At 38.9% G+C, this 144,179-nt stretch overlaps 2 protein-coding genes across 4 annotated transcripts; both read left to right on the plus strand.

Moving 5' to 3' along the window:
- The first annotated feature begins 371 nt into the window (after positions 1-371).
- Positions 372-76,842, plus strand: TOPAZ1 (testis and ovary specific TOPAZ 1). The gene is made up of 20 exons (XM_049862601.1): positions 372-743; positions 1,196-3,668; positions 8,752-8,813; positions 9,451-9,578; positions 22,893-22,957; positions 25,055-25,194; positions 26,332-26,417; positions 27,673-27,798; positions 29,366-29,429; positions 31,154-31,305; positions 31,512-31,604; positions 34,934-35,049; positions 48,364-48,430; positions 49,744-49,918; positions 50,627-50,727; positions 53,190-53,355; positions 62,714-62,878; positions 65,045-65,248; positions 70,019-70,202; positions 76,623-76,842. Exons 1-20 carry the CDS (start codon positions 383-385, stop codon positions 76,840-76,842), a joined length of 5,148 nt encoding a protein of 1,715 aa, XP_049718558.1. The 5' UTR covers positions 372-382.
- Positions 76,843-81,225: 4,383 nt separating this feature from the next.
- Positions 81,226-125,392, plus strand: TCAIM (T cell activation inhibitor, mitochondrial). 3 transcript variants are annotated; one of them, XM_049862745.1, is made up of 11 exons: positions 81,226-81,356; positions 85,779-85,851; positions 89,049-89,184; positions 94,272-94,425; positions 99,649-99,901; positions 105,499-105,621; positions 117,220-117,317; positions 117,745-117,836; positions 120,331-120,563; positions 121,392-121,523; positions 123,901-125,392. In XM_049862745.1, exons 2-11 carry the CDS (start codon positions 85,823-85,825, stop codon positions 124,139-124,141), a joined length of 1,491 nt encoding a protein of 496 aa, XP_049718702.1. In that variant the 5' UTR covers positions 81,226-81,356; positions 85,779-85,822; the 3' UTR covers positions 124,142-125,392. The 3 variants fall into 3 exon arrangements, 2 of the variants coding, with proteins under 2 accessions (XP_049718702.1, XP_049718701.1); XM_049862744.1 differs by lacking the exon at positions 81,226-81,356 and adding an exon at positions 81,397-81,577 and having other exon boundaries at positions 123,901-125,391; XR_007514447.1 differs by lacking the exon at positions 81,226-81,356 and adding an exon at positions 81,398-81,577 and having other exon boundaries at positions 121,392-122,051; positions 123,901-123,982.
- Positions 125,393-144,179: the final 18,787 nt, after the last annotated feature.

Below are 144,179 nucleotides of genomic sequence, written 5' to 3' on the forward strand. Positions count from 1 at the left end.
CCAAGAGAAGTCTTGGAGTTTAGAGGCCATCGGCAGACAGCGGCTTTGGAGCTGAACGTCTCTGGGAAGGTCTGGCCTAGCGCTAGGCACACCAGAGACTTGGGGAGAGGCCCGCGCAGGAACACCCCCCTAGCCGAGTCGCTGTCGCCTTCAGAGCGGCTCGAGGCGCTTTCTCTACGCCTCAGACAATCCGGGGTCGTGAACCTTCCGCCCGTTAGGCCCAGCCGCCTCAGGCGGGACTCGGCCGCGCAGGCCCCACTTCCGCTTCCGGTCCGGGCAGCGTAGGTGGGCGGCGTGGGGCGGGGCCAAAGACTGTAGGCTCCTGTCTGAGGGAGGCTTCTTGTGAGCCGGCGCGGCAGGGCAGGCGGGCGGCCCAGGGCGGATGCGACGCCCGAACAGTTCGGGCCCCGCGGCGGCCCAGGGGCATGAAGTTGAAGCGCGGGGCCTGAGGAAGCGAGGCCGGAGGGCGGCGCTGGGGCCAGGCGAGACGGGAGGCAGCGGCCCTGAGCCCGGGGGGCGTGAGGAGAACAGGCAAAAGCAGAGAATGGTGGCCCCGGTGTCTGAGAGAGAACGAGTGGAAAGCGAGGCGTCGGGTGAGGTGTCCGGGGCTGGGAAGACCACGAGGCGGCGAGTGGAGGGGCCCGGAGGCCTGTCGGGGGACCACGCGGGGCCGTCGAGTGCGGACCGACCGGGCGTAGAAGCAGCGAAGGACGCCAGGCTCCCCTTGGAATGGGAAAGACACAGTAAGAAAGCTCTCGGTGGGTGCTCCCTTTCTACTTTTTGCACCTCAGCCTGTCAGCTCCCTTCTCGTTTCCCTAGCAGTTTTTAACTTTAATCTTCGTGATCTTTACTGATGCACATGATAAGGAGAGGGTAAACGGGGTTATTTTGAAAGGTGTTTGCCCCGTTAGGAGCCCTTGGTATGAATTCCTGTAGGACAAATTCTTATTAATGACCCCATTTTGGCTAGTGTGAAAGGATGATGATGGGGGTTATTCAGCTGCCTTAGAATTTATACAAGGTTTTATGTAGTTCCTTAACTGAAAATAGGTCTTTTATTTAAAAACAAAGTATATTTCCACACAGCTATTCAGGGAAGTAACGATGGGTGGCTTCATAAGTTTTTATTTTAAGTGGCATTCCTTTTTCCTCCTTCATATGAATTCTGGTCTGTTTTTTTTCTTTTTTTGATCAGCCAAGGAAAAAAGAAAAGCTACTGAAGCTTCAAGCGATGATCCACAGCCAGGAATTGACCTGGTAAGGAAGGAGTCGTTAACCACTTCGGAATCTTTCCAAACAGTGGAGTGCAGTGAATTTCCAAGTATGGCTTTCTTGCAGTCTTTGGGTAAGGAAGGTTTGGTAGAAGGTATTAAAAGAAAAATTCAGATTAAAAAACTTAAAAGTTTAGAGAGCCTGTCTCTCAACATAACCAAAAAAAAGGCTGCACAAAATATTAAGGTCGAATTCCGAGATGAACTGTACAAGAATACTCCAAAATATTCTTGTAACAGCTTGTCACCTGGAATAGAAAATAATTCCATTTTAAAGTTACATGATAGTAATTGTTTCCCCCATTTTAAGGGTTGTAATGATGAAAACAACCTTGAACATAAACCTGATGGTGGATGTATGCATGTAGCAGAAAATTCCTCAAAGAAAGAAAATCTTAAGAGTCTTGCAGAGAAGAGTGATGCAAATAGTATTCCTCAACTTTTACAAACTGAAGAAAACTTAACGGGAGTAAATAAATTCTTGCTTGAAGAAAGTGATTTATACCAAAGTACAAGTAATGGCTTACTTTCCTGCCTTCGAAGTGAAAAAAAAAAAAATTCAATGGAGGAGAGCAGTATTGGGAAAAAACCCAAGAAAAAGATGAAGTTGTCAGAAAAAGGAGATGAAACAGTTCCTGAGATGAGCTTCTCTAATGTGTATAACAAGTCTGCATTGCTGTTACAAGAAAACCAAGTGTGTGCTGAAAGTAAAGAAGCAAGGACTTTAGAGACTAAAAAAGACCCTTACAAAGTTTTGAGGAACGTGAACCATAATACACACTCTCCAATGGATTATTCATTAAGCCTTCCAGAAACAGTAGAGAAAAAAACAAGTCCTGAACATCAGGTAAATGCTAAGTTTTGGAAAGCCTTTGACCCACTTTTGAAAGAAGAAACAAAGACTGCTTCAGAGCCCTCAGTATGTAAAAATACGGAGCCAGAAGAACACTTAAAGTTAGTGAAAAGCTCAATAGTGAAGTCACCTAGTGATACATCCAGTCTTTCTGATTACCATCATATTGAAAGTCCTTCACAGGAAGAGTTGGGAAATGAAGCTGAAGAATCAAAGTTAAGCTGTCATAGAACAATACCAATGACTGGTAAAAGAACTTGGCCTTGTTATTCATGTGCTAGAATATCTGTTCAGTGTTGGAAAAAGGCTTCCTTTCCAGAATCAAATTATTCTTTTTCTGGGTGTGGGGAAAGTTTCAGTCAAGATGATTTCCTTAAACACCCAATGAATCAGACTCACTTAACTGATTCCAAAGTATTGTTACAGAGTTCCATAACAGAAACAAACACCGAATCTTCAAGTAAAGAAAAATCGGATTCCAATGTGAATTGTCTGTCTTCAGTTTCAATAGAACCTCCTTTAATGGTTGTAGAGGAACCTATAATCAGCGATGATAAAAAACGGAGGTCAGAGGATCTGAGCAGAACCGGGCCAGAGGCAGCTTCGAATACTACTGAAGATACTCAGTTAACTAGTGTGACTCAAAGCTTGACAGGAAGTAAAAAAAAAGATAAAGGGAGTTTAGCAAAACCTAATTTGCCAGTGGCTTCCCAGGATGGCCAGGAAGCAAATAACTCTACAGGCAAATCTATTCATCGAAAAGCATGTATTGCTAAGCAAACACTTGTGGTTCCAGATTTGGTTAAAATATTGAACACAGGACGGCTGACTAATTTTAAAATTCCCTTGCTTAAGAATAAAACAGGAAAAAGAAAAGAAGTAAATACCAAGTCATCAGAGAGAGAAGCTTATAGTCCCCTAGAACTTCTTGATAATTTATCTGTAGCAGAGGTAAGACACAATAGGAATAAAGAAAATGTCTCCATAGTAACTTCAGGAACTCAATCTTTGAGCATACAAAATAGTACAACTCCAATGCAGGCGAGTTCTGACTCATTCTACAGTAAAAATTCCTGTAGTATTTCTTCAAGCTTTTCAAAGCAAAGTAATAATAAACCATCCAGTCACATCTCCAAACTAGGCAATATTGTCTCTAACAAGGAAGCCGTTTCTCTCAAAGTTGAAAATAATACTTTTTCTTGTGATCCTGGGTGTATAGGGAAAAGTACTGCCTTCTGTTCTAATGAACAAGACATATTTGAACCAGTTTCCTCTGAAAATAAGGGTAAAAAAATGACTGAGAGCTTTTCAGAAATTAAAGTGGAGTTTCCAGATATTCTTAAAGCATATGAAGATGATGTCCTCTTAATTGATGTAATTCAAGATGACCCAGACCTCTTTGGAGTTTCCAGTGAAGGGGAGCCTTCTTTCACATCAGAGGTACCCGTGATAAGCCTGGAGCCCAGCGTTGCTGAAGAGCACCAAACAACAGACTGCAAACAAATGGAACTTCCAGAAAAAAAAGAACCAAGTGATGACTTGAGGTATGCATGTTCAAGTATGCCCTTTGGTGCACATTTTGTTGCGGGTTTCAAAAGTACTTTAGACTCTGAAATGTCACTGACTTATCAGTGATCATTGAAGCTCCATTAGTTTTTCTTTTAACCCAGGCATTTTTTAAATGTAACGTATTAATCCTGAGACCCAGAAATGCTAAAACTTAGAGTAGAAATAAAGGATTGTAATGTATCTTGGAAAACACAGTGGAGCAGATTAGCTATTTAAAATTTAAAAATGGTGATATATAAAGTGGCTTTTTAAGTTACTGAGGTTGCTTCTTTCAAAAGTCAATTAAAATTTTTTTCATGTGATTTTCAGTTATGAACATGCAGATACACTTTTATTTCAGCCAGGTTGCTTATTAAGATGAGTGCTGTAAATATTAATCCATTTTCTGTGGCTTGTTAGATAAAAAATTCATTTTTAAGGGAACCAAAAATCTTCAAAAGTTTTATTTAAAGTAAATAATACTTGAGAGTAGAATCAAAAGTTAGCTTAAACTTAAATTTTTTTCCCCCATGATTTTACTTTTAAGATGATGGTGATGGCTTTAAAATGATGATGATTCTCCCCACATAGGGCTAGTTTGCTCAGGCAACTTGAGATGGAGCCATGTAGTAACGCTTCACGCTCAAGAGCTTAATCTGTTTTGGTTGGCCCAAATTGTTTTTGGTGTTATGTCGTATTTTACTAAACTTTTACCATTCTTCAAGCTCTACATTAGTATGTCACAATACTTTAATATTAGAATTTTTGTGAACAGATTTAGAAGGAAACATAAAAACACTTTCCACTAAAGTTCAAAGGTACATGATTTAAATGTCTCTGGTATTTATAAATTTTACTCACCTTTATGATATCATACTCATCTTGATTCTCTTAATGTTGCAAGAAATTATAACTTATCATCAAATAGAGTGCTTTCTAGGTGCCAAATAACAGAACCAAGAACTTTATTATTTATTTTTAACTACTGAATGAGGTAGGATGGTAATCTTCCCATTTCGAAAATGAAAAAATGAAGATGACAGTTTGTCACTTGGCCAACGTCACACCGCTAGTAACAGAGCCTGGATTTGAACCCAGATTTCTCTTACTCTAAAACTAATGGTTAAGAGCTTGACTTTTATAGTCTGATCTAGGTTATTTAATCTTTTCGTTGACACTTACTAGCTATGTGACCTTTGGGACAAATTATTTCACCTTATTTGTAAAAAGAGAAAGTACTTTTGCCTTAGGATTGTGAGGATTAAATTAAAAAAATGGATGGATAAGGTTTTAGCATGGCATTGGACTAGTATAAGGGTTCAATAAACGGAGTTTTTTTTTAAAGTTATTTAGGTTTTTTTTTTAACTCTCGTTACACCATGCTTCCTTCAAGGAATACAAGGGAAGAATAGAACTCTTGCATTCAAAAATGAACATCTCTGTTAGCCAACAAAATGTTGACAATGAGCTACAGCCAAAAGTAAAGAAAGCTAAATGTTACAAATTAAAGGTCAGGACAATTGGTGGTTTTTTATTTATTGAAGAAAAAAGGCTGATTTTCTAAAAATGGTACATGTTTTACTGCATTAAAGTGTAAAAGGAGGGGAAGTTCCCACTACACAAGATAATAAATTAATTGCTAACAATTTGTATGAACAGTTCCAGACATCTATCTAGGCATATTGTTCTTGTTGTTGTTATTAGGTGCCGTGGAATCGGTTCTGACTCACAGCAACTTTATGCACAGCAGAATGAAATAGTCCTATCCTGCACCTTCCTTAAAATCATTGCTATATTTGAGCTTATTGTTGCAGCCACTGTGTCAATCCATCTCATCGAGGGTCTTCTTTTTTGCTGACCCTCTACTTTACCAAGCACGATGTCCTTCTCCAGGGATTGGTTCCTCTTGACAACATATCCAAATTACGTAAGACGAAGTCTTGGAATCCTTGCTTCTAATGAGCATTGTGGGTGTACTTGTTCCAGGATAGATTTGTTCGTTCTGGCAATCCATGGTATATTCCGTATTCTTTGTCAACACTGTAATTCAAAGGCATCAGTTCTTCTTCATTCTTCCTTATTAATTGTCCAGCTTTCACATGCATATGAGATGATTGAAAATACCATGGCTTGGGTCAGGCTCACCTTAGTCTTCAAGGTGACATCTTTGCTTTTCAACACTTTAAAGAGGTCCTTTGCAGCAGATTTACCCAGTGCAATGGGTCATTTGATTTCTCGACTGCTGCTTCCATGGCTGTCGATTGCGGCTATTTCATCAGGATTGGAGGAGGTCAGCTAGTTAACATCTCAAAAAAGGCAATAACATTTTTGAAGTTTTTCTTGAATGATGGTTTTCAGACTTTTTCTGCTAGTAATCATTCTACAATAGTCATCTTCAAATCTGTTTGGCAGTTAACAGTAAAAGATACAGTTTACATTATGATCCGGTACATACAGATAACAAAACAATAGGTATACAAAACTATTTTCCATACTACAAGTGATGCAGTCTCACATTTTGTGTTTTATTCTGTTTGATTTTTAAAAATAATCCCGGTTGGGATCCACTAGATAGATTTTATCAGCTGCTTGAAAAATTGTATTCTGGTGGAGGATAAACTTGATGTAATATGGGTAGTACTTCAGAATTGATTTCAGCCTCTCAGTCTCCTTTCCTTTTTGCTCAGATCTTCTGTTTTCTGTGTACTTCTCTAGCCTTGACCAAGCCTGTCTGTTTTTTTTCCTCTATCTATCTTGTCCCTCTATCCATCTTTTCCCTTCTTCTTCCTTTCCCACTGCATCAATGCCAAATTGTAAATTTCTGTTCCATCATGTGAAACTGTAAAATATTTTGGTGGACTATAATTTTGTTCATTACGTATTTTTAATTTTGGTTATTTCGACTTCTTAGTATCTTTCAAATTCAAAACAAAAGTAGACTACTTCTAAGAGTGCCATGTCAGTTTTACCTTCCTTGTTATTCATCATAGAAAAAAGCTTCTCATGCCTATATACACTATACTAGCAATATTGTAAATACTAGCTTAATTCTTTGAAATTAAGCAGTACATTTGCTGTACCTATATGTGAATGGAACTTTTCAGGATAATTACAAACTGCAGAAGCTTCCCCATCCCTCACTTCTTCAGTGTTATTCATTGGGCCACTTAATCCTGTTCCTGCTGTTACCATATCTCTCATGACTACTCTTCCTCTCAGTTCTTACTGCTGTTATCTTAGTCACCTTTCTCTTAGATTATTGTAATGGGCCCCTGGTTATTTTTCCTGAATTCTCTTAGTATGTCCTCTGCCATAGTGGTATTCAGAAATAGAAATTGATCTGCCAGTGACTGCATACAGTTCTTCAGTGGCTCTCGGTCACCCAAGGATAGAGTCTGAATTGCTTGGCATGGGTTTTTAAGACTCTTTGATGGATCTGCATCCGTTCCTTCTTTGACAACTATGGTGCTGGGGGGAGGAAACTGGGGTGAAAGGTCAACTAACTGGAACTTACAGTGAGTTTTAACTTTACCCTTAGAGCACATAGGAATCCCCTGGACTTTGAAGTAGAGAATTTGATCTGACCTACATTCTTAAAATCATCATACCTTTAGTGTGGAGAATAAATCAGCACAGGGCTATTGTAATAATTAGACCCAAAGGACATGGTGACTTCAAACACAGAAGTGGGAGTGGGAGTGGAGAACCTAGCTGAATCTGAGAGAGATTCAGGAAGTGAAATTGATTAATCAGATGGAGGTGAGGGAGAGGGAGGAGCTTTTTTTATCTCTTAGAGGGACATTAACATTTGTTTCAGAGGCAGAGGGGTAAGATTCAGGAAGAGGTACCTATTCAAGAGGTCAGATTTAGTTAACGTTGCCTTGAAGACACCTTTGAGATACTGAGATGAAAATGTTCTGACAGCTAAATCTGGAGAGAAGTCTGGGTTGGAGAAAGAGATTTGCGTGTGTGTGTGTGTGTGTTTTCTGTTTGTGTTATTTTCCCACCTTTTAAACTGTATACTTTTGATTGTTGCTAGGGTATATGTTGGGGGAAAATACTTAATATTTTTCAAAGACTTCAAAGAATAGTGTACACAAAATGTTTAGTTTTCCTATTTCTTAGCTTGAAAGTAACCCTGAACCGATGAAGAGCAGTCGTGAGCTATGAAATATGTTTAATAAAACCCGCTTATTAAATGAATAAATGGTGGGATTATAGATGTTTATTATATTCTGTGTACTTTTATGTATCTAAATTTTTAAAAATAGTGTTTGGCCCTTTGTATTTGGAAAAAAACCCGTAAACCCATTACCATCAAGTCGATGGCAACCTCCTGGCAGCCCTGTAGGACAGAGTAGAACTGCCTTGTAGGGTTTCCAAGCATTCCAACTGCCAGCCTTTTGGTTAGCAGCCACAGTTCTTAACCACTGTACCACCAAAGCTTAGCTCCTATATATGTATATGTATGTTTTGTTTGGTGAGGCTGTGTTATTGGCTTTAAGGACACTATCTCGTTTAATCCTCACAGTAACCTCATAGGTAGTTGGTATTCTCATTTTACAGATCACATTAGACTCAAAGAAATTACATAGCTTTGCCACAGATCATACAGAAAGTGGCAGAACAGTATATGATACCAGGTTGATCTGATATCTATAGCTTTGACCTTTAGATGATGTTGCTTTAGAGACTACAAAAAACCCACAGCCTCTTACTCTCAAGATGTCTCTCGTTTATCCTGAAGACATGTATATATACTTGAAAGTAGGAGCTGAACACTGTCTTTCATTGCTATAATACTTTATATATTTTGAAGTTCTTGGAACATCTCATTGGGTTCTCTCTGAGTAACAAAGTTGAATGGCAGCACTGCCTAACTTTGAGGCAATATGTGATTACAGAACCAAATGAGGGGTCTGCCTGGGGGTTCTGAGTCCTGAATCCCAGTATAGTACACTGTCCTGGAGGACTTGCGCTTATGATCACCAGCTGTTAATGCTGGTATTGTATAGTGTTTAGAGAGGTGGATAGTTCTGCTTGGAATATAATGTTTAAGCTCTGTTGGGTTTATAATAGAGACCTTCCTGTACTGGACCCTGAACTGATGAAGTCGGACATCTCTGCTTCCTTGTTAGCAGGTAAGATTGGATATTTTTGGAATATGCAATATTGAAATCTTTTTTTAACCCTATATTTTACAGTTTGTCAGTTTTTCTCCATTTTAATATGACTGGTAGGCAGGCCAAATTTTGAGATCTTTTCCATTTGATTGTTTTAAAAAAAGCTATGCTAGGCTTTATCTGCAAAAGATAATTGGCCTCAGCAATTTTTGTAGTCTTATATATTTAGCTTTACCACATTTTAAACCTTAGTCCTTTTTAAATTTTTTGATTGTTAACAACTAATCATAATGTTAATTACCTGGATCTTTACTTCACAGGAACTAACAATATGAAAGTTAATTTTACTTTGATTTTCAGGTTTTAGAAACATATTGAAAATAACTGGACATGATCAAGAAAGATTCTTAAATGTATTTATCTTGAAATGTTTTTCCATTTTATATTACTTCCAGTTCTTCTTATACTATATAATGGAGTTATTTTTGTAAAGGGGGAGGATTTGCTCTATAATTTGCTGAAAACTCTACTTCATATTTGTCACATTAGACCTTAAAGGAGCCTCTGAATTCTAGCCCATTTTTAGAGCAATCTTTGAATGACTTGCTTATTTTGTCATGGGAAGTTTTTACAGTTCGATATTACTTCTTTGCAGCAAATGAGATAAAGCATGAATCCAGAGGTCTGAGTATTTCCTTAGGAGAGGTTACCAATGAGACCACTGAAAATGAAAAACTGGGAGAATTCAGTGAACACATAAAAGGTTCGGACTTGGATGAGAAGGTACTCAGGAATCTTTTGCATTTTCTTATTTCTTGGTTTAAATAGTGGTAATGGAGAACTTCATCTTAACAGTCGTGTCAAGTGACAAGTATGACTCCTTTTTATTGGGTAGAACAATCACTTCACTTGTTCCTGGGATATATGGTTTGGTGCTTTACATAAGCACAGTATAAGCAGAATTTCCCTCATCAGGGAAAATGAGGTATACTATTTAATTATATATTTAGCTTTTTTGGTATCTGATGTTTATCTCAAATCTTACGAAAGTCTTTCTAAACAAAATGTTGCCTGTTTTTTGCCTTGTTAAACGCAGAGTACTGACTATCATTTGACTTTCCTTGAAATTTTAGAATATCTTAAAGACCTGAGGGCCATTATTACAAGTTTCAGTCCTTTGACCACAGATGCAGAAGATTTAGGAAATAGAACTAAACGTAACCTGATGCGGAAACATACCACTGGGGTATGATATTTTAGGGAAAACTTTGACATTAGGTTTTTGTTCTTATTTTCTGCCAGGTAATGTGTATGATTGCCTGAAACTTTTGCACAACTTAATTGACTCGTAGGCAGCTATTTCATACTTTCTTCTTGCCCCTTAAACTTCTTATTCGTCCTCATCCATCCTCAAAGGTAACAGCTTGTTTCCTACTTCAAGGAAATTAAAGTAATCGGGAAAGACTTCCATAAGTTTCCAACAGTGCATTAGCTCACATGCTTGTATGTGCTCCCAACACTCCAGCTTCTTTTCTATTACAATGGATGGACTAGCCAAGGTTATTCCCTTCACGTGTGTGCTAGATGCCACCATTTCTGTCTCTTAAAATACTGCTCCAGTAATTTTGCCTTTACTACAGGATCATTTTAATAAGCATGTAAACATGTTGTAATTCCTCCCATCCTAAAATAAAACATAAAAACCCTGTCATGGTCCCATTTCCCTCTTTAGCTGTTAGCCTGTTTCTCAAAATGCATATCTCTTTCTGTCCTCTAATTTTCTTGAACCCATTCCAAAGGTTTTCATTTTCACTCCTCCACCGAAACTACTCTTCAAATTCTTCAGCAGCCTCCATGTTGCTGAATCTAATGGACATTTCTCAGTCCTAATTTTACTTTTTTTTTTTTTTAATTTTACTTAACCTGTCACCAGTATTTGACACAGTTGATCATTCTTTCCTTGAAACACTTAACTCCATTTGGCTTCCAGGGTAAACATACTTGCCTGGTTTGCTGTCTGCCTTTCAGGCTGTGACTTCCCAGTTGGTTTTGTTAGTTTCTCCAGATCTCCCTGGCCTCTGCATGTTGGAGTGGCCCAGAGCCCAGACCTTGAATCTGTTGTTTTTTCTACCTCAACTTGTTCTGTAGATGGTCTTACCTAATCTCATTGGTTTAAATGCCATCTGTGTGCTAAGACTCTCAGATTTATATCTCCAGCTGAAACTTCTCTAAATTGTAGATCCTTATGTCTCGTTGTCTACTTGATTTTTCCACTTGGATGTGTCATTAGGCATGTCAACTTAACAAGTCCAAAACTGAACTCCTTATATCCATCCCCTTGCCTACCATAAACCAGCCCTCCCTGTAATCTTCCCCTTCTCTGTTAATGGCATCTCCGTCCTAATAGTTGCTCGGGCCCCAGGCCCTGGTTTTCTTCACTTTCTTTTTCTCTCACTCAGTATTCAGACTGTAAGGAAACTGCTGGCTCTACCTTCAGATGATGTCTAGGAACTGTCCACTTTTCATCAGCCCCACCGCTACCACTCAGGTCTAGGCCAATGTCATTTCTTGCCTCAAATATTACAGTACCCTCCTGCTTTTAATCTTGTCCTCTTGTAGTCTCTTCTCAACACAGCATTAAGTCAGATCATGTTATTTTTCTGCTTCAAAGTCTCCAGGGCGTTCTAATATCATCAGGAGTCAAAGTCAGAGTCCTTACTGTGACCCACAAGGCCCTACATTTGTTTCCAGTACTTCATCCCCACCGTATTACCTCTACAATTCTTTTACTGCCCTTATCCATTTCACTAACTACACTAGTCTCCTTACTGTTCTTGGAAACATGCCAGGATTTGTCCCACTTCAGGGCCTTTACCCTTGCCATTCTCGCTACCTGGAATGTTCTTCCCTTAGAAAATGGTATGACTGGCACTCTTATTTCCTTCAGATCCTTACTCATACTTTGTATTCTCAGAAAGGCCTTCGCTGGCCATGTAACCTAATACTTCAGTTCTCTCCCTTCTCTCAAATTTCATACCTGCCTTTCTGGTGCCTGTCATGATCTGACATACCATATATTTTATTTATGTTTATTTTTGTCTTGCCCTAATAGAATATAAATTCCATTAAGGCAGGGATTTTTGTCCGCTTTCTTTACTGCTGAATCTCTGGCACCTAGAGCAGTGGTTGATATAGAGTAATAACACAAATAATTGTTGAGTGAATGTTTGAGTATGAACCTCATTTAAAATTAGTCTTTTAAGTGCTCGAAGTGCCCTATGATGGGAATTTTTAAAAATCTTAAAGTATCTGCATAGTGGTTTGATGATAACGATGGCTGACATGTGTAGAGCATTTACTGTTTACCAGCTACTGCTAAATACCTAGCATGGATTATAACATTTTATTCCTGTAACAGTTTAACAGGTGCTATTCAGGGACCCCAGGACCACCCTCAACTTCAGTGGTTTGCTAGAAGGACACACAAACCTCAGCAAAGCTGTAATATTCATGGTTACAGTTTATTACAGCAAAGGGATACAGATTACAGTCAGCAAAAGGAAGAGGCACATAGGGCAGGGTCCTGGAGACTCCAGGTGCAAGCTCTTAGTTGTCCTTTCCCTGTGGAGTTCTGTGGACAGTGCTTCTCCCAGTGGCAGCAGACCAGGAAGTTAGCTAGAGCCTTGATGTTCAGGATTCTGACCACCAGCACAGCTGACCTTGGTCACCTAGTCTCTAGCCTCTCCAGAATTCAGGCTGATACTGTGTGGCCTGAGATCTCCACATAAATTACACTCTTAACATGGACTCCCTGGTATGGCCCAAGGCCTTCAGGTAAACAAAGACATACTTATCAGGCAAGGTATTCCAAGGGCTTAGAGGATACCTCCCAGGAGCAGGTCAAGGGCCAAACCTTTAGTGAGCAGGGTGTGGACAACCCAGTCTTACTGAGTTAATCCTTTACTGCATATGAGGTATGTGCAGTTATTTCCTTTTAACAGATGAGGAAATTCAGACTTCGGCTCAGTGCCTTGTCTCAGGTCACACAGCAGACTCCCTTGACTCTACAGCAGGGATCAACAAACTTTTTCTGTAAAGAGCCAGATATGAAGTGTTTTAGGATTTCGGGGCCATGCAGTTGTTGTTGCAGCTACTCACCTCTGCCTTTGTAGTGTGGAAGAAACCATAGACAATATGTAATTGAACAGGGATAGCTGTGTCAAATAAAACTTTATTTATAAAATCAGGTAGCCCGTGGGCCATAGTTTTTGACAACCCTTGCTCTAACCATTAGAAAATAGAAGACAGGCTGAGCCCAGAACTACTAGATGGTACCTGGGTACCACCAACAGTCACTCTGACAGGGATCACAATAGATGGTCCTAGACAGAAAAATGTAGAACAAATCCAGATCCACAAAAAAGGATCAGACTTACTGGTCTGACAGAGACTGCAGGAACCTCTGGGACTGTGGCCACCAGACACCCTGCTAACTCAGAACTGAAGCCACTCTTGAAGTCCACCTTTCAGCTAAAGATTAGACAGGCCTATAAAACAAGCAGTAACACGTGTGAGAAACATTTTTTTGTTCAATTAAGTATGCAAGACCAAATTGGCAACGCCTGCCCAAAAGCAAAGATGAAAAGGCAGGAAGGGACAGGAAAGCTGAAAAAATGGACACAAAGAAACTGGGTGGAAAAGAAAAGGGGGAGAGTGCTGACACATTGCAAGGATTGTAACCAATGTCCCAAAACAATTTGTGTATAAATTTTTGACTGAGAAACTAATTTGCCCTGTAAACTTTCACCTAAAGCACAATGAAATTAAAAAAAAAGAAAATAGAAAACAGTTTATACTCTGTTCTACTTAAAGCTTAGGAGAAGACTTGACTCATTCATTCCTGCCAGGATAGAATTAAGTAAATGTTTGCCAAAATTCACCAAGTTCCTAACACTGTAAATATTTTAAGAATATAGACTTTTTCAGTATTAGCTCTTTTAAAAACAATCCACAAAATTGTTTGACTGCTTTTTTTATGGTCGGAGTTCATTTTGTTCGAGGAAAGGGAATGATGTGACATGACTCAAAATGAGACGAAACATCTTCAAACATCCATTAATAATTGGAACATGGAATTTATGAAGTACAAATCTAGGGAAATTGGAAATTGTCAAAAATGAAATGGAACGCATAAACATCAATATCCTAGGCATTAGTGGGCTAAAATAGACTGGTATTGGCCATCTTGAATTGGACAGTCATGGTCTACTATGCCGGGAATGACAACTTGAAGAGGAATGGCATTTGCATTCGTCAAAAAAGTTTTAAGATCTATCCTGAAGTACAACACTGTCAGTGATAGGATAATATCCATACACCTAAAAGGAAGACCAGTTAATGCAACTATTATTCAAATTTACGTACCAACTACTATGGCCAAGGATGAAGAAATTGAAGATTTTTACCAACTTCTACAGTGTGAAATTGATCAACCGTGCAATCAGGATGCACGATAATTACTGGTGATTTGAATGCAAAAGTTGGAAAGAAAAGAAGAAGGATCAGTAGTTGAAAATACGGCCTTGATGATAGAAATGATGCCAGAGATTGCATGATTGAATTTTGCAAGACCAACGACTTCTTCATTGCAAATACATTTTTTCAACTACATAAACAGCAGCTATACATGTGGACCTCCCCAGATGGCATGCACAGGAGTCAGATCAGCTACATCTGTGGAAAGAGACATTGGAAAAGCTCAATATCATCAGTCAGAACAGGGCCAGGGGCTGACCGCAGAACAAATTATCATTTGCTCATATGGAAGTTCAAGTTGAAACTGAAGAAAATTAGAACAACTCCACAAGGCCCAAAGTACAACCTTGAATATATCCTAGCTAAATTTAGAGACCATCTCAAGAATAGATTTGATGCACTGAACACTAATGACCGAAGACCACATGAGTTGTGGAATGACGTTAGGGTATCATCCATGAAGAAAGCAAGAGGTCACTTAAAAAGACAGGAAAGAAAAAAAGACTAAAATGGATGTCAGAAGAGATGCTGAAACTTGATCTTGAACGTCGAGTAGCTAAAGCTAAAGGAAGAAATGATGAAGTAAAAGAGCTGAACTTAAGATTTCAAAGGGCAGCTTGAGAAGACAAAGTATTTTAATGATATGTGCACAGACCTGGAGATAGAAAATCCAAGGAGAAGAACACACTCAGCATTTCTCAGGCTAAACGAATTGAAGAAAAAATTCAAGCCTCAAGTTGCAATAGTGAAGGATTCTACAGGGAAAATAGTAAATGGTGCAGGAAGTATCAACAGAAGATGGAAGGAATACACAGTCACTCTACCAAAAAGAATTGGTCGACATTCCGCCCTCTCAGGAGGTAGCATACGATCAGGAGCTGATGGTACTGAAGGAAGACGTCTAAGCTGCAGTGAAGGCATTGGCCAAAAACAAGGCCACAGCAATTGACGGAATACCAGTTGAGATGTTTCAGCAAACAGATGCAGCACCAGAAGTGCTGACTTGTCTATGCCAAGAAATTTGGAATACAGCTACCTGGCCAAACAACTGGAAGAGATCCATATTTATGCCTGTTCCCAAGAAAGGTGATCCAACCAAATGTGGAAAATACCAAACAATATCATTAATATCACACAAGGAAAATTTTGCTGAAGACCATTCAAAAGTGGCTGCAGCAGTGTATCAACAGGGATCTGCCAGAAATTCAAGCTGGATTCAGAAGAGGATGTGGAACCAGGGCTATCATTGCTGATGTCAGATGGATCCTGGCTAAAAGCAGAAAATATCAGAAAGATGTTTACCTGTGTTCTATTGACTATGCAAAACATTTGACTGTGTGGATCATAACAAATTATGGATAACATTGCTAAGAATGGGAATTCCAGAAAACTTAATTGTGCTCAGAGGAACCTGTACATAAATCAAGAGGCAGTTGTTGGAACAGAAGAAGGGGATACTGTGTGGTTTAAAATCAGGAAAGATGTACATCAGGGTTGTATCCTTCCACCATACCTATTCGGTCTGTGTGCTGAGGAAATAATCCGAGAAGCCAGACTATATGAAGAAGAACGGGGCATCAGGATTGGAGGAAGACTCATTAACAATCTGCATTATGCAGATGACACAACCTTGCTTGCTGAAACTGAAGAGGACTTGAAGCACTTACTAATGAAGATCAAAGACCAAACCCTTCAGTATGGGTTACACCTCAACATAAAGAAAACAAAAATGCCCACAACTGGACCAGTAAGCAGCATCGTGATAAACAGAGAAAAGATTGAAGTTGTCAAGGATTTCATTTTACTTGGATCCACAGTCAACACCCACGGAAGCAAAAGTCAAAAAATCAAAAGACGCGTTGCATTGGGCAGATCTCCTGCAAAAGATCTCTTTAAAGTGTTGAAAAGCCAAGATGTCACCTTGAAGGCTGGTGTTATCATTCGCCTCGTATACATGCGAAAGTTAGACAATGAATAAGAAAGACTGAAGAAGAATTGATGCCTTTGAATTTTGGTGTTGGCAAAGAATATTGAATAAACCATGGACTGCCAAAAGAATGAATAAATCTGCCGTAGAAGTACAACCAGAATGTTCCTTAGAAACAAGGATGGCAAGACTGCGTCTCACATACGTCTCACATACTTTGGACATGTTGTCAGGAGGGATCAGTCTCTGGAGAAGGACATCATCATCATGCTTGGTAGTAGAGGGTCAGCGGAAAAGAGGAAGACCCTTAGTGAGATGGATTAACACAGTGGCTCCAACAGTGGGCTCAAGCATAAAGTGGCAATTGTGAGGATGATACAGGACCAGGCGGTGTTTTTGTTCTTTTGTACACAGGGTCCCTGTGAGTCGGAGCCAACTTGATGGCACCTAACAATAACAACATGGTAGTAATTGAATTGTGTTAGACCTGTCGATCAATTTGGGGAGAATTGGCATCTTTACTATGTTGAAGCTTCTAATCTATGAACATGTAATGTCTCTCCATTTATTTAGCTCTTCTTTGATTTCTTCATTGTTTCAGCGTTGTATAGTTTTCAGGATAAAAGTTCTGTACTTTGTTAAATTTTTATACCTAAATATATTTATTGAGTGATTATAAATATACTTTAAATTATAGTATCCATTGCTAGTATATATAAATACAATTTAATTTTGTATGTTTATCTTATATCCTGTAACATTGTTACCTCTATTAGCTAAGAAATCACATATTTAGCTCTAGAAGGTTTTTTTCTAGGTTCCTTAGGCTTTTTCTTTATAGACAGTCATGTCATCTACAAATAGGGACAGCATGCCACAAGTTTTGGTATGATGTGTTTTAATCTTCATTCAGTTCAAAATATGTCTTAATTTCTTTTGAGTTTTTCTTTGACCCATTGGCTATTTGAAAGTTTGTTATGTCTTAATATCTGAGCATTTTCCATGTATTTTGTTGTTATTGACTTCTAATTTAATCATATTGTGGTCAAAGAACGTATTTTAGAGATTTTAATAATTTGAGAGACTTGTTTTGCATTTTGTAAAATGGTCTATCTTGTTAATGTTTTATGTACACTTGAAAATATGTGTAGTCTGTTCTTGTTGGGTGGAGTGTTCTATATGTGTCAATCAGGTCAAATTGGTTGATAGTATCGTTGTTGTTGTTAGGTGCCCTCTAGTCAGTTGTGACTCATGGCATCCCTGTGTACAACAGAACGAGACATTGCCCGGTCCTGTGCCATCCCACAGTTGCTGCTATGTTTGAGCTCATTGTTGCAGCCATTGTGTCAGCCCATCTCATAGAGAGTTTTCCTCTTTCTTGATAACCCTCTACTTTACCAAGCATGATGTCATTCTCCAGGGACTGGTCCCACCTGATAACATGTCCAAAGTACATGAGGTGGTCTCAGCATCCATACTCCTAAGGAGCATTCTGACTATACTTCTTCCAAGACAAATGTGTTCGTTCTTCCTTGTATATTCAGTATTCTTTGCTAACACCACAATTAAAGGGCATCAGTTCTGCTTAGGTCTTCCTTATTCATTGTCCAGCTTTTGCATACATATGAAAAAACCCACTGCTGTCATATCTGTGAGGCAATTGAAAATACAGTGGGTTGGGTCAGGTGCACCTTAGTCCTCAAAGTCATATCTTTACTTTTTAACACTTTAAAGAGGCCTTTTGCAGCAGATCCGCTCAATACAACGCATCTTTTGATTTCTTGACTGCTGCTTCCATGGGTGTTGATTGTGGATCCAAGTAAAATGAAATCCTTGACAACTTCAGTGTTTTCTCTGTTTATCGTGATGTTCCTTATTGGTTCAGTTGTGAGGATTTCTGTTTTCTTTATGTTGAGGTGTAATCCATACTGAAGACTGTAGTCTGTGATCTTCATCAGTAAGTGCTTCAAGTGCTCTTCACTTTCAGCACGCAAGGTTGCGTTATCTGCATAACTCAGGTTGTTGGTGAGTCTTTCTTTAATCCTGATGCTGCGTTCTTCTTCATGTAGTCTGGCTTCTCGGAATATTTGCTCAGCATACAGGTTGAATAAGTATGGTGAAAGGATACAGCCCCAACAGATAACTTCCCTGGTTTTACCATGCATTATCCCCGTGTTCTGTTCCAACAACTGCCTCTTGGTCTGTACAGGTTCCAAGCACAATTAAGTGTTCAAATATCGAGCAAGGGGTGTTCAAATCTTAACATAATTTTAGGCTTGTCTACTTTTCCTACCAGTTCTTCCAGATTTTGCTTTATGTATTTTGAAGCTCTGTTATTAAGTACATAAACATGTAGGGTTCTTTTGTTCCCTTGATGAATTGACTCCTTTGTTATTGTCAAATAACCTTTTCTATCCCTTATAAGGACCTTTGCTCCGAAATCTACTTTATATGATATTAATGTAGCCAATCCAGCTTTCTTTTGACTAGGGTTAGCACATAGTATTTTTCTATCCTTTTAACTTGTGTCTGTATACTTAAAGTGTGTTTCCTTCAGGCAGCATAGAGTTGAGTCTTGCTTCTTTTTTTATCCAATCTAACAATTTCTATCTTTTAATTTGAGTGTTTGTACACATTTAATATCATTAATATGGTTAGAATTAAATCTGTCATTTTGCTCTGTTTTCTATTTGTCCCATCTGTTCTTTGTTCCCTTTTCTGTTTTTGTTTTGATTTTTGCTTTCTGTTGCATTAGTGGAGTATATTTTATGATTCAATTTAGTCTCTGTTTTTGACTTACTAGCTATAGCTTTTTTTTTTTTAGTGGTTGTTTTAGAGTTTGTACTATACATTTTTAACTAAACACAGTTTACTTTCAAATGAAATTATAGCACTTATTGATTAACTTTATGATAGTATACCTCCATTTCTTCCTATCCAGTCTTTATGCTATTGTTTGTCAAACCGTTTACTCATTATATATATATGTTAGAACCTCAAAATACAGTAGCTTTTTTTTTCTTTGTCAGTTATTTTTTAAAGATGTTTAAATAATAAGAAAACAAGCATATGTCTTTTCTCATGTGGTTACCATTTTCAGTGCTCCTCACTCCTTTTTTGTAGATGCATATTTCCATCTGGTAACATTTTTCTTCTGCCTAAAGCACATCCATCAACTTTTCTTATAATGTGTGTCTGCTAGTAATAAAAATTCTTTCAGCCTTTGTATATCTGAAAATATCTGTATTTTGCTTTCATTTTTGAACAGGGTGTTCAACTTTTACAGGTTTTGTTTTTTCTTCCGGGATTTTGGTCTTTTTTATTTGTAGAAACTCTTCATATTTTCATATGTTACTACACTTTTTTCCTGGGTTTTTATTTGAGTTTTGACTTGGTTTAGGAGCTTCCTACCTTGAAGAAGCTTTTCATTTTTATTTAATCAAATCTATCAGTTTTCTTTTATGGTTTCCGAGTTATGAGTCGTATTTTAAGAAACCATTATTTCATGATTAGAAGTTTTCTTCCAGATTTTCTTCTAGACTTTTTATGGGTATCATTTATTAAGTTTAATTTTTTTAAAAATCTAAAATTTGCTTTGAGAGAGTGTGGAAACAATCCCTTCTATTCTTTTTAATCTCTGAGCGTATGAAAATATTTGAAATTTGTGTAGTTAAGCCTGTTATCCTACTTCATGGTTTGTACTTCGGTGTCATGCTTAGGCTTTCCCCACCCTCCAAATTGTGCAGATATTTGCCTTTGTTTTCTTTTCCTACTTTCAGAATTTTTTTTTTTTTTAAGATTTAGATCTTTAATGAATCTAACATGTATTTTAGCTTATGGTTAGTTGGGACCAAGCTTATTTTGTATCCAGTTGATAAGCCAGTTTTTCTACTACCATTTTCTTACAAATTTTAAATGCCATCTGCCTTAGTGAGAGTTCTCTAGGGAGACAGAACCAGTAGGATATTTATATATATATATATATATATACACACACACAGAGAAAGTGATAGCATTACTTTAAGGAATTAGCCCACACGTTGTAGGGGGCGGACAAGTCCAAAATCCGTAGGTCAAGCAGCAGGAAGGATAAGGGAGTTCTGGGGATATGTCTGTTTATAGTGTAGAGGCAGAATACTCTCTGGGAAAACTCCCTTTTTGCTCTTAAGGCCTTCAACTGATTGAATGAGGCCCACTCACATTATGTACGGTAATCTGCTTGTAAGAATAACACAGAGGCAGTGCCTGACTTGCTTTAACTTTACAAAGAGGAAGGAGAATCAAGATCAACAGCCCAAGGCTGATTCCTATGAATCAGAGTTCTGACATGCCTCATTTGTCTCCCCTTTTTACCAGTTCTGACACCAGTCATCCCTTCCACAGACCTCTCTACTTCTCTGCTGGGTTCGATAATTCATTGCCACAGCCACATAGGACTCACAGACAATACTCACAATTATGGGGTTTATTAGGAAAGCAGCAGGTTATAATTCAGGTTCAGGAATGCTCAGGATACAGTTCTTCAATCAGAACAGCTACTTCTTAACTGAGCCGGCAGGCACACCTCTCTCTGGCTCCTTGTCGTCTTGGCTCCCGGCCTGGCTTCTGCCCTGTTCTGGCAAGTGTTAACAAAGTTCCTTTAGCTCTGCTGATAAGTGCCTAGAAACACCGCACTCTGCTAGTAAGCTTCATGCCCGAAGGTGCTCAGCTTTCTTGCTCTGTGAGCTAGGGAGCCTCACCACAGCTGTCTTGTGTGGCCATATCTCTCTGTCTTCCATGTTACAGCTCTTCTCTCTCTCCTGGATCTAGAAGTTTGTCAGCGCAGGGATCCCAGGGCCAAAGGACACACTCCGCTCCTGGCTGTTCTTTCTTGGTGGAGTTGAGCTCCTCCCTTCCTACCCCTGGGATGGCTCATTTTAAGCCTAGCAGAATGGGAAAATTGACCAATCCCCTTGTTAGGGTTACATATACCTTGTTTGCATGGTCCCACTCCCACAAGGATGCAGTGCACCTTATTTACATTATCAGCAAACTATCCATTGCCCTGCTGGGCCACAAGCAGCTCATGTGCGTAGTCCCACCCAGTTATTTGGTGGGTGTTAGAAAAACAATGGCTAGAAGGGACATATTAAATAATTTATTGCACCACACTGCTTTACTTAAAGTCAGCTGATTTAATCACATGTAACTGCTTCATAACAGATCTAGGCTACTGTTTGAGCAAACGACTGGGTACCAGACCCTAGCTCAGGTGATACATAAAAGTAACCATCACACCATCTTTAATAAATTCAAAATTTTTATGTATGGAACTATTCCTTAACTTCCTTTTTGGTTTGTTGATTGTTTAATTCCTGTTCTAATACCATTCTATTAATTAACTTAAAAATAAAAATTAGGAAGGCTTGCTTTAAAAGATATTAAAATATTTTCTGGTTTTTTCCCTCACGTATTCTTATGAGGGAGGAGCCCTGGTGGCACAGTGGTTAAGCACTCAGTTGCTAACCAAAAGGTTGGCGGTTCTAAGCCACCAACCATTCCATGGGAGAAAGATGTGGCAGCCTGTTCCGGTAAAGATTATAGCCTTGGACATACTATGGGGCAGCTCTCCTCTGTCCTACAGGGTTGGGTTTGGTTTGGCTTATTCTTCTAAGAATGCATTAAACTCACATTTAAAGTAGTTTTTTAAATGTATAAATTAATTGGGAGGGAATTAACATCTTTGTCATTAAATATTCTCATCCAAGAATATGGTATGTCTTTCCATTTGTTAATGATTCATGTTTCTCAGTTGATTCTTTTAGTTTTCCTCCTAAGAGTTCTAATAGTATATACAGTGAAGTGCCAGCATTATAAAATATGATTATGTGCTTTAAAAAAGACTAGACAGATATAAACAAAGATATCAAGTAGTTATCTTTGACTACTGGAGAGATGGTTCATTTGGAGGTTTATTTTCTAGTTGTCTGTTTTGTCAAAGTTGAATATTTGAGCGTGTATAATTTTTTTACGGTTAGAAAGTCACAATTCCCAGTATGCTCCTTGTGAAATACTTTAATATTGAAAATGTGTTTAAATATTTCTGATGAAAAATAAATTTCATCTGTGTTCATAAATAACTACCTAAAAATAAAAATCACTAAAAGCTTTTTTCCCTTGAATAAAAAGAAACACAACAGCTTTAATTATCAATGATAATTTGAAATGGTGGCTTGTATAATTAAAGGTGATAACAAAGCTGGGAAGCCCTGGTGGCGTAGTGGTTAAGTGCTATAGCTGCTAGCCAAAAGGTCAGCAGTTCGAATCCACCAGGTGTGCCTTGGAAACTCTATGGAGGAGTTCTCTGCTGTCCTATAAGGCTGCTATGAGTCAGAATTGACTCAACGGCAGTGTGTTTATCAAAAGCTGAAAAAAAGAATTGGTTTATATTCATTTTGTGCCTAAGTAACAGTGGAAAATTTTAAATCAATACTCATTATTTTAAATAATATAGAGTAGAACTTTTTTCAGAGTTGGCCATAAACTAGTTGTTTAATTGACATCTAATACCTACTAATAAATATAGTAAGCCTCATAGCTTAATATAGAATACAGAGATATTCACTTGTATTTATTTAACCATAATCTGTTCACAGGGTATATTTCCAGGCAAGGTGGCCATTAAAGAAGAAAAGGAAAATATTTATGAAGTCTGCAAAAGGTCTGTAATACCATTTCTAATTACATCACTTTAAAATAGTCACTAATCTCATTTGTATCTTTGAGTGTATATATGCTTGTGCTACTATGCCATAATGCCATACATGGGTATGATTTAATTAATGTGTCACATATACCCAGATAAATGAGTATTTTAAGTTACCCCAGTGTGACTTTGAATCCTTAAAACTGTCATTAAGTTTTTTGAACCATTAAAATATTTTTTGAGGAAGGAATAAGAACTAGTGAGAAAATAAAAGAAGAAAGGGTTTATATGTGACTTTTATGAGGGTGTTATTGTTGTTAGCTGCCATTGAGTTGGCCTCAGGCAATGCAACAAAACACTGCCCAGTCCTGAGCAATCCCCATGATCAAATTAGACCAACATGATATCCGTAGTGTTTTCTTTGACTGATTTTCGGAAGTAGACTGCCAGACCTTTCCACTTAGTCTGAGAGTAAGAGTAGCCAAAATCAGATGAACATTGCAGTTTGCAGGTAACTTATATGGATATAGTGATGAGTGTTGAGAGTTGCAGTGTACTCACTAGAGCACATGAAAATACCAAATTAGAGTTGGAAGACACCTTGGAGATCATCTGATTCACTCCCCACCTCCCCACTTGGCTGGTGAGGCAAGCTCAGGCCAAGCGAATCTGTTCAGATTCTTTTCAGTTGTTTATAAAGGAGGGGGTCTCTGGAGCAGCAGCATCACCTGGGAACTTGTTAGAAATGCAGATTTTTAGGCCCCACCCCACACCTACTGAATCAGAAACTGGAGATGGGGGCCATCAGCCTGTGTTTGAACGAGACTCCAGCTGATCCTGTTGTATGCTCAAGTGTGAGAACCACCGTGTTAAGGAAAAAACTAGGTAAGAATTAGATCGGCACAGAAGCCCAGTGTGGTCCATGACCATTTAGAGATCTTAAAAAGGAAAAGTGACAAGGTTAACTATTTTTTTCCTATTGAAAAAATTTAGCTTAGAAGCTAGAGTAGTGTCATTGCAAAACCTTCAGAGATTTATCATCAATTTCACTCTACCAGCAGTGACCAGCAGTGTGACATCGGGCAAGTCACTGTATCACCCTGGACTTTAGTCATCCAATCAAAAGTAAAAGAATTGTTCTAGATAATCTCTTCCATCTATAAAAAAAATTTTTTTTTTTTTATAGAACTCCTTAATTCTTATTTCTTTGTTTTATGTTACTGTTTTTTGCTTTGTTTGAGGGGGGTCAGTGTGTTGAATATACATATCAGTTGATAACCCAAGTTGAGGAGAAAGATGAATATCTCTATTTTGTGGGAAATTGCTTAACTCCATCACTGCTTCCAAATTTCATTTGTTGTAAGGTGTGGCCCCTGCTTTTATATTTTTTCTTGTCTCTAGCCCAGAAAACCAGCTAAAAAAGCTTGTTAGAATTGTTCTTAAGATAAAAGATTATAGTATCTGAGATAGGTTGTAAGTCTTTCTCTTAAAAATAAATTCATTTATATCTCTTCCTCAGCTCTAAGGTACTTGTATCCCTCCTCCTTGCTTAAGTTCTTTATTTTTCTATATAAGGGGCCTCCAGATTAAAATTTTCTAAAATGGTTATGTAGGAGCTCATGTATTAGAATACAGACAAAGCTTTTTAAGGCAACAACCCTGGAACATTAACGTTTTTACACTTCTCTCCAAAGGAAGCTCTTAAGTACCTGTATAGATTGATTGCATGTATTTGTCCTGGAGGAAATTTATACCTCATTTATTTCAGCACTATCAATAAATTAACTGGGTGACCTTTCCTGAATTAGAACAGTAGCCTAGTTCCTCCTCAAACATTTTGTCTGGCATGGTCAAAATGTTTTACTCCAGTTTAAACTCCGTATGCCTACCCCACTCCTAGCCGTACCCAAACCATTTAACAATAATTAGTTTTCTAGTTAAGAAGACAGGAACAACGTATTGATAATCAGGTGATAAGAGTCCTTGAGTATTGAAGAGTCATAGTGTGTAATGTGGGTAGCATTAGGTTGTTTTTCTGCTTATTTGATTCTCATTACTTCAGTGTCTTAAAAATAAATGTAAATTCTAATTTTGTTTTTTATGCTCACTCAGCAAAAATTCTAAAAATGCCGACATCGTGGCTGGTGAATGTCAGTTAGCAGCGCTGGGCTCAAAACCTCTATGCTTATTAGTGCCACCTTTAAATCTAAGTACTCATCAAGAAGACACACTCCTGAGACCCTGGATGAATGGTACTGTTTTCTTAATAAAATTGTGTTGGCATTTGGTAATATAAAAAAAAAATATAGGAACTAATTTTTCCATCAAAAACAAAGATTTAAAAAAATTTTTTGAAACAGGTATAGAATTTGTTAAAATTAAGATAGAACAGTTTCTGAAGTAGTGTGTCATGGGTTAGTACAAGTAAACTACAGGTCATAGCTAAAATACTCATATTTTAATTGAGTATATTTGTACATGTATTTTAGGGGAAACCCTGGTGGCAAAGTGGTTAAGCACTGTGGCTGCTAACCAAAAGGTCAGCAGTTCAAATCCACCAGGCACTCCATGGAAACCCTGTGGGGCAGTTCTACTCTGTCCTACAGGGTTGTTATGAGTCGGAATCGACTGTACGGCAGTGGGTGGGTGGTACATGTATTTTAGAATTTGTGTCAGTTTTTTGATAAATCATAATACTTTAAACAAACTACATTGAAGAATAATTTAGAAACCATAAAATCGCTTTGAGTAGCTCATAGCTCATGTCACTCTTCTGTACCTTCTCGTTGCTGACTTCATGCTGCCTGATGTTGGGTACCACAGCAGCAAGCCCACAGTGGTGACGTGTTTTATTTTTAAAAGCCTTACATGTTTGATAATGCAAATTACTGCAAAACTGTGCACCAAAAACATCAACTTGTTCCAGATTATATCTTGATGCTGCCAAGGTAAAAAATGAAATGACCTTAAGTAAAAAGTAGTTGTATTTGTTATTTTATCATTAGAAAAGAAAAGAGCATTTTTAAGTGTCCTAATTCTCATTTTAAAAGACCATGCATTAAAAGAGATAGGATCCCTAGGTTTGTTAGTAGTTTTCTTCCCTTAGAAAAACATTGTAATTGTTGTCTGTTTAACTTAGAGCCATATCATATGTTGCTGTATAAGACTTTTAAGATAGTATTTTCAGTGTATAGTGAGTTTAAAATTCAGGTTTAGAAATATTTAAGGACACCTAAGATGTAACCAAACCATTCTGTATTTCGCAGTAACGTACCATGGAGAACAGTCTGTGAACTTACATTAATGTAGTTAGCAGTGATCATCTGTTTCAGTGTTATGAAAAAATAAGTTTTAACATATCAGTATGTAATATCATTATTTATTTCTAGATTTCAGATTTCCAGGAAAACATTCTCTCCTAAACTTACAGAATCCTGAAACTTGTGAAATATTTAAGAGGGAAAAAAATCTAGGGGTAAGTCCCTCACTTCTTAAAAAAATAATCTGATAAAACATTCACTTTGGGGTCTGTCTTAGTTATTCAGTGCTGCTATAACAAATAACCACAAGTGGATGGCTTTAACAAAGAGAAGTTTATTTCCTCACAGTAAAGTAGGTTAAAAGTCCAAATTCAGGGCATCAGCTCTAGGGGACGGCTTTCTCTCTCTATTGGCTCTAGAAAAAAGGTCCTTCTCATCAGTCTTCCCCTGGACTAAGAGCTTCTCCACACAGGAACCCCGGGCCCAAAGGACACGCTCTGCTCCCAGCACTGCTTTCTTGGTGGTATGAGGTCCCCCTGTCTCTCTGCTCGCTTCTCTGTTTTATCTCCCAAAAGAAACTAGCTCAAGACAATCCAATCTGTAGATTGAGTCCTGCCTCATCAACCCAGCTGCCACCCATTCCCCGCTCATTAACATCATAGAGCCAGGATTTACAACACGTGGGAAAGTCACATCAGATGACAAAATGGCAGACAATCACAGGATACCAGGAATTATGGCCCAGCAATATTGATAGACACATTTTTGAGGGACCCAATTCATTACATGACAGGGTCCTTTTGACTTCCTTGTCTATTGTCATTTTTTAGCTGTTGTGGACATTATGTGAATATTAGAATAGGGATTGGTGGTAAGAGGCAAAAAATAAGTATTGACTCAGGATATTCACAAATAACATAAGAGGTTGAAGGCAGGAGAGAGGGAGCATCCAAAGCAGGAAATACAGGATAGTTCCTTCTGGTGAAGGAGAAAGCTGTCAGTGTAAAGCAGTTTATGGGAAAAGCATGTTGTAAAAACCTCTAATTCTGTCATTTACCTTCTCCTGTTAATCAGAAAAGCCAAGGAGAGTTTTTGGTCCTAATAAATGTGTCTGAAATATGATGAATATTATAATACAATTAACTTTTTGTAAAAGTAGGGGCAGGTACATGAGAGGAGGGAATGTATAAGCTTTTAAAAACATGTAGAGTAAAATAATAACCTTGATATGGAATATTTTTATACTAAGGGAAATTGAGAAAATGTACAGATAAATCACTTTAGGTGGATTTTTTTGTTGTTTTTAAAAATGCAGTTTTATTTTTTCTTATCAAATTAGCAAACCAACTTATCTTGATTTATCTTGATCCTGTTTTAAGTATGTAATGTTTCTGGTTGCCTCAAATGCCTTCTCACTTGATTATAGTGTTTTGCAGTTGACACTGAAAGGGAATTTGTCTAATTTTCTAGGTGTTCCAGAAGCCTCTAGGATTAATGATACCCCATAGATATTGCAAATTTCACTTTAATACATTACGTGGCTGTGAACGATCACAGTGCAAGTTTGCTCATGTCCCTGAGCAAGGGGATGAAAAGGTAAAATATATGAAGTCCTTGAAGTAGAAGTTGTTTAAAAACTATCTCAGTCATGCATTTTAGTTAAGATTTTCATGGACTTCTAATGGCATAGTTGAGCTTTGCCTGCTTTTGTGTTTTATGTAAATAGAATTACACAGTATGTATTCTTTTGTGTTGTCTGTATTCTTTTGCTCAGTATTTTTGAGATTCATCTATATTTTTTAACTTAATTATAAATGTTTCTTTCTCATTGCTGTTTAAAATGTAATATTCCATCATGAGAACATGTCAGAATTTATTTTGTTGATATGTGTTACTGTTACGGGTAGTTGGGTAGTTTTGAATATTACGATAGTGATGCTATCAGTATTCCTCTGCATGTTTTTTGGTGAAAATAAATACATATTCTAATGGTTTATCCCGGAATTGCTGGGTTATAAGGTCTGTGTATGTTCAACTTTAATAGATATTGCCAAACTGTTTTCAAGAGTGGCTGTACCAAATTACAGTTTGATCAGCAGTGTCTGAGACTTGTGGTTGCTTCACATCCTCGTCAGCTTTTCATATCAACAGCCTTCTAATTTTAGCCATTCTGCTGGGTTGGCAGTGATGCCTCGTTGTGTTTTAACTTGCATTTCCCTGATGATTAATGAAATTGAACTTCTATCCAAATATTTATTAGATATTTGCATATTTTTTTGGAAGTATCTGAGTCTTCTGCCCATATTTCATGGGTTTTTTTTTTCTTACTGATGTATCAGAATTCTTTATATATTCCAGGTACAAGTCGTTTTTTGGAGATATATAGCAAATATCTTTTCCTGCTTCACAAGTTGCGTTTCATTCTCTTAGAGGTGTTTTTGATAAACAATTTCCTAACTTTTATATAGTCCAGTTTGTCAACTTATTTTTTGTTTTATGGTGTTAACATTTTGCATCCTGTTAAAGAAATCTTTGCCAAGATCATAAGGATGTTCGCCTATGTTTTCCTTTAAACGTTTTATTGCTTTACTTTCTGAATTTTGCACTGTAATCCATCTAGAACTGATTTTTGTTTATGGTGTAAGAAAAGGATCAAGATACATATCTTTTCCCAGGTGGATGTTATTAAAAAGACTGTCTTTCCCCCTGCATTGCAGTGTCACCCATGTCATAAATTAGCTAACTGTATGTAAAAAAAAAAAAAAACAAAAAACTCATTGTCATCAAGTAGAACTGCCTCATAGAGTTTCAAGGAGCAGCTAGTAGATTTGAACTGCCAACCTTTTGGTTAGCAGCCAAACCTTAACCACCAGGGCTCCTAATTGTGTATGAGTGGGTCAATTTCTAGACTTTCTGATTTAATCTGTTGGTCAAAGTTTTTATCCTTGCACTAGTAAACGGTTATTTTTAAAATGACCTTAATAAGGATTTTGTAATTAATTAGGTATGCATTTCAAATCTGTGAGTTAACCTAACATCAACTTTTTTATTCCAGTGCTTTAAGGTAACTTAATTTTGGTATAAGCAAAAAAACAGTATTGAAATTTGTGTTCTTTTTATGAAATATAGGAAGGTAATTCTACATTTTTTGTTACTTTGGCAGGTTTGCATGGATGTGTTTAAGAAATATATAAGTATCAATGAGTTATGTTTGCTACAACGTGCAGGTATTAAACAATTGAATAGTTAATATAAATTCATTAATATGGGTGTTTCCAGCACTGCTATTGTGTCTCATAGTTTGAAAGTGAATTTAGTACCTTCTAGGTGTGAAAACTCAATGCCTTACCTAACATATGCCTTGGCTTAGAGTACTCAGAGAACATACAAAAGATACAAGTTTTGATCATAGAAATTTAAATTTAAAAGGGATTTGCTTCATGTATTTTAGATTTAATATTGGTAACATACAAAAATATTCCAGCTTACGAGAATAACAAGAGCTGAATCAGCTGTTGACTAAGGCATGAGCAGAGATTGTATTTCCTCCTTTGAGAATCAGAAACAGTTCTGGAAAGAAAAGTCCAGTAGTTACTGATCTGGTTCAATAGAGTTGTGTGCTTCTAGTCAAAAAAAAAAAAAGTAAAAGTACCCAGTTGTGGTAAGATATTGGAGAAATGGCATTATGAATTATCGGAACTTTTTAAAAAAGTGTATCATTTCATATCAAAAGCTATTAAAATGTTCAAACTTTTTTTTACCCAACAGCCTAACCATAGGAGGTCATTTAAAAAGGAGAAATTGTACTGGTATTTTAGTCATTAAAATTTATAAAGAACTTAATGACAAAAAAGAGGAAGGTAGTGTCTCAGTTAGTGGACTATTTGCACCCTGACTGACATAGATTGTTTCTAAATATCCTTTTTTTAAAACATTTTTTAAATATTTTATTAATAAGTTATAGTAGCAGACACTCAGAATTTCCCATGTTATCCGTTGGTCTGCTTCATAGACAGCTGTGTATATACTGAAGAGTGAATAGCAGCAAGAATTTATCTCTGTTTGGCCAGGCAAAACAGTTTTAGTATATAAAGGAGCTTTATAACAAAGTTGAATAATATTATACCATATTATTAAAGTATTTAAAAATTTTAACTTCAACATTAATTATTCTATTGTGCTGTTGAACTTTATCAGTAGTTACTGACTTTCCCAAGCAACACCAGGTAATCCAGCTAGTAATAGATATTTCTAAGTAGAAATAAAACCAAAAATAATTTTTACCAAGGGCAGTTTTACCTAAGGTATACAGATTTTGACTAGGGAAATTTAAGAATGGAAAAAAAAAAAAAATGAACTGATGCCAACTAAAATAATTTTAGTAAAAGCAGTGGGGAAAAAGTGGGCATGGTTTAACTATTATATAGAAAATAAACTAAGGAATTGAACTGATATAAAGAAAATACTTTCTCAAAGGGAAATAATCATTGTTGTCATAATTTTTAGTAGGCCATCCATAATCATAAACTGGATCAAAACGTTAGAATTCAAACAACAAGAAGGGTTGTGTCAAAAGAGTCTGCATCCATCTTCAGACTATATTGTTTTTCACAAGTGGGTAGGCCACTGCTCAAGACTGAAGTAGTTTCACTCCCTGGGAGACCATGATGTGTTTGGCAATCTAGACCTCTTCTTTGTAGATAGCACATGAGTCAGCTCCCAGGCTAGTGGTGAACATGCTTGGCTGATTTCAAATATTATTGCCTTTTTGACTTTTTGCTTAATTTATTTTTATTAAATATTTCTGATATTAGAAATGTGCCTTTCAAGAAAATCAGTTTATACTATTCTAAATATAGTACTTAGAATAGTATGTCCTGTATTTAAATAGAGAAAAATTGAGAAAGATGGATATCTTAAAAGCAGCAAATGACTTTATTTTCGTTTTCAGTAAACATGTTTATGGAGTACTACAGAAAGTTCCCTCCAGGTATACACTTTGAAGTACAAGTACTAAATGACCTTCTAAATTCTCTACTCAGACATTGTTTATTGAAAGAAGTATTTCAGGTAGTGAACTTCACCATAATGCTGAAAATGCTGGTAAGTAACCTACAAATACATATTTTTTAATTTAAAGTGAATTTCTGTGTTATATTTCTTTGGGTGTATAATTTAGCAGTTCCATTTCTGTGTTTGTTGAATACTTCCTAGAGAACACTTAGTTTAGCGTAAATGAGTTTGAGAAACTTAAGGAATACTGAAAGAAGACTTGAAAATGAGTATAATTTTTTGTTTGTTTTATCCAGCCTGCTCTGAAAGTATTACTAAACATATTTGAACATGTGGCCACTATGAACTTCAGGAATGCTGTACCTGCTTTAATTGACATCTTTTGCAAGGTAGGGGTTGATTTTATCTCTTTTATTCTCTGATAATGAAGCACCAGGAAAATAATTATATTCTTAAGCCACTTCTCATTCATGTTATGGATGCCAAAGAATTCTACTTTCAGAAAAATTCTTTTTTACCTGAAACAGGTTTTATAAACAGACTCCAGTGGCTATCAAGCCCTCCCCTTAAATAAATAGTTCCGAGCCCTCTAGGTGACTGTTTTCTGATTTGCAAACTATAATCATCTCTACTGCTTAAGGATGAATAAAGAAAATTCTCTTTCCCCGAAAGACTTGAGGTATTTACAACAAAATAAATACACAAATTAACATATAAATAGAAGATCATGACCAAAACGAAAAAAGTAGAGTCAGAGAAATGTGGTAGCTAGGAATTAGTTTTAAATTTGGCTCTAAACAAAAAAGAGACATAAGAACATTTTATGGCTTTCATAAAAAAAATTAAAATATTGGCTTTTGATAAATATTTTCTAGTGTTTAGTACTCTTCAACCAGCCCACTTCAAAATAGGCCTAATAGCAGAAAAAGCCCCAGCTTTTTTTCTTTAGGAAGTAGTATTGGCACCACTCTAGTATATGAATAAATATTTGAGTGAATACTTCTAATTCCACATTACAAAACTTGACAGAATTACTTGCCTGGAAATTTTCCAAAGCAGAAGTTACTAGTCACCTATAGTACTTGTAGGAACTCAGTGAAAACCAAAAACCAAACCAAACCCACTGCCGTTGAGTTGATTCCGACTCATAACGACCCTGTAGAACAGAGTAGAACTGCCCCATAGAGTTTCCAGGGAGCGCCTGGTGGATTTGAACTGCTGACCTCTTGTTTAGCAGCTGTACCACGTAACTGCTAAGCCACCAGGGTTTCCATGGAACTCAGTAAGGAGCCTATAAATTGTCTGATACTGAGTAACTTGGCTTTCTGCAAAACGTATTCCAATTACTGTACAAATAAATTTGCTAGTAATGGAGAATGTCTGGCAAAGACAGTGATTTCATTTTTGCATGGTTAATATAGAGTCATTATTTCCAGAAGTTGTTTGATACTAGTACCACTTTCCCTGTTGAGACTATTTTAGAGTTCAGTGGTGATGAAAACCATATAATTACCATAGAGGAAGATGCTTTTCCTTTCTTGCTAGAGCAGTGTATCACATCCTCTTCTAATCAGCATATATATCATTAAGAAAGGAGAAGTTAACAGCTTGTCTTATACTGCTTTAGGTTGTTGCCTAGTTTGTCAGCAAACAATTTCTATTTACCCTGGTTTTTGAGCATTGTTAGAAAGCAGAGTTTTTAAAGTATGTCATTAACCAGAAAACTAAACTGTTGTCTTGTACGTTTGGCCTTGTCCATTTAGTCAAAAATCACTGCATGGTCAGTGAAATTTATAGATAAACCAACAGTGGTCCTTTTGAATGTGGTGGAGCCTAACAGTAAATAGTCTTGGTGCTTACTTCTTTACTTCATGAGGTTTGGAAAACTACCTGTCAAGGTAGTGAGTTGGCTGATTTAGGAGATGAGCTGTTTTCCTTTTTTAAGGTGAAATAGAATACTCTTTGAATCCAGAGGATCTAATATAACTAGTTTAAGGATTAGAGCAGGCTTTGTTTAGAACAGACTTTAGGCAGTTATTTTTACAAAGTTTTCACCAAAATTTTTTTAAGTTGTTTAATCATTTGGGCTAGGTTGGGAGTTTCTAGGACCCATTTAAAAGGGATGAGTCGGAATCGACTCAAGGGCAACGAGTTGGTTTATTTGCTTTGGTTAGTGCCACCAGGTTTGAGACCATCTCCCTGAGAATCCAAAGATAGGGAAATTCTCTCAGCAGCATTTTACCTTATCCTTCATTAAAAGAAATTTTGTCTCAGAATATACATGAATTACAAATTCTGACAGCCAAATTATAGAGTTTTACACTGAGGTTTATCTTACTTATATTTTTAAGGGCAATAAAAAGTATTAAATTAGAGTATTCTAATTTTTTTTTTTTTTTTAGTGTATTTCAAGGTAGTTCCCCCCCCACCCCACACACACACTGTTTCCTACCATTGTGTTATCCTACCCTAAATTCTTATTTCCTGGTGCTCCTTTTAAATATAGATTGGGGAGGCAAGGCATACATTATCCCAGACATCCAAAATCATTTTGATATTTAAGTAATTCCTAAAATGGGGAAATTTCCTGAAAGCTAGAATGGAATCATAAAAGAGTCCCAGGAAAGATGTTGCTTACGGAATCTCAAAACAAACCCATTACCATCAAGTCAATTCCGACTCATAGCGACACAATAGGACAGAGTAGAACTGCCCCATAGGGCTTCCAAGCAGTGGCTGGTGGATTTGAACTGCCAACCTTTTGGTTAGCAGCCAAGCTCTCAACCACTGCACCACAGAATCTCAAACACCCCTCAATTGACTCAGTCTTAACTTCCTAATCTTACCGGTGCCAGCCCGTGTCCAGAGTAGTATTGGAGGACCTAGTCATAACACCTTTGGGCAGAGACCAGTAGGATTATTTGAGGCAGCTAGTAAGACCAAAAAAAAAATAAACCAAACCCAGTGCCGTTGAGTTGGTTCCGACTCATAGCGACCCTATAGGACAGAGTAGAACTGCCCCATAGAGTTTCCAAGGAGTGCCTGGTGGATTCGAACTGCCAACCCTTTGGTTAGCAGCTGTAGCGCTTAACTACTATGCCACCAGGGTTTCCTAGCAGCCAGGTCAAAACCTTGTACCTGCCCTGCCCTTCCCAGGAAATATCATGTCTTAGAAGACCTGTCAGAAAAGGCCTGCCCCTCATCCATTTATTTTCACACCAGAAGCATCCAGATACTCTCTTGTTAACTTTCTCGATTGAAGCTGGGGACAATTGATGTTTAAAAGTGAAATCAGTGATTATTTGATTCTTCTCTAGGCCAGGCCCTGGGTGAGCCACAAGAGAAATACCTCTCAGGAAGTTTATAGTCAGGGACGAGGTATAAACACCAGTGCCTATAGTAAAAGACAGACTGAGTACCAAACAAGAGGTACGGTGATAAAGTGGTGGAGATAACTTAGAGAGTAGGAAAAAAATAATTAGAATCAAATTTTGAATTCAAAATTACTGTTTTCATTTTTGTTTTTGAAATCTTGGAATAGGGTATCTTATTGTGGTTCTCAAATATTTGAAGCAAATATGCTCCAAATTTTTTAAGTATTTTAATTTTACTTGTCTCCATGTTTTACTTTGTTCATCAGTCTTTTAGTGCTTTCACACACATCAATTTCCCTACTCTTTGACATTTTTACAAGAATGATTATTTTTCTTCTCTGCAGCTTGTTGAGGCTGGGATGGTACTTGACCCAGAACACTTTAACTATATTGTTAAGCTCTTATACCAAGTACAGGCTTCCAAACAAGAAATAACTGCAGTTCTGGAAATGAAATCCAGGTGAGAAAAAGCATTATAATTAAGGCTGAAATGTATGTATTTTGATGAGAATTTATAAAGAGTGAAGTGGTATACTTATCACTGTTCATATGTCTGAACACCTGGATAGTTGCCCATTGTTATCCATTCTCCCACTTCTTGATTATATCCTATCTTAGTCAAGCTGCCTTTAGCCAGCTTTCCTGGCCAGCCTCACTAAGTCTTTCTCAGTACTTCATTTCATCTCAACATTTTGATGCATCAAGTATAAAAGGAGCCTGTTTTATTCTGTATTTCACAGCTTAGTTAATTCCACTTAAAACACTCACTTTTACATATAGGTTGTTGTTGTTAGCTGCTGTCAACTTGGTCTCTGACTCATGGCAACCCCGTGCACAGTGGAACAAAACCTGCCTGGCTCTTGCACCGTGCCCATGACCAGTTGTAGATTGAACTATTGTGATCCGTCGTGTTTTCACTGGCTGATTTTTAGAAGTGGATCACCGGGCATTTCTTCTTAATATGTGTAAAATACCAGCTGCAGTTGAGTTGATTCTGACTCATGGCGACCCCATGTGTGTCAGAGCAGAACTGTGCTCCACAGGGTTTTCCACAGCTGATTTTTCTGAAGTAGACCTTTAGGCCTTTCTTCTGAGGAACCTCTAAGTGGACTTGAACTTCCAACCTTTGGGTTAGCAGCCAGCCAAGCACATTAACTATTTGTAACACCCATCCTACATGTATATAAATTACCTTAATTCTTTTTTTCTCTTTCACTCGCTTCTTGCCATGTTAACCCATTGCCCTTGAGTTGATTCTGACTCATAACAACCATATAGGACAGAGTAGAACCACCCTCATAGAGTTTCCAAGGATGGTAGATCCTAACTGCCGATGTTTTGGTTAACCGCCATAGCACTTAACCACTGTGCCACCAGGGTTTCCCTCTTGCTACGTTAGCTTAATGAAATACCTTAATGCCTCTCCATCACGTTCTCTATTTAGCTAATGGACCTCCAAGGGACTTTTTTTTAACCTTTGGTAATTATAAGAGTAGTACCGTTAAGTAAAAAGAAAGCCATTAATTTTAAAAGTTGTTACTAAAGTATAGCATACATAGAGAAAAGTGTACAAATCTTTAAGTATTTAAATGAACCATAACTTTTTAAATTTATTCAATTTTTTGTTGTTGAAAATGTACACATCAGAACATACACCAGCTCAACAATTTCTACATGTATAATTCATTGACATTGAGTACATTCTTCAAGTGTTGCAACCATTTTCACCCTCCTTTTCTGAATTGTTCCTCCCACCTTAACATAAACTCACTACTCTCTAAGTTTCCTATCTCACTTTCGAGTTGTTGTCAGTTTAATCCCATATAGGTAGTTCTTCAAAAGAGCACAATGCCAAGGCAGACATTCTTTACTAATTAAGCTAAACTATTGTTTGCTTTAAAGAAGACTTCGATTATATTCATAGTGTTGTTTAACCATCACCACTGTTCCCAAAATTTTTCATTATCCCAAACAGAAACTCATATCCATTAAACAGTAACTCCCCATTCCTCCTTACCCCCAGCCATTAGTAACTACTAATCAACTTTCTATCTCTATGCATTTGCCTTTTCTATATATTTTATGTAAGTGGAATCCTGTAGTATTTGTCCTTTTGTGTCTGATTTCTTTCACTTGGTATAATGTTTTCAAGGTTTATCCATGTTATAGTATGTTATAGTATGTGTTAGAACTTCATTTCTCTTTATGGCGATATAATATTTCATTGTATGTCTATACCCCATTTTGTTTATCCATTTCATTCATCTGTTGATGGACTCTTGGGTTGTTTCCACCTTTTGGATATTGTGAATATTGCTGCAGTGAATATTGGTGTGCAAGTATCTTTTTGAGTTCCTGCATTCAGTTCTTTTGGATACGTAATCAGGAGCGGTGAAATTGCTGGATCGTATGGTAATTCTATGTTTAACTTTTTGAGAAACCACCAGACTGTTTTCCACAGTGGCTGTACCATATCACAGTGCCACCAGCAATAGATAAAAGTTCCAGTTTTTCCCCATCTTTGCTAGCGCTTATTGTTCTCTGTCTTTTGATAATAGCCATCCTAGTGAGTGTGAAGTGGTATCCGATCGTGGTTTTTATTTTTATTTTTTAAATAATATTTTATTGTATTTTTAGTGAAAGTTTACACAGCAAATTGGGTTCCCATTTAACAATTTCTACACAGATTCTTCAGTGATGTTAGTTACATTTTTCACAAAGTATCAGCATTCTCATTATTTCCATTCTGGTTGTTCTGTTTCTAGTAATCAAGTTTCCCTGCCCCATTACCTTCTCATCTTTCCTTTAGAGTAGTTGTTGATTCATTTGGTTCATTGTGATTTTGATTTGCATTTCCCTAATGACTAATGACATTGAGCATCTTTTCACATGCTTGTTGGCCATTTATGTATCTACTTTGGAGAAATATCTGTTCAGGTTCTTCGCCCATTTTTTAAATTGGGTTTGTCATTTTGTTCAGTTGTAGGGGTCCTTTGTATATTCTGGATATTAAAACAGATTATTATCAGATATATAGTTGCTAGATATTTTCTGTCAATCTGTAGGTTTTCTCTTCGTTTTGTTGATAAAGTCCTTTGATGCGTAAAATTTTTAATTTTGATAAAGTCTAATTTATTCTGTCTTGTTCGTGCTTTTGGTGTCAAATTTAAGAATCCATTATCAGAAACAAAGTCTTAAAGCTTTGCCCCTGTGTTTTTGTTCTAAGAGTTTTACGGTTTTAGTTTTTATATTTAGGTCCTTGATACATTATGAGTTAATTTTCGTGTGAGATATAGATCCTCTTTGCCTACTTTTTTAATTGGGTTATTTGTATTTTTGTTGAGTTGTAGAAGTTCTTTGTATGATCTAGAATATTTCATATTTGAATGTTCCTAACACTTTAATTATTCAATGCCAGGCTTTAGAAATGAGTTTTGGTTTTTGTTTCCTTTGAATGGAAGTGAGTTTTAATGGACATTCATACTTTGATTTTGATTTTACTTTTTATTTAGCTAGTTTAAAGTACCACCATGTATCTGTCAGTTTGTCATACTGTGGTGGCTTGCATATTGCTATGATACTAGAAGCTTTGCCACTGTTCAGGGTCACCCTTGGTGGACAGGCTTCAGCTTAGCTTCCAGACTGAGACAGACTAGGAAGAAGGACCTGGCAGTCTTCTTCTGAAAAAATTGGCTAGTGAAAACCTTATTAATAGCAGCAGTACATTGTCTAATATAGTACCAGAAGATGAGTCCCTCAGGTTGGAAGGCATTCAAAGTACAACTGGGGGAAGCGCCGCTTCCTCAAAGTAGAGCGGACCTTGATGATGGGGATGGAGTCAAGCTTTCAGGACCTTCATTTGCTGATGTGGCATGATTGAAAGTGAAAAGAAAGCTGCAAACATCCATTAATATTTGGAATGTGGAATGTTTAAAGTATGAATCTAGGAAAACTAAAAGTCCACATGTATGAAATGGAATGCATAAACATTGATATCCCAGGCATTAGCGAGATGAAATGGATTGGTATTAGCTATTTTGAATCAGACAGTCGTATGGTTTGATATGCCAAGAATGACAAATTGAAGAGAAATGGCACTACATTATCGTCAAAAAGAACATTTCAGGATCTGTCCTGAAGCACAGCGCTGTCAGTGATAGGAAGACCAGTTAATACAAGTATTATTTAAATTTATGCACCAACCACTAAGGCCAAAGTTCAAGAAATTGAAGATTTTTACCAACTTCTGCATTTGGAAATTGATCAGACATGCAATCAAGATGCATTGATAATTACTGGTGATTGGAATGCAGAAGTTGGAAACAAAGAAGGATGATTGGTAGTTGGAAGATATGGCCTTGATGATAGAAACGACGCTGAAGACCGCATGGTAGAATTTTCAAGACCAGCAGTTTCTTCATTGCAAATACGTTTTTTCAACAACATAAACAGTAACTATACACAAGGAGGAAACCCTGGTGGCGTAGTGGTTAAGTGCCACAGCTGCTAACCAAAAGGTCAGCAGTTCGAATCCACCAGGCACCCCTTGGAAACTCTATGGGGCAGTTCTACTCTGTCATGTAGGGTCGCTATGAGTCGGAATCGACTTCAACGGTAGTGGGTTTTGTTTTTTTGGTGGTTTATACACAAGGACCTCACTGGGTGTAATACACAGTAATCAAATCGACTACCTCTCTGGAAAGAGATGATGGAAAAGCTCAATGTCATCAGTGAGAACAAGGCCAGGGCCAACTGTTGAACAGACCTTCAATTGCTCATATGCAGAGTTCAAGCTGAAGTTGAAGAAAATTAGAGCAAGTCAACAAGAACCAATGTACAACCTTGAGCATATTCCACCTGACTTTAGAGACCATCTCAAGAATAGATTTGACGCATCAAACAGCAATGACTGAAGAGCAGACAAATTGTGGAATGACACCAAGGACATCATCCGTGAAGAAAGCAAGAGGTCATTAAAAAGATAAGAAAGAAAGACTGAAAAGACCAAAATGGATGTCCGAAGAGACAAAGTTGATCTTGAATGTCAAGTAGCTAAAGCAAAAGGAAGAAATGATGAAGTAAAATAGCTGAACATAAGATTTCAAAGGGCAGCTCAAGAAGACAAAATGAAGAATTCTAATGACATGTGCAAAGACCTGAAGGTAGAAAACCAAGGAAGAACACGCTTGACATTTCTCAAACTAAAAGAACTGAAGAAAAAATTCAAGCGTCGAGTTGCAACATTGAAGGATTCTATGGGGAAAATAGTAAACGACGCAGGAAGCATCAAAAGAAAATGGAAAAAATACACACAGTCACTGTTCCAAAAAGAACTGGTCAACATTCAGCCATTTTGGAAGGTAGTATATGATCAAGAACCAATGGTACTGAAGGAAGAGGTCCAAGCAGCACTGAAGGCATTGGTGAAAAACGAGGCTCCAGCAATTGACAGAATACCAATTGAGATGTTTCACCAAACGAATGCAGCACTGGAAGCACTCACTCATCTATGCCAAGAAATTTGGAAGACAGTTACCTTGCCAGTCGACTGGAAGAGATCCATATTTGTACCCATTCCAAAGAAAAGAGATCCAACAGAATGTGTAAATTATTAACCAGTATCATTAGTATCACACACAAGTAAAATTTTCTTGAAGATCGTTCAAAATCAGTTACAAGAGTACATTGACAGAGAACTGCCAGAAAGTCAAGCTGGATTCAGAAGAGGCAGTGGAACAAGGGATATCGTTGCTGATGTCAGATGTATCCTGGCTGAAAGCAGAGAATACCAGAAAGATGTTCACCTGTGTTTTATTGACTCTGCAGAGCCATTTGACTGTGTGGATCGTAACAAATTATGGATAACATTGTGAAGAATGGAAATTCTAAAACACTTAATCGTGCTCCTGAGGAACCTGTACTTAGATCAAGAGGCACTCATTCAAACCGAACAAGAGGATATTGTGTGGTTTAAAGTCAGGAAAGGGGCACATCAGGGTTGTGTCCTTTCACCATACTTAATCTGTATGCTGAGCAAATAATCCAAGGTGCTGAACTATATGAAGAAGAATGGATCGTCACGACTGGAAGAAGACTCATTAACAACCTGCATTATGCAGATGACACAGCCTTGCTTGCTGTAAGTGAAAAGGATATGAAGCACTTATTGATGAAGTTCAAAGACCACAACCTTCAGTGTGGGTTATACCTCAACATAAAGACAACAAAAGTTCTCACAGGTGGACCGATAAGCAACATCATGATAAACGGAGAAAAGATTGAAGTTGTCAAGGATTTCATTTTACTTGGGTCCGCAATTAACGCCCATGGAAAAAGCAGTTAGGAAATCAGATGATACATTGCATTGGGCAAATCAGCTGTAATAGATCTCTTTAAAGTGTTAAAAAAAAAAAAAAAGCAAAGATGTCACTATAAGGACTAGGGTGCACCTGACCCAAGCCATGGTGTTTTCTATCTTCTCATATGCGTGTGAAGGCTGGACAGTGAATAAGGAAAACCAAAGAAGAATTGATGCCTTTGAATCATGGTGTTGGTGAAGAATATTGAATATACCTTGGGCTGCCAGAAGAATGAACAAATCTGTCTTCGAATAGGTACAACCAGCATGCTCATTAGAAGCAAGGATGGCAAGACTTCACCTCACATACTTTGGATATGTTATCGGAGGGACCAGTCCCTGGAGAAGGACATCATGCTTGGTAAAATAGAGGGTCAGCAAAAAAGAGGAAGACCCTTAATCAGATGGATTGACACAGTGGCTGCAACAATGGACTCAAACATAGCAATGATTGTGAGGATGGTACAGGACCAGGCTGTGTTTTGTTCTGTTGTACGTTGTGTTGCTATGAGTCAGAATCGACTCAACGGCACCTAACAACATAACAAGTTTAAAGTGAATTTGAAAGTTTCGCACTTTTAGTAGATAAAGATGGTTCAGCAAATTTTAATGTTTTACCTTCAGGAAACCAGTAAGAATTTAAGTATATTTACAATCTAGGACATTTCATAACAGAAATTCAATTTTTTTAATTTTTAGATAATCTCAGATTTATAAAGACATTGCAAAAATTAATGTAAAGGCTTCCTATCCTTCACCCAGTGTCCTCTTTCATATTAACATCCTACATGGTAATAGTACCTATCAAAACCTAGAAATACTGTTAACTAACTGTAGACCTTTTCAGTGCATTATAGCAGGATGTACATGATATGTCAGTAATGTCTTATTACTGGTTATGTTAACGTTGACCACATAGTAAAATGATATCTACCAGCTTTCTCCACTGTAAAGTTACTGTTTTTCCCTTTGTAAATAATATCTTGGGGAAGACACTTGAACACTATGCAGTATCCTGTTTCTTCTCAAACTTTCATACATTTATATATTTTTTCATACATATTTAATACATTTTTTAGCAATTATCAGTGAACCTTGCCTGTAAGTTATTACTGTGGTATTTTCCTAGTGGTGATTTTGTATTTTCCTCATTCTTCTAAATTTATTAATTAGAATTGTTCAATAAGGAAGAGCTGTTTCTTCTCCCCTACTTATTTACTTACTCGATTATTTATAACAATATGATCTCACAAATACGTATTTTATTGTGTGGGTTATAATCTAATACTACCTGTCTTAGTTATCTAGTGCTACTATAACAGACGTACCACAAGTGGACAGCTTTAACAAACAGAAGTTTATTCTTTTTACAGTCTAGTAGGCTAGAAGTCTGAATTCATGGTGTCAGCTCCAGGGGAAGTCTGTCTTTCTCTGTCGGCTCTGGAGCAAGGTCCTTGTCATCAATCTTCGCCTGGTCTGAGAGCTTCTCAGCGCAGGAACCTCAGGTCCAAAGGACACACTGTGTTCCTGGTGCTGCTTTCTTGATAGTATAAGGTCCTCATGTCTCTCTTAAGCAAATTTTAATGTTTTAAATTCAGGAAACCAGTAAGAATTTAAGCGTGTTTATAATCTAGGACGTTTCATAACAGAAATTCAAGTCAGAAGAGATTGACTTAAGACACAACCTAATCTTGTAGATTGAGTCCTTCCTCATTAACATAACTGCCTATAATCCTGCATCATTAACATCATAGAGGTAGGATTTACAAAACATAGAAAAATTACATAAGATGACAAAATGGTAGACAATCACACAATACTGGGAATCACAACCTAGCCAAGTTGACACATGTTTTGGGGGGACATAATTCAGTCCATGACACTACCATTATTTATTTGGTTGCTCAATTTGTTCCAGATTTGCCTTTGGGAATTCTTTAGGTTGGTTCCTGTATTTTTTCTATATGCTCCCATCATTTTTCTAGTACTTCCTTATTTTATGGAGCCACAAGATATACAAGGCTCTCGTACTTGCCGTGCCTCAGCATTGGCAGCAACTTCTCCAAGGAGCTGTGGTTCTTTTTATTGGAGACTGGTATTTGGAAACTAAGATCTGAGTGCTAGGTATGCTCATGCTGCAGGAGTATCATTGCATCTAGGTCTTCTCAGTGGACAGGGCTGAGAAGTAGGTGTATGTATACTAGCTGTACAGACAAACACAGAAGTATGTTTGTTACTATATCTATCTAATTGTATGTATATATAGGCCTTAGATCATACTGATAGTTCAGTTCCAGTCTAACACCACGGGTTCCTTCTGACCTTCCTCTTTTTCTTACTTGTAAATTCGTTCTCTGACAGTGAGAAATCTGGCTCTCATTATCTACAATATATTCACTCACTTATTGAGTTCTAATATTCACATAAAGGTAGTTTCAGAATTTGCTAACCCACCCCTCTGTGAAAAACATTTCCTATCTAGAGTACAGTATTTATATAAAGTTATTTTTGTCTTTAGCCCTACTATATTCAGCCAAAATCCTGTTTTCTAAGTTATTTAGGTTAGTTCTTTTCTTCCCATTCCCATGTAGTGTGATTATGTTATTCATTTGTTGTACACTTAGGTTTATCTGCCACTGTTTACATTTTTTGTTCTTCTCACATCCTAGTTGATTTTAATTATTTATTTGGGGAGATGTGTGAAACATTGCTATTTGTTCTAAGAGAAAAGCTATACTAAAGAGTATGCAGTGAGAACTATTGGTGCTTCTTACCCTGCACCCCATACCCCTTCCTTCTTTCTTTCTACTCGTTTTCCAAACCCACACACTGGAAGTAACTAGGCTTTTTAGTTTCTGGTTTATCCTTTCTGTAATGAGTAGATGCATGTATATTTTCTTTTCTTTTATAATTGTTGTCGTTGAGAATGTATACAGTAGAATATATGCCAATTCAACAATTTGTGCATGTACAATTCAGTGATATTGATTACATGCTTCAAGTTGTACAACCATTCTCACCCTCCATTTGTGAATTGTTTCTCCCCTGTAAACATAAACTCACTGTCCCCTAAGTTTCCTATCTAGTCTTTCAGAGTTGCTGTTGTCAGTTTGATCCCATATAGATAGTTCTTAAAAGAGCACAATGCTCAAGGCATATATATCAACTTCTTTCTTATGTAAAGGGTAGCATACAATAGATAGTTTTTTTCAGCTTTGCCTTTTTCGTTTAACAGTGTATACTGGTGTCATGGATTGAATTGTGTCTCCCAAAAGTATGTGTCAACTTGGTTAGGCCATGATTCCCAGTATTGTTTGGTTGTCCTCTGTTTTGTGATTGTAATTTTATGTTAGAGAATTAGGGCAGGATTATAACACTCTTACCCAGGTCACATTCATGATCCAATGTGAAGGGAGTTTCCATGGAGTGTGGCCTACACCACCTTTTATCTCTCAAGAGAGAAAATGGAAAGGGAAGCAAGCAGAGAAGGGGGGCCTCATACCGCCAAGAAAGCAGTACCGGGAGCAGAGCACATCCTTTGGACCCAGGGTTCCTGCCCAGAGAAGCTCCTAGTCCAGGGGAAGATTGATGACAAGGATCTTCCTCCAGAGCTGACGGAGAGAGAAAGCCTTTCTCTGGACCTGACACCCTGAATTTGGACTTCTAGCCTACTAGACTGTGAGAAAATACATCTCTCTCATTAAAGCCATCCATTTGTGGTATTTCTGTTATAGCAGCACTAGATGACTTAAGACAACTGGAAATCACTGTAAATCAGTTCGTAGAGAACTTCTCCATTCTTCTTTATAGCTGCGAAGTATTCCATCATGTGGATGTGCTATGGATTATTCAACCACTGTCTAGTGTATGGCATTAAGATTGTCCCCAATATTTTGCAATTATAAATAATGCTGCAGTGAATACCTTGAGCATATGTATTTTTGTATTGTTAGAAGTGTATCTTCAGGGTACGTTTCTAGAAGTAGAATTACTCGGTCAAAAAGTAAGAGCACTATAAAAAACTATACAAAGAGATATACTTAAAAACACTATAGATAATCAAAATAAAATTCTGAAAAATGTTCAGGTAAATCCCTCAGGAGAACAAGAAAAGGTAAACAGAGGAATGAGAAACTAGGAACAAACAGAAACCAGGTAATAAAATGGTAGACTTAAGACCTAATATCAGTAATTCCTTTCAGTGTAAATGTTCTAAACATAACTATTGAAAGAGATGTAAGAGTATGACCCAACTATATGCTCTCTGTAAGAAACTCACTCCCAATATAAAGATACAAGTAGGTTGAAAATAAAATGATAGAAAAACAAGACATGAGTGGCTATATTAACATCAGATAAAGCGTACTTCACAGCGAAGGAAATTACCAGGCACAAAAAGGAATTCTACATAATGATCAAATAGTCAGTATACCAAGAGGACATAGCAATTCTAAATGTGTATACACTAAACAACATAGCATCAAAATATATGAAACAAAACTGATAGAATGAAGAAGTAGATCTACAGTTATAGTTGGGGACTTTGACACCCCTCTCTCAGCAATTGATAAAAACACCAGATGGGAAATTAACATGTATATGGAAGAACCGAACACCACAATTAACCAACAGGATCTAATAGACATTTGTCGTACCCAAAACCCACTGCCGTCGAGTCAATTCCGACTCACAGTGACCCTATAGGACAGAGTAGAGCTGCCTGATAGAGTTTCCAAGGAGCACCTGGTGGATTTGAACTGCCAACCTCTTGGTTAGCAGTCGTAGCACTTAACCACAATGCCACCAGAGTTTCCATATCACTCCACCCTAAAATAGCAGAATATATTTTTTTGAAGCTCCTATGGAACATTCACTAAGATAGACCATATCCTGGATTATAAAACAAACTCTAACAAATTTAAAATAATTGAAATTATACAGAGTACATTCTCTGACCATAATGAAATCAAACTTGGAAATCAGTAATGGAAAGATAACAGAAAAATCTCCAAACACTCGGAAATTAAACAACACACTTCGAAATAATCCATGAATCAAGAGGAAGTCTCAAAAGAAATAAAGCTGAATAAAGGATTGTAATTAAGTAAAAATGAAAGTATTACATCACAGTTTGTGTGATGTAGCAAAAGCAATGCTAAGAGGAAAATTGATAGCACTAAATCTAAGTTCCTACCACAGGAAGCAAGAAAAATAAGAGCAAAATAAACTCAGTCAAAGCACAGAAAGGAAATGATAAAGACACCTGGAAGCAGTGAAGCTGAGAACAGAAAAACAATGAAGAAAATGAAACAAAGTTGGTTCTTTTGAAAATACCAGTAGAACTGAGAAACCTCTGCCAAGACTGGTGAAGATAAAAAAAGATAGGAGACAGAAATTACCAATATTAGGAATGGAATGGGTTATCAGTATACATCCTGCAACCCTTAGAAGGGTAATAAGGGATTAATTGAAATGACACTACACACATCACCTCAACAACTTAGATTAAATTAAGCAATTCTTGAAAAGAAAACCAGAGAGAGTATCTCCCCCACCAAAAAAGGAGAAAACTATAAACCAGTATCTGTCATGAATTTAGATACAGAATGCTAGCCTATCCACTCACAACAACATATAAAAAGAATTATACACCATGTCCAAATGTAGTGTATGGTTTAATACCTGAAAATCAATCAGTGTAATCCACCACATCAACGTAAGGAGGAAAATTACGTGATCATATCAATTGGTACAGAAAAGGCATTTAACGAAATTCAGCACCCATACATGATAAAAAGGAGCCCTGGTGGTGCAGTAGTTAAGAGCTCGTCTGCTAACAAAGAGGTTGACAGAATCCACCAGCCACTCCTTGGAAACCGTATGGAGCAGTCATACTTTGTCATATAAGGTCACTGAGTCGAAATCGACTGGAAAGCAGTGGATTTGGTTTTGGTTTATACATGATAAAAAAAAAAACTCTTAGCAAATTGGGAATAGAGGAAGAATTCTCCAACCTGATAAAGAGCACTTATTAAGAAATCTACAGCTAACGTCATACTTAAAGACTGAATACTTTCATTTTAAGATGGAGAAAAGACAGGGATGTCTGCTCACACCACTCTTAGTCAGCCTTGCACTGAAAATCCTCGCCAGCGCAAAGGCTTATAATTAATTCTTCATTTTTGAGATAATCTTGTCCTTTTCTTCCATTTCCTTCCTGAGTTCAATCAGTTCTCTCTGCATTTCACCCACTTTTGCTCATTTCTGTTTTTAGTTTTTGCATGTCTGATCCAAAGTAGATTTTTTATATCCTCAGATGCTTATCTGAGTATTTTTAAATCTGTTTAGAGCATTGACTTAGTTTTTTCCTACTTCGTGCTTGTTTCTCAAAGGAAAGTTTTCTCAATTGATATGTGTAAAATTTTGTTTCCTGATTTTCTACAACTCTGCGTGGACTTTTTGTTCCTTTTTATGATGGTTGAGTGTTTTACAATTCTCCTAGTATAATAACGCCCTCTTCTGTCTGTATAGGAAAATCCAGTGGTTAAGAGCTATGGCTGCTAACCAAAAGGTCAGCAGTTCAGAGCCACCAGGCGCTCGTTGGACACTGTATGGGGCAGTTCTACTCTGTCCAGTAGGGCCGCTACAAGTCAGAATCGACTCAACGGCAGCAGGTTCTTTTTGGGTTTCGCGGGGGTTTTGTGTTTGTCTTGGTGATGGAGCTATGATACTTGTAATTTTATGGTTCTCTTTTGTCTTACAGGGCCCTAAGTTTTCTTCCTTTTCTTCTTTTCCTATTTCCACTTGCCAAAGGGTGCTTCTCTCTCCGTTTTTCTCTTTTCCTTTCCCAGAAGCTATGCATTTTTAAGGTCTTCTGATTTGCCTGGACACTTTTTTTTAGCATTTTCAGTACTTATATTTTTGAATCAGTGTTATGTCCCTTTGGTAACTTTCCTCTTCTGTTCTTCCCGCAGGTTTTTTTGTGTGATAACTTGCTTTGTGTTGTTTTGGCCTGTCTTTGTTTGCCACAAATCCTTGTGCATCACTGAGTGTGGGTTGGGAGAGGCAGAGATGATGTGCTGGTTATTTGGGTTTTTTTTTTTTTTTTTTTTTTCCTGTTTTTATTCATAGTTGTTTTAAAGTTTTCACTTTCTTTGTCTTCACGTTAGACCGGAGGTATGGTTTCATGTGGAACATACTTTTTCCTTCTTGTTGTCTGTTGTTTAGGGAGGAAATAGTATGAAGTAGGTAACTATGCAGTTGCCACTTTCTTCAGCTCTGAAGAATTTTTATAGTCTACTACTGTATTCATTTTTCTCTAGGCTCTTAGACATAAACTACAGTGCAGATGAGTTAGGAGCAGTAACTCCTTGGGGAGTGTACATAAGCATAATTTACCCTTTTCTATTGTTAAAGGTTACAGATGAGGCAATTTAAAAAGAATTGGAAGTGTGATTTACAGTCAGCCTTGAATGAAATAGAGGTATGATTCTATTTGGGGGGGGTTAATAGACTTATTTTTAAGAGCAGTTTTAGGTTTATAGAAAAATTGTACAGAAAGAGACAATTGTTTTTTAAATAAAGTGCTGGAATTTCTGAAGCCAGTAACAAAAAGTTTGAACAATAACTCTATTTTAGCAACAGCTTTAGAAATTTGGCTGTCCTACAGAGAAAATGCTCAAGGAAAAGTAGTTTGATTTTTTTTTTTTTTTTACATGTTGATATTTTGAAATGCAAACATAAATGTTAATTTCTGGAGTTTGTAGACTATTCTAAAAATAACTTTAGTTCCATTTCAGAATTAATTTATGTTAAGGTAAAATAATAATACTAGTATTTCACAGCCCAGCCCTTAATGCTATGGCTGGGCAGACATCCTCAGTGCACAAGTCATGATTCCTGGACCACTGCAATGTGTGAAGTGATTGGGAAAACCAGGATCACACTAAGCTGTCCAAGTGTTTGCAGCATAAGAAATAGAGACTTTCAGCATGATTTTACTTTTTAAATTTAATATCGTTTTTGTACTCAGCTATTACTTATTGGTCTAGCCTTAATTAATATTGTGAGTCCTTGGAACAACTTTTTGTTGATGTGGAAAACTATTTCTTAGTTTATGGTAGAAACTAGTAGGAAGAGATTAAGTTTACTGAAATTTACTTTGTAGTCCCTTTTATAGAAGTATATTTGCTTAAAAAGATACACAAGCCCTAAATCGTAAATAGTCAAGAAATAGTAAAGTGTGGTCTTTTGAAGTAATAAAGTGTTGTATTGCTGTGAAGGCAGCTTTGAAGCAGAAATATGTGAACTATGGGCTAGGCATCATACCAAATACTTGACCTGGGTTATGCCAATTAATCTTCATAGAAACCCTATGAGTTTGGAACTAATACAATTCCTGTTTTATAGATAAGAAAATACTGTCAGAGGTATTAAGCACCTTGCCCAAAATGACAGGCAACTCATTTATTCCCATAAAATTCATCTCCACTGTGTAGTTCAGTTTTGGAGGTGATATCATTAAGTACATTAGGAACTAGATAATTAAAACAAGTGTGCATTGCCATCTTGAATATATAGAGGCATTGTTATAGTCAGAAAATTAAAGTGTACAATAGCATGTTTTAGAAGTTGTAACACGTCAGTAACCTTATAAGATTTACAGAGATCGTTTTACTAATTTCTGTGTATCTTATACTTAAGTATGTCTAGCCCATAATCTTTGCATAAATGACATGGTTTTCTTCATTCCTTCTTTCCTTCCTTCCTTTCTTTCACATTTAATAATTTTAATAGCACTGTAAAGAAAAAGGTGACTGGAGCAAATTGGGAAATTTATACATAAACGTAAAAATAAGCTGTGAAAAATTTGCAGATTTCCAGAGATTTTGTTCTTGTATTGCTGAAACGCTAACAAAAAACTTGAAAGAAGAGAGCCCAGTTGTTCCTTTTTGTGAATTTGCTGAAACAGGTAAAATGTCATTGTTTTAGTCTGGTAGTGAATGGAGTATTAGGGGGCATGGTGTTCTTAACAAGACTGTAAAGCTCTTAATGTTTTCCTTGTTGGGGGTAAATTAAAATTGCAGGTTTCAGATACACCTTTCTCTATAAATTTTTCCATCTATTTATTGTTAAGTTAGATTATAATAGGATAAAGTAAAAAATCGGTGTTTTAGTATCATATGTTTCATGTCCTTGTTTTTCTTTTCATAAAGATTGGTAAAACTGTTAAAACTATTGCTAGCAAATTATAATGAACACCTGAATTTCTGGCATTATATTATGTGTATTATTACAAGTGAACTAGATTCACACACTTTGGAGATTTTTTTAAAATATGAGCCATTCATTACTATAATCTTTATCGGGGTCGGCAGACTTTTTCTGTAAAGGACCGGATAGTAAATATTTTAGGCTTTGTACACACCACATATGGTCTCTGTTGTATAGTTTTCTTTTCTTTCTTTTTTTTGTTAACAACCCTTTAAAAATACACAAACCATTCTCAGTTCATGGGCTGTAAAAAACAGGATGGGGCCAGATATGGCCCACAGGTTATAGTTTGCCGACCTTTAGTTTTTATGGTAATGTGAATAATTCTGTATTAATTTGCCTTTTCCATCATTTTAAGTGATTTTTTTTTTTTCACTTTCTTCCATATGTCTACTTTGTTTTTCAGTTAGCAAAGATCCTCAAAATAGTGAAGTAGATAAAACTTTGCTGGGAAGAATCGGAATCAGTGCCATGTACTTCTATCACAAATTGTTACAGTGGTCCAAGGTAATTCATTAAATTTTTGTTTGGGCTTGGTACGGAGAATGTTTTAAAATTTTTTAGATGTTAGTTTTAGAACAATGTAGTTTAACCTTAGGAATTAGGAATCTGCTATTAATCACTACAGGTGACAAAATGAGACCCAGACTAGTAAGTGAATTATTAGGTGGTGTACTAGACAAATGTGGAAAGGATTGGGCATGAGACTGACCACTGTGAAGAATGTCAGTGTAGGGAATACTTAGAAAGCCGTGCCAAAAGCCATATTTATTTAAAATAACATTCAATTCCAAATTTATTTTGTCAGCTCCCGAGTTCAATAGCATTATAATTTTTGAGGAGCTCAAAAATGAACCCAGAATACTCACAATTAACAGAACTCCTTAAATATCATCTCATAGAATATTCCAGAACAGGATATACACTAGATACCATATATCTGGATTTCTAACTTTGAGACTCAGCTCAGTATAGAAATGATCCAGTGTCTCTAGACAGTATTATACTGCTGTTCTTTAGATTTCCTTGAGGTGGCGTGTGGAGTTACAGAATCAATCACTTGGAAATTTGGGATTTAACATAAAGTTCAGTGAAGTAGAGGACAAGAAAATCCAAAATAGGAAGGAAGTGGTGAAGGATAGAGCTATATAAAGAGTGGAGTTGAGAGTATGGTCTCTGTCTAATCAACTATTAAAATTTATCTTATGTTCTGCTTTTATTTTTTAAAGAGGCTATTTCACAATTGAAAGTGTGCTCAATAACATTTAAGTATATGGTCACTCATATGGAAACCCTGGTGATATAGTGGTTAAGAGTTGGCTGCTAACCAAAAGGTCAGCAGTTCGAATCCACCGGACGTTCCTTGGAAACCGTACGGGACAGTCCTGCTGTGTCGTCCTATAGGGTCACTATAAGTCAGAATCGACTCGACAGCAATGGGTTTTTTTTTTCCTAGACACACACAAAATGAATAAGTTTAAAAACAAAAACAAAAACACACACACACACACAGAGCCAGAATGGTTGTACAGGAAAATTGGCATCTTTCCTGGAGGTTTAGCACTTATTGTGTGGTAGGCCTGAAATGAGCAAGGTGTACCTGGTCCCTGCTCTCACAGCCTTGCTTAACACTGGTGATGGCATGGATTTATGTGATAGTTAATGCTCAAGAATTTGAAGACTAAGTAACAAGATCCTCACTGATTTTAATAACATTTTAAAGTATATTTTAATTTTATTTGGTTGTATTTTCTTAAGACATAAGAGGTTGTTGAATCTTTGCCTGTATTTTTAACTAAAAATTTTTAATTTCTTACTCAGAATGAACAATTTATTTACTATCTTATTTAGTATGAGTATTTTAAAATGAAACCTATTCCTTTTTTTAACACAAAGGTGAAATCATTGAAATTAAACTAAAGGTATCCTGTGAAAAAAATGGAGTCATTTAAACAGTCGAATTGAAAGTTCTTTGACATTATAAGGAAACCCTGGTGGCGCAGTGGTTAAGTGCTACGGCTGCTAACCAAACAGTCGGCAGTTCGAATCTGCCGGGTGCTCCTTGGAAACTCTATGGGGCAGTTCTACTCTGTCCTATAGGGTCGCTATGGGTCGGAATCGACTCGACGGCACTGGGTGGGTTTTTTTGACATTATAAAGATCAGACTCAAAACCGTCTAGACTGTAATACAAAACAAAAGTCTGCATACTAAGGCTTGCAGGCAGAATCTGACCCTCAGTATGTTTTTTTATGGTCTGTAAGCTAAGAATGTGTTTTTCCTTTTTTTTAAGGGCTATAATTTTTTTTTATACAACAAGAAAAAAGAACACTCAGCAGACCAAATATGGTCTGTAAAGCCTAAAATATTTACTATTAGGCCATTTACAGAAGAAGTTTGCCCACCCCTGCTATAAAATTATAATATATTTCCTATTTCTGGTGTCCAGACCAAAGACAGACTTGATGTAGAATATGTGAAATAGCCTATTGAATAAAGAATTTTTTTCTGCCAACAATTTCACTTTTTTTTTTTAGCTATCTAAATTGATACCAAATTATCTTCCTTTCCACTCTGTGCCTTCTGTATCTCAGTGTAGTCAACAGAAGAAGAGGAAAAATATATTATCATACTTTACCATTTTAAGGCATGAAATCCTTTTGCCAAATGAAATCTTAAGGGGAAGCACAGTGTATAAAACAGATGAAAGAACTACTGATAAAGGGGGCCTGGGAATGGACGTAGAGAGGAGGGGTAATATGAGGCAAGGTCCTGCTTGCTCCCCTCCCTTTCCATCTTTGTGGCTGAGCAAGAAGGAGCTTAAGGAAGAGTGTTGGAGCACTTTGAAAAACCTATCAGTCTAGAATGATGATTCAAAACTGGATAATTAGCTTCTGCATAATTCTCAGTGACTTTATGTCTCTGTAGTACTGTTAATGATTGGTACTCAATTCTTTATTTTTACTCTAGGGAAGGAAAGTCTTAGATAAACTATATGAATTAAAAATACATTTCACAAGTTTAAAAGGACTTACAGGGCCCGAGAAGTTAGCACCAAGATGTCAAATTGTGAATATTGCTGCAGAAATTTTTCTCAAAAGTGGAAGTATAGATGGTGCCATTTGGGTCTTAAGGGGTAAGTTCTGTTATACGCAAGCATGAAATAATGTGTTCAACTTGCCGTAACTCTTCTCTTGGTAATTACCTTAAGTTGATACAGAATTGTGGGTGGTAATTTGGTCAAAACCTTAAGTGAACATGTGAGTAGAAAAGGTGGTTATATAAGCTGAAAAGGGAGAATTAACCTACCTTTAAAGCAGAAATTGTGTGAACTATAGGCTAGGCACCATGTAAGTACTTTACCCTTGATTATCCTCGACGACCTTCAGAAACCCTGAGTTGGGAACCATTACGATCTCCCATTTTATAAATAAGAAAATTCTGTCAGAGATATTAAGCAACTTGCTCAAAATGACATAGCACGTAAGGAATGGAGGCCAGATTCAAGTCCAGAAATCCTAGTTGTTACCTGCATAATCTCAGTCTTCTCATGTAAGGCAAATTTGACTTCAAACGAAGACAGGTAAAGCTTACTTTCCGTAGTAAGGCGACCCATTTAGCAGAAATCATAATGAAATTAAACCAGCAGAAACAACTGAGGTTAATTTGGTATGAGATGAATAAAAACTTAGAACAATAGTGGCACAGTGTGGTATCTGACTACATGGACCATCAGGCAGATTTTATTTGATGTAACGGGATAAGAATGAAGAAAAATCAAGAATCTCAAAGTTAACTGGGAAGATGAAATATATACATGAGTAAGGCAAATAGATAACCTTTACACTAACACATGTATGTTAGCACACAAACAGACTAGTACAGGTATATATGAGTATACATGTACACACACACACGTTAAATCCTTGACTTTGTTCAAAGTGCTGAGTGTTTATGGAATATAAAGGTCATGAGTGAACTTCATGGTGAAAGGCTTGTTGGAAAAGGTTGCCTTCAACTTACCAAACATAATGTCTGCCTGGGTAGGGTTTCCTAGTGGGAAAGAGTAACCAAGGTAAAATATAGAAATGAGCAAAATGCAAGTCAGGGCTCACAAATTCTGTAAGAAAGAAGCGATGTGGCAAGAAATGGGAAGGGTAAAATAGCTGATAAAAATGGGCTTGGATCATCTGGTGATAGGAAACTTCTGCCTGAAAGTTTCTGGCAAAGCTAGATTTTCTCAAGCCTGGGGGAAAGTGAGGAGGATGAGGGGAGGGTACGAAGTAGTCTATGGAGATTTTAAAATATTTTGAATTTTGATGATTATCTTAAAAATTCTTTTAGTTATAAACACAGAATTCTTGTTTGCAGTGACAGTTTGAATTGAAAGTCATTTACCTAGGTAGAATTTTATTTCTTCACAAGAAGAGTCCGCAGAAGTATACTAATTTGTTCCCAGAATTCTTTTTGTTCTTAAAGGGTTCTGTTGTCAACGGACAGTTCTCAGGAAAGGGAGTATTAATACAAATGATAGTATTACTTACTTGTGATTTCACTTGCAGTAAGAGAAATATGTATTAAAATTTTAAAATACCATTTTGAGCCTGTCAGACTAACAAAGATCGAATTTGGTGATATACTTTTGGTGAGAGTATAGAGAAACAGGCATTCACATTGTCATTAGGGGTTTTTTGGCAGAATATCTGTCAAAAATTAAAAATGCGTATTTCCTTTACTCTGTTAACACCATTTCTAGGGTTTTCTTCTACAGATACATTTGTACCCATGTACAAGAGTATGCAGTATAAGTTATCTGGAATCTTTTGTTACCGCCACCAATAGTAACAAAAGACTGCAGACAACTGAAATGCCCGTTAAGAAAGTATGGGTTAATTAATCTGTGGGACTGCCGTGTGCTGGAGTGGGATGACACAGATCCACAGATACTCATTCGGAATGGCCTCCAGGACCTCTTGCCAAGTGAAAAAAAGAATGTGTAGAACCGTGTGTGCAACATGCTACCATTCGTGTAAAGAGATAAAATGAATGCGTACATGTTTGCTTATATATCCCTAAAATATTTGTAGAAGGATGTACTAGGTTGCCTCAGGAAAGAGACAGTGAGTGCTTGGAAGACAGGGATGACAGGCAGGTTTACTTTTTACACGTATTTTTTCTACATTTTTGTCCTTTTTAAAAAAGGGAACAGTACATACGTTACTCAAGTTTGAGAAATGGAAAATACTTTACACATTTTTGGTTTGGTGGGTGGCAGACTTTATGGTGAGAAGTCTGTTGTTTTGGATTCTTATTTTGACATTTAAAACTCTTTCCCCAGTGCCAGTACTTTTTATCCCGGCAAATGAGGAATAAATTCCAACCCTGTCTTCTCCCCTTACCAGCAAAAACAAAACCTTCAAACCTTCATAGTTTTATAATCATGGTTTGGGGGCTGAAAAATAAATGTCTTAGCTCTCTAGAATATACATTTTGTAAAAAGTTATACCATTTGTTAAGAAACTTGCACTGAATTTTAGAATAACTTTCATTGACTTTAAAAAAAAAAACCCAATTATGTAATACTTATTCATTGTAGAGAAATCTGAAAAGGTAGATAAGCAAAACTGAGGATAAAAACTCCTTATCATTCATCTACCCAGAAATGATTATTATCCCCTTTAATATACTGTATATACTCTTTTGTGCCCTGCATTTTTTCTGTGACATTTAATGGGCTGCATGGTTTTCCACTTATGAAAAAATACCTCTTCCTAGGTCTATATATCTTACTCCATAAATCTACTTTTTATTGAACTAGCTTGTTTTCAAATTTCCGTTATAAACAATGATCCCTGCTAAACATCCCTGCTGAATCTATATTATTTCCTTAGGATAAATTCTGGTGGAATTGCTGGGCTAAAGGGTATAAAGGCATTTTAAAGCTTTTTGGTAAATGTTGACAAATTTGCCCTTATTGCCATTCAGATTTGCAGGTAGGCTTTATTTTGGGTTTAGTAGAAAACCCTCCTTCTGTGAGAAAATTCCAGAGAAAGATTGCTTAGGTATATCTTTTACACAAACATTGGCCTCATGGGGATCACAGGTGCATATAAATAAATAGTCCCAGGTGTTACTGCCAGACAGGTGTTAGTATCAGACAGAGAGACTGGTGCATTCCAAGTTATACAAATCCTAATCTGGGTATTAGTAATACATTCCATGCAGGCCTTATCACTGTTAATAGAATACAGAAATCTTCCATACTCTAAGAAAGGTTGTACTAATTTGTAGCCTTCTTAGCAGTGTGTGAGGATACAGGTTATAAAACACCCTTAACAACATTGAGTTTGATAGGGTAAAAGTGGCATTCACTGTTCTACTTTATATTTGATTGCTTATAAAGAAATCAAACTGTTTATATTTCATTTGTATTTAATCCTTTGTGGATCACCTGTTCGTGTTCTTGATCTGTTTTCTGATTTTAGCATTTCTTTTCATTATCAATTTAATAAGAATGTATTTGCCATATACCAAACATTGTGCTAAATGTGTTACTTGTATCATCTCATTTAATTAACACCAGTGAGGTACCCATGAGGTGGGTGATACCATCCCAAGATGAGGACACAGAGGTTCAGAGAAGGTCACACAGCAATTGTGAAGTAGGAATTCCAGTCTGCATCTGTCTGACTACAAGGTCTACGTTTTTAACCACCACACCAGCACTATTATTTCCCTGATTTTTTCTTTTAAATGGACTTTATAAAACTGCAACACAATTGAAACACAAACTATACAAACAGACCAAGATCTAAGCCAGCCAGCTACCTGAGCAAAATGGTGAGACTGACCTTGATTCCTTACATCTAAGACTTGGTTCTGATCAGAATTCCCAGGAAGCTTGTTAAAATTCAGAGTTCTGGGCGCACCCCAGGAGTCCCCCAGTGGTGCAAATGGTTAACGCACCAGCTGCCGACATAAAGGCTGGAGGTTGGCCTGCACCCGGGGTAGCCTCAGAAGAAAGGCCTGGTGATTTACTCCCCAAAAATCAGCCATTGAAAACCCCGTGGGGCACAGTTCTACTCTGACATGTATGAGGCGTCACTGTGAGTTGGAATCTACATGACGGCAAATGGTTTTGGACCCACCCCAAGAATTTCAGTCAGTATGGGACGGGGCCTGAGAATTTGCATTTCTAACAAGCTCTCGGCTATTGCTGGTATTACTGGTCTGGAGACCTCATTTTGAGAACCACTGCCCAACAGCTTTCTCAAGTAGTGACTTCTCACATCTCACCTGTGTCCCTGAGCCACACCCTCTCAAGTAGTCATTCCCCAGTTGGTCAAACCACTGTCATAAATGTTACCTTTTTTTTTTTTTTTTAAGTTATTGAGGAATATTTCACCTGTGGTAGTACCTGGCATAGAGTAAGGTGTGCAGTAAATATTACTTGAGGTAGGTGAGTGAGTGAGCCAGCAAGTGAATGGGAGAATGATATGAACCAAATTACCATTCCAACTCCTCATCGAGGCTATTGATTTTCTTCATTTAACTATCTTTGCACCTTCCTAGGGAGAAAATTCTGACTCATAGAGACCCTATAAGACAGAATAGCACTGCCCCATAGGGTTTCCAAGGAGTGGCTGGTGGATTTGAACTGCCAGCCTTTTGGTTAGCAGCCAAGTTCTTAACCACTACACCACCAGGGGCTCCACAGGGTTGCTTTGAGTCAGAATCAACTCAGTGGCAATGAGTTCAGTTTTTTGTTTTGGGGGGAGGAGATGCCTGGAGTTTTTGAAAATGTGTAATTATATTTATAAAAGCGTTAATTTTTTTATGCTAGGAAACTTAGGATAAAGCTTAGTTTAAACACCAAGATCAGCGACTGTGACTACAGTACTAATAAAAACCTACAAGAAATTTTAATATTTAAGAAAAAATACGTTTTCAGTCAGCGGATCTCCTCAGCACAAAGTCATGTTAGGCCAGGCCATATTTAACCTCTTTTAATTCAACAGTTTAACCTATATCTACTTACCTAGACATAGTCACTATTTAATTTCTTTTCTGTTTTGTTCAAATTTTTTATAGGGAACATTTGTTTAAAAAAACATGATTTTAAAAATAAACCAACTTACTTGGCCTCATCCTGAGCAATGATATTTGTAAAATCATAGGTTTAATGTGACTTTTATATTTAGTGTAATCTTTTTATTTTTTTACAATACACAAATCATTATTTAAAATTATAATGTAAAATCTAAAATCAGTTCAGGTACCATCAGCATACCCTTAGGAAGTCTCACACTGTATAATAATGGAGCCATGGTGGCACAGTGGTTAAGAGTCAGCTGATAACCAAAAAGTCAGCAGTTCACCTTCGATGGCCAGCGTAGCAGGGGTGAGGGTTTGGGGACCATGGTTTCAGGGGACATCTAAGTCAATTGGCATAATAAAATCTATTAAAACATTTTGCATCCCATTTTGGAGAGTGGCGTCTGGGGTCTTAAACACTAGCAAGCGGCCATCTAAGATGCAACAGTTCGTCTCAGCCCACATGGAGCAGAGGAGAATGAAGAACACCAAAGACACAAGGTAAGTAGGAGCCCAGGAGTCAGAATGGGCCACATAGATCAGAGACTGCATCAGTGTGAGACCAGAAGAACTAGATGGTGCCCAGTTACAACTGATGACTGCCATGACAGGGAGCAGAACAGAGAATCCTTGAAGGAACAGGAGAGCAGTGGGATGCAAACCCCAAATTCTGGTCTTTTCCAGACTTAGTGGTCTGACTGAGACTCGAGGGACCCCGGAGGTCGTGGTCCCCAGACAGGAACCATTCCCGAAGCCAACTCTTCAGACAGGGATTGGACTGGACTATAAGAGAAAAAATGATACTGGTGAGGGGTGGGCTTCTTGGATCAGTAGACACATGAGACTATGCGTGCAGCTCCTGTCTGGAGAGGAGATGTGAAGGCTGAGGGGGACAGAAGCTGGCTGAATGGACACAGAATCAGGGTGGAGAGATGGAATGTGCTGCCTCATCAGGGGGAGAGCAACTAGGAGTATATAGCAAGGTATATGTAAGGTTTTGTATGAGAGACTGACTTGATTTGTGAACTTTCACTTAAAGCACAATAAAAAAAAAAAAATGTTGGCAGTTCAAATCCACCAGCCACTCCTTGGAAACCCTATGAGGCAGTACTACTCTGTCCTGTAGGGTCGCTATGAGTCAGAATTGACTTGATGGCAACAGGTCTGTGTTTTTGTTTTATATTGTAACGGTTTTTTTTTTTTTATATATATTAAAGACTATATAGTCTTTGATCTGTTGTATATTTGCAAATATTTTTTCATTTCCCTGTAACTTGCTGATTTTTTTTATTCTTTTGCCCAACTGACATTTTTTTGTTTAACATAAACCACTTTTTAAATCTTTAATACTTTTTGTTTTGTATCATGCTTTAAGCAGTCCTTCCTCATCCCAAAATTGTGTATTTGCTCATATGTTTTTCAGGTTTTTTTTTTTCTGACTCATTGTTTTAAATTTTGCGGTGAGGTGGAAACCTAATTTTATTTCCCCAAAATGTCCCAGCATTGCCTGAGTAATTCATCCTTTCCCCCACTTATTCGAAATGCCCCTTTTATTACATATTAGAATCTTATTTGCTTAGGTCTGTTTCTGCACTTGTCTTCTCTCCCAGTGGCCGCACTGTGTCCGTGCTACCACCATACTCTTCATAGTTAATGTAGCTTTAAAATGTGTGAGGATATCTGTCTGTTTAGGCAAGACCAACCCCACTCCTCTTCCAAACTATTCTTTGTTCTTCTCAAGTGCTTATTCTTTTGGATGAATTTCATAATTATTGAATTGGGTTTTAATACCATTCATGGGAAGTTTGAATGGGATTATATTACATGTATTATTAAGGGGAGAATAGATAAGTGTTTTTCCATCAGTATTCACCATGGTAAGGGACAGTTATTTATTTGATGTTCTTGATTATGAGTGGAAATTTCTTCAATGCAGAGACTGTGTTAATAGTCTTTATATTCCATGCATACACTCATAATCTTGCCCAAGTAATGACTGAATATGCCTACATTAGAAGGTAAGTAGGTAAAGAGTGGCTATTATAGAAAATTTGTTTGCCTTCTGACTGATATTTTTAGACAAATGGCAAGTATTGCCCAATTGTGGAACAGAGAAAAGCATGAAGTTTTTTTACTGTAAGAACTTTCATGCTATAAAACTAGTCTTAAATATGATAGTAAAACATTTTCCTCGGGAATTCTCATGAGAGTCTCATAAAAATATGTTGCTAGAGTTGTGAACTAGTTTGGAGTAGGTAAATTAAAAGGTGTTAATATCTAGGTGTCTTCCAAATTATTTTAACTTTGATATATAAAATTACCAATTCATTCACATTTTTTTATATAGTTAAACACTATGGTAAGAATTTTAAATGAATCTGTTAAAATATATACTTTGAAAAAATACTACCATTGCTCTAATGCTAAAGATGAGTACTAAATAAAGAACAATGCAATTTTTATGAGAAAAGACTAAACAGTTTTCTTTTTATGGATGAGATACATCTACCAGATATATGATTAGCAAAAAATAACTGAGCTTATTTTATCAAAATAAAATTTACCTTATAAGCAATGGTGATTTAACTGTTTTAATGGGAATTACATTTAACTGATGAGTAATTCAGTATTTCAACATATGAAGTACACCTACTCCTCACTTACTATCTTATTATCCAGCATTTCGCATTTACAACAATAGTAAAAAGAATTTACCGTCCAACTATTTTGCGCGTTAACAACATACATCTGGCAGTGACGAACGTGAAGGTACAAGGCAAGAGTAACGGTAGCTGTGATGGTGTCAACTTGGCTAGGCCATGATTCTCAGTGGTTTGGCAGTTATGTAATGACGTAATTGGACAGTTTTGTAATGATACAGTCATCCTCGATTTTGTGATCCAATGTGGTCATACTCCATTTTCATATAACACCAATTTTCACATATAACCTGGTCTTTGAAGCCTAACCATATTGGCAGTGAGTGCATGTTTAGATTTCTCTATACAGTAAAATTTAAGGAAATTTGGGAGTAAATTACTGAAGGTATCTGTCTAAATAACAATACTTGTAAAGCACTTAGAACACTGCCTAGCACATAGTGTAAATCTGTTCAATCAAGTGAGCTCTACTAATTTAAAAACAAGCTCGTCTTAAAGATGTGTACTGGGTGCTTAAAGCTTTATTTTGTCTTGTGGACTTGAATGAGCAAACCTTTCTTCAAGACTTTATGTATTCCGTGCTACAGAAAGGCCGCAAAATGAAAGGATTACATGACTCCTACACTTAGTCAGGTTGAAAAGAACACTGAAACGTGCTTTGAGTGTTATATTGCAGTGTCTCATTATGTGTTTCATTAGGTACATAAGGATTTACACAGGAAAATTAGAGTATTGGTGTTTCTAACATAGTAGCACCCCAGTGTTCTGTGCAGCAGTAGCCCATTGTTTTTCTCAATGTGAAAATTAGGGCAGAAATTAAGGTACTTCAACAGTATAGTTAATATTCTGTTTTTATAAGCTGACAGATACATAAGTGTTGATTTTATTATTATTTATATATAACTTAGATATCCTGTACGTATAAAATATTTCATAATAAAAATTGTTTTAAAAAAAGGTAGAAATTGGGGGGGAAAGATGTTACCTAAGAGTATTAAAACATGTTATATACTTCTTATTGTAAAATTATTGAACTTGTCCACACAAATATTTTTAAGTTTAATAATCTGAACATTTTGTCATATAAAAATAAATATTAATTTTTAATTAATTAGTATACTTGGAAATGTAAAGAATCTAATAAAAAAAAATAAGAGTGGCCATTAGTTTGCATCTTTTTAGGATGATGACCTTCATTATGCACCCACTCCTCACTTATCGACACAGTTAGGCTCCAAAGAGCTGGTCGTTATGTGAAAATTGGAACTATGCAGAAATGGATGATGACACATCAGATCACAAGGTGGAGGATGACTACATCATTACACAACCGCCAAATTACATCATTACATAACTGCCAAACCACTGAGAATCATGGCCCAGCCAAGTTGACACATAACCTTATCCATCATAGCCAGCGTTACTCTCGCCTTGCACCTTGGTGTTCTTTGCTGCCAGATGCATGTTGTCAATGCTCAAAATAGTCAAGTTGTATATTTTTTACTATTGTCCAGAATTCAAAATGTGGAATAATGAAATGATAAGGAGTGGAAAAAAAAGATAGTTTTTTGTGTATATATATAGTTCTTAATAAATTTGAAACATAGTTACCTGAGTACATATATTTTAAGTTTTGCCACTTTCTTCAAAAAATATTTAAAAACGTTAAGTTATGATTAACCATTCAGTTTAATTTTCATGGTGTAAATTAAACTATTCATACTTCTTTGTTTGTGAAAGAGTCAGAATGGATAATCAATACACCACTGTGGCCTTGTGATAGACTGGATGTACTCAATCGACATAATCTGCTCTGTACAATTGCGCATGAAATCTTAACCAAGAGCCTTTACAGACAGACATTTGAAGTTTTGCAAAATCTACCGGGTTTTCAAAATTCTCAAGGTATGTTTAAAAAAAGTCTAGCTGAATTATCTCTTGCCCATCTCGTGTTTAACTGTTAATAAGAAACCGTTCTCCACCTGTTTCGGTTGAGTTTTATATTCCAACATTTTTAGTATTGTATAAAATATGTTCTTTGCAAATTGAATATGCTTTCTTGATGGATTAAAAAAATCAGAGATGTTTATCTTTGGGTTGTATGTCCGTAGTTTCTAACACTAGCATTTCCATCATTCCCTTTTCCCTACTTCTGTTAAGTCATCAGCAAACAGTATGTGCAAGTGCCCCAAGCAAGCTTCATTATCTTCATTGATAATGAAGAATACTTCTTCTCTTATCACTTAAATACAGAACTTAGCTTATATTACCTTGGAATATAGGTAAACTTGGAACAAATAGAAGAAATTAAGCATATGGTAAGTTCCAAGAAAGAATACCAGTTTGAGCAATAGTAGTTGTCTTAGGCTTGGTTCTCCAGAGAAGTAAAACCAGTAAAGCATATAAATATATATAGAGAGAGATTTATATCAAAGAAATGGCTCATGCACTTTTAGAGGCTGGAACGTCCCAATTCTGTGGGTTAGGATAGAGGCCTCTCCTGATTCACATAGCCACAGGGGCTGGCGAACCCAAGATCGGCAGGTTGGAAAGCAGGGCTCTTGATCACAGGCTGTGACTACCGACAAATTCCGAGATTGGCAGATAAGACCACAAAGCTTCTGATTACGTAGCTACAGGGGCTGGCGAATCCAAGATTGGTAGGTTGGAGAGCAGGGCTCCACCCACAGGCTGTGAAGATCATCAAATCCCAAGATCAGCAGATAAGTCCCAAGAACCAGAGGTCAGATGAACAGGAGGCAGCTGCAGGATCCAGAACAAGGAAAATGCCAGAACATCTGCTTACATTTGGATGCAGGCCATGCCCTCAAGGATACTCCCTTTCAACTGATTGGCTCCTCACAGCAGATCCCATCATGGGAGCGATCACATATAAACACTGAGAATCATGGCCTCGCCAAGTTGACACAGTCTTAACCATCACAGTAATAATATTCTTGGATGCTAAAGTTCAAGTCATATGTGATAGGAAAAGAGTCCAAATAAGGGAAGCATAAGCAAAAAGCTTTGGGTCAGGAATGTGCATGATGGGTTCAGAAAATGATGAAAACATTATCTTGAAGGCCTCCCCTGAGTGCCTTTGTTGTATCTTCTATAAATAGGCATTTTTCCATTTATTACACTGAAACCTTGTTTGTATTTATCGTTCTTGTCTGTTTTTCTCGCTAGATAATGAGCTGTTTAATTTTTTTTATCTTGGTGCTCCTAGCACATTGGCTGCTATATAGCAGGCCCTTGATGTAAAATTATGACAACAATGAAACAAAGTAGTAATAGTGAGATTAGACAGTTGTGCCAGATTTTGGAAGACCACAAAGTTGTTTTCCTCTCTGCGTCGTAAAGGGTCTCTAGAGGTTTGGGGTTATAGAATGATGTACTGAAGTTCATGTTTCAGAAAAGTTCCTCTACTGGTAATGTTTAGGAAGAAACTAAAGATAAGGAGGTTAATTTCCTGGTTAGGCCTGGACCACTAAAAGATCCTAAAGTGGTAAAAACCTAGAGTCCAGGTCCTAGACCAAACTGACTGAATATAGGGAAGGAACAGTTGGAAGTCTCCAAGGTGACTTCACTTTCTTCCAAGAATGACTTGAGGAATAGAAATACCAACTTAAAGTATTTTTTGAAAATGTGACAGTGAGTTTTTGTCAGGGAATGATTTATTTTTAGTGACGTGGAATATAAAGCTGGGATCCATAATGCAGATACAGTGCTAAAGGAATCATGAATGCATGCATTTGAGACACTGCAGCTGCACAGTCCCAGGCAGGGACCACGTACAGAGATGTTAATGTGGCCTCTGGAATGTTTTTCAAGCTTCCTTTCATGTAGTGTCCTACAAGGTAGATCAGCTGTTTCGCTTGTCACATGCTTTTTTGTTTGTTACTTAGAGAATATGTAAGACGATTGCATTTTAGTGACTGAGGCTCCCATAGTGGATAGGAAAGGGCCAAGGAGAGAAGAGGGAAAAAGGAAGCAGTTCAAGAGAGGGAAGTGTGAGAGAGACTACACTAGATCAATTTGATTATATCTTTTCTTTTTTTTTTTTTCCAGAAACTGTGGAGGTTTCACAGTATAGCCTTCTTTTTAATAAACTTCTAGATGCCTGTATAGAAAGCAACAGTCTTGGTATGTCATCCTCCGTAGCAGAATTCATGTTTTCAAAGAGCATCCCTATTGATTTTTCCTTTCTTAGAAGATTAATTACTTCTTTAGGAAGGAGTTCTTTATGGCTCAAAGCCAGAGCCCACTACAAAAGTAAGTTACATTTGATATTTTTTAATTTGATGTATTGATTTTGAATTTAATTGTATAATCCAGGATTCATCTGTAATATTTAAAAGCAGACATTTAAATATGTTAAAAAAGCAGTTGATATAAACTAAAAGGTACTGGTCTGAACAGATCTGTGCTTTCTTTTGAGCCCGGTTATTTTTCTTCTGTTTCTAATTACTGCTTCTTATGCATCTTTAGTTCTTTGCATGTCCACTAGAGGGTGAGCAAAGGAAATAAATGCCAGAACTCAAACCAGTTTTGCATCTCTTACAGATAATATTAAAAAAAAAAAGAGTAAAACAATTCAGTAAAATTAAGCTTAAAAAATGTGTACGTATTTTACTTATCCTCACTGTGTTGCTGATTTTTATAACTTTGAATTTTGATGGCAGGCCCAATAGAAAGTACAGACACTGTCATTGCAGTGCAACATGGTGTACAACAGTTTCACTCATGGCTCCTAGTAATAGAACTTTGTTCGTCTATTTACAGCTGTTTCTCTCTACCTGTAAGCCTGTAAAACTAATGCTTTCTCTGGTCCCAGCTACCTTGCAAGTATTTTAATTAGAAAGTAATTGCATGTACACTCTAGAAGAGAATATTTTTCTGCCTTTATGCAATAATTCGTCTTAAATTTCCATTTATACCACTGTCATGCATGTAACAAACATTTGAGTACCTACTATATGTCTCCACTGTACCAGATGTGCCGGAGATCCCAGCCAGCCACCCGTACCTGCACAGAAACTTCCCCAAACTCAGAATCCAGGTGTTTTTCAAACTACCAGCTGTGATCCATCAGTGGGTTCTGAAATCAGTTTAGCAGCAGATAACTTTTTTTTCCCCAGTGACAAAAGAAAATACTAGGGTGCATTGCAGGTAGTAAGAATGAGTATTACTCGATAAAATTGTAATTTCAGTTACATATATGTGCACTGGCTCATTATGTAAAATATACTTCTTACTGTAGGTTATAGTCAAAAGCTTTAACAGCAACTGCACTAGAGCATTTTTTTTAAAAACATGACTAGAAATTTAGAGGAAAGGTAGAGTTGTTCATAGCACCTCATTTGAATTTTGTGGTTATGTTTCAAGTCTTTATACTGTTCCGTGTAGGCTGCTAGAAATCACACACACCAAGACTGCATGTACTATTTCCTATAATTTCCTGCCTTTACTTGTTAGAATCCATTTTAATGGAATTATTTATTTTCCAAATAACTAATTTTGCAATTTGGGGAAAATGCCAAAGAGAAGGTATTTGTATGCAATAGGCAGAAAATATAAACTTGGAAATATTTCATTGAAATTCCTATCGTTCCTTTTTTAGTTTAGCAGCTAAACTTGAATCATTTTTAATTTTTATTAACAGCTTTATTGAAATGATTCACATACCATACAATTTAAAGTGCATGGTTCAGTGGTTTTAATATATTTAGAGTTGTGCAACCATCACCACAATCAATTTTAGAACATTTTCATCACCCCAAAATAAATCCTGTACCGATTAGCAGTCACTTCCCATTTCTCCAAATCCCTCCAGCCCTAATAATTTCTTTTTAAAGATTTCATTTTAGCAGTATGTTAAAGCAATTAATGCCTGTGTACAACTCAGTACTTTTCTTATTACCTAATCACACCTTTGCCCTATTTCATATGCAGTGAAATTTCTGGGACTTAAGTAAGTGAGGTTATAGGGTAGAGTCTTTGTTTTTTTCCAAATATATCTGAATTATAAAACCAAATGAGTAATTTATAGCCACTGATCAGTCTCCAAAATATCTCATCTCCTTACAGTGTTGATAGTTCAAATATTGTTGGACCACCCTCTGAATGTCTCTTCAGACATAGCTTAACACTTGCAAGAGAAGCCGTTAATTACCTTATAATCACATCTAGTAGTACTTGATTCTGGGCTGAAGGCTAGTTTTTCATCAATGTACTGTTAAGGCCGTGGTGCCAGTGCCTTTTTTGAAAACTTTTGTTTTGACAGCTTTATTGAAGTATATTTCACATACCATAAAATTAACCTATTTGAAGTATATGGTGCAGTGGTTTTTAGTGTATTCAGAGTTGTGCAACTGTCACCACAGCCTAATTTTAGAACACCTTCAACACCTCCTAAAAGAACCCCTGTGCACATTAGCGGTCATTCCCCATGCCCTCGCTGTCACTCTTCCCTGCCCCAGGCAACCGCTAACCTACTTTCTGCCTCTGTGGATTTGCCTATGGTGGACATTTCACATACATGGAATCAGGCAGTGTGTAGTTTTATGTGACTGACTTTCACTTAACACAATGTTTTCAAGGTACACTGATGTTACAGCATGTATCAGTATTTCACTTCATCCTTTTTAAGCCAAATAATGTTACATTATATGGCTGTATCACATTTTATTTATCCCTTCATCAGTTGGTAGACATGGGGGCTGTTTCCACTTTTTGGCAGTTATGATTAATGCTGCTGCAGATTGTCACGTACGAATTTCTGTGTGGACGTATGCTTTCCTTTCTTGTGAGTATATACCCAGGAGTGGCATTGCTGGGTCATACAGTAAATCTATGTTTAGCATTTTGAAGAACTGCCAGACCGTTTGCCAGAGCTGTTGTCCCATTTTACATTCCCACCAGCCACGTATACAAAAAACCTGTTGCCATCAGGTCAATTCCAACTCATAGCGACCCTGTAGGACAGAGCAGGGCTGACCCGTAGGGTTTCCAAGGAATGGCTGATGGATTCAAACTTTCAGTTAACAGCTGTAACTCTTAACCACTGCACCACGAGGGCTCCACCAGCTATGTATAGGAGTTCCAATTTCTTCGTATCTCACTTGTTACTGTCTTATTTCAGCCATCCTAGTGGGTGCGAAATGATCTCGTTGTGATTTTGATTCTCGTGTCCCTAATGACTAGTGATGATCTTTTCATGTGCTTGATGGCCATTAATACATCTTCTTTGGAGAAATGTCTATTCAAATCCTTTGGCTTTTTTTTTTTAGTTATCCATTTTTCAATTTTTCTATTTGTTGAGTTCAAGAGTTCTTTATTTACTCTGGATACAAGTCCCTTGTCATTGATAGATGATTTTCATTCTGTGAGTTATGTTTTCACTTTCTTGATGGCTTTGCTTTGCTTTTGCTCACAAACTAATCAGATGGGAATGGTCCAGGGATGGCAAAGTTGCCCTCCTCATGTTATCAATTTGCTCTCCCTGGTTCTAAAAATGGGAACCCTGGTGGCTTAGTGGTTAAGAGCTTCGGCTGCTAACCAAAAGGTTGGCAGTTCAAATCCACCAGGTGCTCCTTGGAAACCCTATGGGGCATTTCTGCTGTCCTATAGGGTCGCAGTGAGTCAGAATCAACTTGACAGCAAGAGGTTTGGTTTTTGGTTTTGGTTTAGTTCTAAAAATACTGCTTTTATCTCAGAGCTCAAAAGTCAGGGGGCAGGGGATGTTATTAGTGTGTATTTCAATTACATTCCTCCCTTAAATAAGAACATTATTTTCTCTCATTTGATTTCAGTCAGTGCAAAAAGTAATCTTAGTAAATTTCTACTGAATTTGTTATTTGTTTTCTTCTTTTAATCAAAAAAGTAAAACAGGAATTCATGTTAATTAGACCTACCCTTTTTTATAGTTAGGAAAAGTCAGTAAGTTGACAGCTTCTTATTCCTGGCAGTGACTTAGGGAGGTGGGACTACCTAGTCATTAAGAATCTGAAATCTGGAGCCAGAAGGCCAGGGTTCCCACGCAGGCATAGAGAGACTGAGTGCTTACCCAAGGCCCCTCATCTATACCATGGGTGTAATTGTACCTAATTTCAAAGGGAGTAAGTTGTCGAGATAAAGTTAAATAAAACATATAATGTGTTTAGCACAAATACCTGGCACACAGTAGGTGCTCAAAGATTAGACATCATCATACACATTAGAAAAAAATTTTTGAAGAAATTTGTCTTAACGTTTTAAACTAATTTTATGTGCAGATTTAAATTGGTTTCAGTAAAATATAACAATATAATACTAGTATACAATTTGAATATCCTGAGAGTTTTAAGTGGGATTTTCCTATCTATCTCTTCTAGTAAGCACATAAACAGTTTAAGCTTTAAATCTCTTCTCTTGAAAAGTGAAATTTTTAGAACATGAACTGGGTAGTAGAGCTTTAATACACTGAGCACCTACACGATGGACATGTGTTTTATTTATATCTAGTGCTTCTACAATGCCAGGCATACAGTAGGCACTGTAAAAAGGTATTGGAAACTATAATGATAATATAAGTAGCCTCAAAAATACTTTAATAACTATTTGATAGAAATTAAGGTATTTGTGTTATAATTTCCCATTTACATTCATGATTCAGGATAGGCAATAATTATAAATATATTGCATATAGTTGCTATTAGACATGATCCCATTAAAACCCAAGTAGCTATTCCGGCTGTTTATTTGTGTTGACTACGGCATGAAATCAGTGGGCAGTTGTCACAGTAAGGTGCAAAAGTCATATTTCAGGAGTTTTTTTTTATTATTATTATTTCTCACTTCATATTTAATGTTTCCAAAGCATATTACAAACAGTAATGGTAAATGGGCTAGGATTAGTTCATTACCATAATTTGGTAATAAGTTTGCTTCTAATGTGAAGAATTATTCTGTAATATAAGTAATTACCACCTGTGAGTATTTTGGAAGTCTAGGTTTTTACTTACTGGGATTTTAGTAAAGTTGGATTTGTTATTTTATTTTCAGGTGCTCTGTCTTTGGGCTGCTATCCACCGTTGGAGGGAAATTTATACCGAAAACTTCTACTGATTCCTTCTTATTTATCTGAGATTGAAATGCTTTTAGCCATTGAAATTTTCCTGGTATCTAATGCTAGTAGTATTCAGAGTCCTGGAACTTCTACACAGACATTGCAGATAGTTTTGAAAAGGTTGGTTAAGAAAACTAACTGCATTCTGAGATTGTGGCTCGCCCTACCCCTCCTAGGTTGTGTTTTGTTTGTGTGTGTGTGTGCGTTTACAAATTTTGGTAACATTTAAATTGAGAACTGTTTGAGTTTTAAAAGCAGATGACTAAGTAGCATTCAGTAAAAGTTTTAGCAACTTCAGAGACAGTTCCTTTTTAGGCACTGATCATTCTTATTTTGAGATTGGTACCTAAAAGGTATTTGTCTTTTTGGTCAACCCAAAAGACCTAAGAACCAGGTTTAAAAGGGAAATACGTGATACTTTATCAGGTCCAGTAAAGAATGCCATTAAAAATAAAGCCGTCAACCTAAATTCTATGTTTTTAAATGTTATAAATGCATAAATATTATAATGTAGGTATTGAGCCAGGGTGGTAACCTTTAAATAATTTTGTTTAAAGTCCCAGAATTTAAACTTACATCTCTGTAATTTAGTGTCAGCCTTATCCAAGAAACGTGTTATGTAAGGATCTCATGGGACGCCTGTTCTAGAGCTTGGCAAGAATTTGTTTCAATTTACCGGTGTTACAAACTAGGTCCTCAGATTGAATATTCTGTTAGTTATCTATTAGTATGTAATAAATTTCCCCAAAACTTAGTGGCTTAAAACAACAAGTATTTATTATCTTGATGTCTATGGATCAGGAATTTGGGAGCAGCTTAGCTGGGTTCTGGCTCAGGGTCCCTCATGTAGTTGCAGTTAGGATGTCATTGGGGCTGCAGTCACCTGATGGCTTGACTGGGGCTGGAGAATCTAAGAGGGCTCAGTCACATGGCTGTTGGCAGGAAGCCTCACCTCTTCACCACATGGTTGCTCGAGTATCCTCACGACATGACAGCTAACTTTACCCAGAGTGAGCGATCCAAGAGAGAATAAGCCAGGAGGAAACCAGTGCCTTTCATGACCTAGGTCAAGAACTGTGAAGGTTCTGAGATTTTAGCTTACTCGTAGATTACAAGTTAACCTGCTACATTTTCATGATGCTACTATAAGACACAAGATTCAGGGGTTGGAGACTGAGGACTTTATTATTCATGGCACAGCAGGCAGCATGATTATCTACACGTTTGCATCAGTTCCCCTTGCTCCGAAGTCCCAGGGGGCAACGCAGATGGGCCCAGATGGATGACAGGATACACAGTAGGTTGTACTATGGGAAGGGAATCCTGAGCTTAAGGGGACCCAAATCTTTTAAAATGGGCAGTAAGTATGCCTGCCCTTTGTGCTAGAGGGAGACACAGTCTTTATCTTCTAAAGCTATAAGCAAACCTGGCCTTCGCTCCAGAGAGAGAAGTTATCTTTGTCTTTCAAGGTTGTTAACCGTAAACAACCTTGAAATGATAGTTCAGAACGAGGGTATTCAGTGTTTCTGCTTGGAGAAAAGAAAAAAAGAGGACACCCATGGAGAATTGTCATCCAACAACCTCGTGTCCAAGGTCGCACACTATTACTTCCATTTTCTTTCTTACAAGCAAGTCATTTAGTCCAGGCGGAAGAGAATTCGTTTCCACCTCTTGAAGAAAAGAGCATCAAAGAAATGGTGGAATGTTTTAAAACCACCACAAATGTAAAGTATCATCTTCAAGGTTTCAAACAGTGGTGTCACTAGGGTTGGTGTCACCCAGTGCGGTTACTCATGGTGTCCCCCCCCATGCTAATTATATAGTGTAGCTAAAACACCAGAAAATTTAACAAAATCAGTGACTAAAAAAACACCAGCAGCAATGAAAACAGCAGTGCATACTTGTAGCACAGGCAGATGAAAGCACATGATTCGAAGCATCGTTGTAGCTGAGTGATAATGACAGCTCTGAGCAGAGCACATTAGAAGGTTCAAAGAGTAAATTAGCATAGAGTTTTTAGCTTGTAGGTATATTGATAGATGTAAGCTGGGCGGCACTGGTTGTTTTTTTTTTTTTAAGCTGGGCTTACAAAAAATGTTCTATTGTTACAGGGATCTTTTGATAAAAAATAAATTTCTGTTGAAATGCTTCACAAAAATTTTATTGACAGTCATTTTGATGTCACCCGGTGTGGCCCGTACCCCCCCAGTGACACCACTGGTTTCAGACTGTCTACTTAAATGATTGTGAAAGCATTTGGGAGATTAGCCTAACAACAAAAACTTTAAAAAAAAAAAAAAAAACTTGTATAATATAGTGTTATAAAAACATACTATCTCCTTCCAGGCATTTTTACCTCTGCGTGTTTTTTGCAGTTGCAGTTATAGTAAACATATAGTTTGTTTCTTTCAGAGATTTCCATGTTGCTACATAGTCTTCAGAAAGTTTATTTTATATTCATGTATAATATTCTAAGAAGATTGCTGCAATTATTAAACTGTTCCCCTACTGTTGTATGTCTAGATGCCTTCCAATTCAAGAAGTTAGTTTCTTTAATTCAGATACTTGTTTTAAGGAACCTAGAGGGATGGCTATCGACAATTATATTTCCTACACTTTCTACATTATCCTTTGAAAGAAGAATAAGTTGTGACCATTTATAAATGCTTAAACCATGGTATTAACTCCCAGTATGGTGTGCTGGGAAAACAGTGCCAGGCAGGACTTTGGAGACAGGAGCAGCAGGTTCTCACCCAACTCCATCACTTGCCAGCTGGATGAGCTTGGGCCGGTGATAAAATGCCAGAGTACAAGACGCATGTCAGAGAAGGCAATGGACTCCTTACAAGCCTGTTGGTGGAACTCTTCCACAAGCTTAGTCCTAGCTGTTTACGCAAGACAACCTGTAGTGTATTATAACTGGGGAGAGAATGTCAATTTTATTTTACTACCACTCTGCCTCCTGGACGAGGTATGCTAGCTTGGGGGAAAAAGCACTGAGTGGACTTTTGTACTTAGGTTAACTATTTCTAGAGCAAATGTAAACTTGCACTGGCTTTTCTCCCTTATATAATAGTCACTACCTTGACTAAGTTATTATAAATCACATACAGCAACCAAATTAACAATCTGAGGGTGTAACATTTTTATGACCAAACATTCTTAAAACTTTTCCCCAAAAACATTTATTTTAAACTACAAATGATTCACGTAACTCTAAACTTAGTCTCATAATCCTAAAATCCTAAAATGACAGGTTTCCTTTCAGTCAACTCAAACTAATAGAGCAAAATCAAAGATGATGTCCACTTATTTATTCTTTGCATCTCCCAGTTACTTACTTTCTCCCTTCTACTTTTTTGGTTTTATATTTTCTGTTTCTAGTTTCTTAAACACTAAGTCCATCAATTTGCCATCATTTTTGTATCCTTTTTGTATATACTTACAAGACTATTCATGTCCCCCTGCGTTACCACTGTTGCTGCTTCAATATTTGTTATGTTGTGCTTCCATTAAAGGTCTAAATTTCATAATTTCAGTTATTTCTTTTGTGACCCATGAATTATTTTCCAAATTTTTTTTTTAGTTTCCAAATATATTGAGGGAGTTTGTGGACTGTATTTTCTGCCTGCTTGTTCTGTTAATTTCTAGGAGAAGTACTTAAAATTCTCCCACTGATTGTGGATTTGTCTGTTTCTTCTTATATTAGTTTTGCTTATACATTTTAAGCCCAGGATATTGGATATGTTGCAGTTCATTTTTTTAAATATCTTCCTGATGGACTATTCCATTTATTACTAAATAATGTCCCTTTTTATCCCTATTCATGCTTTTCACCTTAAAAGTCATTGTTGCTATTCATTTTTGTCTGGTATTAACACAGCTAAAGCTGGGTTATTGAGATTAGTGTTTTCCTGGTATATCACCCTTCGGATCCTCCTCAGAAACACACCCCCCTCTCAGGGTCTGTAGTCATTCTCACATCACCATGACGTTGACTGATACTACTCTTTGATTTTTTTGTTTGTTTGTTTATGGTCCCTAGGGATTTCCTTTTCTTTTTAATGTGGCCATGTGTTTCAGGAGCAGGGAAGGAGGTAGTATATATCAGCTTAGTTTGATGTGTTGCTACAAGTCCCATTATTTTACTTTCAACCATTTTGTGTCCTCATTTTTTAGGTCAGTAGCTTATAAATTGCAGTGGACTTTATCCTTCATTCTCAGTGTCTATTTTTATGAGCTAGTTTATTATGATAACCTTATGGTTGTAGATATATTTGGGTTTATTTCATCATCTTATTTTGTGTTTACTTTTATCATGATTTTGTATCACCTCTTTATTTTTTTTCCTTCTTTCCTACTTTTGATTGAATTTTTTCACTTTTCTTCTTTAGTTGTCATACTTAACAAAATCTAAAATTAATATCTTTTTATCATTCTCACAAATGATCAAGAACTTTAGAACACATAACTCCAAATCCCCCCTCCCATTTTCCATCTTGTCATTGTTAACAGTTTTTTAGTTCCTTGTACTTGTTAGGTGCCACCGAATCAGTTCTGACTCATAGCGACTCTGTGTATAACAATAAAACATGGCTGGGTCCTGCACCATCCTCACAGTCGTTGCTATATTTGAGTCTATTCTCGCAGCCACTGAGTCAGTCCCATCTCATCGAGGGTCTTCCCCTTTTTTGCTGACCCTCTACTGAGCATGCCCTCCTCCAGGGACTGGTCCCTCCTGATAACATGTCCAAAGTATGTGAGACAAAGTCTTGCCATCCTCACTTCCAAGGAGCACTCTGACAGTACTTCTCCCACTACAGACTTCTTTTTTCTGGCAGTCCATGGTATGTGTATTCAATATTCTTTGCCAGCACCATAGTTCAAAGGCATCAGTTCTTCTTTGGTCTTCCTTATTCATTGTCCAGCTCTCACATGCATGTGAGGCAATTGAAAATACCATGGCTTGTGCTTGGGTCAGGTGTACCTTAGTCCTCAAGGTGACATCTTTGCTTTTTAACACTTTAAAGAGGTCTTTTGCAGCAGATTTGCCCAATCCAACATGTAGTTCTACGTTGTTTTTAAATCCAGAAAAATTAGTCTTTTTTCTTTTATCTATATCCTTCACTGAGGGCTTCCTTAATTACCACTGTTTACTACATGGCACAGTGGTTAAGAGCTATGTCGAGCTACTACTGCTAACCAAAAGGCTGACAGTTCGAATCCCCCAGCCACTCCTTGGAAACCCTATGGGGCAGCTCTGCTCTGCCCTATAAGGTCGCTATGAGTCAGAATCGACTCGATGGCAACAGGTTTGGTTTCCGGCTTTCTTTTACTACATTGGCATGAGGTGTCCAGGCACCCCAGCATCCTAATAAAGGCTTGGTTTTCTCCTGGCTTTCTATACCCCACACGTATGCAGGCCCTCTACTCATTGTTGAATTTTGGGAGATATTTGTGACCCTAGGCCATAACTAGCACATGCCTAGATAATTGATTTTGCCCAAAGCAATATTGTTTTCTCTATTATTATTACCATGCAGAGCTCTACCTTGTTATATTAGCCTCTTTGAGAGAGAATTTTATTCATCATTACTTTCGAAACTGCACATAGTTGGCATGAGCCTCATCTACTAGATTCCAGGGGACCTCGTTCTAAGCTAGAACATACTAGGAGGCATCTGGTCCCTCTGTTTCCTCTCTGTGACCACTAGTTCCTGTTTCAAGTGCAAGTCTTCACTCCCACATCTGTGCACAACACCATGGTCAAGCCCTAGAGGTACCAAGAGCAGGAAGCAGTGAACACAAAGACAAAGTGTTGCCTAATATGACAGCCACTCCTCCCTCTAGAGGAGAAACTGCCATAAGGTAGGAAGTTGATGCAAGTAAATGTAGTCCTAACTGATGGCAGATAGAACTGGTAGACAAGGTGCTAGAGTGTGAATGCTGGCTGTTAGTGCAGTACTTTAAATCATGGTACTTGGAAGAAAATAACCTGAAATTTTATAAAGGCATACAGCTATACAATTTCTGTTACCAAATGTTACCTCCATTTTATTTGCTTATGGTAAAAAATAGCCAAAATGAAGGTAAACGTGAATGGTAGTAAATCCAAACTCAAATTCAGTTCTTTTTTTAGTGTATTGAATAACTACACAGTTTTTTAATTTGAAAATACAAAGATATAGGTCATTGTTTTTCAGACTGCAGGTGTGGCCCGTTTGTGTGGTGAAATCAGTTTAGGCGGTTGCAACCAGCATTATTAAAAATGAACGAGTAGAAAGTAGAGTGCGTCAATATAAGGGTAAATCTTGTTTTGTGAAACTTGAGTTTTTATATATGAAGGTGTATACTGGGTCACAATATGAAATGTATTTCTTACTATGGGTCATGGTCAAAAAAGTTTGCAAGCTATTGTTAGAAGAACATGTTGAAAAGACTGCCATAGCTTAGTGCCAATAAATGTAAATGACTATCTTTTGAAGAAACTACATAGCTTCTGCTTAGAGTTTCTGACTTTGTGAAGTGTTTACTTTGTAGATGTGAAAAAAACAAACCTCGGAGCAAGGACGATTATCAAGCTGCAGTGGACAGGTTAATTATGGCTGCTCGTATATCGGACCCAAAGCTTTTCATTAAGCACATGACCGTCAATGTTAATAAGGAACAGGTTTATAGTTTGGAACATTGTTCTGCCTTGAAATGGTTGAAAGAGAATATGAAGTGGGCTGGGAAGGTTTGGCTTTTCAGTAACCATTAGTTAATAAAGGCTTTTTTTTTTTAAGTTCAAGTAATCATTGTTGAAAATAAAAGGCAATAAAAATAAAGTTTTCACTATATTCAGCTTGTGTACTTTATTGATTTACAGTAAGTTAATAGTTTTCAAACACTAAAAGTTTTGATTGATATTTACAATTTACAGTGGTTTTTCCTACACTGAATAGTGATTATTCACATTATTTTTTGGCTTCTCCTTAAGTTAGGAGAACCCAGCTATGGTAAATCCCTCCCTGTTTATTCTGAAATCCAAACAATGAAAAACCACAAACTGCATGTTGTGCAGCATTTAATAACAGGGAGGCATAAGCGGGAAAACACGCAAGCAGGTAACTGGAGTTTTCAGAAAATCTTTAGGGGTATGAAACAGGTTTAGTGTATGCTCAGTCCAATTTCTAAAGCCTACTCTACATCTATAATCCAAACTAGTACAATGATATTGAAAAGTAACTCAAACACTAAACTCTAAATTATACACCCAAAAAAGTTAAATTACTGTCAGAATCATTTTCCTTTAGTGTACCTTAGCTTACTGTGATTTTTGAAAATTTACAATTCATTTGTGCAACATTAAGTATGACTAAGGAAAACAGTATTTTAAACAAACATGCTGGAACTTAAATATCTAAACAAGGATTGATTATTCCTTTCAAACCAGCTTAGAAGTTAAAACTCATGAAGTCATCTTCAGAATCTAGCACAGTCCTTCTCCAAGGTCATGATGCTCATCTTTGATACTTTAGATTTGGTACTTTATAATTTAAAATCATGTAAAGAAAACTCTGAATAAGGTGAGTAATAAAAGAATAAGGTGTGACTTATTCTAGAGGGACTGAATTTCCTAAAGGAGTTCCCAAAATATGGTAGTGGCAGCATCATTGGAATAGATCTATAACCTCACAAGACTAGAAAAGTAAATTCTAACACTTAGCAAAATACCTTACTATCATGAAATGTGGAATGAATACTATCATGGGTGGGAGGTAGGAAGCAAGGCAGAGGAGAGGTCAAAAAAGAAAGATGCCCAGTTCTCTAGTATGAACACACTGGGTGACTGGAAGTGAATTAAACTTGCAGATTACCACCATCAATATGAGGTGCCTTTAAGGACAACTGGGAATGTTAAGTGGGCAGTTATAAATTGTGTGTGTTGAGTGGGTTCTGACTCAGTGACCCTATATAACAGTAGAACTGCCCCATAGGGTTTTCTAGGCAGAAATCTTTACAGGAGCAGATTGCCAGGTCTTTACTCCAGCAGAGCTGCTGGAAGGTTCGAACCTTTCAGTTAGCAGATGAGTGTTTAGGCATTCTGCCACCAGGGCTTGTTACCTCTCTATCAGTGGTGGAGTCCCTGGGTGGTGCAAAAGGCTAACCCTCCACTGCCAACCAAAGCGGGGTGGAGGTTGGAGTCCACCCAGAGGTACCTCAGAAGAAAGGCCTGCTGAACTAATCTGAAAAATCAGCCATTGATAACCCTATGGGGCACAGTTCTACCCTGACATACATGGGGTCACCATGAGTGAATCAGCAACTGAGACCCTAAGAAAGGAATTGGAGAAGTGTACGACCGTTTAAATCTGGGTAGTAAGGATCCATTAGAGGGCATGAAGATGTGAGAAAGAAGGGGTGATAGGTTAAGTTTTTAGGAAAAGTAAGATAGGATGGGGTGCTTCGCAAGTGGCTGGGTTCTTTTCTCATGAGAAGTTGAGTCTGGGGCTGGAACAAATGGAAGCTTTTTTTTTTTTCCGCTTCAGTCAATAGTGCCTAAAGCTTCAGTAAGGTAGAAGGGGAAAGAACTGTGATTGTATTTGCCTAGTTTTATCTATGGCAGTTCCTGGAGGAATCAAAGTTAACAGGAGCTAAGAGTTAAAAAGCCCATGCTGAAGTTCTTAAGGACAGAAAGTAGGTTAGAGGCAAAAGGAGAATGGGGAGTTAATAAGGACAAAGTTTCTGTTGGGGGTGGTGAAAAGTTTTGGAAATACAGTAGTGATTATGACAGCATGACATTGTGAATTTAAGGAATGCCACTGGCTTGTACACTTAAAAATGGCTAAAATGGCACACGTTGTGTGTCATATGTTTTTTACAGTGATATATTTTTAAAGCTAATGCTGATAGTGGAGAAGGCTTAAGGTTTTAACCCTTTTGTGCCCTGCATTACATACAGCAACCCTGAGCTTTTTCAGCCTCTGGGGTTTATGGGGAAGCTGTACCGCTGACAGTATGCTGTTACAAGTATGAAAATGAAGAAACAGGCATGTGCCACAAGTTACTGTTTTACAGGGTACTGTATGAGGTGTTTGAATTTTTGGTAGGAAACAAATTTTGAAAGTTGTTCATTTGTTACACATTTGTACCGAAAGACCCCAGTGGGGACTCCGGGGTGTAATTAGTGGTACTTGGGGAAAGTAAAAAAATCCATACTACCTATCAAAAATTGAGACAATGAAAACACATGGTATCAACAAAAAATTCAAAGCACCAAAGGGTTAAAATAGCCAGATTCTAGAAGGATCAAAGTCAAAAGGAAAGTGCAAACTAGAGAAAAGAGATTTTTTCTTTAGCTCTATTAGGTGCTCACTCTTTTTTTTTTCATCTACGCCAAAAACTTTGGAAGACAGCTGCCTGGCCAACCGACAGGAACAAATCTATATTTGTGCCCATCCCAAAGAAAAAATGATCCAACAGAATGGAAATTATCAAACAATATCATTAATATCACATGCAAATACAACTTTGCTGAATATAATTCAAAAATGGTTATAGCAGTACATTGACGGGAAACTACCAGAAATTCAAGCCGGATTCAGAAGAGGATGTGGAATGAGGGATATCATTGCTGATGTCGGATGGGTGCTGGCTGAAAGCAGAGAATACCAGAAGGATGTTTACCTATGTTTTATTGAGGCAATTGACTGGACCATAACAAATTATGGATAACATTGCCAAGAATGGGAATTCTAGAACACTTAATTGTGCTCATGTGGAACCTGTACACACACCAAGAGACAGTGGTTAAAATAGAATGAGGGACTACAACATGGTTCAAAATCAGGAAGGGTGTGCCTTAGGGTTGTATCCTTTCACCCTACTTAATCAATCTGTATTCTGAGCAAATAATCCAAGAAGCTGGACTATATGAAGAAGAACACAGCATCTGGAAAGGAGGAAAACTCATTAACAACCTGTGATATGCAGATGACCCAACCTTGCTTGCTGAAAGTGAAGAGGACTTGAAGCACTGATGAAGATCAAAGACTACTCTGCGTTCAATATGGATTACACCTCAATATAAATTAAACAAAAATTCTCACAATTGGACCTATAAGCAATTATCATGACAAACAGAGAAAAGACTGAAGTTGTCAAGGATTTCATTTTACTTGGATCAACAATCAACAACAGTCAAAAAAATCAAAGGACGTATTGTGTTAAGCAAATCCGCTGCAAAAGATCTCTTTAAAGAGTTGAAACGCTGTCACTTTGAGGACTAAAATGTGCTTGACCCAAGCCATGGTATTTTCAATCATCTCATATGCATGTGAAAGCTGGATAATGAATAAGGAAGACCGAAGAATTAATGCCTTTGAGTTACGGTGTTGGCAAAGAATATTGAATATACCATGGACTGCCAGAAGAACAAATCTGTCTTGGAAGAAGTACAACCAGGATGCTTCTTAGAAACAAGGATGGCAAGGCTTCTTTCAGGTACTTCGCACATGTTAACAGAAGGGACCAGTGCCTGGAGGACACCATGTTGGGTAAAGCAGAGGCCATGATCCCTTCTATTGTACACAGAGTTGCTGTGAGTCGCACCTAACAACTATTTACGGAAAGAAAGCCAAAGCGTACACTTCAGTGGGACCTTCCAAATCTGCGCCTCTCACTGAAAGTCGCCCTAAAGATTCGGCTTCAGCTTCCTAAACCCGGGAGTGGATTGGCGGGGTCAGCCTCGCCCCAGTCGGGACGCGGGGATTGGAGGGGAGGGTACGCGCCCCGCCGGGCTCCTCCCCCCCGCGCCCGCAGGACCCGGCGCTAGTTCGGTCGCCCTTCTCCATCCCCCACACTTCCCACGGACCCTGGTCCCAGTCGTTTTCCGAGTCCCTCCGGCCTAGTCCTAAATATCGCGGAGGACTTATGCGCGCATCCTAAACCTCGCAATGGCGCGCGCTGAACCCTGAGGGTCGGCCGCTCAGAACGCGGAGGGGTGGGGGCTTCAAAGCTCGCGGGGCGGGCGGAGCGGCCACCGGGGCGTGACGTCAGCGCGCGCAGGGAGGACCACCGCAGGTTTCTACCCGCCGCTCCAGCTGCGCGCAGGCGCCTTAGGGAGGAAGGCCTGGCACGCTTCAGCCAATGAGAGCGCGAATCCGCGGCCCCATCCACGTGCCCCGACCCACGTAGAGCGACTGCCGCCGCCCCGGGGGTCGCCGGACGCATAAGTGGAGCGTTGAGTGACCTGCTGAGATTTCAGGGGTTGGGCTTCAGAGAGCACTGACGGTAGGAGCCTGTCAGAATCTGTCGCACAGTGGAGCGAGGGCAGATGGGAGCGCCGAGCCCTGCGCCGTGCGCTCGTTGGTCGGCTGGCGCCCTGGTGCGCATGCGCCCCCACGCGCGCTCCCGCATAGCCCTGCGGGAGCAGCGACCGTGCTCCGTCCTGGTTCGGGGCAGGAGGCGGAGCAGGTCGGAGGACGCCCTCGCGTCGGACGCTTGTCAGACCCGTAAGGAGCGAGAGGGAGGGGGTCCACTTGTGCCTTCAGGCCCCTGTGCGGGGGAAACGGGGCTGGGTTGGGGGAGAGTCGGAGTCACCTTAGCCCGACCTGTTACTTTCGAGCTGAGGCAGTGTCAGGGGCAGGAGTATCCCCATCGCATGTTTTAACTCATTATGAAGTAAAATACCAAAGGCAATTTAGGTTTTTATTGTTTCCGACTATAATAGTTCCCGAAATCATTGATTTATCGTTGGAAAAAGCGTCCAAAATTATTGTGGTTAAAATCTCACAGCAAAAGATTTCTAAAAGAAAGGTACAGAATCTAGGAATTTTATTCTGGGTGCAATTTATTTATCTAGTGTAACTTTCTGCTTTTTTTTTTTTTTTTTGCCTTTCTCCCTTGTGTAAGAAGTATTCAAGTTAAAAGTAATAAAAAATTGCCTGCTTTTCTCCCTCCTTGAGAGAACAAACCGCTTTCAAAAGCCTTACCAGCTAGTTACTAAGGAATTTCACCGTTAGGTAACAGTAGCTTGAGATTATTAACTTTGTTAAAATACTTCTAAATAAAAATTGTGCTAAAAGGCCGGAGATCAGTCCTTGGACCGCTGCTTGGCAATAGTGTTAGTTACTGTTTCAATAGTGTTAGTTACTTAAATTCTGAAAGTAATTTAAGCAAAAACAAAACAGTTTTTCTTAAAATACACCGTAATATGGATTTTTTGCCAATTCAGATACCTCCTTCTACCAAATTTGGTTTGAAAGTATGCAGAGATTCAGAAAATTTCTTCTTACGAAATAGAAACAAGTCAGTCTCAAGTGGATTGGAGTAGCCACTTACCGTGGTTTGTAAACAAATTGCAGTCCTCTCCTATCATCCAGCTTCCTTCCAGGGAAGATACCATCTTCCAAGACAAGACTTTCAAGAGGCCCTCATTCTAGGTGTAGCTCCTGAGAGTTCCCCATAATGTTCTGTGCATAGCTGTATCATTGCATTTACTGTATTGTTTTATAATTATCTACTAGTGTCCGTTTTTTTCACCCCCCTTCCCTCTCCTGGAAACACTGGTGGTGTAGTGGTTAAGTGTTACACCTGCTCACCAAAAGCTTGTCAGTGTGAATCCACCAAGTGCTCCTTGGAAGCTCTATGGGGTGGCTCTACGCTGTCCTGTAGGGTCACTGTGACTTGGCATCAACGCAACGGTAATGGGTTTGGTTTTTCCCTCTCTCCTATGCTAAAGTTTCGAGGGCTGGAATTGTCCTAGTGTGTTTCTGTTCCCAGGGCTTTGCACAGGGTCTGGCACGTAAGTGCCCAGTAAATGCCTGTTAATGAATTTCTTTAGTTAAGCAATCAGTTGCCTTCCAAGTTTGATCAAAATAGTGGTGTCCAGTGAACTTTTTAGATATTTTGTAGTTATGCCTGAAGCCTTTTCCAGATGGAATCATAGTGGGCTACATGGAATAGGGACAAGAATCACCTAGGTAAGAATTTGCCAGAAGACAAGAAACCTGCAGGTGGTGTGGGTACACCAGGCTTTCAGAGCTAGTGTCACTAGCAGTGGAGAGCACCCGGCGCTCCTCTGAAACAGTGTATCTTCAGTCTGCTGAGAGTAAATTGATTTTCTGTGTAGCTAGTTCTATAAGGGAAAGAACAGTGGATCTGAGAATCTTCTGGTTGTCTTTTGAGTTGTATCTCTCATAGTGAATATAAAAGTTGACATTCTGGTTGTCAGTCAGACCCCTAATACTTAGTTTTCCCAAGGCCTACTTATTTTTGGCTGAAGTGATAACGTTAGGTCCTTGGCTGTCCAGAGTTGAGGACTAGCCCAAGATCTGCACCGCATGCAAAGACAAGCAGCCACACATGCCACCCGGCTGGGCTCTAACATTCTTTCCACTTAGAATTTGATTTTTCAGTCTTAAGAAGAGGAGAAACCATAAAGAAAACAACTAGTTCAGACAACTCTCGTTTGATTTTTTTAACGTACAGATTAGTGTCTCAAGGTCCTTCCCTAAGTTTGTATTGTTATTAGTTGCTGTAGAGTCGATTTTGACTCTCGGCAACGCCACGTGTGCAGAGGAGACCTGCACCGCAGAGTTTTCAAGGCTGTGAACTTTTGGAAGCAGATCACCAGGCCTTTTTTCCGAGGCGCCGCTGGGTGGATTCAGATACCAAACTTTTCAGCTAGTAGTGGAGCACTTAACTGTTGTGCCACTCTAGGACTCTGAAGTTTGTATTAAAGAAGCATTTTTTAATAATTAAAGCTTAAAAGTTTCCTAACAGGCACCTCAGAATCCTGCATGGTGATAGAATCAGAAAGATTCCCTAAAGCGGTGGTTGTAAAACTGGAGCGTGCACCAGAATCCCCTAGAGGGCTTGTTCAAACGCAGATTGCAGGGCCCTACCCCAGAGCTTCCGATTTAGCGGGGCTGGGGCAGTAGGAGCCCTGATGGTGCGGTGGTTAAGAGTTAGGCTGCTAACCAAGAAACGTCAGCAGTTTGAATACATCAGTTGCTCCTTGGAAACTCTATGGGGTGGTTCTACTCTGTCCTATAGGGTCACTATGAGTCGGGATCGACTCTAAGGGAACTTTTTTCTTTTTTTGTTTGGGGGGGCAGTGATTGGAGCCCTGATGGAGCTAGTGGTTAAGAGCTCAGCTGCTAACCAGAAGGTCGGCAGTTCAAATCCACCAGCTACTCCTTAGAAACCCTGCAGGGCAGTTCTCCTCTGTCCTATAGGGTTGCTGTGAGTCAGAAGCAACTCAATGGCAGCGAATTTGGTTTGGTTTGGGGCAGTGGTTAAGAGCTTGGTTGCTAACCGAAAGGTTGGCAGTTCAGATCCACCGGCTGCTCCTTGGAACTCTATGGGGCAGTTCTTCTCTGTCCTGTAGGGTCACTATGAGTCAGAGTAGGCTCACCAGCAGTGGGTTTGGGGGTGAGATCTGAGAATTTGCATTTCTAACCAGTTCTCTCTCAGGGGCATTGGTAGTTCATTGGTAGAATTCTCACCTTCCATGCAGGTATACCTGGGTTCAAATCCAGCCAATCCACCTCACGTGCCGCCACCACCATCCATCACTGGAAGCTTGTATGTTGCTATGATGCTGAATAGTCCCAGCAGAGCTTCCAGACTAAGGCAGACTAGAAAGAAAAGGCCTGGCAATCGGCTTCTGAAAATCAGTCATTGAAAACCTTACAGATCACAAGGGTCCAATCCCCAGCTGATCATGGGGTGGCCCAGGACTGGACAGTGTTGTGTTCCATTGTACATGAGGCCACCAGGAGTTGGGGGCCGACTTGACAGCAGCTAACAACAACAAAAATAAGTTCGCAGCGATGCTGTTGCTGCTTTGAGAACTACTGCCCTAAAGGCTATTTGTGTTTTGTTCTACTTCTCTCCTTTGTCTTCTTCCTTTTCTCTTTTCCAAAAACCAGATCCTGATCTCATCACACCCTCTCTGTCACTTTTTGTTGTCAGAACGTACTCCTAAAGGGGAGTGTATAAAAAACTCAGAAGACTCTTAGGACTCCAAGGGGAAAATGACCAGCCCCCTTCAGAACTAGAAAAAATTCAACTATATCCATTGTTTGAAAATGCACTTTTATTTTTTTCCAAAAGACATTTCATGATTTTTCTTAGAAATATGTATGTTCATCATTCGAGTAATGACAGTTATGCGACATTACATTGTTTTGGTTCAGATAAGTTAACCGCATCATGAAAATATTTTTAAAAAATAGGACTTTAGCTGTGTGGTGTTTTGAGAGCATATGCTGTTGGCTGATCTCTACAAGAATAGAGTAATGGAGAGTAGAGAAAACTCAGAGCTTAAGTAGGAAGGAAAAAAAAACAATAGTTTTTTTTTTATTCCTGGTGATTATTGTATGAATAATGTGGCATTTCAAGGCTTTGACAAGGGACTGCTCACAGGATTGTAGAAATCACGTGGTCAACATTAGTGCAAGATGTTAATAATAGGAAAAACTTTGTGCAGGGGTGGAAGGGCATACGAGAACTCTACTTTCTGTGCAGTTTTTCAGTAAACCTAGAGCTGCTCTAAAGTACAGCCTTTTTTTTTTTTTCTTTTTTGATTATTTGGCCAGTTGACATGAAGACCATAGTATGTTTGAGTTATCTCACTGAAGATCTTAGTTATTGGAAAAGTTGGTGTGATTCAAATCTTTTTCCCCCTTATCTGCTTAACTTTTTAAGTGATTAATGGATGCCTGGAAGTTGGTGTACATATATATTCAGAAATGTTTTGCCACCTGAGACCTGTGAGGAGGTAAGCTTGGTGGTCCAATCTGTAATGAATATTGGAGGGGAGGGGGATAAATCTGTTATGCATTTGGTTAATTGCAGTTTATTGTTACTTTCAAAAGTTACTTTGTTTTTAAGGTTTTTTATATTGTGGTGGTGAGTAGGAAAGCAAAAAGAAAAAGTAAAATTCATATGAACATCCAGGTCCTCCAAAAGCCCATTAAGAGCAGAAGGTGTAAAGAAGACTATAGGTCAGAATAGTTCAGAGTGAAAAGCTTAAGAGAAAAAAGATAGTTTCTTTTTTGCACAATTTTTATCATGTTGCCGTCAAATCTGTTGCTACTGTATGGAAAACCTCTTTATTTAAGTTTTAATGTCATTTGACCACTTTATTTGTTACTTATGTATGAATAATATAAACCCCATCTACTTCAAGAAAGGATTTAAGGAGTTCACTAATACAAACCTAATAGGCATGTAGAGAGAAACTGAAATAGAGATCAGAAGCCCTACAGAGAAAGGAGATCCTTTGGTTAAGAGGCAAAGCTGGTTAAACAGTTAGTCAAACTGAACACCAAATTTAGTTCTGGCTTTTTGGTAGCCAAGTCAAAAAGGGATAAAAAGTGCTCATTTGGCTTAAAAAATGCAACCAAACTACAATTTTGATCTGTTGGGTAAAAAAGATATGTCAAGTTTTAGATTTACGAAACAAATTTGACAATATTAGTACCTTTAAATAACTATCCTCTACGTGCCTGTTAGGAGCCCGGGTGGTGCAGCGGTTAAGGGCTTGGCTGCTAAGCAAAAGGTTAGCAGTTCGAACCCACCAGCTGTTCCTCAGGAGAAAGATGTGGCAATCTGCTTCCATGAAGATTTACAGCCTTGGAAACCCTGCAGGGTTGCTCGGAAACCTCACGAGGTCCTGTAGGGTTGCTGTGAGTCGGAATTGACTCGACAGCAGTGGGTTTGATGTGAATGTTACAGTAAATAGTCACTGTAAAAGGAAGTCCCTTAGAGGAAACAGACTCTTTCCACCAGCTCAGTGTATGACAAGAATTATCAAACAAGGGGAGACTTTCCTCTGGTTGACTTCATGACACAAATTGCTGAACATAGAAATTGTGTGACAATGTCTTAAAAAGTCCTTCTGCTAGAGATGTAGAAACTCTCTTCATGTTGTGGTTTCTTTTAATTAATGCTTAGCTACAGAGAACCAAGCTAAAGCTCTACGATCTCATGCTCTAACTTTGTAATGCAAGGGGAGACTATAACAAACCAGAGGAGTGAGTTTTATAGTACCCCTTAGGCGTTCCTTCAGTGATGCTGCTCACCTCTCCCTGAGGCCGTTGATAGGTAGTCATTGCAGAATACAGCTGTGATTCTCCAGCTTTTCTGATCTCAACCCACAGAAAACTATATATCGCAATCCATAAAGCAAAATTTTGTAACTGTAGTTATCCTTGCTACATGCAGTGTCCTCTAGTATTTTCTCTTCTATTCTTTTTTAAAGGTTGGTCATGGCCCAATAAGTTGATTTCACAACTCATTAATAGATCATGAAAAATACTGCTATAGGGTAATTGTGGTGCAGATTCTTTATTTAAGCCATATGTTTTAAGTACAAAATAGATACCAGTACTGACATTCTGATCCATAGGGGAGAAAGACGTGGCAGTCTGCTCCCATAAAGATTACAGCCTTGGAAACCGTATGGGGCGGTTCTGCTTTGTCCTGTAGGGTCACTATGAGTTGGAGTAGACTCGGTGGCAAACAGGGTTATGGCTGCTTTCCCAGTACAACAAAGTTAAATAGTTGTGATCAAGATGATATGACCCACAAAGCCTAAAATATTTACTGTCTGATCCTTTACAAAGATTGCTGACCCCTGCTGTAGTGATTCCTTTTGTCGAAAATCTAATCCTTCCCTCCCATCTTTGTACAAATCCAGATTTTCCTGTGTTGGGTTTGCTCAGTTTCGAGCAATACAGTAGTTTTCAATTTAGTTTTCCTTGAGAAGTATTCATTAAGTAAGTCCCTGCTATGCTTTCATTTAACGTACATTAACAGTCCTATCTGTGTCAGACCCTACGGTGTGGCTGTTTTAAGATGCCTCTTCAGCTCTTCTGCCCCTGTGGTCCCCACTGAATTTGCTGTGAAGCTTCGCTTCCCTGGGTTGCCAGTGACTGCCAGTGACGGAGCACAGCAGGGGTGCTGGCAGGTGTTCAAGTGTCTGTCAGACATTTGGAAATGAGAACTGAAGCTGAGGTGGAGAGTAAGCGGAGTCGTCCGTTCACTTCACTGCGTCTTATTGAGGACCTTGATACCTGGTTGTTGTTTCTTTTACTGTCCAAACTCCTCTTATCATCCTTCACGTACAACCCATATATTAACTTTCTGTAAGATTAAATACATGCAGAAAAACTGAACAAAACGAAAGGTAGTTTGAAAATATGTTGGTCGCCTCCACGTTGTTAAATAACCTCCAGAGATGAACCTATAATCTCTACCGTCATAAAAACAAAAAAATCTTTCTAAAACCTCAGTGCACCTAATGTGTGAGAACAGAACTTGGCACAGTATTTAGAGACTTCCTTATAGACTGTTACAGAATGAAAAAAAACTATGACATTTAAAAATAGGTTTCAATGAAGTCCTTCAAAAAATTGCAAAGGATTTCTTATGGATTTAAAAGTGTACTTAAGAAAAACACTCTAAGGTGACTTATGCCAGAATTTAAGAATAAGAATATCAAGTTGTCCAACTAGAATAATTTTAGCATGCTAGTAATGAAGTGAACTAAGGGACATCTTGATGTCTCTTTTTAAGCGTTGTGGTTCTCAAGATATTTTTTACTATAAAGAGAAAATTGCATTGGATATTGAGATCTTTTATTTGAAGAAGAAGATGATAGAGAAAATTGTCAGTATTGGTAGTAAAGCCAGTTAGCATTTCAAAGTGGACTTTTGAGGGAAAACTTTTTTATTGTTTAATATTTCTTATATATGATCAGAGAAATTTATAGCCACCATACGAGGACCCATGTAGTACTCACTGCTTGTTAAAACTTTGTAGGTTTCAGAAGCCCACAAAGTTCTGCGTTTTGGTTTCCATGTTGATTCTTGTGCATAGTGATTTTAATTTCACTGTCACTTTACACATTGGAGATGTGTGTGTGTGTCCGCGCGTGCCCCGATGAAAAGTAAGTCTACGTTTTTTTTAAAGGTTATGTCTAGAGAAGATATCTCCACACTGGTTTCTCTACTCAAGGTCTTTGTCAGGAGCTGAAGCAGTCAATGCCTTGAGGCCTTTCTATTTTGCAGTGCACCCAGATTTCTTTGGACAGCACCCCAGAGAAAGGGTAAATATTTATTCTTTTTTATCTTAGTCTGTATTTGTGTTTATTTACCTTTGCTACAATATTATACAGAGAGTTCTATAAACTTTCATTATTCTGTTGGGGTGACATCATCAGTACTTTCAACAAATTTAAAATATACCCAAAAAACCAAACCTGTTACCATCGAGTAGATTCTGACTCATAGCGACCCTATAGGACAGCATAGAACTGCCCCATAGGGTTTCCAAGGAGCAACTGGTGGATTCAAACTGCCGACCTTTTTGTTAGCAGCCAAGCTCTTAACCACTGCACCACCAGGGCTCCAATTTGAAATATAGAGATACTGAAAATTGAAAATGTAACTCATGTTTCTTATGAAAGCTGTCATTTGTTACAGAAGCAATAAAGCTACCATGTAAACTTCCTAGATTATTAGTAATCATGTTTTCTGGGTCAGTTTTTAGACTAAATTTGAAGTTTTGAAAGAATTTCAGACCTCTGTTGCCATGGTTGAAGTCCTGGTGGCACAGCGGTTAAGTGCTCTGCTGGTAATGGAAAGGTCAGCAGTTCAAACCCACCAACTGCTCCGTAGGAGAAAGATGTGGCAATCTGCTTCTATAAGGATTACAGCTTTGGAAACCCTATGGGACAGTTCTGTTATGTCCTATAGGGTCGCTATAAGTCAGAATCACTAGGCGGCATTGGGTTTATTACCATGATCAGTTTTTTTGAAGAATCATTTTTCAGTGCCCTAATGGCTTTCACTTACCGTGCATGCTGGTGGACCACTTTCCTACAATATCATTTAACATTAATGTGCTCAAGGAATGCAAAACCTCTTGTCACTGAGTCAACTCCAACTCATGGTGACCCCACGTCTGTCAGAGTAGAACTGCTCCGTAGGGTTTTCAGTGCCAGATTTCTCAGAAGTACCAGGCAGATCACCAGGCCTTTTTTCTGAGAAGCTTCTGGGTGGGCTCAAACCTCCAGCCTTTTGATTACCAGTCAAGTGTGTTAACCATTTGCACCACCCAGGGCCTCCAAGCCCAGAAATAGGTGAATGTTTTCCCCCCCTACCAGGGTTAACTCAGCAGGCTCCAGTGCTTAAACACAGCACGTTCCAAAGCAAGACCTGGCTTCAGGACTGGCCCTGACCACCTCTTGGGATATAACCTCTGAACTCTTGGGATACCTGCTTGATAAAAATGTTTTTATGTGCCTGAGGCCTTGGACAGGCCAGATAGTTTATGTTCACAGTGTGATTTATGGTGAATGCTTGTTTTTGTATGACTGAGGCCCTGGGCCACAACTGTATGGGTTTGACCTCTGGGGGCTGCAGACCAAGTTGCTAAGGTCAGTCATGTGTGTGCTGCATGCCTACATGGCTGAGCCCCAGTAAAGCCCTGGACACCAAGGCTCAGGTGAGCTTCCCTGGTTGGCAGCACTTCGTAAATGCTGTCACAGCATTTGGGAGAATTAAGCACTGTCTGTACAACTCTACTGGGAGAGAACAGCTGGAGGCCTGTACCTGGTTTCTCCTGGGCGCTACCCTATGAACCTTTTACCTTTGCTGATTGTAATTTACATCCTTTCACTGTCATAAACCGTGAGTGTGAGTGTAACAGCTTTTCTGAGTTCTCTGAGTCTTAGCGAATCCTCAAACCTGAGGGGGTCTTGGGGACCCCTGACACAGTGTGCTTAGAGTATAATTATTCTGGTGAATTTATATTTTGATGTATTCTTTCAACTTATATTCATTGACTGTTGACTCTGTGCCAGGCCTTTGTACTAGCTGCTCCCTCTGTTTGGCGCGTCCTTCTCACAGACCCAGATATGGCTTGTCCTTAACTTTATTCTCAAGTGTCACCTTTCAGTTAGGCTCTCCCAGATGACCTGATTCAAAATGGCCACCTCACCTTCCTTCCCAGCAGTCCCTGTCCCCCTTATCCTGAAGTATTGTTTTAGCTTTTTTTTTAACTTTACAGCATGCCCTATTTATGCATTTATTAGGTTTATTGTTTATTTTTCTCCACTCACTAAAATGCAAGCTCTATGAAGGCAGTTCACTCTCTTGGTCGCCTCGTGTTGCGTTCAGCCTTCTTCCTGCTCTAACCAAACACACTTGCCCCTTTTCTAAGGGAAACAGACGTAAAGTCTCATCTAGTTGTAGAATCAGGCCCAAAGTCCAGGATCTCAGAGCAATACACAATTATTTTTTAATCATTTTAAATTTAATTTTTAAAATATGTATGACATTTAGGACACAAAAAGAGAGAGTGGAGGGAGAGAGCGGGCTGTCTTATTGGGGGAGAGCAATTGGTAGTGTATAGCAAGGTGTATATGGGCTTTTGTGTGAGAAACTGACTTGATTTGTAAACTTTCACTTAAAGCATAATAAAAATTATTAAAAAAAAAAAAAAAAAAGCTAGCAATAGAACTACCATACGATCCAGCAGTCCCACTCCTTGGAACATATCCTAGAGAAATAACAGCCTTTACATGAACAGATATATGCACACCCATATTTATTGCAGCACTGTTTACAATAGCAAAAAGATGGAAGCAACCACGGTGCCCATCAACGGATGAATGGGTAAATTATGGTATATTGACGCAATGGAATACTGTGCATCGATAAAGAACAGTGAGGAATCTGTGAAACATTTCATAACATGGAGGAACCTGGAAGGCATTATGTTGAGTGAAATTAGTCAGTTGCAAAAGGACAAATATTGTATAAGACCACTATTATAAAAAAAAAAAAATTATAAGAACTTGAGAAATAGTTTGAGAAGAAAACATTCTTTTGTGGTTATGAGAGGGGGAAGGGAGGGAGGGTGGGAGAGGGGCATTCACTAATTAGATAGTAGATAAGAACTACTTTAGGTGAAGGGAAAGACAGCACACAATACAGGGGAGGTCAGCACAACTGGACTAAACCAAAAGCAAAGAAGTTTCCTGAATAAACTGAATGCTTCCAAGGCCAGCGTAGCAGGGACGGGGTCTGGGGACCATGGTTTCAGGGGACATCTGAGTCAATTGACATAATAAAATCTATTAAGAAAACATTCTGCATCCCACTTTGAAGAGTGGTGTCTGGGGTCTTAAACGCTAGCAAGCAGCCATCTAAGATGCATCAAATGGTCTCAAGCCACCTGGATCAAAGGAGAATGAAGAACACCAAGGACACAGGGCGATTACAAGCCCAAGAGACAGAAAAGGCCACATGAACCAGAGACTACATCGCCCTGAGGCCATAAGAACTAGATGGTGCCTGGCTACAACCGTTGACTGCCCTGATAGAAAACACAACAGAGAACCCCTGATGGAGCAGGAGAGCAGTAGGATGCAGACCCCAAAATCTCATATGACCAGACTTAATGGCCTGACTGAGACTGGAAGGACCCCGGTGGTCATGGCCCCCAGAACTTCTGTTGGCCCAGGACAGGACCCATTCCTGAAGCCAACTCTTCAGACATGGATTGGACTGGACAATGGGTTGGAGAGGGATGCTGGTGAGGAGTGAGCTTCTTGGATCAGGTGGACACTTGAGACTATGTCGGCATCTCCTGCCTGGAGGGGAGATGAGAGGGTGGAAGGGGTTAGAAGCTGACGAAATGGACACGAAAAGAGAGAGTGGAGGGAGAGAGGGGGCTGCCTCATTAGAGGGAGAGTAACTGGGAGTGTGTAGCAAGGTGTATATGGGTTTTTGTGTGAGAGACTGACTTGTAAACTTAAAGCACAATAAAAATTATTTTAAAAAAATGTATAACATTTATAGGTTTCAAAAATCAAAATGAGATACAAAGTTTACTCAAGTCTCATTCCCATCCCTATCATCTTTACCTCATTCCTAGTCGCTTCTTGTAGATAAATTTTATTAGTTTTGGCTTGTTCTTCCTGTGTGGGGTTTTTTTTTTTTCTTTTGCAAAAATAATCATACATTGAGAAACACATACCTACTGAAACATAATTATGAAGATTTAGCCTTACGCTAGCAGAGAATGTACTTCATTTGCTCATGAGACTAATAGCTAAGACAAACATAATGAATTAAACAAAAGTAAACAACGATTATTTTATTTTCAAATTACACCAGTTGCCTCAGAAGAGACTCAAGAGTGGTAAAAAACATTATTATTGTTTATACTATTCTTCAGTAGAGCTGTTACTTCATCAAAGGGCTATGGGCAACTTTTTGTCTCTGAATAATGAAGAATTGAAGACCATTTGAAATGAAATTCCAAATCAGAGGTACACAGAGAAACATCAAAGATAGCCTACTATATATACTTTTACATATTTTCTTTTTTACTAAACAACATATCCTGAAATCACTTCATGTCAGTTCATAGATACCTTCTGCATCACATCCTTTTTTCTTTTTTTCTGGCTGCATAGTACTCCACTGAATGAATATACCATAATCTATTCAGCCAATATCCTGTGAATAGGCATTTTAAGACCATTTTATGTATACAGAGATTAGCCCTTTGCTGCAAAATAAGTTGCAAATAGTGTCTGTCTCCCAATTGGTTATTTGGAAACTCTGGTGGCGTAGTGGTTAAGTGCTATGGCTGCTAACCAAAGGGTCGGCAGTTCGAATCCACCAGGCGCTCCTTGGAAACTCTTATGGGGCAGTTCTGTGTCCCGTAGGGTCGCTATGAGTCGGAATCGACTCGACGGCACTGGGTTTGGTTTTTGGTTTGGAATTGGTTATTTGTCTTTTAACTTTGCTTATTGTGTTTTTGTAGTATGAAAGTATTTTTCTTAATTTTTTTTTTTATGTAATCATTTATTACTTTGGAATTTTTAGTCATAGTTAAGCTTTTTCCACACCTAGGTTATAAAGGAATTCAGCCATGTTTTCTTCGTGTACTTGTTCCATTTTTTATGTTTAGATTTTTCATCCATTTGGAGTTCACTCTGCTGTGTGTTGTGAGGTGTGGATCCCATTTTGTTTTTCTCCAAAAAATTATGGAATCCCAACATTTTTAAGTACTGAAATAATTTAATACTCTCAATAATGTGTAAAAGAGGTCAGATATAATTTCTGATGTTTCCTTGTTGCTATTACATGTGTAAATGCTCCTTAATATTTTTTCCAGGAAGTCAATGAAAATTCACTGAAGAGATTGAGTGTCTACTTAGAAAACCTCCAGAAACCAGGCTTCAAGTCTCTGAAACCAACTCAGCTTACATTTTATGTCAGAGAAACAGACCAGAATTCTTCTGATGGCCAAGAACCCTTTAGTACTTCTGGTACGTAATTTTATTCCTAGTGTGTCACTTGCAAGTGTCATGTTAAATCTATTCATTAATTCTAACAATGCCAGAATAACCTTTGAATTGAAGCCTTGGCTGTAGAAAAGTAGTATCGTTTAATTGATTATTTTCCTAGATCTGTTCCTGGTTATATATGTTCGAACAAGCCTTTTTTGTGTGGGATTAAACTTTCTTGTCTATAAAACTGAAGGTGTTCCTATTTATCCCCTTTCAATTTTGACATTGTTTTAATAGTTAAACAAGTATTTAACAATTTACATTCCTAAAAAGTACAGCTTACATTCTTCTTTTTAGTTCTCAGAGGCCCTGTTAGGTAGGTAGTATTTGCACTGTTTGAACGTAGGGTTGTTGAGTAACTTTCCCAAGACTATAGAGGTAGAGTATGGATCTTGAAGCCAAGTGTTTTAACTCCAACAGCATGTTCTTTCTACAGCCTAATCAGCCTTAGTAGACAGCTCTTCTCAGTATCACTTGTCCTTGCTTTAGCCATGACCCAGTGATACTGAAAATAAAGATCAAATATTCAGGTAAAGATCCTTAAAGCCTAGCCCTTTCTTCAGGTATATATCCTTTTGGTGATCCTTGAGGAAATAACTTTATTTTTAGAATGAACTTTAAAACAATTTAGATTTACTAAAAGCTTTCTATGAGTTAATGCAGAAACAACTAGAAAATGCTCTGTGATTTTTTTTAAAAACAAACTGTCATAGAGTTCAGGCTTTGATAGGTCTTTGAGATCTAGAACCTGTTTCTAACTCCGCCACTGACTAGCTCTGTGACCTTAACTTCCAGTTCTTTATTTGTTAAAATGAAAGAGCGTGAGTATTATGTAGAGGCCATTCACACAGAAGGTCCCTGACTTACGCCTAATGTTCACGAGGCTGTCAGGAACCAGACAGAGAGAGCACTTCATCTAAAAAGTGCCAGAATGGGATCTTTATATTGAAGAGACCTTCCCATCTAGCCTCTCCAGGGACTCACATTTGCTAGTATATTTTCTCCTGTCTTTTATTTTCCCCTAATTGAATATGAGAGATCAGGAATCACAAATTCCGTTCCTTGGCTTTTTCTGCATCTACCTCAGATTTGGAGTTTTATTAAAAATAGCCCCTATTTATTACTCAGAGACAGAGCTTATAGTACTTTTATGAAGGGACAGCTCAACTGTGAATGCTGTAAATAATAATTATGCTTATTATCACTCTGGGGAACAGTTCAGATTGAAAAATAATCATTGTTTCCTTAATCCGTTATGAATATGCTGTTCTTAACTATGGGAGTCCGGTAAGCGACGGAAGTGCATTCTCTGCTAGTGTGAGACCAAGTAGTTACAATTCCTTTAAAGAAATGCATGTTCCTGTTCCGCTGGGTCCAGGTTAGACTAGGAATTGAAGAAACATCGTACTAACGTATAGTGGTCTACTTAGGCTTCGTGGTTCCTCCAGGAGAACTGGTGGAATTTACAGAGGCAGATAACATCCTTTAGAGTATTTCAGTATGAAAACAATACCACCAGTTTTTTATTTTTATGTATTTAGGAGAGTCAAGCTCATTTCTACAACTACTATTTCTACTACTGCCATCAGCTGCATTTGTTTTAAATGTTGGATATTCATGAAGTTAAAGAGTAAATTGTATTTGAAAGCTTGGACGAAAACTTAAAAAGCTTCACAAATTAGGGACAGAGCTGGCGCTAGAACGGAGGTCTCCTATCTGAGCCTAATGTTTTGATTTATATACCACATTATCTCAATTCTTCTTTAAAAATATTGCTTTTAATCATTTTGCCTCTGCCTTATGTGACAACAGGTGGCACTTTGACAGATTTAAAGTATTTTTATTTAACATTTTTATCTGATTGTGAAATTAAGGCATGAAGTGTTCTTTGCTTGCTTGCTTGCTTGTTTTAGTTTGAGTTCTATACAGTTTATTGTGTTTTTCTAGAATAAGGTACAGGTACCAAAAATAATAAAAGGTGATGTTGCACAATGTAACTCTAAGACAAATATTGGGTCAGGAAATACTCAGTTGTTACCTGTTGCATGATTTATCCATGCATTTCCAGGTATTACTATTTTTATGATCATGACCACAGTAAAAGATCAAGTGTTTTTTTAAGTTTTTATTTTTAGAACACTAGAACTAATTAATCAGTTTTTCATTGATAATGAAGATGATGATAGTAAGGTAAAATGTTTGCTAGTCATTTTCATTACTGAAGTTTTATAAACCATTTTGCATTATTAATACATTGAAAGCCAAAAAGGCCTAAATCATTTCTGCAGCTACACATCCTTTTGCTGATCCATAAGGAAATATACGTTATTATTAGAAAAACCAAAAACCCGTTGCCATGGAGTCGACTCCAACACATAGGGACCCTATAGGACAGAGCAGAATTGCCCTGTAGAGTTTCCAAGGACTGGCTGGTGGATTCAGACTGCCGACCTTTTGGTTAGCAGCCTGAGTTCTTAACCACTGCACCCCCAGGGCTCCATTATTATTAGAACGAGCTTTAAAACAAGTTGAAGATTTACTAAGAGCTTTCTGTGAGTTAATGCTGAAACAAGTAGTTGTAATCAGCTCTGCTAAGATAAAAATTCTCTACTTTCAGTAAATGTTAACTTTGAACCAGTCATTCATTAAGCAAAAATAGGCTATAGAAGAAATAAATAAATTAGAAATGGGTGAAAACATACAGCCTGTGTAACAAATGAGTCAGAATCGACTCAACGGCACTGGGGTCTTTTTTTTTTACGTAACAAAAAATTAATGTTGATGTATAAAGAGTTCTTACAAACTGGAGAAAAAGTATTTCATTTAAAAAATGAGCAAAAGCAATGAACAGGCAGTTGAGGAAATAAGACATACAAATAGCCACTAAGCATATTAAAATGTTTAGCTTCTGTAATCAAATGCAAACTGAAATAATTAAGTACTAGTTTTTGCCTATTATTTTTTCCTTTTTTACCAGTAATACCCATTGCTCATGTAAGCTCATTTTTGGTGGGAGTATAAATTCATACATTACTGTCTGGAGGGCAGTTTGGAATTGTTTCTTTAAAGCCTCGAAAATACCCCTTAACCCAGAAATTCCTCTTCTCGAAATATATCCCAAGGACCCAATGAAGGACATGTACAGGCTGGTGTGAGCATTCCTCACCATGTGGCAGCTGTCACATTGGATTGCATAGTTAATGGAACTGATAAATTAAGATAGAAACTGAGATATATTCCTGGACTCAGCTGTTCTAAGGATGAGCTGTGTCTTCCTAACCTCCAGTGCAGAAATTTGGATTTTCTTTCTTTTTCATGTCTTTTCATTTCCTTCTTCACTGATCAGAACAGCCCTCCTACCAGTGGTTCTCACTTTACCATCGGATGATTCAAATAACAAATCTTTGTTAGTTTGCATGTCCTGGAGTCCATAAATCTGTGTGGCAAGCAGATTATGTATGTATCTCTGAGAATGATTTAAACTGTGGCAACACCTGCCTTCAGTGGCAAAGACAAGAAGATACATTTCAGCCTTGTATGGAACAGTGGAAACAACTTACATGTCCGCCAGTATCAGAAGTGTTAAGTAAGCTGTGCTGCGTTCATAATATGGACTAGTATGTAGCTGCTAAGAAGAATGAGGTAGCTCTATACATAGATGTGCAACCAAGGTTAGAGGGAAAAGCACATTTGAAATAACATATCCATAAAGATACCGTTTATATACTAAAATAATTCAAACTGTGTCGGTGTGTGTTAATGTAACCATACACACATATATGTCGTATATAAAATATAACCCATTACCGTGAAGTTGATTCTGACTCATAGTGACCCTATAGGACAGAAGAACTGCCCCATAGGGTTTCCAAAGAATGGCTCATGGGTTTGAACTGCTGACCTTTTGGTTAGCAGCCAAGCTCTTAACCACTGTGCCACCAGGGCTCCGTATATAATATACATATATATAAGCACATAGACAAGGTCTAGAGACGTGCCATCCAAAAGAATTTTCTGAGATGATGGAAATGTTCTATATCGTCTGATACAGCAGCCACTGCCACATGTGGCTGTTAAGGACTTGAAATGTAGCTTATGTGACCGAGGAACTGAGTTCTAAATTTTATTTAATTTTTAATAGCCATATGTCTTTATTAGCTACCATTTTAGACAGTGCAGGTCTGGAAGAATATGTACCTAACTGTTAATAGAGGTCATGTCTAGTAGAAGAGACTGTTTACTCTATCTCTAATTTTAGAGTTATGTTCTTATGTAATACTTGTATAATTTTCAAAACCAGTTGAATAAAAAAAAAAAAAGAGGCAGTGTGGTATAGTAGAGAAAGCACTGGACTTTATGTCACCTCAGATTTAAGCCCTGGCTCTACTTTTTTTAACCTTCTTGAGCCTGTGTTTCTTCACATTTGAAAAGAGAGATAGTAATGGTAGAGCTGGTGGGAGCATGACTGGAAAGTTTAAACCAGCTAGAACCATGCCTAACACCCAGCAAAGGGGAAAAAACAGTGGCTTTCCTATTGATGATTTAGCAAGTTGAATTACTAGCCTCAGCCAAATGACCACCCAGTATTAAAATTAGATTATGAAACACTAACTTTTTAACAACCAGGGAATTTTACATCACTCCTGAATATACTAGGTCCCTAGCTGGTTGGTTGGGCAGGTCTGAAGAAAGTAATCTTGCAATCGTAGAAAAAATTTGAGACGGACTTCTGTGACCGCTGAGACTAGGTTAGCTAGCCCCTCTCCTCATCTGAACACTGTGGTAATGCTGGGTGACTGCCTGTCTTTTTCTCTCTTAAGCCTTAGTGCTAGAGACTATCTTTGGTAGATACCTACCTATGAGGGAGCTGTTCCATCTCTTGGACTTGGAGACCACGTTTATGGGAAGGGTTGAAAATATTCCATGTCTCCCTCTTGGGCTAGGATGGGCTTGGTCACTGGTGCCAAACTAGAAAAGCAAATTGAAGGGTAGAGGAATTCATGAAGGTAAAGGTAGTGTGGTACAGTTTTGGGGATGGGAAGTAGTTGTCCCTTTATAGATGAATTGACAGTAGGATGGATTTTAACCAGTGATGGAATGTTTTAAAAGACGTTGATTTTATAAATGCTGAGTGAAAGATTGTTTTTAAGGTAAAGCAAATAATCGTCTGTGTTCACTGTTTGGGGAACTTATGTTCTCTAGGATTTCGAGCAGTCAACTTCACTCTGCAAACCAGAGATCTACTCAGCACAGTGTTAGATATTCTCAACTCCTGCAGTTTATCGACCGAACACATCCAGAGCTCGAATACTCATGTGCATTCCCAGCCTCTCAAGGAAGCTAAGAGGACGCCTGACAGGCCCATCAAATGGGACAAGTCTTACTACTCCTTTACTGGATTCAAGGACCCTGATGAAGACCTCGAGCAAGTTTCCAGAATGGAAACAACCCTAATGTAGGTGAAAGTTTCTATTTAACTCAGCTGTTATTTGTAGCTCATGTTTAAAATCAAAGTCTAATTTTCCAGGAAAAGTAATCCTGTCAATATAGTTAATCTAGTAACCACTATGAAAAAGATAATTCATGTTTTTTTTACTTTAAATTGCCAGAATAACTCCAGATGTGTTTAACTTTTGGTTTTTTGATACCAAACACATACAGGAGATTTTTGTTTTGGTCTTGGTGTTGTTCATTAAGCCTTTAAATTTTACTTCCGTTAACTCTGGTATATGAACAAAGGCTATACCTATTATGTGTTAGGCATTTCCTGTGTCTGCAGTGAGTTCAGTAGTAATATAGGGTAGTCACTTGTAGATAGAAAAATACATGAAGACAGCATTTTAAAATACCATCCCTTTCTCCCTCTCTATCTTGTGGACACTAAGACTGATTCAGAACTTAGATTCTGAAAGTGAAAAAATATAACTGCTTGAGCAAACTTCAAATAGAAAAAAAAATAGGACTTTAACATTTACTGGAAACTTGGTAGCTAACAGAACAGTATTTCAGTGGTCTTTCTGTAGTTCAGTGACATTATTTTTGATGGGGCAGACATTAAATATGGGATTATTTTATCTCGATAGAAATGGATCATATTGGCCCCTTCCAAAAACAAATTATATAATTAAAATTACTTATAGCATCTATATTATTTGATAAAAAGGAAATATACCCAAAGTATGAAAATACTAAAATGTACAACACAGAGCAGTGTTTTCTAATTTGTTTTTAGATGGATGAATTCCTTTTATAACAGCAAAAACAAACCAAAATTATTAAAAATTAAAAGCCTACGTTGAATACTGTTGTTAAATTTTCTCTTTTTAACATTGTGCTTTGAAATATTAGTGACATATTAGTATGCTTCCTAAGACTGAATTTGGATCAGATAAATGCAGTTTGTAAATCAGATGAAGATGAGATTGAAAACACCATGGCTTGGGTCAGGCTATTTTAACCTTATTGCAGTTTGGATCATGGCTCCCTTTTCACCCTCTTAAACCCATGAAAAACTGAACCTCTCTTGAGTTACTGGAATATTTTTATCTCAGAAGTGTCACCACCCTAGGAACTACACCAGATGTCTTTGATTTGCTCTCCAGCTTTAGTCCCTGTGTGTGATATTCCAGTAGTCGTTTTTTTAAGTACCGCTTCCCTTTGGCTTCATCTTACCAACTTTTTTCTCTTTGCCTGGGTCTTATACCCGTACATTCAATAAAAAATACCTGTATATATTTTTATAAGTATTATGAAATCATTTTTGAACCAAGGTAAGGCCTAAAAAAATAAACTAACAGCAATGAGGTACCACTTCACACGGCTACCAGTTGTCACCAGGTCGCTTGTGACTCATGGAAACCTCACGTGTGATAGAGTAGAACTGCTCCATACGGCTTTCTTGGCTGTGATTTTTATAGAAGTAGACTAGGGTGGCTGTAATTAAAAAGAGAATAACAGCGTTGTTCAGGATGAGGAGAAATTGGAACCCTCTTACATTGCTGGTGGGAATGTAAAATGGCGTGGCCACTTTGCAGAACAGTTCAGCAGTTCCTCAGAATGCTAAGCTATGTGATCCAGCAGTTCCACTCGTAGATATATTCCTGAGAGAAGTGAAGATAGACATCTACATGGATATTGTTCATAGCAGCATTATTTATAATAGCTCAGAAGTGGAAATAACCCAAATGCTCATCAACTGAGAAATGGATGCACAAAATATGGTCTGTTCATACATTGGAGCAATAGTTGGCTAAAAAAAGAAATGAAACTCTGATACATGCTACAACATGGACAAAGCTTGAAAACATGCTAACTGAAATGAACCAGTCAGAAAAGACCACCTATTGTATGATTCCATTTATGGGAAATGTCCAGAATAACATACAGATGGAAAGATTAGTGGTTACCTGGGAGATTCAAGGAAGTGGGGAGGACTGCTAATGAATACAAGATTTCTATTTAGGATGATGAAAGATTAATAAAACTGGTTGTGGTAATAGTTGCACAGCTTCGTGGACATAGGGAAACCACTGAGCCGTGCACCTTAAATAGGTTAAATACATGCTGTAGCTCAATAAAGCTATTAGAAAAATTTCTATTGCTCTTAAAAAAACAAATTAAGGATAACTAATATTTTATTTATAGATCATTTTATATTATAAAATTAGCATTTCTTAAAGTTCTTGGCTAGTTCAAGACTTCTGCGCAAGTTCAGACTTGTTCAAGCAGTCTGATTTATTTGGTACTTAACTGTAGAATAAATATGAGATGCCTCTGTTTCCTTTTTCTCAATAATAATTGAATAGACTTCTCTCCATTGAAGTAAAGGGTCCAGATTTTATAAATGACCATGATTGTAAACTAAACTAGAATAAAAGTGATTTATATGACAAATTCAGACAGTAGCAATCCCTCTTAAATCCAATAGAGCATTCTCCTTTAGAAAATAATTTAGAATTTATTTCCTTGACCCTAGAGTATGAGTAGGACAGAATAACCGTGTTTTTCCACATTGGGCAGGAAGTTATTCTTTTCTCTTTGCCTTGGAAACTCTATGGGGCAGTTCTACTCTGTCCTACAGGGTCGCTATGAGTCGGAATCGAGTCAACGGCACTGGGTTGGATATGGATATGGTTAATATGCATAATCAAATTGCATGTCGTCTAGTGATTTCTCTGAGATGAAATTCAGAGTAAGTACACATTAAATGACAAAAAGGCTCGTCTTTCCCTCATGGAGGTAACAGGGTAGTACAGAAAATAAGACAGGTACAGAAATAATGATTACACAGATGAACTGTGATTGGTTCAAAAAGTGACACTGAAAAAAGAGAGGCCATTTATAGGACAGAAGTGAGGGCGAGTGCATCTAGAAAGGTTTTAAAGTAAATACAACTCTTGGCTTATTTCTAGTTTGTTTTCATAGTTTTTAGTTAGGGGGAAAAAGGCGATTCAAAGATGTTTAACGGTAACCCCTGTCGACATATTCCCTTTTCTCCTAGATATTGGAATAACTTCCTAAAGGATCTTTCTATTGCCAGTTTCTCTTCCCTGCAACCTTTGGAAACCTTTAGAAAAGGAGTCTATCACGTCATTCCCCTTAACAGCTCACGCATTATCCAGAGAATCGTTTCCCAGTTGGTGACATAACAGATCCCCAGGGCTTTAATAAAAGTTCGTGGAGACTGATGGAGGGAAACAAAGAAATGCCAATTTTTAGGAATTTTTTAAAGGTAGAAAGCAGACAGATGAGAATTATGGAAAAACAAGCCATCGGGAATGCCTGCTATCCCCTCTAGAATGTATTTGTCCTGGAAGGTCCAGTGAATGCAGTAAGACAAGAAGAAATGGGATATATAAATATTAGAATGGCAGAGGTACACTTTGACTATTATGAGTGTCATCAAGAAAACCCAAGAGAATTTTGAGTCAGGATTCTTGATTGCCAGCAACAGAAGCCAAGACCTTCTAACATAACTAGAAAATAAATTCGCTATGCAGATACTGAGTGTCTCATGGTGTTTACAGGAGAACTGGCAAACACTGTCCAGAAAGTGGCGTATAAGTATGAGCTGAGAAGTGAGACACATTTTACTCTAGATGTTTCTGTGGAGTTTTTTTACCATAAGAGTGGATCCACGTATTAGCTATTAAAACGGTTTTAAAGAAAAGAAATATATAGAATAATGATACTGAAAAAGGTAATGAGGACTAAATAATTCTGAAAATTTGTCTCTTGATTAACTTCACCTAATCTGTGAGTTTTGGTAATCTGTGAGTGGCATTGATTTGATCAAAATTCTGAAACATACAACGGTGTTTCTTGTATATCAAGCACCAAAATTAGAAAGAAAATGATTAACTTGGATCATGTGATTAAGGTGTTGTCTCCTAGGTTTTTTTTCCTCACTCTAAAGCTACCGTTTTTCTTTTTAGTTAGTTGGGGAAGATACTTTCTGCCATGTAAATATCTTTTTACTCATGAAATTCTCTAATATCCATTGCCGATTCTAGCCTAAATCAAATATTGCTGTGATGGTTGCCAAATGGGGATTTTCTAATTTCATCATCCCTTCTACATACATTTATTATTTAGATCCCTTGTAGGGAAGAGCTTTCCCTTCCACCATTTTTTGTATGAATGAGTGTGTCTGTGTATATGCCTATAACACAGCTGATGAAGAAAGCAAAATAGGAGAGTGGTCAGTGTGGACTGAAGTAGTTGAGATGAGACTTAAACTGGGCATTTGGTTAGGTGGGAAGCTGTCCATGAGTGCTTAGGTTGTGAAGACACCCACTTGAAAGGAGCAGCTCATTCTGAGACTTCATGGAAAAGAGATTAGGTTGGTTAAGGACTGACATTGGAGGGACCTGGAGGGAGAGAGGAGGAAATACGCATTGACAGCTCAAGGTACCAATATCCAAGATTAAAATAAGGGAAGAAATTTGAGTATACCCAGCTAGAATCCACACAGTCATCTTTCAGAGTTCAGTCTCATTAGACATGTCTTTGAGTTTGACTTTTACACAGTATTAGCTCACCCATAACATTGCTTGCTCTAGTATTATTGCTAGTTCTACCCTCACGTGTATTGATGTAAATGAAGATCTGGTTTAATTTGCTGAAAGTTGTAATAAGCATAAGAGGGTTTTTTGTGTGTGTGTTTTGTTGAGAATATACACCGCACAAAACATACACGGACGTTGATTACATTCTTCAAGTTGTGCAGTCATCCTCAGCCTCCTTTTCTGAGTGCTTCCTCCCCTATAAACATAAATTCACTGCCCCCTAAAGTTCCTATCCAGTCTTTTGAGTGGCTGTTGGTCAATTTGATCCCATATAGATGGTTCTTAAAAGAGCATAATGCTCAAGGCAGATATTTTTTACTAGTTACGCTAAACTGTTGTTTGGTTTTAAGAAGACTTTAGGGGTTATTTTTGGTTTCAGGTTTAAAGATTATCTAAGAGAATAATTTCATGAGTTCTTCCACCCTTCATGGCTCCAGGAGCTCTGGAGTCCATGAGAATTAGAAATTCTGTTCTGCATTTTTCCCCTTTTGATCAGGATTCTTCTATGGAATCTTTGATCAAGATGTTCAGTTATGGTAGCCAGGCACCATCCAGTTCTTCTGGTCTCACGGCAAAGAAGGCAGTTGTTCATGGAGGCAATCAGCCACACGTTCCATATCCTCCTATAAGTAAGAGATTTTGAAGTAAATTTAGTTTAAAAAAAAAAAAAAAAATTATCCGCATCTCTAGAAATCTAGTGACAGAGTGGTGTGATTAAAATTTAATTTTTTATGTACTTAAAGGAAGTTGTCATTACTGGAATATGATTTTATAGGTGCTGGCAGTTCTCCAGGCAACCTAATTTAAAAATGGATGTTTATTGTAAAAGAATAGACTATCAAGTACTTACAATTTGGTGAAAATTGGATTGAAAACTCTTAACTTTGGGGCTGTTTTCAGGTCATGCCTATGTCTTTTAATATTAGAAATTTTGCCATTATAATTAATATTGGAAGTGTATATATATCTTGCTCTTTCTTTCTAGATCCTGGTTAGATAACAATGAAAAAAGTGCTGTTAAAAAGCTGAAGAATAGTTTGCCACTTAGAAGAGAACTAGATCGTCTAAAAGACGAACTGTCTCATCAGCTGCAGCTCTCAGATATCAGGTAAGAAAGAAGAAAGTGATTTAGATTAAAGTAAATATGAATTACCTATTGGTAAGACTTTCCAACAGCTAAATATTTGCATCTTTAATTTTAATTATTCTGATAACTAAATCTTCTTCAATTATCTTCTTATAAAAATAATCAAATGTTCATCTCTATAAGAAAACTATTTCCAATTTCTTGTTTAAAATATTGAAGTAAGGTTTAAATGCTGACATGTTTGGCTTAAGTAACTTTTTACATAATGAGTTTATAAACAAATATCCTTCTCCAAATACACATAATATAAAAAGCAGTTGTGCCCCCATCAGGTAAGGTTGTAATTCAAGAATTTAAAAAGAGGGGAGGAAGGGATGGATGGATGTTGTGTTCTTGGTTCTAGTTACATGGTGTGATGTTTAAAATAGCTTGGAAACTGCAGCTATATAAAAATACATGCTGAAATTTATTAAAAAATAGAATTAAGAGGGTAGGGGGATTAGAAGCTGGCGAAATGGACATGTAAAGAGAGAGTGGAGGGAGAGAGTGGGCCGTCTCATTGAGGGAGAGTAATTGGGGGTATATAGCAAGGTGTATGTAAGTTTTTGTGTGAGAGACTGACTTGATTTGTAAACTTTCACTTAAAGCACAATAAAAATTATAAAAAAAAAAAAATAGAATTAAGGGTTCGTAAACCCAAATCATCTGATTCAGCCACTTACCCATCATGGAACTCCCTATTACAAAAACCAACTTCCTGTCAATTCAACGTGGACTCATGGCAACCCCATGTGTGTCAGAGTAGGACCATGCTCCGTAGAGCTTTTAATGGCTGATTTTCCCAAAGTAGATCAGGCCAGGTGCCTCTGGGTGGAAGTGAACCTCCAGTCTTTTGGTTAGCCTCTGAGCTTGTTAGCCATTTGCACCACCCAGGGATTCCTACCCCACCCCCCACCGCCATTACAAGGACCCTGAAAAATTGTCAGTCGGTCTCTGCTTAAACAATTCTATTACTTTTTGCTGTAACCTATTTTGTAGTTTTCAACTCTCATTATTAGGATTTTTTTCTTCGTTGTAATTTTTTGAATCAAGTGACAATTTGGAACTACAGTAGCACCTTTTCCCTGTGCTTACGGAATTCAGATACAGTCTTCACGTGTGCTTGTGTTGTGTATTCAGATAACAGTTATTTAAGATAACTCAGATTCCAGAGGAGAGCCTTTGGACTTACAGTATTTGAGCTGTTGGAGTTTGCGCTGTTAGCTGCTCTTTGGTCATTAGTGTTTAAGACAAGCTTTGACTAGAGGGGTTCTTCCAGCTCCACGTCAAGTAACATGGACTTTTCTAACTACTAAAAACAAATAGCGGGAGGCGGGGCCAAGATGGCAGACTAGGTGGACGCTACCGTGGATCCCTCTTGCAACAAAGACTCGGAAAAACACGTGAATTGATCACATACATAACAATCTACGAACCCTGAACAACAAACACAGATTTAGAGACAGAAAACGAACAAATACGGGGAGGCAGCGATTGTTTTCAGAGCCTGGAGCCAGCGTACCAGTCAGGTGACCTTCGGCGCCCGATTTGGGGCAGAGCCCAGGGGGGCAGACGGCACAAACAAGGGGCCCAGCCCTGGCCCCCGAACTCATTCCGGGAGGGGGCCCAGCCGGTTCGCGCGGGCAGCGTGGCGGCGCAGCCGGTGGGAGAAGTCCCCGGGAGGCAGTGACTGGTCTTGGAGCAGGGAGAGCAGCGTCCCAGCTGGGGAGCCACCTCGCCGGGATTTTGGCGGGGCGCGTGCACAGCATAAGCACGGGTAGCTGCTCCACCCCCCTGAACTAACCCCAGGAGGGGGCCCAGCCGGTTCGCGCGGGTGGCGTGGCGACGCGGCCAGTGGGGGCGGTCCCCGGGGGGCAGCAACTGGTCTTGGAGCGGGGAGAGCGGCATCCCAGTCGGGACGCGCGGTCGAGGCGCAGGCGCGGGGAGCTGCTCCCCTCGCCTGAGCTGACCCCGGGGGGGCCCAGCCGGTTCGCGGAGGCGGCACAGCAATGCGGCTGGCGGGACGGGGAGTCCCCGGGAGGCAGCGACTGATTTTGGAGTCGGGAGTGCACCGTCCCAGTAGGGCAATCTTCACGTTGGGTGTGGGGCTGGCAGCGGAGGATCTGACTGTGACTCCAGCGGGCCAGACGCCCCGGGGGCAATCTCCACACAGCCAGCACACATAGGCGACGCGCCCCGCGGAAATCTCAGATATAATAGTCATTCCAAGCAAGACAAGCAACTCTGGCTATATTCTGAGGTGCTACTCTCCTATCTCTCTGATCCCTCCCCCACCCTCCCCAGGCGGCTTCATCAAAATCCGAATAGCCTGAGCCAGAGGGAGAACTCTGATAGGGATCTGACTGCATTTTTTTTTAGCGGATTTTCTGGAAAAACTAGTTTCCCAGTGATGGCTCGGAGACAGCAGTCCATATCAAACCACATAAAAAAGCAGACCATGACAGCTTCTCCAGCCCCCCAAACAAAAGAATCAAAATCTTTCCCAAATGAAGATACAATCCTGGAATTATCAGATACAGAATATAAAAAACTAATTTACAGAATGCTTCAAGACATCACAAACGAAATAAGGCAAACTGCAGAAAAAGCCAAGGAACACACCGATAAAACTGTTGAAGAACTCAAAAAGATTATTCAAGAACATAGTGGAAAAATTAATAAGTTGCAAGAATCCATAGAGAGACAGCATGTAGAAATCCAAAAGATTAACAATAAAATTACAGAATTAGACAACGCAATAGGAAGTCAGAGGAACAGACTCGAGCAATTAGAATGCAGACTGGGACATCTGGAGGACCAGGGAATCAACACCAACATAGCTGGAAAAAAATCAGATAAAAGAATTTAAAAAAATGAAGAAACCCTAAGAATCATGTGGGACTCTATCAAGAAGGATAACTTGCGGGTGATTGGAGTCCCAGAACAGGGAGGGGGGACTCAGAGAAAATAGTTGAACTCCTGACACAAAACTTCCCTGACATCATGAAAGACGAAAGGATATCTATCCAAGATGCTCATCGAACCCCATTGAAGATTGATCCAAAAAGAAAAACACCAAGACATATTATCATCAAACTCGCCAAAACCAAAGAGAAAGAGAAAATTTTAAAAGCAGCCAAGGAGAAAAGAAAGGTTTCCTTCAAGGGAGAATCAATAAGAATAAGTTCAGACTACTCAGCAGAAACCATGCAGGCAAGAAGGGAATGGGACGACATATACAGAACACTGAAGGAGAAAAACTGCCAGCCAAGGATCATATATCCAGCAAAACTCTCTCTGAAATATGAAGGCGAGATTAAGATATTTACAGATAAACACAAGCTTAGAGAATTTGCAAAAACCAAACCAAAGCTACAAGAAATACTAAAGGATATTGTTTGGTCAGAAAACCAATAATATCAGATACCAGCACAATACAAGGTCACAAAACAGAACGTCCTGATATCAACTCAAATAGGGAAATCACAAAAACAAACAAATTCAGATTAATTAAAAATAATAATAATAATAATACACATAACAGGGAATCATGGAAGTCAATAGGTAAAAGATCACAATAATCAAAAAGAGGGACTAAACACAGGAGGCATTGAACTGCCAGATGGAGAGTGATACAAGGCGATATAGAACGATACAAGTTAGGTTTTTACTTAGAAAAATAGGGTAAATAATAAGGTCACCACAAAAAGGTATAACAACTCCATAACTCAAGATAAAAGCCAAGAAAAACGTAACGACTCAACTAACATAAAGTCAAACACTATGAAAATGAGGATCTCACAATTCACTAAGAAAAACGTCTCAGCACAAAAAAGTATGTGGAAAAACGAAATTGCCAACAACACACACGAAAAGGCATCAAAATGACAGCACTAAAAACTTATTTATCTATAATTACGCTGAATGTAAATGGACTAAATGCACCAATAAAGAGACAGAGAGTCATGGACTGGATAAAGAAACATGATCCATCTATATGCTGCCTACAAGAGACACACCTTAGACTTAGAGACACAAACAAACTAAAACTCAAAGGATGGAAAAAAAATATATCAAGCGAACAATAAGCAAAAAAGAAGAGGAGTAGCAATATTAATTTCTGACAAAATAGACTTTAGACTTAAATCCACCACAAAGGATAAAGAAGGACACTATATAATGATGAAAGGGACAATTGATCAGGAAGACATAACCATATTAAATATTTATGCACCCAGTGACAGGGCTGCAAGATACATAAATCAAATTTTAACAGAATTGAAAAGTGAGATAGACACCTCCACAATTATAGTAGGAGACTTCAACACGCCACTTTCGGAGAAGGACAGGACATCCAGTAAGAAGCTCAATAGAGACACAGAAGACCTACTTACAACAATCAACCAACTTGATCTCATTGACCTATACAGAACTCTCCACCCAACTGCTGCAAAGTATACTTTTTTTTCTAGCGCACATGGAACATTCTCTAGAATAGACCACATATTAGGTTATAAAACAAACCTTTGCAGAGTCCAAAACATCGAAATATTACAAAGCATCTTCTTTGACCACAAGGCAATAAAACTAGAAATCAATAACAGAAAAACTAGGGAAAAGAAATCAAATACTTGGAAAATGAACAATACCCTCCTGAAAAAAGACTGGGTTATAGAAGACATCAAGGAGGGAATAAGGAAATTCATAGAATGCAACGAGAATGAAAATACTTCCTATCAAAACCTCTGGGACACAGCAAAAGCAGTGCTCAGAGGCCAATTTATATCGATAAATGCACACATACAAAAAGAAGAAAGAGCCAAAAGCAGAGAACTGTCCCTACAACTTGAACAAATAGAAAGTGAGCAACAAAAGAAACCAGCAGGCACCAGAAGAAAACAAATAATAAAAATTAGAGCTGAACTAAATGAATTAGAGAACAGAAAAACAATTGAAAGAATTAACAAATCCAAAAGCTGGTTCTTTGAAAAAATTAACAAAATTGATAAACCATTGGCTAGACTGACTAAAGAAATACAGGAAAGGAAACAAATAACCCGAATAACAAACGAGAAGGACCACATCACAACAGAACCAAATGAAATTGAAAGAATCATTTCGGATTACTACGAAAAATTGTACTCTAACAAATTTGAAAACCTAGAAGAAATGGATGAATTCCTGGAAAAACACTACCTACCTAAACTAACACATTCAGAAGTAGAACAACTAAATAGACCCATAACAAAAAAAGAGATTGAAACGGTAATCAAAAAACTTCCAACAAAAAAAAACCCTGGCCCAGACGGCTTCACTGCAGAGTTCTACCAAACCTTCAGAGAAAAGTTAACACCACTACTACTGAAGGTATTTCAAAGCGTAGAAAATGATGGAATACTACCCAACTCATTCTGTGAAGCCACCATCTCCCTGATACCAAAACCAGGTAAAGACGTTACAAAAAAAGATTATAGACCTATATCCCTCATGAACATAGATGCAAAAAATCCTCAACAAAGTTCTAGCCAATAGAATCCAACAACACATCAAAAAAATAATTCACCATGATCAAGTGGGATTTATACCAGGTATGCAAGGCTGGTTTAATATCAGAAAAACCATTAATGTAATCCATCACATAAATAAAACAAAAGATAAAAACCACATGATCTTATCAATTGATACAGAAAAGGCATTTGACAAAGTCCAACACCCATTTATGATAAAAACTCTTATCAAAATAGGAATTGAAGGAAAATTCCTCAACATAATAAAGGGCATCTATGCAAAGCCAACAGCCAATATCACTCTAAATGGAGAGAACCTGAAAGCATTTCCCTTGAGAACGGGAACCAGACAAGGATGCCCTTTATCACCGCTCTTACTCAACATCGTACTTGAAGTCCTAGCCAGGGCAATTAGGCTAGACAAAGAAGTAAAGGGTATCCAGATTGGCAAGGAGGAAGTAAAGTTATCACTATTTGCAGATGACATGATCTTATACGCAGAAAACCCTAAGGAATCCTCCAGAAAACTACTGAAACTAATAGAAGAGTTTAGCAGAGTCTCAGGTTATAAAATAAACATACAAAAATCACTTGGATTCCTCTACATCAACAAAAAGAACACCGAAGAGGAAATAACCAAATCAATACCATTCACAGTAGCCCCCAAGAAGATAAAATACTTCGGAATAAATCTTACCAAGGATATAAAAGACCTATACAAAGAAAACTACAAAGCTCTACTACGAGAAATTCAAAAGGACATACTTAAGTGGAAAAACATACCTTGCTCATGGATAGGAAGATTTAACATAGTAAAAATGTCTATTCTACCAAAAGCCATCTATACATATAACGCACTTCCGATCCAAATTCCAATGTCATATTTTAAGGGGATAGAGAAACAAATCACCAATTTCATATGGAAGGGAAAGAAGCCCCGGATAAGCAAAGCACTACTGAAAAAGAAGAAGAAAGTGGGAGGCCTCACTCTACCTGATTTCAGAACCTATTATACAGCCACAGTAGTCAAAACAGCATGGTACTGGTACAACAACAGGCACGTAGACCAATGGAACAGAATTGAGAACCCAGATATAAATCCATCCACGTATGAGCAGCTGATATTTGACAAAGGACCAGTGTCAGTTAATTGGGGAAAAGATAGTCTTTTTAACAAATGGTGCTGGCATAACTGGATATCCCTTTGCAAAAGAATGAAACAGGACCCATACCTCACACCATGCACAAAAATTAACTCCAAGTGGATCAAAGACTAAAACGATAAAGATCATGGAAGAAAAAATAGGGACAACCCTAGGAGCCCTAATACAAGGCATAAACAGAATACAAAACATTACCAAAAATGATGAAGAGAAACCCGATAACTGGGAGCTCCTAAAAATCAAACACCTATGCTCATCTAAAGACTTCACCAAAAGAGTAAAAAGACCACCTACAGACTGGGAAAGAATTTTCAACTATGACATCTCTGACCAGCGCCTGATCTCTAAAATCTATATGATTCTGTCAAAACTCAACCACAAAATGGCAAACAACCCAATCAAGAAGTAGGCAAAGGATATGAACACACATTTCACTAAAGAAGATATTCAGGCAGCCAACAGATACATGAGAAAATGCTCTCGATCATTAGCCATTAGAGAAATGCAAATTAAAACTACGATGAGATTCCATCTCACACCAACAAGGCTGGCATTAATCCAAAAAACACAAAATAATAAATGTTGGAGAGGCTGCGGAGAGATTGGAACTCTTATACACTGCTGGTGGGGATGTAAAATGGTACAACCACTTTGGAAATCTATCTGGCGTTATCTTAAACAGTTAGAACTACCATACAACCCAGAAATCCCACTCCTCGGAATATACCCTAGAGATACAAGAGCCTTCACACAAACAGATATATGCACACCCATGTTTGTTGCAGCTCTGTTTACAATAGCAAAAAGCTGAAAGCAACCAAGGCATCCATCAACGGATGAATGGGTAAATAAATTGTGGTATATTCACACAATGGAATACTACGCATTGATAAAGAACAGTGACGAATCTGTGAAACATTTCATAACATGGAGGAACCTGGAAGGCATTATGCTGAGTGAAATTAGTCAGAGGCAAAAAGACAAATATTGTACAAGACCACTATTATAAGATCTTGAGAAATAGTAAAAACTGAGAAGAACACATACTTTTGTGGTTAGGAAGGGGGGAGGGAGGGAGAGGGTTTTTTATTGATTAATCAGTAGATAAGAACTGCTTTGGGTGAAGGGAAAGACAACACTCAATACATGGAAGGTCAGCTCAATTGGACTGGACCAAAAGCAGAGAAGTTTCCGGGATAAAATGAATGCTTCAAAGGTCACCGGAGCAGGGGCAGGGGTCTGGGGAACATGGTTTGAGGGGACTCCTAAGTCAATTGGCAAAATAATTCTAGTATGAAAACATTCTGCATCCCACTTTGAAATGTGGCATCTGGGGTCTTAAATGCTAACAAGCGGCCATCTAAGATGGATCAATTGGTCTCAACCCACCTGGAGCAAAGGAAAATGAAGAACGCCAAGGTCACACAACAACTAAGAGCCCAAGGGACAGAAGGGGCCACATGAACCAGAGACCTACATCATCCTGAGACCAGAAGAACTAGTTGGTGCCCGGCCACAACCAATGACTGCCCTGACAGGGAGCACAACAGAGAACCCCTGAGGGAGCAGGAGAACAGTGGGATGCAGACCCCAAATTCTCATAAAAAGACCATACTTAATGGTCTGACTGAGACTAGAGGAATCCCGGCGGCCATGCTCCCCAGACCTTCTGTTGGCCCAGGACAGGAACCATTCCTGAAGGCAACTCATCAGACATGAAAGGGACTGGTCAGCGGGTGGGAGAGAGATGCTGATGAAGAGTGAGCTAATTATATCAGGTGGTCACTTGAGAGTGGGTTGGGAACTCTTGTCTGGAGGGGGGATGGGAGGATAGAGAGAGAGGGAAGCTGGCAAAATTGTCAAGAAAGGAGAGACTGAAAGGGCTGACTCAATAGGGGGAGAGCAAGTGGGAGTATGGAGTAAGATGTATGTAAACTTATATGTGACAGACTGGATTTGTAAATGTTCACTTGAAGCTTAATAAAAGTTAATAAAAAAAAAAATAGCAAGGTTTTTTTTTTTTTTTCATTTATAAAACAATGCATGTGAAAATAACTTTTTCTAATATAAGTTTTTAAATATCTGTCAAAACTAATTGGGATTAGGGAAATAAAAGGATCTCTTAAATGTAAAAGGAAATAAGCATTATTTTACAATATTGTGAAGAAATTTCTCAGTTTCCATTATAATGTTTTTGTTAAGTGCTTTCAAGTCAGTTCCAGCTCATAGCAACACTATAGGACAGAATATAACTACCCCATAAGTTTCCAAGGAGTGGCTGGTGGGTTTGAACTGCCAACCTCTTGGTTAGCAGCCGAGCTTTTAACCACTACGTCATCAGGGCTCCTCATTATAATACGGTAGGTATCCATAAATGTAACCCACATAAACTAAACGTCTTTGGAATTCTCCATTTTTAAGAGTATAAAGGGGATTCTGGGAACAAAAAGTCTGAGAACACAGGCATGAGGACTTCTCCGTTTACTGGAAAATTAGCCAAATTGCCAACAAATGAAAACATTGGGACAAATAATACCATTTTAACTACTAAACAGCCTATATGAAAGACCATTCACTAGTAGAACACTACTTAGTAGCTTTATCACTTAAATATTTTAAATTATAAATAATCAAAATTAATGCTAATTCTTTGAAATATCTTAGTTTTTGAATTGCACGTTAAAGGGAAAATTAAAAAAATTTTTTTTTTCATTTTATCAGAAATGATATAAGAATCAGTGTTAGGATAAAGTAGAAACCTAAAGTTTTTTTTTTTTTTTTCTTTTCTAATTTTATTTGTTTTGTTGTTGGGAATATATGCAGCAAAACATACACCAATTCAGCAGTTTCTACATGTTCAATTTAGTGACATTGATTACATTCTTTGAGTTGTGCACCTATTCTCACTGCCTTTTTTCTGAGTTGTTTCTCCCTCATTAACATAAACCCACTGTCCCCTAAGGCTCCTGTCTAATCTATTGAGTTACTCTTGTCTATTTGATCCCGTGTAGATAGTTCTTAAAAGAGCATAATGCTCAAGGCAGGCCTTTTAGCTAACCTATTGTTTGGTTTTAAGGTGACTTCAGGGGTTATTTTTGGCTTAAGGTTTAAAGATTATCTCAGGGCAATAGTTTCAGGGGTTCATTTACCCTCCATGGTTCCAGAAAGTCTGAAGTCTGTGAGAGTTTGAAATTCTGTTCTACATTTTCCCCCTTTTGATCAGAGTTCTTCTGTGGTATCTTTGGTCAAAATATTCAGTAGTGGTAACTGGGCACCATCTAGTTCTTCTGGTCTCATGGCAAAGGGGGCAGTTGTTCATGGAGGCAGTTACGCACACATTCCATATCCTCCTCCTATTCCTGACTCTCCTTCTTCCTCTGTTCCTCCAGGTGAACAAAGACCAATTGTTTTGTCTTGGATGGCGGCTTGTAAGCTTTGAAGACTCCAGGCATTACACAATGAACTAGAGCTAGAACAGAAACACGTTATTAGGCCAATAACAGCAATGTCCCATGAAACCATGACCCTAAACCTCCAAACCAAGGAACCAAGTCCCATGAGGTGTTTGGTTGTACATAAGCAGCCTCAGCAGCTACTCTTCTTTTTTTTTTTGTAGTCCTTGTAAATATCTGTCACACAACTTTTGCCAATTCAACTTTTTACAGGTGTACAACTTGTTGACAGCAATTACAATAATTGGCTGTGCGACCCTACCCTTAATCAGTACGATTTTTCCATCACTGTTAACTCCTATTTTCCACCTCTCTCTCGTCCCTGGCATCCACTGATAAACTTTGGTCTCTGTACACTTGCTTTTTCTTGTCGTTTTATATAAGTGAGGTTATACAATACTTGTTTGTCCTTTTGTGATTGGCATATTTTACTCAGCATAATGTCTCCAAGCTCCATCCATACTGTAGCATGTATCAAGACTTTGTTTATCCTACTGGCTGAGTAGTAATCCATTCTATGTATGTTGTTTATCCATTCATCTGTTGATGGGCGTTTAGATTGTTTCTACGTTTTGACTGTTGTGGACAGGGCTGCAGTCAACATTGGTGTACAAGCCTCTGTTTGAGTCTCTGCTTTCAAGTCTTTGGGTGTATACCTAGGAATGGAATTGCTGGGTCATACGGTAGTTCTATTTTTTAGTTTTTTGAGGAACCTAAAGTTTTTTGAGTGCCTGTTTTGAGTGCCTGACTCCTTTATATGTATTTTCTCATGTGATTTATGCACCTGAAGTAGGAAATGTCCCGATTTTACATGTATGAAAGTAAAACCATAGGAAGCCTAAACCAGCTTATTGAAGGTCCCTGAGCTAGTAAGTTACAGAAGTAGAATTCCAAGATGGGTTTTCTGAGCCTCTTAAGACGTTCCACAGCAGTGCTCAGTGACATCACATGAACATCAGGTAGCATTTTGTTGCTAAGATTTAATATTAGTTTATAAAATGAGAAGATTCCATGTCATAAAAATCACTTTCTCTAGAATAAGATAAAAAGAATATGATAACCCTAACCAGAATTCCTAATTGGGACTTAAATATGAAACAAAATCTTTGTGATTTTACAATGTGAATGAGAAAAAGATTTTTTTTTTCCAGCTTTTCCCATTTTACCCTTTTATTTTAAAGTGGAAACAGTGTAGTATATTTGCTTGTTTAAAGTCTCTGCATACCTAAACATAGTAGGAATATTTTTGGTACACTCTGGTAAACAATTCCGTTTTCATGTGGTTCCTTCTTGAAAAATCAGCTAGTTTGGAAAGCATAAGGCAATTTGAAACGTGCTGTGTGCCTACTTCAGAAAGGAAATCGTTGACTTTCGCAGGAATCAAGCGTTTGTGGTGAATGCTTGCTTCCTCCTTCAGGGAGGCTGGCTGCTAACGGCCTGTGTGCTCTCTTGGCCTAGGTGGCAGAGGAGCTGGGGGATCGCCCATCGCTGTAGCCAGCTGCATAGTTTAGGCCGATTAGCACAGCAGAACTTGGAAACACTTAAAACTGCAAAAGGTAAACAATATTCTTCTCAAATATCATCTGCAAGTTGTAGGAAAACTGAGTGCTCAAAGTCTGTTCAGATATGACCTTATCACAACTGAATTTTTTAAATCTTTAAATGAAACAAACAAAAAACAAGCCCATTGCTGTCGAGTCAATTACAACTCGTAGTGACCCTATAGGACAGAGTAGACCCGTAGCGTTTCCAAGGAGCAGCTGGTGGATTCAAACTGCCGACCTTTTGGTTAGCAGTCGAGCTCTTAACCACCGAGCCACCAGACCTTCTTGAATTAAACAGTGACATAAAACTCGTCTTTAAGCCTGTACTGAATTTAATCCTGAATTTATGCACTAAATTTAAGTGATTTTTTGCATAACTGTAATAAGAGGAAAGCATCTCTAGACTGTAACTGAAGGCTTTGTGTTCTGTCATCCTCAGGATGTACACTAATATTTACAGACCGTTCAGGAATGAGTGCCTTGGGCCATGTGATGCTGGGAACAATGGATGTCCACCACCACTGGACAAAAGTAAGGAAATGCTGAAAGGCAAGAAAATGTCTTTGATTTATTGTCTTCGTACTTTTGTTTAAAACAATGGTGTTATGTCATGAACTAACAAATAATTTGTAATCATAGCTTCAGCTGTTTTCAAATCAGATGTTTTAATATCATATAGTTAATTACTTAAAGGCAAGACTGATTTTTGAGTCATTTTTTACTTGGAAGTGTTACAGTCTTTTCTGAAACACAACCTGAAAGCCTGCATTCTGTTGTTTGGTTTGGTTTGGTTTAACAAATTTATTGAGATACAATTGGCATGCAACCAACTGCACGTATTTCATGTGTATGATTTGGTAAGTTTTGACATCTGTATACACCTGTGAAACCACAATCAAGTTAGCGAACGTATCCATCACCCTCAAAAGGACCCTTATGGCCCTTTGTAAGCCCTCCCCCTACCTTCCTGCCCCACTGTCTGCTTCCCAGGCAACCACGGATCTGTTTTCTGTCACTATAAATTAAAAAAAAAATTAGTTCGTATTTTTTAGAGTTTTATGTAAATGGAATCAAAGTATGTACTCCTTTGTTTGGCTTCTTTCACTCAGCACAATTACTTTGACATTTATCCATGTTGTTGCTTGTTTGGAGAATTCATTCTTTCTTATTGTCATGTAGTGTCCATTGTATGGTAAACATTGTCGAGTTCCATCCATTCACCTGTTGAGGGAGGTTGTGTTCTTTCCATTTTGGGTGATTACACATAGAGGTGATATGAACATTTGTGTACACGTGTTTGTAGGAATATGTACTTTAAGAGTAGAACGTCTGGATTGTGTGGTACGTGTATGTTTAACTTTTTAAAAAACTGTCAGCACTTGTTACGGTCATCTTTTTGTGCCGTTCTAATAGATGTGTAGTACTATTTCAGTGTGTGTTTAATTTGCATTTCTCTACGAGTCTGTTAATCCCTTCCTTCAGTGTACTTTTTTCGTCTCAGACATTGTAATTTTAATTTCTAGAATTCCAGTTTGGGTCTGTTGTTTCGAAGTGTCACTGTGGTAAAATGTGCTGCCCTGACCGTTCCTGAGCGTACAATTCAGTGGCAGCAGTTACAGTAACAGGTTTGTGCAGCTGTCACCACCACTGCTTCCAAAACTTCTTCATCACACCAAACAGAAACTTTGGATAATTTGGATCTTTTTTTATGTCATCCATGTTTCTATTTAACTTTTTGAGCATATGAAATGAAATTATCATTGTTTTTGTGGCCACGTCTTCTAATATCTGTCAGTTCTGGGTTGGTTTCCACTGATTCTCTTCACTGTGGGTCGTGTTTTCTGCCTCTTTATTTAAAATAAAAGTTCTTTCAATGTCGTTACTGCATTTACATGAATAACTCATTAGCAGAAAAATTGAAAAAGTAGGGGATAAAATTATTTTGCACAAAGTGTTAGAATTACAGTAATTCATAAAATGTTTTTATTGCTCCTGCTCTTTTCCTAGCAGTTTTTGATGCATTTTAACTCCTCTTAAAGCTTTCAGTATAACATCTGAGTCCCCAGTACAGCACACGAGGTCGGTGCCTGAGGGAGCCCCTCCCTCCCTCTTTGGTCTCATCCTTTTCCGCGGCTCCCAGACATGGCACACTCCAGCCACTCCACACTCCTCGTTTCCCACGGCTCCCAGACATGGCACACTCCAGCCACTCCACACTCCTCGTTTCCCGCGGCTCCCAGACATGGCACACTCCAGCCACTCCACACTCCTTGTTTCCCGCGGCTCCCAGACATGGCACACTCCAGCCACTCCACACTCCTTGTTTCCCGCGGCTCCCAGACATGGCACACTCCAGCCACTCCACACTCCTTGTTTTGAGCATGCTCTTCCTTTTCATGCTTCTGTGTTTGCACATGCGCTTTCCTCTGCCCTCCGGCCTTCCCACGCTAAATTCAGTTACCTTTTGGTCACTGAAGCTTTTGCCTGGACCTCCTCTTTATATCCTGGACTGTGAGCCCCTGGAAAACAGGAACAAACTCTTAAAATCTGCATACTCCAAGTACCCAGTTCATTGCATAAGCACATGATGTCTGCTCAGTAATGTTTATTGCATATAATTGAGTTTTGTAAATTCTGAAGAAATAAACTTGGAGTTGAAATACATATAATTTATTGCTAAAACCTTTCTTTATTATACCATTTAATCATTCAAAACTTATTTAAGATTCTTACCTGAGTATTTAAATTTAGTACTTAGGACTTACTTTTATTTGGAACAGATTTTTTTTCTGCAAGCTCTTCAGTTCCTTTCCAGAAATCCCAAAGATTTTGGTGTTTTATTTGGATATTGATATTTTCAACATCACATTGTCTTTTTCTTATCTCTTACTTGAACTTTCCTCCTAGGAAAAGAATTTCCTTGTTAAAATTGCTCAATACTATTTATTAGAATCCTAAAATTGAGTGATCATAGTAACATAAAAGTATATATATATATATTTTTTTTTTTTTTTTAATATTGTAGCTTTTTGAAAGATTGCCAACTTATTTTGACCTTCAGAGGAGGCTGCTGCTTTTAGAAGACCAAATAAGCTATCTTCTAGGCGGCATACAAGTTGTTTATATTGAAGAATTACAGCCAGTATTGACACTTGAAGAATATTACTCTCTTCTTGACGTGTTCTATAACAGACTATTGAAAAATAGGATACCTTTCCACCCCCGAAGCCTGCGTGGTTTACAAATGATCCTTAACAGGTAAAAACCTAAAACAGCAGGATTACTTTCACTTCTTCACTTATCTGGGTTGTGTGTCTAAATATATTAATTTTTTTTTTTTAATTCCAGTGTGTGATTCTTAGAAATTAAGAAAAAGAATATTACTGCTTCAGTTAACAGTCCTCATTTCCACATTAGAAAAGCCAGCATGAGAGCATCAAGGGATTGAATCTCTAGAACATTCTGTGATTATATTCCCACTTCCTGGGCAGAGAACTTTATAGCATTAAACTATTCTTAAATCAATGGCCAACATTTTTTTTGTGTGTGTGCATATGCTATTTTCCAGCCACTGTGCTTAAATGTGGAAACAGTGGTGGCGTAGTGGTTAAGACCTATGGCTGCTAAACAAAAGGTCGGCAGTTCGGATCCCCCAGGCACTCCTTGGAAACTCTATGGGGCAGTTTTACTCTGTCCTGTAGGGTCGCTATGAGTCAGAATCGACTCGAAAGCAATGGGTTTGGTTTGATGGAGTTGGTGCTTAAAAGTTAATATTTTTAGTACTGTGTACGTCATATACATTTAGTACATCTAGTACATAAATGCGAATCCTCTTTAGGTCTCACCACCTCAACATGAAGTAGGTACTACCCCCATCTTACAGGTGGGGAAGGTCACAGGGCTAGCAAGTAACATGGTCATTACGACCAAATGTGTCTTTTTGGGGCCACCAAAGATATAAGTCAGTTTTAGTAAACTCCTAAGGTAGATTTTCTTAATTCTTATTTCAAAGACTAATAAAACATTTTCTTGGGGAAAGGGGTGGAATAGGTCAATAATTTTCCTTTAATGTATGCTTACCCACAGGGATAGATATGCTCCAAGCTTGCATGAACTTGGGCATTTTAACATCCCAATCCTCTGTGACCCAGCAAGCCTCCAATGGTTTATTCTCACCAAAGCCCAGCAGGCAAGAGAGAACATGAAAAGAAAGGAAGAGTAAGTACTGTTAGCCCTCTCTCACACTATTCAGTCTAACTTTAAAAAATCAGGTATTCAGAACTGATATAGGACGTTAATAGTGTATTAAGCTTAGAAAATTGATTTATTTGTGGATATTCCATATTTATTTCCCAGTTTGTTCTGCAAGGGATTTTATAAGGCTGTTTTGTAAGTATAATAACCTTAATCACTTTACCACCATGTGCCTCAATTTGAGAAGGGCTTCTTAATAAAAAAAATCCAAGTCAGCTTTGGACCCGGGGTCCCTGTGCCTGAGAAGCTTCTTGACCAGGGGAAGATTGAAGACAAACGCCTTCCTCCAGTGTCGACAGAGAGAAAGCCTTCCCCTGGAGCCAATGCCCTGAATTTGGACTTGTAACCTACTAGACTGTGGGAAAATAAATTTCTCTTTGTTAAAGCCAAAAAAAAAAAAAAAAATCAACTCAGGAGCAGAGTGAAAAATAAGAATGTCTGAAAGAAATTCTCCAGATGGAGAAGAGTGACCACAAGGAAAAAAAAAATCAGGTACGACTTGATCGATGGGAGTCTTTATTGCTTAAAAATTTGAAAACAACTGATACCAAAAAAGCTTCTTCTCAATTTTAACTAAATTGAGAAGAAATTTTAAAGTAAAAATACTGTTTTCACTTAAAAGCAGTCCTGTATGTTGTTTTCATCTTTGAAAGGATGATGTTGTAGCAAACAGTTTCCTGTTTCTTCTCAGGGTACTGCTGGGTTCTCTGTTTTATGTATCTACAATGAAGAAGGGAAGATACTACATTCAGTAGTGGGTTGTTTTTCTAACATGTTGCCTAAGGAGGCTTTGTAACCATTCATTCATCCATTCATTTAGCTGTCATGTACTGTGACCATTGTGTGCCAAAAGCTGTGGTAGGTGTCCTTGATAGAAAGATAAAGAAGACCAGCCCCTGCTCTCCTGGAATTTGTTTCTAGTAGGAGACTTGAGTGCTCTGAGTATGTGAGTGGTAGCTGAGCCCACCGAGTAGAGTTGCTCTGGGGACAAGGACATTGAAGGGAAGGCTGTGGCGGAGGAGCGGGAAGGAGCTGAAGAGAACGACTCACAGATATCAAGGGAGGGGCGTTTCCAGGAGGAGGGACAAAGTGAACAAGGATGTGGTCTCTGTATTTAGAGACTCTGTGGTGACTTGTTCAGCAGTATGCTGGTGGAAGCCATCTGATTACTTATTTTTCCTACCTTATTGCCCCCGGTGTCCACAAATTTTTAAAAAGCAGGGATATAAAATAGAGAAGAGTGGCAACTAAAGAGAACCATGGAGGCCATCCCCTTAACAAGTAATGAGACTGTCTTATGTATAAAGTAAGTGAGGGAGCGGCATCTCTTTGTTTTGCTTGTAGAATTGTTGACAGCTTGATTGGTCAAATCCTATTGCACAAATATCCTACGTCTTGGTTAGTTGTTAAGCATTTGTGCTTAGGATGCTGCTATTCTAAATTAAGTCTGCTTGAAGCCTTGGGAGCAGTTCTAGCTCACCTTCCATCATCAGGGCTGATCTCGTTTGCTCCACCATAGCTGCTGCTCTTTATAGCTTTAGGGTATTTTTGAGGAACCAAGAATCCTTATATTTTAGAGATACAGTCTAAAATAGATATATTAATGTAATGGATTTTCTTCAGAATAGGAATTCAGTCATCTTTTGGTCAAATTAGAGTTATAAAAACCAAGCAGGCTGTGAGTTGACAACTGATGAAGCTTGTCAGTGGGCCCATGGGTATTCAGTATGCCAGTCTCCATTTTGTATGTACTGGAAATTTTCCATAATAAAAAGTTCAAAACTCTTTTTTAAGAAAATGGATAACAGAGGAATAAGACTGTAGGTAGGGAACTGTTGCTAATTCTTTTCATTTTATAGACTTGTTGAACTCCTAAATGTACATGCATTAGTAGGATAAGAATTTTAATTATTAAAATAGGGAATGTGCTTTAAATTTTATACTGCAGGTTAGTCTCAGGATACAAATATGTACAAGCTAGGTAAGCTAAAGATACTGTGTAATCACACAGAACTAGCTTGAAAACTGCAGAGCTCCCTCTGATAGCCATGGTATCTCCTGCAGCCTGGATTGCAGGTCTACGTAGTGCACCCAGGACACCAGAACCTGCTTTAAAGTGCACCTGGTCTACTACTTTGAAGCATTCCCATCTGCCCCCTTAGAATTGTGTTGATGCCTCCAAAACCAAACCCGTTGCCATCGGGTCGATTCCGATTCCTGGCAACCCAAGTGTATCAGAGAAGAACTGTGTTCCATAGGGTTTTCCGTGGCTTCTTTTTCCTTTTCTTAATTTTGCGTTCTTTTATTATCACTTACGGCAATATTGTTTTTAATAAAACAGGCTACAGGTTATTGAAAATGAATTGATACAGGCTTCAACAAGGAAATTTTCTCTGGAGAAGTTATATAAGGAGCCCAGCGTTTCCAGTCGACAGATGGTGGATTGTTGTAAGAGACTGCTGGAACAGTCATTGCCTTACCTCCACGGAATGCACCTCTGTGTTTCACATTTTTACTCTGTTCTGCAAGATGGCGACCTTTGTATTCCTTGGAACTGGAAGAATGGAGAAGCTACAAAGTAACACAGAAATAAGTATTATTTTTTAAAGAGATAAGCAAAAGGTTTTTAAGTTAAAACTTATTTAAATCCACCATTTGATATGACAGTATTATTATACATATTATAAGAACAGCATTTCTAATTTGCTGTTTTAAAAGTTGACATTTTTAAAGAAATTAATTTCTACTAGGAAACTTGTTTTTAAAAGGGTTTTGTCTCCTGATCTTATATTTCTTATCTGACTGGCAAGCCTAGGTAAAAAGATGTTAGAAAGAACATATTTTTAATGATATGTAAATGAAGAGTTCTACAAGGGTAAAAGATATACAGTATATTTTTATATGAGCGAGTGTTGGTTTGGGGCTGGCCAAGTGTCTGTGAGTATTAACAGGTCTTACAGTCAGTGTAGCTCTGAAGTAATGGAACTCCTTTCCACGTGTAACAGACAAGTACACATGCAGCTTTTTAGCTACAACTCATATACACACACCCGAGTGCTTTGCAGCCAGTAATAGTCAGTTGATGTCCAAAACAGAGGCCTGATAGCTAGCGACTTCTGCCTAAGAAACAGAACAGAAGGGAAAAAAAGAAAATGAATAAATAGTATTGATGTTGTCACAAGCAGTCTGATACCAGTTTATTAAGACAGCTTCACTGACACAGAATTAAGGGTTAAACTCATAATTTCTCGTACCCATGAAAATTTTATAAGACAGTGAATATTTTTGAGTCATTTAATGAAGTGACTCCTTTGTTTTCATGGGCAAACACTACCCAGGAAAATCCTTGCCTGTTCCCAGGGTTCCAGACGGAGGGTCAAGTTAAAATGGTGACAGGATTTCTGTCATTCCTCTGAAGCCCTATCTTCCCGTGCCTACCAGTGTTCTCCTCAGTGCATTAGAGAGTAAAGAATACAGTAAAATTGTTTTTGAAGTATGTTTTAAATTTATCGAAAATATTAGTTATTTAAATAGTTCAAATTCATATATGTGTTCAAAAGCCAAGTTGATTTGCAATTATAGTTTGTACATATTATCCCATTTAACATGTGCCTAACAACACCTAAATTATTTTTCTAGTGTAACAAATGTTTGTGTGACCTATAAAGATTTTCCAGAGCCAAATAATGGGAGTGAAAATTTTCTTTAAGGTTATCTAAGAAATTTTATTGTAAACTTAAGTTTGGATTGTGTCATTTCTTAAATCAACTATTATGGAATCTTCAGTAATTTGTATTGAATTGGATTTTGTCTCAGAACTAATTGTTATGTAATAAATAATACCTACATCAATCAGATAACTTTTCTTTTGTTACTCAATTATTAATAGTTTTACAACTTAATAGGAAATTACAAAAAATGCGTGATCCATATATACGTATTCCCATCACCTGTCTGTCAGTTTGTCGTACTGTGGTGGCCTGTATGGAAGCTATGCCACCAGTATTTCAAATACCAGCAGGATCACCCATGGTGGACAGGTTTCAGCATAACTTCCAGGCTAAGACTAGGAAGAAAGGCCTGGCAAACTGTGTCCAAAAATTAGCCAATAAAAACCTTATGAATCACAACAGAACATTGTTCAACTCGCTCACATTGGGCACATCAGCAGGAGGGATCAGTCTCTGAGGAGGACATCACGTTTGGTGAAGTAGAGGGCCAGTGAGGGTGAGCAAGACCCTCAGTGAGATGGATTGGCACAATAGCCACAACAATGGACTCCAACATGCCAGCAATTGTGAGGATGACACAGGACCAGGAAACGTTTTGTCCTGTTGTATGGACGGTCTCTATGAGGCAGGATTGACTCAACAGCAGCTACCTATTTACCTATTTGACTTCCTCCCCCAGTTTTTCTGAAGAAAACTAACGAAAAGGAGAAATTTTGTCCCACCACTGAAAACTGGCACAGGATTAGGCCCTTACAACTCTTTCTACCAAGCCTCAGGTGAGAACAGTGTGGAGAGGAACACCTGACCTCTCTTCCCAGTTGGCACTGCTGGAGGTCTCGGGTGGCTGACCTGCTGGCCTGTTGCTCTCCAGTGCACCTGGGAAGAGCCCCTCTATTGCTGTTGCCCAGTGCTCCCCCCGCCCCCAGGGTAAAGCTGGCCTGCAGTCACCCACAACTGCCCACATCATTTGGGAGCATGGGAGGGGCCTTTCTCTTCTGGTCCACTCCTCTAGGACTCCTGGGAATTAAGCACTGGGTTGGGTTCTGGGTGGAAGGGAGTAGAGGTTGGAGGGGAGGGTGGGGCAGGCCTGACACATCTGCCAGGCCAGCAGAAGCCCTCGGAAGAGGAAAGGGCCTGAGTCCCCACGGGGCGAGAAGAGCACTGGGGAGGGAGCACGAGAACAGGCGCTGTCCAGAGCCTCGTTTCCAGGGCCCAGTCTCCTGCTGCACAGCTGTGCCTTCTTACAGTGGGCTCCACAATCTCCACTGACCCCGTGCTCTGCCTTGAACTACTTTTTGTCAGTTTTTATTCTATGGACAAAAGGAGTCTGGTCCAAAACAGTCATCCAAGTCCACACAATTGCCATGTACGAGGACATCCTTTCCACATTTGTGGTGGCACTTTTTATTGGTCACCCAGGTGCACCCTCAGCTGCACTGGCACCTCTTGACCACCCCTCCTTCCTGACACCGCTCCCTGGTTCACAGACACCACTCTCCGGGGAGGTTTCCGCGGAGCTTTCTTACTCCTATTCCTATGAGTTTTTGGGTGCAGATGAACTCGAGAGTTCCGTCTTCAGCCTCCTCACCCACTGCTCATGCCCACACCAATGGCATCAGCCACCAGCCCCGGGTGGAGATGCTGCTGAAACCTCTGTCTCCGAGTGTGGCCATCTCCCGAGCCCCAGGCCTGTGGACCCAGCACCTCTGAGTGTCTCTGCCTGGATGTCTCCTCAGCAGCTCAAACCTAAACTTCTGAAATGCCCTCATTCTCTGTCCCTCCCATTGCCTTTTGTTTGTTTCGTTTCTCTGGCAGTGATATCATTAACAAAGGGGTCTGTGTTTTGAGTTGTCACAGGAGTCAATGAGCAGAAGTCTGAGCATTCACCCAGTACTTGTTGAATACCTACTATGTGCCAGATGCTGCATACAGGAGCAACTGCAATGTTGATCTGCGCCTTCAGGATGTTCAGTGTGGCACTATGGCCTTAGGTTAGGGCTCCACTGGCCCTCTCCTGAAGCCCAACCAGTGGGGGAAATGGCCAGGAATGTGCAGAAATAGCATTTGAGGATTTTTGTCCCAGAAGTAATCATATCACTAGAAGAACAGATAGAACAAGCCATTGAGTAGTCTGTGAATCTGGGCCTACAAGGTAACATGTTTACCAGGAGCCTCAATGCTAACAGCTGGACCCATTTGTTTGCCTTTATGACTCAAAGAGACCCCTGCCACCCTATCCCAAAATCAGGACATCATTCTTGCCGCCTTTTGTCTTCACACCCCTATTTGGTTGGTCACCAGATCCTCTTGATTCTTTGGAAAAACCTTAGACTTATTCTCCCATTTCCACCACCCTAGGGCAAACCACCCAGGCCAGCAGTGGCAAAGCAAGGGCTTCTAGGTGGCAGGCAGGAGTTGCGATGGACTAAGGAAAGGCAAGTCGAGGACAAAAGGTGAGGACAGGGACAGACGGATGCAATCACCACACTTTAAGGCATCCATGTACTTTTTTCAATGGAATTAAAGAGAAGGATATTTGAAGAAGGGTATATTTGGGTAATTCTGACCACAATGAAGTAACAGAGACCAGATTTACCCTTCTTGCTAAAACAACTCAAAAAGTGAGCAAATAGACAAAACGGTGCTGGTAGTGGTGGAAGGGCTTGCAGGTGGAGGAGCTAATCAGGGCAGAAGCAAGGAGGCAGGAAAGACCTGGTTTCCCAAGGCCAGAAGACTGGAAAGCCCCAGGCAGGGAAGCCTTTTAATTCCCCATGAGCTAAAGCCTCCTAGTGGGGCCTGCAGCTCCCCATGCTACTGGAAAATCCCAACGTGTGATGAGATTCCATGTTAACCCTTCCTTGGACTTCCTGCCTTCCCTTCTCACTCCCCACCCCACGAAAGCATGTCCATCCTGGTGAGCTGTCCCACAGTGGAGGGGCTGCCTCAGGGGGTGGTGAGTCCCCCATCACCAGGGTATCCAAGCAAGGCCAGGCAACCCCATCAGGGAGGATGCAGAGGGAACACTTGCCTACCAGGGAGGCTGGACCAGGGGACACACAAGGCTTTCTGATCTACCAGCGTCCATTCTGGGACTAGAGGGGTGTCAACCTCACCATGCAGAGAAGGGTGTCTCCCCTCTGTTTGCAGCTTGGAGTGTGCATGAGGGACACAGAGAGGTGGTTCCCCAGGACACAGTGTGGGACATCTGTGCCACGTGCTGTGCTGGGGGACCCTGGTGGAGGCAGCAGGGCCCAGCCCAGCCAGCAGTGACATCTAGGAGCTGGTCTGCTCCGCTCCACTCAGCCCATTGCCTTGTGCTGACAGACTGGGGAGCGTGACTCCAGCCAAATGGTGCCTGGCCCAGAGTCCTCTGACATTCAGGATGGGAACTTTCAGCCCGCTAGGTGGGGTTCAATCCTAGGCAAGCCCTGGCCTGGTCTGAAGGCAAGGCAGGACACTTCTGTCCAGAAAGGTGATGGCTCTGTGCCTTGTGAGGGACTTCTAGTGCTTGGGGATGTCCAGGAAGCATTGTGAAGGGGAAGAAGCTCTGGATGACGACAAAGAAGGCCTGGCTCTGCTTCCAACTACACACGGGATGGAGGGCATGCTAGTCCTCCTTTGCACCTCAGTGTACCCATCTGTGAAATGGGAAAGCTGGACAAGATGATCTCAAACTCCCTTAGCGATCCAGACTTTACGAGTCCCTTCTGTGCACTCAGGCCTCTGCTGGCCACCACTGGGGTGACCACTGGAGCACCCCCTGCTGAGACCCTGTCCTGGCTATAGAGACAGACTGTTGAGGAGGGCATGGGAGTCAGGGTAGGCCACATCTCTGAGCGTTGGCTTCCCCACCATTCAAGTGGCCCAGGTATAATACTGCCCATTTACCTGGTGGGGGCTAGGTACGGCCAGGTCTGTATCTGCTGTTCACACTGGGGGTGGCCACACGTCCTGGACCCGGCCCTGAAAGTAAGCGCTACTCCCAGCAGTGAAAGCAAAGCTGAAAGTAAGAGAGAGACAACAGTCTGGTCACAGCAGGCAGCTAGCGACACCTCTAATTGTCCCACTTGCCCATACACAACAGGCTTCCCTCCTGATTCTGAGGGGAAATTCTGCTACGGAGGGCCAGGGGAGCAGGAGGCCTTGTGTTGCAGTGTGTTCCAGACCCTGAAACCTGTGACTCCTTTCCCCCTTGGCCACTCAGAGGTCAGGGGCATGGAATGCCAGGGGAGCACCTGGGCCAGCTCTGGCCTATCTCTGACTCTGTGACCTCGGACAAGTTTCTGGACCTTGGAGCCTCATTGTCCATGACTGTAAACAGGGGATAGGACTTACCTCCCAGGTTGCTGTGAAATCAAACAAGAAAGTTCAGAGCTTCTGGCAAGTGCCCAACACACACCAGTGTGCAATCAGTGTGGGTTTTGCCTCCTGTCCCCCACACTCCCCCTCCCATTCTGCAAACATGGACGTGGGTCTCAGGAAAGAAAACGGACTTGTCTGAGGGCACACAGCCCATAGTGGCAGGGGCAAGCCCAGAGCCAGGGGTCCAGCTCAGGGCTTTCCCCCTTGGCTTGCCTGGGGCCTCGCCAGGCCTCCCAGATACACACACAGAGGCCTCTTCCTGGCCTCAGTCCTCCCCTGCCTGCCCTGGGCCCTGGCCACAGGGCAGAGGACAGTCCTCAGCACATATTGGGCATCAGCTGTCCAGCACTGTCACTAAGGACTACTGGGTATGCAGGCACTGCCCCTCAGTGCTGGCTGGGGCACCCCCTGCCCCATGATATAAAGCATGCAGCCTCTGGGGGGCTGGGCAAGGAGGGACCTATGGCCGCATTCCTGTACCCCAGTTATTTCCTGCCCCACAAGTGCCAGCTTCTCCTCTCTTCAACTTCAAGCCTGGCCACAGTCCCTTTCTGTTGTCTCCACTTCCCCCATAATAACCCGGCCTCTTCCATGGATGCTCGGGAGGACTCTGTCCCTGCTTCCCTGGAGCGAGCCGCCAGTTCACACCAGTCCTGTGGAGACTGGTGGGCCCCGAGGCTCTGGGTTCCTCTGGCAGGGACTGCAGTCCTGGCAGCCTCCCTCCTGCAGGCCCTGTAGCCAGGAGGACCCCAAGCTTCCAGGAGGCAAGCCCCCAGACCCAGGCTGCAGGAGCCACAGATGCGTCCAGTGAGTCCTGGAAGTGGCTGAGCACACAGTTCCTGCCCGGCTCCCAGACCACCCCCCATCTGTGCTGCCTGGCATAGACCCCAACCTTGGGCCCTCTAACTTGGTGGGATCACCTCAGTGCCCGTCCTGTGGGTATGAATCAGCACAAGCCCCAAGGAACCCTGGTACGGAATCCTGGAGGCTCCACTCACTGAGTGGCCCCGGGCAAGGCCTCAGTCTCCCCATCTGTGAAAGGACGCACCTGGGTGTGTTCATGAAGGTTCTTCCCACCTGAGCGAGTCTTTCACAGGAAGCCAGAGTCCTCCCATGGTCAGTCCTAGGCTACTGCCCAAACACCCCTCACTCCTTACAGGGTAAGCGAGGAAGACGGAGAGGAGCAGCAGCCAGTGGCCCAGACAGTTCAGACCTGGGATGCTGCCGTGGGACCCCATCCTCCCCTTAAGCCCCTGCTACCACAGCCTGGTCTGTGGGCACTCAAAACCCTTCCCTCCTGGGGACTAACCTGTGGTGGAGCATTCCAGGGAATTTTTTCCTAAGCATACAGATGTTGCATCCAGGGAAATTGAGGCCCAAATAGGGCAGAGGCTTGTTCCAAGGCCCCTCTGCCTGCTGCAGGCAGAAGAGGTGAGATTTGGATCCAGGTGTCCCAGGGGATGGAAGAGTCTGACCAGGGAGGAGCGCCCCCAGCTCTGGACAAGGCCAGTTCCAAGGGTGGGTGGGACCACCAGGCAGGGCCACATGAGACCTTGAGCTGCACTGCCCCATTGGGGAGGGTGGAGGGATCATGAGTGGAGACACAATGAACTGTGATGGGCTTATAAGGTGTCTGTTTTTTCGTGTCTGACTATTGCACTCAGCAGGATGTTTTCAGAGTTCATCCATGTTGTTGCACATGTCAGAACTTCATTTCTCTTTACGGCTGAGTCATGGTTCATTGTATGGGTAGACAACGTTTTGTTGATCTGTTTACCTATTGAGGGACATTTAGGTTGTTTCCACATTTTGGCTACTGTGGATAGTACTGCAATGAACACTGGTGTTCAAGTATTTGAGTCCCTGCTTTCACTTCTTTGGGGCAATGGGAGTGGAATTGTTGAACCACATGGTAATTCAGGCCTGGTCATGACGGTGGGAACGGGGCAGCAGCAGAAGGGCCCAACTTCACCCCTACAGTTCTAATGTACAGAACGGGCAGATGGCGGCTGTTCAGCTGTGCGCCCTCCTGCACCCCAAGTGAAGCCTGTGTGTGGGGACCACATGGGGGCCTGTGTCATTCTTGGGGTGACATTTGCACACATCTGCTCCTACATGTCCAGAACAGCAGTTCATGTGGGGAAAGCTGGCTCAGCACAGGGTGTGGCCCAAACGAGGGGCCCATCGGATTTTCACCCTCATATCCTTTGGGAAAGGAGACCTGGTGGAACAAACGGTAAACAGCTCAGCTGCTAACTGAAAAGTTGGTGGTTCAAAAAAAAGAGCTGACATCACGGAGGCTGAACATCATTTACCTTTCCTTGGTAGATTGGTCTCCTATGACTGTCATTACAGATTACCACACACTTGGAGGCTTCAAACAAGAGCAGTTTACTCTCTCATGGTTCTGGAGGCCAGAAGTCTAAAATCAAGGCGTGGGCAGAGCCATGGTCCCTCTGAAGACTCTAGGGGAGAAGCCTTTCTTTGCCTCTTACAGCTTCTAGTGGCTGCCGGCATGCCTTGGCTTGTGGCCACATCTCTCCAATCTCTGCTTCCATCTTCACGTCGCCTCCTCCTCGTCTGTGTCTGTCTTACAAGGATGCATGTGATGTCGTCCAGGGCCCACACGAATAATCCAGCCTAGGCATCTAAATCCTGCTTGAAATAACTGAGACACAATTTCAATAAATGTCATTTTCTATGAAGTTATGGGTTCTATTTCTTTGTTAAGGTGTAAAATGATGATGCTCCCCAGTGATAGCTGGGAGCCCTTCCCAGTTACAGAGTAGCCTTCCAGGTCTGAGCAGCCTTTCACTGTCTTATGCTGGGTGGAGAAACTGAGTCTGGCGGAGGCAAGGTGGGGAGTCTTCCTGTTTTGGGACTGGCATGTTCCCGTGGGTTCCAAGACAATGCTCAGTGGTTCTGAAGGAAAGAAGGCTGTGAAGGGAAGGGCCTCGAAGAGGAGTGGCCCAGGGAGACTGGCAGTCCCTTCCCCACCCCACGCCCTCTCCTTCTATTCTGACAGCAGCAGCGGCCTTTATAGCATCAAGGTCCCCTGCCAATCACAGTGCTCCTTCTGTCACAATGGTGCCTCCAAGGCAGCCCCTCCAGCCCCCACCACACAACTGCTACCATGGGATCTGTGCAACCTTGCAGACCCCTCCTCCCCTCCCTGAACTCTGTCTTCAGGAAGTCCTATCACCCCTCTCCCCACAGGACCTCATTTCTGTAACCTACCCTCACAGACCAGAGAGCATGTCCACACCTGGCAGCTGGCGGCCAACTCCCCCAGGTTCCCGGGCTCTCCTGGTCCAACTCTGAGGGGCAGGCATCCAGGAACTCAGTCCCAGGACAACAGGTGGCTGGTCACCCTTCAGCAGGGTCATGTCATTAACTTTAGAGGAGAAGCTAGAGGGCTGGGACTGGGTTTTTCTGGTGGAGCCCACACCTATTTACAGTGCTGCTTTTTGTTGGGCTGAGACGCTTCCATCTTTCCAGGTTTCTCTACGTCCTTTCCTCTTAAACTCTCTCTTTGTTCTTTTCCTCTAGCCTGTTCCCTGTTACCTCTGCTTTAGACAAAGATCCTCTTCCTTTCCCATAGAAGATAAACCATCTTCACTGAAGGTATAACATTAGAAATTGATTTTAACTGTTTGTTATAATTTCTACAGGCCTGTTGACATTTACATAAATCTCACCACACACTGTGTTTGAACAGTGTTTCTGACCTGGTCATTTCTGCAGGCTGTACTGGCCCAGGACCAAAAGGTGCCGATGTCACAACTTGGGCCCCCCTCCCTGCAGCCATGTCCTAAAGTCTCTGGCTCAATCTGAGTCCGACACTCTCCTCCACAGGCTTCCTGAGCACCTCGATCCAAGCCCAAGCCTCTGGCCCACCTGCCTGGATGGCATCAGGGTTGGGCTCTTCAGACATGTCCTTCTTTTCTCTGGCCTCCTAAGGCTCCGCTCACCCCTGAGGGAGCAGACCCCGCCGTCTCCCAGGCTCAGCAGAGCCCAGCCAGTGTTAGGATCCCACCAAGGTTCAGGAAACCTGGCCATGGCCCTCCCAGCTAGTTTGGTGGAAAAGCTGGGAAGAACAGCCTGACTTCCCAAAAGGCAGGAGATCGGTTGTATCAGGGGAGAGAGGCAGGAAGCTCCAGGCAGAGATTTTCTAAGGCTCTGGAAAAAGATATGGTTTTTATTCTTTAAAAATATACAGGTGATTTTAACTGTCTGCTTTATGTAGGACATATTTTAAACAACAAAAAAAAAATTTTTTTTTTAATATACTAAGATAATGTTCTGCCAACAACAAAAAAAATTTACCAGTTCCCTTTACTGGTTGAGCATTTGCAACATGTACAGCCCCTGGCTAATTATTGTGAACAACAATCATACTTCATCATCAAAACAGCCCAGGACTACTGGTTTTATGGTGAGGTCACTGGGCCCAGAGACATGTCTCTTGCCCATGGTCACACAGCTAGGAATGGGTAGAGCAGGGTTTTATGCCAGGTGTGTCAGGTTTCAGAGCCCACACTCCTACCCTCCTCACTATGCAGTGCATCACATTGATTGTGATACAAAGATCAGAGTCCCCTCACAGGCCACCTGAGAATGTGAGAGCTGCCCTGGTACTGGGCAATGGCCGGGGCCAGACCTGGGCCCTCCTATCACTCACTGGGAGACCACACCCAAGGCAACCTGGCCAGTGAAGTTTAGAGCAGGTGATACGACTCCCATAAGCATGAACAAGCTACTGGGCCCCTGAGCGACTTGCACAAGGGTACCTTGAGTCTCATCTGGAGCCTCAGGCATGCCAAACGGAATTTCCAGAAGCAGCTTCATTGAATAAAGTCTGCAGTTGATCCACAGTTACTCTTTCCCTCTCCTTCTGGAGAAGGATGAGTTGTTGAACCATCTGCATGACAACAGCCGCACAGTAATGTAGGACTCTGCACAGAATATATGACCAACTGTAACACAAGCAATTATCAAAACCAAAATGACTGTTAGTTCTTGTAATAGGTCTCAGAGCCAAGGACCTAGATTATAAGACCCAGGCAATGAAACCATGTCCAGAATCCACCTGGGCCTGTTTTAGAGAGCCAGGTGAATTTTTATTTGAGCCTAGTCACAGATTGTTCCATTTGTCCTTCAGTATTTATAGTAGTGCAACAAGTAGTGTTTGCTATGCATAAATTCCACCTTGGCTGGCTAAGAGAAAATCAAGAGCTATATTATAGTCCATGACAACGTTAGTTAATGGAAGATGAGCCCTTATGAATTGACACAGGAGCCATAACAATTGACTAAAACACACCAACAATCATAAAGATGGCACAGAACCAGACAACATTTTGTTCTGTTATACATAAGGTCACCATGAGTCAGAACCAACTCAACAGCAGCTAACAACAACAGTTAGATGAGTGGTTTGGAAATCCTAAAATTTGCCTTCAGAAGTACTTAAAGGAACAGCTATCAAAATTTGTCAGCAAGGTCAGGTAAGGGGTGAGAGATCCAATTCTCCATTAGTGCAGAGCAAGAGCTGAGATCTGTGTACGACGTGTAAGGCAGCTGGGTTTCTTCTGTAGTGGTAGAAGACCATGGGGGCTCAGAACAATACCGTGAAGGTAAGGGAGATCACGTTAGTATTTTAAGGACATCAAAGAAGACTAATGGACGGGAAAGAATGTTGAAGAATCAGAAAATTAATCTGAGATTGGGGGTGAAAGTCCCAAATGCATGGGACAGAAGGTCCCTGAGTGGTGCCAATGGTTTGCACTCAGCTGGTAACCAAAAAGCTTGTGGTTTGAACCGAACCAGCAGCACCTCGAAAGAAACAGGCTTGGTGATCTGTTTCCGTAAAGATTATGGAGCAGTTCTACTCTATAATACATGAGGTCTCTCCAAAGTCACAAACCAACAACAAAATCAACCCCATACGCAGGGGCCAACCTGTTATTAATCCATAAAGAGATAATCTGTGAGATCTAGAGAGGGTAGATTTTACAGACGTTAAAACTAACAGTAGTTTAAGTGTCTCTGAGAACTTTGTAATTTTAGTTTTATAATTTCATTATTTCTCTTTAATTTTCCTGTGGACTGTAGATGATAAGGAAAAGTGAAGTTCTGGGTAAAAGCAAAGCTTTACAGAGATTCTTAATATAAGTACTTGTAAAATAAGTGTCTCAGTCACTAGAGAGATAAGGGGGAATATTTTTCAAGTTGCAAAAACAAAAATCAGGCAAAAAAAAAAGTTTTTTCCATAGTTAGGGTCGTAGCTCTCTGTCAAAGAAAAGCTCCGAGTCAGACAATAACCAGAATGTATTCATAGCATATTGCCGGAGGCTTCTGTATAAAGTCCATTTGGAGTGTTCAGTGGGCCCACGAGGCTTTGGTTGCTGCCCATGTTTTACCAGGACTCTGTTGTTGGCAGATTAGGACACCATCCTCAGCAAAGTCTCTAAAATGACCCCTCCGATGCTGATTTAATATTGCTGCCAATTTGAGCTATCACGGGTAATAGAAGCCCTCGTGGCGCAGTGGTTAAGTGCTCAGCTGCTAACCCAAAGGTCGGCGATTTGAGCCCACCAGCGGATCTGTGGGAGAAAGATGCCACAGTCTGCTTCTGTGAAGGTTACAGCTTTGGAAACCCTTACGGGGCAGTTCGACTCCGTCCTAAAGTGTCGCTTGAGTCAGAATTGACTTCAGCAACATTTTTGTTTTATTGTTATTATTATTATTACGGGTAATATCAGGAAGCAATTTTTATTAAACTGCATTCTAAAAATTAACAGCTTTATTGAGATATAATTCACACACTATGAAATTCACTGATTTAAAATGTACCATTCAAGATGTTTTAGTATATTCATAGGTTTGTGCAACCATCACTACAATCAATTTTAGCACATTTTCATCACCCCATTTTCAGAACCCCTGTGCCCATTAGGACCCATACTTCATCCTCCCTACTAGGCAACCACCAGTCTACTTTCTTTATATATGGATTTGCCTATTCTGGACATTTCATATAAATGGAATCATATAATATGTGATCTTGTGTGACCGGCTTCTTTCATTTAACACATTGTTCTCAAATCCATCCATGTCGTAGCATGTATCAGACTTCAATTCTTTGATTGCTGAATAATATTCTATTGTATGAATATAGCACATTTTATTTATCCATTCCTCAGTTGACAGACATTTGCGTTGGTTCCACTTTTTGGCTCTTATGAATAATGCTGCTATGAACACTTGTGTACGAGGTTTTGAGTAGACATATGTTTTCATTTCTGTTGGGTATATACCTAAGAGCAGAATTGCTGGGTCAAAGGTAACTCTAAGGAGCCCTGTGGTGCAGTGGTTAAGCCATCAGGAAGCAGACTGTCATATCTTTCTCCACCAACTGCTCCGTGGGGGAAACATGTAGCAGTTTGCTTGCATAAAGATTACAGCCTTGGAAACCCTACGGGGAAGTTCTATTCTGTCCTATAGGGTCACTATGAGTCAGAATCAACTTGACGGAAATGGGCTTTTTGTATGGTAACTCTATGTGTTCAACTCCATTTTAAATGACTTGGCCATCCTGAGATCACCAATTATTATCTTTATGCAATGAGCATCCTAATTTTTCCAATTTCTTTCTTTTTTTTTTCAAATTAGGGGCTTGTTCTGACATTTAATAATAGCTCCTTTGAATTTTGCAGTCTTTTTCTGTGATTATAGGAGCAATTATCTTGGTTAATTCTGCTTTTTGAGCACAGTGGTCAGCTAATGCACTACCATGAGATTTGGGATCTTTGCACTTTGAATCATCTGTTGTTATTATAGCTATCCTTAGGCAACAGCAAAGCATCTAAAGTTTTTAAATTTATATCTGATTATTATAGGTTTTTGTCAAGGCTACAAACCTCTTTGTTTCCAAAAGCATATATACTATCAGTATAAATATTTGTTTCTTTTGCCGGGCCCTGGTGAAGGTAATTATTCTAGTCATATGAACTTCAGTTTCTGAGAAGTTAAATTTAATTTAAGGGTGAATTTGAGTCTGCACTGTTATTTTCGTATGTGACCAAATAAAATGAGGTGAGGGGTAGGCAAGTGTATCTCTAACAAAATTATTTAAGATTATGTAAAAAACCTCTGGGCATTAACAGAATAATTTGTTAAAATGGATTCTCTACTAATCTAGGCACAAATAGCTTACGCATTTTACATGAACTATCTAAATTTTTTAATTTTTCTCCTTTGCTACATTATGTAGCAAATTCTAGTAAAGGAACTATTAATCTGCCTTTATTTGCATGCATTTAGGTATATATATATATATATAAACACACAAATTAGTAATAATTTAAATCTTTTAACTATAGTTTTAAAATATAATTTGTATATTAAACAAAGCAATACCTATCATATTAAATTTATCATTTGAATAACTGTAACAACCTTTTGAAAGAATAGAAAATCGTATCTATTATCCTAAACATGTTCCTGAATCTCTCTGCAATTACTGTACCCAGTACAATTAACTATCTACATTCATTATGATCTATAATTAAAGTAGCCAATCTTTTCTATATAAGAGAAACTCAGGGGACAATTTTTTTTTTTTTTTTTACTGTGCTTTAGGTGAAAGTTTATAGCTCTAGTTTCTCATACAAAAATTTATACACGCATTGTTAAGTAACCCTAGTTGCTCTCCCTGTAACGTGACAATACAATCTTCCTTTCCACCCAGGATTGCCCGTGTCCATTCAACCAGCTCCTGTCCCTTTCTGCCTTCTCATCTGGCCTCTGGACAGAAGCTGCCCATTTAGTCTCGTGTATCTACTTAAGCTAAGAAACATACTCATCACAAGTATCATTTTATGTCTTATAGTCCAGTCTAATCTCTGTCTGAAGAGTTGGCTTTGGGAATGGTTAACATAGAGTCCGGGGGCCATGTCTTCTGGGGTCCTTCAGTCTCAGTCAGACCACTAAGTCTGGTCTTTTTACTAGAATTTGAATTCTGCACCCCACTTTTCTCCTGCTCCATCAGGGACTCTCTGTTGTGTTCCCTGTCAAGGCAGTCATTGGTGGTAGCCAGGCACCTTCTAGTTCTTCTGATCTCAGGCTGATGGAGTCTCTGGTTTATGTGGCCCTTTCCATCTCTTTGGCGAATAATTTATATTATGTCTTTGGTGTTCTTCATTCTCCTTTGCTCCAGGTGGGTTGAGACCAATCGATGCATCTTAGATGGTCACTCACTGGCTTTTAAGACCCCAGATGCCATTCACCAAAGTGGAGTGCAGAACATTTTCTTAATACACTTTGTTATGCCAACTGACTTAGATGTCCCCTGAAACCATGGTCCCCAGATCCCCACCCCTGCTAATCTGTCCCTCAAAGTGTTTGGTTGTATTCAGGAAACTTCTTAGGTTTTGGTTTAGTCCAATTGTGCTGACTTCCCCTATATTGTGTGTTGCCCTTCCCTTCACCTGAAATCATTCTTGTCTACTATCTGGTTAATGAATTCCCCTCCCCCTCCCTCCCCACCTGCGCTACCATCAAAGAATGTTTTCTTCTGTGTTTAAACATTTGCTTGAGCTCTTATAATTGTGGTCTCATACTATATTTGTCCTTTTGTAACTAACTTCACTCAGCATAATGCCTTCCAGATTCATCCATGTTATGTTTTGAGGATTCAACATTGTTCTTTATCATTGAGTAGTCATCCACTGTATGAATATACCATAACTTGTTTATTCATTCATCCATTGATGGGCACCTAGGTTGTTTCCAGCTTTTTGCTATTGTGAACAGTGTTGTGATGAACATGGGTGTGCATATATCTACTCTTGTAATGGCTCTTATTTCTCTACCATATATTCCAAGGAATGGGATTGCTGGATTGTATGGTACTTCTATTTCTAGCTTTTTAAGGAAGCTCCAAATCGATTTCGAAAGTGGTTGTACCATTTTACAACCCCACCAGCAATGTATAAGTGTTCCAGTCTCTCCATAACCTCTCCAACATTTATTATTTTGTGTTTTTTGGATTCATGCTAGCCTTGTTGGGGTGATATGGTATTTAATTGTAGTTTTGATTTGCATTTCTCTAGTGGCTAATGATTATGAGCGTTTCAGAGGACAAGTATTTTGAAACTGTCCAGTTATATATTTCTATGAACATTTATCTCCAATTATTTTTAACATTCGGAGAAGACAACAACAAGCATATATGTATCATCACCCAAAGGCATTTGCAAATTTTGTTAATCTATTGACATTTTAAGAAATAAGGATATATTAAAATATCTAGAATAAGCACGTGTAGAGAGACCTTGGAAACTGTATGGGGCAGTTGTACTCTGTCCTGTAGGATCGCTATGAGTCGGAATTGACTCGACGGCAACGGGTCAACAGGGTTATAGAGACCAAAGTTTGTTAGTGGTTATCAGAGGTAAGCAGGAGGGAGGAGGAAAATGGTACTCATTCCTGAAGGGACACTGAGCTTCTATTAAGGGTGAGGGGGAAATTTAAAAATGAATAATGGTAATTGTTGAACAACATGATAAGCATAGCTAATGTCACAGAATTACACACTTGAAGAATGTTGATATGGCAAACGATTTGTTACATATGTATTTACCCCAAGTTAAAAAAAAAAAAAGTCTTACCTTACCCATTGCCATCAAGTCGATTCTGACTCATAGTGACCCTATAGGACAGAGTAGAACTGCCCCAAAGCATTTTCAAGGCTGTGATCTTTATAGAAGCAGACTGCCACATCTTTGTCCTGCTAGCTGGTGGGTTTGAACTGCCAACCTTTCGGTTAGCAGCCGAGCACTTAACCACTGTGCCACCGAGGCTCCTCATATTAAAATTATACTTAGTAAAAAGAGTTTCCGTATCTATCGATTTTTTCTTTTTAGAAACTGTACCGCAATTTAAAGATTATTAATTGGCTTAGGTCTAAATTCTTAAAGTGAGTTAAGAATCTAGGTGCATAAGAGGAGGCTTCTGCAAAAGATGTAGACTGAATTCCATTTTTTTACTGCTCATTCTGAGCTGCCTCTCAAAAGTCAGCTAGCCAGAATACCTCAGGAAGCCTTCCCTCAGGCTCTCCTCCCCTCTTTTCCTCTCACAGCATGCTCCCAGGAAGGATACTCACTCAGGCCCCTAAAATACCCATAAATTAACAAGAAGTTAACTGACTCAAACTTTATGATTATTAAAACAATGCTTAAGAGATCTTGCAATTGTCTGATGTCTGTTAAATCATGATTTTATAAATGTCAACCAATCAGAATTTTTTCCTTGTAAGTTCCTGGGTTTTCTGTACTTAAACTCTGGAAAATTCCTTTTGCTGGAGGACTTTTGTGAATCCCCATGAAGTACTGCGCCCTTCTCCCTGCCACCCCCATCGTTCTATCCCTTCAATAAATCTCTTTGCTTTAATTTTAATAGAAGCTCCATTTTGCTTTTTACCAAGAATCTGGAAATTACAATTTAGCTAAAGTGTAAATCTTTATAAATCCTAGCATTGTAAGAATTTATAAAACTAAGCCCTTTTAGAGAGTGTTGACATGTCACGGGATTGTTAACCAATGTCATGAACAATGTGTGTACTAACTGTTTGATGAGAAACTAGTTTGTCCTGTAAACCTTCATCTAAAGTACAATAAAAAAAATCAAACTATAAAATTGAATATTTGAAAAAAAAACCTAAACCCTTTTAAAAGACACCCATTAATGTTATTATTATTAAATACAACTTTACACATATAATTTTTAATTGTGAACAAGTGATGGAAATAATGGAAACTTCTTTTGACTCCCAAAACTAATGCAGGAAATTTAGGAAGTATCAAAGAATAAGAACATGTACTCTTAAAAGAGATTTATTGAGAAATAAAACAATTTGCAAATTGGACAGCAACCCTGTAGAAAATATAGTTGCTCTGAAGTACAGAGGGAGAAGTGTGCTTTTATAGTAAAATTGGGGAAGGGGAGTGCGTGATGGTCACGTGGTTATAGCCACAAGGTGGGTAGGTCATCAGCAATTCTATTTCCAGCTACCTTCTTCCTGGAACATCTTGGTCCTAACCCCACTCTTATTTACTAAGAGTGGCTAAACTGCATTCCTGCCCCCACAATTATTTGCTAAGAGTGACTTGGGGCAGGAGCCAAGCCAGTTAAACAAGATGATTGATAGGGGGCTAGGGTCTTCTGGTTCCACCCAGCCAGGGGCCCAAGGCCATATGCATATGAATGGGAAGAAGTCAAGTTTACATTCTCAGGAATGCAGTAGCAGGAGCTTGTATCAAAATGGAGTTTTGATTCCGACCTCACGTCAGCCATTTCATTATGCCAGGTGCCTCGGTTTTAGAGATTTGCTAGCACAGAAGTTTGAATCACAAGAAATTTTCTTGGTCTTAAACAAACCAAATATTGTACTAACAATTTTAAGGATAAACTGATAGTTAAGGACTCTGAATCATGCCAAAGTTTCTTTTTTTTTTTTTTAATAGATGCCTTTCCTTATAATCTCATAGCCAGTTACAATGACTATTATATAAATTGACTCACTAGTGTCCACAAAAAGAAACATCAACATTATCACTTTTTTTTTTTTTACACAATTTTGACAGTTTATCTGAACTAGATATGCCTGGAGTGTGCACATAAACCTGGATGATTTTTTTCGTCAGTAAATCAAGCTCTCAAGAGAGGCGAAAAGAGGGAGTGGGCAGGAAAAGGTTGAGAGGGAACTAGCTCAGGAAATAGTTCATCATTTCTGGCATTTCTGTCTGTAAGTAGAGGGAAAGAAACTTAGTACATTTAAATACTACAAAAAAAGAATGTCCTCTAGCTGGTTGTGACATAATTTGGCCCTACGACAATTTTATCAAATTGTAAGATTTTAAAACCCAGCACTCATTCATCCCCAAAGTATAGAAGTGAAGGACGCGATACCTCCCAGTTAAGCAAAATGATCTCCTTTAGGTAAATAAACAACTTTCTCATAAGGGTTCTTTCATTTTTGTTCTCTAAGGTCTCTTTAAAATGTTCAGCCAAATGTTGACATTTCTGCAATGGGATGATTTGCCAATCAATATCTTTTGTTTACCTAATATATCTGCCAGTTCCGGGCTTTCAACCATCAATAAAAATGTGGAAAGAGCATTGAAAGTGTCAACATCAGAAGCTAACCCTGAATATGGCTTAAGGTGCTGATGAGGGAGACAGTTTCTCACATTTTACATTAGCTTTACCTTTTTTTTTTTTTTTTTACCTTAGGGATGTTTTAGGAAGGCAGTGTTTGAGTCCAAATTATGTTTAGAAGCTCCTTCATACCAATTAAAGAAAGCAGACCAGGGACACTTGGAATTTTGTTTCTTTTTTTTTTTTTTTTTTTACTTTCAAATGAACAATTCGTCCTTATCTGAGTTCCGCTAAAGAAGCCTCTATAATTCCAAATTATTTTTGGTGAAATCGTGCCATTAAAAAGATATGCACAGGAGTTGGCATTAACAGTCAAAACATACAGGAAGTATGTGTTCGGCCTGTAGGAGGTGCGGTTTTAGACCAGAAAGACCCAATGGGAACTGCAGTGAGCCCACAGGTTGGCGCTCTGGTAATGTGGTGTTTCCTGAGTGTGGTCAGACCATTCATCGCCAGTCACCACTGACCAGGGGCTGGACAAACCTCCCAGTGCTCGGTGGACAAAACTAAAATAAAAGCAGCTCTCAGGGACACAAAAGCCAGACTGAGGAAGAAATCCTTATAAGATTTCCAAATGGTGACTTGGGGGAAAGTTTGTCCAAAGACACTGTTCTGAACTCCTGAACTCCTCGGCCCCAAACCAGCTCGAGGACACACTTACAGGGCTTAGACCTTAGTCAGAAAGAGTTAACCAAACGTCTACTATGCCCCCAGGCCTGTGGTGTTCCGGTGTCCCTGGCAGTGTTCAAATTTGCCCTTCTGTTTGGGACATTTCAGAAATGTGTGAGTTAATTGCCCAGAGTCTCTGGAGGGTTCCCTAGAGTGTGTGGGAAGGCAGTAGAGGGAAGGAGAACGTTCCAAAGTACGTACAGAGTTTAGAGTTTTTAAATGCTCTGAAGAAAAAGCCCATGATCAAGAGCAGGAAGCTGTTGTGGGAACTAGTAAAATCTTATGCCACATGATATTCACAACAGTCGAGTCTCCAAGATGAGGAGGGGTGGCGGAGTTACTATTTTCAGGACCTTCTCCTCTGCGAGCAGAGATCATTCAGAGGCGGCAGGTGAAAGGAGGGAGGCATTCACTGGAGCCCAAACAAGTGCAGGGGCAGGAGGGGAAGAGCTGGGAGGGCAGTGGGCTTCTCCCTTTCCAGGCAGAAGTGACTCCTGATAGTCACTGGCCTACAGCATCCTGAGGAGGCCTCAAGTGACTAACACCAGTGAGGGGAGAATTGCCAGTGGCAGGCTGCTAGGTGGCAAACACTTGGAGGATACAGGCTGAGAGATTAATCACTTACATCCAGAGGAGC

The sequence above is a fragment of the Elephas maximus genome, chromosome 20 (genome assembly GCF_024166365.1).
Source record: "Elephas maximus indicus isolate mEleMax1 chromosome 20, mEleMax1 primary haplotype, whole genome shotgun sequence".
NCBI lineage: Eukaryota > Metazoa > Chordata > Mammalia > Proboscidea > Elephantidae > Elephas > Elephas maximus.

Excerpts from the sequence above, each read along its gene's own strand:
- TOPAZ1 (XM_049862601.1), top strand. The coding sequence starts at position 383 with ATGCGACGCCCGAACAGTTCGGGCCCCGCGGCGGCCCAGGGGCATGAA. Across the intron at positions 744-1,195 it reads CTTGGAATGGGAAAGACACA|CCAAGGAAAAAAGAAAAGCT; the intron begins GTAAGAAAGCTC and ends TTTTTTGATCAG. Across the intron at positions 9,579-22,892 it reads GTTCGGACTTGGATGAGAAG|GGTATATTTCCAGGCAAGGT; the intron begins GTACTCAGGAAT and ends ATCTGTTCACAG.
- TCAIM (XM_049862744.1), top strand. The coding sequence starts at position 81,400 with ATGGGAGCGCCGAGCCCTGCGCCGTGCGCTCGTTGGTCGGCTGGCGCC. Across the intron at positions 89,185-94,271 it reads GACAGCACCCCAGAGAAAGG|GAAGTCAATGAAAATTCACT; the intron begins GTAAATATTTAT and ends TATTTTTTCCAG. Across the intron at positions 121,524-123,900 it reads AACATGAAAAGAAAGGAAGA|GCTACAGGTTATTGAAAATG; the intron begins GTAAGTACTGTT and ends TTAATAAAACAG.